The sequence below is a fragment of the Amphiura filiformis genome, chromosome 6 (assembly GCF_039555335.1).
Source record: "Amphiura filiformis chromosome 6, Afil_fr2py, whole genome shotgun sequence".
Lineage (NCBI taxonomy): Eukaryota > Metazoa > Echinodermata > Ophiuroidea > Amphilepidida > Amphiuridae > Amphiura > Amphiura filiformis.
In genome coordinates this window covers 29,997,116-30,104,797 of record NC_092633.1, presented here as the reverse complement: position 1 = coordinate 30,104,797, position 107,682 = coordinate 29,997,116, and the positions used below count along the sequence as shown (strand labels likewise).

Genomic DNA, 107,682 nt, shown 5'->3' with positions numbered 1-107,682 from the left:
TTTTACATATCAAATTAAAGCCCTTGAGTAAAGAAAGCCAAAACTGAAAACATTTTTGTCATAGCACTTTCCGTAACAAAGTTACATCTTGTCAAAGATTGACTTTCATCAAAAAGATTCTGCTAGCAAAATTCCCAAAAACGGCATTTAGGGGTGTTTCTAGATCTTAGTCTCATGGCGATAGCAGCTTTTTTTAATGTAACTGCTATCAAAATCCTCTAAAATTCCATGTGCGACTTGATTATCACCATAAAAATCATATATTTGGGTCAAGTGAAGTATAGAAAACATATTTTAGTAGGTTTCCTTCACCGACCTATTCTCAAAAAAAATTCAAATTTCTATGTAAATATGCACTGTGTTTGGGCCCGGTCTCGGCGAATTTCGCTGACTAGTAAATGTGTTAACTAAGGTTCGCCTGGGATACCTATACATTGCTATTGTCTTCACCATGTGAAAATGGTTAGTTGTCTACTTGCTATGTTTGCAGCAAAATGATTTCAAAAGGCTAAAAACAATTCATCTTGTCAAAAGCAGAAGTTACTTACTGACCCGATAGTTTGGAGTTGGACCATCTTGGGCGATGGCCAACATCGTAGTGAAGTTTGTTGATTCATCTTCGGTCCACCAATAGAGGGTGCACTAGCATTTGAAGAAGTGTGTCATATACGTAAGGTAATGTGCCCCTTCTGGGTACTAGTGCGCCCTCTGTCGGAGGACAGAAGTTAGATTGACCAACATCACTCTGATGATGGCCATCACCCAAAATGGTTGAAACTCTATTCTACAAACCCAATTAACTCTTCAACAAGATTTAGCAAATGCAAATTACAAATATGACTGTAATTTTAGATATTTAGCACCTTAAAATTTCTCTCAGATCCAAGGATCATAAAAATTTATCATAAACATGTAAATACAGAATCATGACAATTTCATTTGGATTATAGCATCAGATGGACTTGAGCAGCATTGGTTGATATTGTGAATATGCATTGATTTCAATGCATATTCATAACATGCAAGCAACAAACATGAGCAATAACCATAAAAAATCCATTACTGGCAAAACCTACATGAAGCGGATTTGGTTTTGCCATGCCAAATCAATTGAAATAATGTGGCGGACACTTTCCACTGTGGGCAATACACATCTGATAAGGTATAAGTACTCTCACAAAACACATACTATACATTGGTTCGCTTCAAGTTCGGTAGTGACGTCAATGCTTTTTCGCGGTGGTGCCGCAAGCGTGCTGACAAACCACCCTTGAACGCGTGCATGTACACTTTGCGAGTTAACCTTTACGCATGCCAATCAATAAACTGACAAAAGAAATACGCACATACGTCACGACCGAACTTGAGGTGAATCAAATTATATATATATATCTGATACAAATTATGACTGTATTATATATCAAAATATAAGTTCATTATTCCGAGTGTAAATGTTACACAATCATTGCAAAATATCAGTCAAGTTCTTGTTTAAGTTTCATATTCTGTATCATATTCACCATCAAATTAGAGCCATACTTTTGAAAATGCTAAATTTTCTGAAATGTGAGCTGATTGCTTCTGTGATATATCATTATGTGTGTGCAGAGTTGCTAATACAAATAAAAACTATATGCTTCTTTTTTTTGCTCTATCTCTGAATCAATGATCATTCATTTATAGTTTTGATTGCATCCCACAAGGACTCACTTTGGTGTATTGTGAGTTTAATTTTCATTGACAAAACACAGCTTGTGGATCAGAAAAGACATGTGACTAAAACCAATCAAAAATTGAATGAATAATGGTTGCATGTGCAAGGATGTACCTTAATTGTATACCAATGCCTCATTCTACATCATGCTTTATTCATTCAATTTTTTGATTGTCAATTGACCTTTTCGGTAAATCCCATAAGCCTTTGCGAGTAGACCTGAGATGTCGCCATTTCACGGCACACCGATGCGCACATCATTTAGTGAACATTGTGCATGACGGGAAGTGTGCAGTAACGATGTGCACATTGGTGTAACGTCAAATGATGACATCTCGGGTCTACAAAGGCTTATGGGATTTACCGTAAAGGTCAATATTGATACACAGTAAATGCTGTCGATGGGTTCTATAAAACAAATATTTAAGCTGAAAGATGCTGATAATGGTTGTACATTATACATGTAATTTGACTGCAGTGCATATGTTTTTAATTACTAATGATCTGATAGAAAAACGCCTGGAAAAAAGACTTGGATTTTTTACTTTAGGCCTGAAATTGATTAGGAAGAACATGTTTGTAGTCTAAAAAAGATATTTTCATTATGATATAAACAATTTAGCTAAAAAGCCTGACAAAGCAAGGGTGACAATAGGATTTGTCATTTTGTTCCTTAAAGGTCCCTTTGTTAAGTTGTTTTAGACAGAATGCACAGACAAAATGCTCCGGATGGAACTTTTTCTGCATGGCTGTGATACACCGCCCAGTGATGGGTTTGTTGCATCCTGCGCAGAGTGAGCCTCGTACTGAATGGTAGTGGATCTCGCAGTATGGAATACCACCATGGTCAAAGAAACTGGATCCATTGAATGGTGTCCGACATTCCTGCAGGAAAGGAAGAAATAAAAATAGCTAACAGATTATACAAGTGCTTGGTACAAATGTGAAGCATCATTGGGATGGAAATGAGAAGATGCGATATTTTCTCATTGGCAAGGTGCTATTCCAGTTGAAATCCATACACTACCTATGGAAGACATGACCCTAATCTCCCACACAGGGAGTGAGAATTTTAAAAGGGTTTACCTGAATGGGTGGCTTTATTTGCTCTGACTTCATTTGTACTGCATGAAGTCAGAGCAACACTTGACAACAAATATGATGGCATACCTGTTGGAATGTTGCTTGTAACAAAATAAGTTAGAGACACTACTTACCCCACAGACAAAGCATTCTGCATGCCACTGTACATTCAGTGCTGTTATATAATTCTCCATGATAGGTCTTTGGCATCCACCACATTTTGGTGCAAACATGTCAAAGTAGTCATCCTTACAGTACGGTTTGCCATTCTTCTCATGGAAGCCATCATCACCAAATGGTTTCCCACACTGTGCACAGAAGAAGTGTTCCGGATGCCAGGTCTTGTCCATGGCTGTCACACATTTCTATGGTAGAATGATATGAAAATATTTGTTGAAATTAGTAGTTTTATCATTATCAAATGTTTGATTTAGAAAAAAAACCACACACAATCAGACAATACAAAGTTTGGCAGTCAATGTTGCACAAAATGGAATTATTTAGCCTAGCAATATGTGTCACTATCTAGTCCAATCAGGCAAATGTCAACAATTTTGAATTGGCCAACATTAGTTGAAGTGGATCAAATCATGTCACTCACATATCGACTGCTCAGTGCCAGAAGTGGGTACGTGCAATAGCTGCCATGTGTAGCTACCAGTGTAGATAAGTACAATATACTGTGTGTAAATGGCTAAATGTTCACAGGGCAGCTATTACATTTACCCACTTCTGGCACTGAGCAGTTGATACATTCACAATAGCAGAGCCAGTACAATATGAATGATGTGTCAGTTGCTGCTGCCTTTATAATCTTCCTATTAACTCACAAATTGTAAACAAAGTGATCCCAGGGATGTTCCAAAAACTCTCATGCTAAGATTGTTGCAAAAGCTGTGCTGATATTTTGCCCAAGGTACTATTATATATACCATAAAAACAATCTTTTGAGGTGTCTTGCCTATTTTGCATAATTGATTATAGTTTACTTTTATGTTTTGACATGGTCAATCCCAAGAAACGTGTGTGGCTTTCCATGAAACATTCTTATGTTTCTAATATGAACTGGATGAGATGTTCACAGTTACCAATATATTATGGGCATCTGTTCATATTTTTTGTGTATGACAGGCATTTACAGCTTGTAATCAGAGCGAAGGGTTACTGTATGCCCTACATAATGCAATGAATATATTTACAATTATTTGAAACTACGTAACTATAGCTGGCAACACTTCCTTATGTCTCTACTAATCTCTCCTGACAAAAAAACAAGGGCAGCTTGTAATTTACAAACAAGTGCTCTCAGCTTTCAATCTTGTCTCTACCATCTGCTATTCATGTAACATTTTAGACAGAGCACCAGGGCAGCATGTCACCAGGCACAGTATGGCATGCTATAGTGAGATGTTCTCTACTTTCAATGGTGCCCTTTGCCATTACATTTACACTAGTTTATATAGAGTATTAATGATGTGATGATATACCATGGTTCACATATCAGTCAAGGGTAGTTTTATTAATACAGTTACATATGCGACCAGATCTGATCCGATCAGGCTAAAGTCGGCAATAATGAAACCGAGATATAGGCAAAAAGTGAGGAAAAAAACAATAAAAAACATAAGAAATTGGACAAATAATAGTTCATAACTTTGCAAACAAGTATTCAAGAGATGTGTGGATTCAATAGCAATAAGTGTAGGTACTGGGCAAGTTAGTAATGGTAGTAACTCATTTTCAACATTTCCGGCTTTGGCCTGAGTGGATCAGATCAGGTCACATATTGCTGGGTGTCCTCAGAGAGTAGTATTATGATCATCTGCTTGTTTACTTGCTGGTATTATCAAATTCCTTTTCAAACAATAACTCTATTTGGCAAGATCTACAAATAAGAATTGCTACCATAAGGGTTCTTGATTGCGGTCATGTTTAAGATTTCGGATCGCAGTTAGTATTGCAAGACTACAATCAGAATAAAGATTATATTGTTATTGAAATTTGTGTAAGTGTAAGGGTTTAGACTAGGATAGAGGTGGTATCCCTTGTTATAAGTTGTTCCTTAGAATTAAATGTCCTTTTTTGTCCACAACTTCAACCCTGTGCTTCGTTCGTATGTTGAAAATTTTACCCTACTACACAACACATATTTACCTAGGTCTACATCTTACATACCACCTACTTTCCAATGACAATTTTGATGTTGGTTTTGTAAGTTTGATTGATTGATTTGTTTTGTTTTGTTTCATTAAATTGATATGATTTGTTGTGACCTGAACTCCTCTGACACCCACACTGTGCACATACGCACACTAAGGCATGGCCTAACACCTTTCTATGCTGGTATAAACTGATAAATTTTGATGACTATTTAGAAATTGGACAAAATCAAGACTGTATGCCTGTTTCACAAATCATTTACCCAAAGAGCTTCAAATATATGTTGATTGCATTTGTGCAAGGTGAAATTAAGGAAGATCTTGTTTTCCCGTATCTTGCATAAGCTTACTCTAATACATTCCATATAAGAATTTTTTTTAAGATTGGCATACACAGAGTTAGGTAGAACCATTACATGCTTGGACAGGCCATTAATCATGGTTGTATCCCGATACTCATATCATGTGATCCAGACGAGGAACTATGTATGTACCAACTTTTTCACTATACTTTGTCTTGTTATAAATAAGAGACAGTGTCTAGCTACACTATTGGTCTGTTTTGACATATACTGCGCCAAAGAAGTATCCTTACACTTGGAAAAATAATCATAATTTCCAAACTGAACAATATTGGAGTAGATTTGTTTTCTTAATAGATGCACTATCTAATCCTGCACATTATGACACCACATTGAATCCAATGTGACTTCAAGAAGTAAAGTTACAAGCAATTGAATAGACGAAGGTCCAGTTTCAAAAGTGACAAACTGGCCTATTCAAAACTCTACAGACCACAAATCTGGTTTGAGAGTGGTGAATGGCTAATTTATGCATTTGGCTTTAATTTAAAACAAAAGGAACAAAAGAAAACTGAAACAAAAGAACTGACAAATAAAATGAAAAGTTATGAAAAGTACAGAGAAGTAAAAACGGAAATAAAAACTGCTGTAAATAACGCTTCATTGAAGAAACTGTTGTCTCTTTGTTGTGCTTGTTGGAATCTTTTTTCTCCTTGTATAGGCCAGTTTGTCACTTTTAAAACTGGACCTTCGTCTATTCAATTGCTTGTAACTTTACTTCTTGAGGTCACATTGGATTCAATGTGGTGTCATAATGTGCAGGATTAGATAGTGCATCTATTAAGAAAACAAATTAATCCCAATATTGTTCAGTTTTGAAATTGTGATTATTTTTCCAAGTGTAAGGATACTTTATTGGCGCAGTATAGAATAGCCTAAATAACATCAACTACTGTGTCATTCCAAATCCAAACAAGGCGGTTCTCGAACCACGAGTCTCGCCTGCTTTTGCAACCGCCTGCTTTCGCGATTACTTTGGATAGAAGTAAATGAACCTGCAACAACCCATGGTGAACCCTAAATGACCTTCCAAAAATTTGGCTCTAAATGTTGCCTGTACCCACAAAGTTTCATGCCAATACGACAGTTTTTACTAATTTGACCTCAGATGACCCCTGGTGATCCCGAAATGATCTCCCAAAAATTTGGCTTTAAATGTTGACTGTACCCACCAAGTTTCATGCCCATACGACAGTTTTTACTAATTTGACCTCAGATGACCCCTGGTGACCCCGAAATGATCTTCCAAAAATGTGGCTTGAAATGTTGACTGTACCCACCAAGTTTCATGCCCATACGACAGTTTTTACTAATTTGACCTCGGATGACCCCTGGTGACCCCGAAATGATCTTCCAAAAATTTGGCTTTAATTGTTGACTGTACACACCAAGTTTCATGCCCATACAACAGTTATTACTAATTTGACCTCTGGTGACCTCGAAATGACCTTCCAAAAATTTGGCTTTAAATGTTGACTGTACCCACCAAGTTTCATGCCCATACGACAGTTTTTACTAATTTAACCTCAGATGACCTCTGGTGACCTCGAAATGACCTTCCAAAAATTTGGCTTTAAATGTTGACTGTATCCACCAGGTTTCATACCCATACGACAGTTTTTACTAATTTGACCTAAGATGACCCCTGGATGACCTCAGTGACCTTGAACCACTAACCAATACAAACTGGTTCTGTCTCGGGTCAAGGTGCACCCACCCACCAAGTTTGAGGAATGTGCGACTCCTAGTCTCCGAGAAAATAGGCGGAAGGCAAACTTTAACCAAAACTTTAACCAAATTTGTCACATACACACCCCCACACGCACGCACGCACACCCCTACATACACACATACGGAAAAGTGATTATATAGTCTCCTGCCTTATCAGGCGACGAGACAATAAAGTATAGACATGTCACTTCTTAACCTATACATCAGACAATTTATAGACATGTCAGGTAACCCTTGATTTCATATCTTTTGTATTCTAAAATGTGCCATTTGCTCACCTGTTCATTGCTATTATTCCTGGTAAGTAAGCCCTTATCAAATATCATAAATTCTCCCTCCTCTATTTATCAATATTATTATGCTACTTCATGGCTGTCTGTTACTCTGAATATGTCATGAAGTATCAGTTTGTGGTACTACAATTCAAGTGTGAAGTAGGTGGTCTGATTTAATTTTTTTTTACTAATCAAACTAAACTTACTACCCCTTTTGTACAACTTGTTTCCCTTATGCTAGAGTCCGAAGTTTACTGTTTTCTAAAATCCATTTTCCGTGTTGTAATCCATGTTGTAAAATTTGTAAATCCATGTTTTATGAATAAAGCTTAAAATGTATAAACAATGATTATGAATGATATTAATGTCACAATAAAGTGTTCAATATCGCTATCAATATGATCTAATTGGAATATTCTCACGATAATAGGCCGACTGTTACGATGTTTGGATGGATATGGGTTTATGCCTTGGTAATGTACCTTTATTTCGGTATTATTAAACAGTATTTTTATCATAAAATTGACACACACAACTCAAGATTGTTTTTAACATTTATTTCTCTATCTTTTAACAATTTTTGTCACGTCATACAAAACTGTCATTTTCCGTGTTGTACCTCCTATTCCGTGATTTTTTTTCTGTTTTCCGTAACTTCGGACTCTACTTTATGCCCAGATCCAAAATTTGGTTAATCATCTCATGCTTTGATCACTAAAAAAAACCTCAAGAGGTGGGTGAGAGTTGAGAGTGAAGGTTAGCCTGCATCACCCCCTGTTTCTACTGGGTCCATTATGTGTATTACCTCCCAACACCCACCATTACCCTACCTGCCAACAATTTGCTCACTTAGAAACATATTGTTAATATGTTATAGTGTGTCTCATCTCAAGCTAAGAGTAATGCCATGTTGGATTTCGCAGTGGCAGATTCGAATCGCACATGCTATCCTGACCCTGCCGGGCGTAAGCACATAATGCGCGATTTGTCCGCACACTGGCAATGCAACCGTCTAAATCTGCTAACATGGTGTTACTCTGAACTTGAGACGAGACACACTATGGTTGTGAATGGTAAAGTGGGACCGGAATCAATTTCAAAGTCCCATTTGCATGTTGTCATCTTCCAACACGGGAAACAGAGACCTGAAGTATGTGGTAGTGATTGTGAACCATGTCACACCATTGGTCATCTATCTACACGCCATTTACAACACCCTCTATGACTGTTGCAAGCGTGTGATTTGTAATACTTCATCTGGAACACCCAATACCAGGAAGTGTGAACTGTTCTGTTTTCAGTTCACACCAGTTGGTAATACCAATACTTACACATCTACGGAGACTTCTTCGGATTATGTGACACCGACCTCCTATATGACAACCAAGTAATAATACTACATGAAAAGATGATTCTAAGTCTAAATGGGCTATTCCATTTAAAATCCACACTCCCCCTGTGGAAAATTTTGGAAATATCTTCCACAGAGGGGGTATGAATTCCATATGTAATGAACACATTAGGTAGTTCCACTAGAATTTCATACACCCTTTGAGAAAGACTCAACCTGAATCTTCCACAGAAGGAGGGTGCATTTCAAAAAGAGTTGGCTAAAATAATGTGCTAATTCCACTTGAAATTCATACTTCCCCCACCCCTTGAAGATATTTCCAAATCTTCCACAGGGTTAATGTGCTAATTCCATTTGAAATTCATACTACCCCCTTGGAAGATATTTCCAAATCTTCCACAGGGGGAGTGTGATCTTTCAATGGATTAGCCCAAATTCAGATTGATGTGTACTTACATCTAGGATAGCTCCATTGCAGTAGGCACATCTAGGTGAGAACAGCTCATGGTAGTCCTTCTCGCAGTAAGCCCTGCTTTCTCGCTCAAAGAAATTCTGTGTTCCTAGTTCTGATTGGCATTGATGGCATACAAAATGTTCAGGGTGCCATGTCTGGCCTAGTGCTGTTACAATCTGTGAACGAAAAAATAAAAACAAACATTCAATGAATTATGGTATGCTTGTGATTAACTCCCATAACTGGGTACCTGACAAACGTGACAATGAAATGATGTAATTTACCAGCTGCAGGGATGTGATTCAAAGCTTGTGAAATATCCAGAAAATGGTAAAAAAATCCAGAAAAACAGTGTGAAATTGGGCAAAAATACCCTAAAATGGGCTGAAAATCAATAAAATTGCGTACATTTTGGCCACAAAAAATCCAGAAAATCCATTTGATATCTACCATACCCCTGTGGAAGATATAAGAAAAGTCTTATACAGAGGGAGTATAAATTTCAAATGGAACTAGCACATTATCCAACTCAATTTGAATCTCACCCTCTCTCTGTGAAAGATTAAGGTTGACTCTTTTTCAGAGGGTGTATGAAATTCAAATGAAGCTGCCTAATGTGTTCATTCCATTTGAGACTCCCCCTGTAGAGGATATTTTCAAAATCATTCACAGGAGAAGTGTAGATTTTATGGAATAGCCCGATGTTTTTTAAATGATCTTCATGTGCAAACATTTGTGTAAGTCTTTCTAAGAAACTATTCAGCCTTTACCAAAAATACCATGTTTTTGGTCCCTAATATGACAATCCATTGTGAATTCTTTGTATTAAAAAACCCTTCTATCAATACCAAATATGCATATCAAGCAAACTCAAAGAAATATGCATGTTACTATCACACTATAAATCAGTGCAGACCAGACCATATTAAAAGATTAAACTATTACATGATTGATAATTAATTATATTGAGATTACATCGCACACAGGATGAATGGCAATGTATTTTGACATACATAAGTATTTCAGCACATTTTAAGAATATAATTTAGGTCAGTTACTGTATAGCAAAATTACATGAATAAGATTCAAGCTATCCCTGATGCTGTCGTTTAATTAAATGAATCCCATTACTCATAATACAGCTGGCATGTTGGATGAATTATCAAACTTTATAATACAGTGATATGGTAACGACATATGACATAGTCGGATCAGGTACATAACTATCATTTCCGTGTTCGGTTTCCTTAAGGGACATCAATCTGCTTGCTGATTTTGTTAAGTTATTAAAACCAAACCAAATATGATGACTAATTATGTGTGACTATTATATTCTTATGCACACATGAAGGGACTGTTCTGGGATGCAATAATTGCAACACAACTGGGAATACTGCAACAGAATGGCTGAAATTATGGGAAGAGGCCTCATTTTATGAACCTACAATGGATATGGCTCACTTTAAAAAAATTTTTGGCAATGTTTTATATTGGAAATGTGATGTTGGTTCTTTTTGGTTTGGTTCTTTTGTTAAAGGCCAATTCAAAGGATCGTAAAAATTATCACAATTCAGATTTTGGCACCTTTATTAATGTCATTGATGTGCTAAAATAGCCTACTCGTTTTTAAGCCAAAAGCTGTGTATTAAAGACAAAATGAGACATTTTACTTGAATCTGTAATTTATATACTTAAAACTACATGTATTGAATGGGGCTTCAACTTTGTCAACTTGTTGTTTTTTTTGCGAATTTTTCATAGCAAAAATACCTAATGATAATTTTAATGATGAATCCTTTACTCTTATAAACAATTTTTTTTTTTACACCTTCACTGGGATCACTGAATAGGCCTTTAATTGACCTGCCCCACTTCTTATGTCATGATTCATTTGATATGTTGGGCAGGAATGGTGTGGTTTAGATTTTCCTACTCCACAGAAAATTCCCCTCCCCTTTATCACTTTTGAAAATGAGCATGCTTCAGTTGACAACTTTAATTCTGGTCAAGATTTCTTCAATTTTAAGTGACTCAATTTAGAAATTCAATTTCCTTGAAAGTTTACAATGGTTTCACCTGTCAGATCACATTCAGCATCAATAACTTGTAAGGAATAAACACAGAGACTCACTGACATGCAATACATGACATACATTATCAAGAATTTGGTGATACATACAAAGACATGCCATTTATGCTCCCTCATGGCAATGGAGAGTAATGATAGGGAGCACTTAACTTGAGATGTGATCATGCAAAATGAGTTATTTGTTGAGCAAAATCAAAATTCAGTTTTAAAATCCGTGTATGTGCCATTTTCAGAGCTTCATTTTGAACAAACTCCATCACAATTGAATACCTGAGTGGAAGAAGGGCCCAACTCCAATTTTTTACAAAAATGAGTTAGACCCAGCATTTTATTGCCAGCAGACTGTTCTTCCTTGTGTGTGAAAGATGAGCCAAAATTCACTCTCTAAATAGTCTTCCACGTACACTTAATCATGGTTTTCATGGAAGAAAGGCCCAACTCCATGGAGTTGGGCCTTTCTTCCACAAATATAGGGTTAAAGAGGAATTTTGTTCATCCATGAAATCTGCTTTTCACTGCAATAAACTTTCTTGCTAACATATTACATGAGTTCTACTTGTGCAATTAATGGTGATTACCTAATTTCTGTAGCTATTTATAACACGGAACTGGCACTTGCAGTATATTAGTGGAAGAATGGCCCAACTCCAGCTCGTATTAAGACCTGTACCGTTGCCATGGAAACATTATATATAATTTCGAATGTATGTAATATTGTATGTTCATGTATTAAAGGTCCCCTGAAGATGAAAACATTCTGTCTATAAAACTTTTCCAAATATTAAGTTTTTTCTTAATATCTTAAAACAGCTTTGATGGAGTTGGGCCCTTCTTCCACTCAGGTATTCAATTAGACTTGCAGTTCCAATTTTTATTGTTGCTCAGAACAATAAAACACAAAGTTTAAAACTATTACTTTTAGTGGCTGTATCTCAAAATCATTGTCAGCGACATATGACTCATCTAGCTTGATCACATCACATATTAGTACAGTTATACTTCGATAGATTCCAAACACGGTGGACTTACATCACTGCCAACAGTAAGGTAAAAGACAAAGTCATCCCATAACAATGCTTCCTACTCCTAGTCAACAGACCCATCTCTTTCCTATCTCATTTAGGCCAAATCCATCTCTTTCCTATCGCATTTAGGCCAAATGTTATACTAGTATCATTTATTGTTGAGAGTTCCTCACTCTTCCTTCACACATTACTGAACATTATCAGCCTAGTTTGGCACCTACTGATGCACCTGCATGGAAGGTGGCAATTAAATGCCCAATAGAGAATATGTGCAGCATTACCATTGCTGTGGTTCCAGACTTGAATTCAGTTTCACCACACCACTCTGCCTCTCTGCATACACCCTCAAAATAAAAAGTTCAATTTATAGAGCTGGGTGGGTGGAAATAGAGCCTAGGGCCTTGCCTACACACTGCTGGAATTCAAACCCTCAGGCTTTTGATTCAGAGCTAAAAGAGTCATCACATGCCCGCAACATAACAGCGAAAGAAAAAATAATGCTACATTTAGGGAAATTAGGGCAGTAGCTATAATGAAAATACTGATCAAAGTATGAGCCGAAAGCTCAATATTTATGAGTGGAGTGCTGAATATCAATCACTCGCATACAGCATTGCCACATCATTATACATGTAGTATGTGTGTATCATGTGTGTCCTATCATCATAAATTAACATGTGCTACCAATGAGTTATTTATTTACCGCATTCCACTATAGTAATAAGGTGTGAAATTGCTGAAAAGTGTACTCAGCAGTATTGCCTGTGATACTGAACATTCAAATATCAAGTGGTATTTCAACACTCACTTATTTCATGTTTGGATGGGAATGTGATCAGTAACCCTAGAAATTCTGGTTTAAATCCATGGAGGGGCTATATAGGCATATACTAATACCCCATGTAGGATTAGTATGGCATTTGGGCAGGGATTGGGAGCCTGCCTGTATGCAGATTTTATTGCAAGGGTGCAGAATTTCCACAATGTGGAATCATTTGCATACAAAGAGTGGACTTCACACCATACCCCTCCTATAACTTTCTAGTTAGGACTTCCTTGGACATCTTAAACTTTTTTCCCCAATAAGTGAAATATTTTTTCAGGGGGACTTTTATTTTGGGGTGTATCTCACTGTTTGCAGGCCTCATTTGGAAGAATGTAGGACTATAATTTTTGACATTTCACATAATTTTGGGATCATTTTTCGGGTAATTTTAGTGTTTGTGATTATATTTACTTTTATTACTTCAAATTAGGCCTACATAGAATTTGTTCATGTCCCAAAATGCATCACACTAGGACTGAAATTACATCATAATTTACGATACAACAGTGATGTTTTGGTATCTCCGTAGGCAATAAAGATGACAGTTTCCATCCTGGTGCTGTGTATCATGGGCATGGACAAATGCCCAATTTCCTTACTTTGTTTATGTATAAGTACCAAAACAAACAAACAAACAAACAAACAACAAACAATAATACACTCCTTACCTGGCCTACAATCTGTTTCTCACAAGCTGCACATGCTCCTTTAGCCACAGTAGTAACTCCTTGCCTATTCATATCCGTCTGTAAATGCCCCAGCATTGAATCTAGCTGATTACCCCTCACCGCTTCCTGCGGTTGCTGTGGCTGCTGCTGTTGCTGCTGCTGCATACCTGGTTGCTGTTGCTGATTATTTACTTGGGGTGCATCTGCATGGACTACACCTGCTTGTGAAGCATGCACAGTTTGTTCTGTGCTGGCTGTCAGCTTATGGGGTTGAGCGTAGTTGGGTTCAGCTGCCCTGGTTGGGATGGCGGCTGGTTGAGGACTAGAAGGCTGGGAAGAGGACAGCTGTGGAAAAGGAAAAAAATGAAAGGATTGAATTAATGAATAGGATTTTGGGTCTGAAACATGTCATCTAAAAACAATCATAAATAATGTGAATTAGAAAGCCAGGATTTTATCATAACACATGGATGCACATATATAAACAGAAAATACTGAAAATCTTCTTTTTCTATTTATTTATACAGCAAATGCACAACAGAAGAAGAAATCCTGAAAGCATGATTAGCCCTTAAAACTTTACATTCTGGAAAACTGTCCATTTTTATGTCACTTTTTTACCCAGGCATACATGAAAAGCTCTGAAAATTGAAGTTCGTGTTAAGTTCAAGATTTTTCAGCTTTCAACATTTTTTAATTTCAGATTATTACTATTTTATTATGCTTCATATAACTCAATCCACTACCTTTTAACTAGAAAGAAAACTGGTCTAAATCATATGCCTGAATGAAGTGTGAACAAAACAATATACCCAAATCCTCAGATTTCACTTCCTAATCAAAATACCCACATATTAAACTGTCAAGCAGAATATTATATTATTAGCCTACAATGTAGTGCTATATGCCATTCATAGCGTGAACTTTTCACTGACCCTAAATAGCTATCTCAATGTTCTGGTATACTTAAAGAATTCCTAATATTATATTTCATTTATAAACATTTTAGCAATTGAAATAAACACTGTGATATACTATGGGGTATTTGGAGCGAAGAAAACTATGGAGGCTGACTGCAATCACAATTCAAATGTACATGTATGTAGGCTGCACCACAATGCTTGTATGTACTGGAACTTGTTTGTTTGAAATTTGCTGTTTTCAATTTAATTCCCATCAGACTACAACATGACAATAGAAATTCCATCACATGCACAATTGTGTTAATACTAGGTAGGGCAGACTGGCAGAGGATATGAAAATATGGAAAAAACTGCACAACAGAGTTCATTCTACTGTTTATACCCTCATTTATTTCTGTAGTAATTGTATAGAGGTTTGGGCTGTGCCACCACCTATGATCCGTTTGGCTAATGTTGACAATTTTGAAATAAAGAGTGATATATTAGTCTGGAAGATTTTGAATGCTTAGACTTGTGCCAAATCTGTGAATTTAGAAACTGGTTTCAAAAGAAAGTATGCAAATCAATGGATTAAACATGGAATTTGAAATGTATTCCCAGTTAGGATGAACTAAAGGATTGCGATATTTTCATCTGGCAAAATAGAATAAATATATTTTAATTAAAAAAAATTCCTGTAGTTTGTTATTTTTCTGATACGAGGAATAAGTCAAATCTACAATAGACTCCCTACAATGTATTATTAAAGGGAGAAGCACACTAAAAATGTAATCTTGATTTTCCAGGCTTCCCAACTTTCCCCCACTTGCCTCTAGGTGTTGCGCCTATCTTTCATCAACATCACAATGATTTCTTTTTTACCCCCTACTTTTAAAAAACCACAATTCCCAAGTCATTTAACAAGTTGAACTTTGGATGAAATGTTCCCAGCTTTAAGGATGCACAAACAACTTTACATCCAGTATGACCAAAGTGTCTAGGAATGTGTTAACTAGAAGCACCAAATAGCCGTCATGAAAATGAATTGTTTAACGCCTAACCACAATTATGACATCAAGTTCATTGGGCCAATTTGGTGTAAATACTATGTTTATACTTCTATTGAATTCTCAAGAAACAAGAAAACAGTACTTGTTAAATTTTCAGTTGCTATGATATAAATTACATTCATAGGTATTGTACAACTTTGACAAATGAATATGATACTTCAGACTCACTCTATTTATGTAGGCAAAGCGAGTATTAACTATTATGACATATATGACTATTGTGTATTTTGGTTGATTACTTTGGGGCATTTTTAGGCATGCAACCACAAAGTGAGATCTTTGAATTGCTTTAAAGCCACAATCTACAAACTTTAATTGGTTCATTTTTTAAAAACCTATTTTTGGCATATTTGTAATGTATACACATGTCCCAACTTACACCTAATTGGATTCAGCCAAATTTGTTGTGGTTGTCTGCAGGTTAACAGAGCAATTTTGACATAATGTTGTATTCAGACATTAAGTCCCATATACAGCTCCACATTAAACAGCCAAAACAGTCAGTGGGGTTTCTTTCATATTACCTTGTAATTTTGACTTACAATGGGCAGAAACCTTTCTTGACAGTTATTACTAATAATTCTTTCAGCATTTAGAGTAAAGAATATCAAAATAAACATTTGATGGAACTGTGGCAACATTAAAACTCTTGAGGGAAGTGGCTGACCAGTACATACAAGGTAAACCTTACATCATAATACCATGGTTAAGGCATTCCAAACAATGTCAACTATGACCACATTGCAGTGATTTGAAACTAGGTCATGAAACCAAACCAGTATTTCCTGACCAGTCCAGGTGTGGTTATCACCTTGATACAATACTAGGAACAGAAGAATGGTTGGTAGAGATACCAGACAGCCCACATACACACAGGATTTCCTATACCAAACCATATTATGTATCCATGGCAGCACTGTGTTATATCTTCTATACCACAGAGAGTTTTGTAAATAGCTTTTAAAGGTATCTACTCTGAGATCATAACATTTAAACCTTCACATAACAATCTGAAGATGTTACAGAATAGGATACCACAAGCAATACAAACTATTTGCAAGCATTTTAGAATTTTGGAAATTTTAATAATTTTTTTGCCAGACCACCACCAACTTACCTGCAGTTATTTGGCCACACCAATGATATGAAGGGACTGGCTTTGCTATTCTTAAATTAGTTTACAAGTTCTGCTACTAAATACCTTCTATTCATGCCTTTAAAAAAACAGTACTGCAGAAGCAAAAATGCGGTGTTGACGAAGTTGTAACCCTTAAAAAACCAGTGTTCGATGATGAAAAAACACCTAGTTATTTACTTTCATCATCAGTTCATAAATATAAACAGTCCTATTGCACCATAGTACATGAAAATGAAAGCACTCAGTATTAACATAATCTACTTGGAATCCAAAGGACAAAAATATGCTTCAAAATCATGGTAAATCCTGCTAAATGGAGCCCAATTTGAAGCTAAATATTGAGGTTGGCAACACCTACACCACAGTAATATCCCACATTGTATTAAAGCCATACCACGCAATCTTTTACACAGGTCAATAGTTTTGTCAAAATCATTCAACCTGATGAAGTTCATTGTAACAGACAATATTTTTCATTCTTTAATTCACTGTTTGTCAATTTTACTTAAAAGATACAATTGTTAAATTCTGGTGAAAAAAAAACCTTGTAAAAATGATGCATATCAACATTTCCCTATAATTTTGTCAGACAAGGGTATGTAGATGAGAGCAATGGGCTATTCCATTTAAAATTCACACTATCCCTGTGAAAGATTTGGGAAAGATCTTCCACAGGGGGAGTATGAATTTCAAATGGAATGAACACATTAGGCAGCTCCTTTTGAATTTTATACACCCTCTGAGAAGATTCAACCTGAATCTTCCACTGAGGGAGGGTAAGTTTTAAATGGAGCTGCTAATGTCTTCATTCCGCATGAAATTCATACTCCCCCTGTGGAAGATATTTCCAAAAACTTCCACAGGGGTAGTGTGGATTTTAAATGGAATGGCCCAATATGACTATATAACTATTTGCATGAGATATTACGTATATATGATGTGACACTACATCAATACCAATATTTTATAGCAGACAGACTAGATATGCAACCACATCAATTCTAACACATAAGGCATGATTTCCTTGTATATACTTTTACTTTCATTCAATGGGATTGAGTCTCGCCAATACAGTACTTTCACCTTTCCTAATCTGAAATATCTCAATAATACATAAATGCAGAAGGTAATATCTCAACTCTATTTTGGATTTAAAGGGACATTTCCATGTTCATTAAAATGAAATAGTTATGAGCGTTAATCAGATGGACCCAAATGGAATGTACGCTTGGTATAATTTGACAATTTGCATTTACATTCACCGCCATCTTCATTATTAGAAATTTTTTGATATTAGAACATAATTTGTATTTTATCATAAATTTTGGCAGTTAAACATATATTCAAAAGGGAAACAATATGACTATAAATGTATTGAGCCATCTTAGCATCATAAGCCAATTCACCTTTACAGTAAATCCCATAAGCTTTTGTGTTTGTACCCTTATGTCGTCACACGGATGCACACATTATTACCGTGCCGTTCACAGCATTGGAATGCGCAGTAACCATGTTCTCTAACAATGTACACATCAGCGTGAAATCAGGTGACTACATCAGGGGTCCAGACACAATTTAAAGCTTATGGGATTTACCGGAAAAGGTGAATGTTGACAACATAGTTAGTAAGACAGGTTATTGTCATCTGTCCATGCACTCCCCCCCTCACCGCTACAGCCTGGGTTTGATTCCTAGCAGTGCAGTAAAGTAAGGGTAGTTACTAATTCATACCTATGCAGGCAGCTTTTCCTCCTACTTTCAAAAATCGGACAGGTTTCTTCCCATGTTTTAAGTTTTACTTGTAGTGGTGTAATTATGGTAAAATGGGCTATTCCATTTAAAATCCACACTACCCCTGTGGAAGATTTTGGAAATATCTTTCACAGGAGGAATGTGAATTTGAAATGGAGTTAATACATTTGGCAGCTCCATTTGTTCATACACCCTCTGAGAAAGATTCATCCTGAATCTTTCATTGATAGAGGGAGAGTTTCAAATGGAGTTGCTAATGTGTTCATTCCATTTGAAATTCATACTCCCCCTGTGGAAGATATGTCCAAAATCTTCCACAAAGGTACTGCAGATTTTAAATGGAATAACCCAATGCACTCTAAAATGCCTTGTTTCACCCATCAGATGAAAAGTCACATAATGTATCCAATATTCATATTTATTTATCAATAATAAAGCTTCTTGGTCAGATTTCATTTTGTCCGTACACCTACACAGGTTCAATTCATGATTAGCAGCCTCCCTACCACATGTGTCTATGTTAGGAAATCAGGACATTGTCTATATCAGTGTTTGTAACATCTGTTATGATAACCCTGTCAAATTTTGAAAGCAAACAATACAAATGTATTTTTGACATTTTGACAAATGACTATTTGAACTCAAATGACACTGTCATTCATCATATTTATAGACAATGTAAGCATATGCTAGCAGACAACCTTTCTATTACCCATATACCACCAATAAACATAGGGAATTAATCAATTCTTGTTGTCTTTCACATGGGCATATAATATGCTGTAGCATTCTTGGTCATTGCAGGATAGATTTACACTGGGTTTCAGAGAAGAACGGCAATCCCTTGCTCAGATTGACGCGAGCGCCCTGTTAATGAGCGACATACACTGAGCTTTGTGTTCATTTAAAGGGCGGCAATCTGCGTCGACCAACGATTTGATGCAAAATCGGCCAATCATATTATCGGTCTGTTGCTATGATTGTCAGGCGATTGATTCAGCCAATCAGACCCCCCCGTGTTTATGCTCTGCATGCTCTCAAAATGTAAACAAGTGCCATTCTTCTCTGACAAAAACTGTAGATGGCTCTACCCTTCTTTTTAAAGCTCAGTGTTGGCGATGCACATGTAGGCTATTCCTTCAAATGTACCTAAAACTTTCCCCAATTCTTAAGTACCATGTATTATAAAAACATCAATTTTTAATGTTATCTATGATGCTACCACCGATGTGTCTTTCAAAGAATCTCAAAATGTATACAATTTGGCGATTTCATGACAAAATTGGTCCATTGAATAATTGACAGGAGCCTATATTATGTTATTCGCCGATCGCACAGTCATCTCAAAATGAGATTCTATCCGCAAATGTATGCTGGGTGTGCGTACGCCTGTCAAACGTGTGCTTTAATTGAAAAGGAAAATAGAAAAGCGCGAGAAACAAAAATACACTTTTTGCGCATGCATTTGCAGGGAGGACCTCATTTTGGTAGCAAGATGGTGGATCCGTGCAACGGGTGAATGCCTTTCCTTGTTTTATCTCTGTTGGACCATATTTGGGCCATATTGGTTATCCATCATGTTGGGATATGACAGGATATCAAATTCTGATAACATTAAGAAGAATGTTACAATATATTACAATTACCCAAAAGACTGACAAGGATGCCTGAAGACAGCATATCAAGTTGCAATAAAGAGAATGCTACAATTACCTGAAAATCTGATAACGATGCCATGAGGTCATCCAGTTCTCTCGTTGCAGACGATGCTGACCTCGGAGGTGGCTGCGTGATGGTAGGTTGCTGGGGGTGGTTGTTACTTGTCAAGGGTTGTGCTGGGGCTTGTGGTGCAGCACTATGCTGCACATCCACTGTGGTGGCTTGTAAGTATGATGTCATACCTGGAGATGGTCTGTTAATGAGAACATACAACAAAAGGTTAAGGTTTTTAATGTAAGGATTAAGCGAATCAAAGTCTATTTTGAAAAAATGTGCAGTAACCAGCAACAAATGAAATAAATCCTCAATGCCTCATGCACTGCGACATGCTGAAAATAGGAAAAGAAATTAGTGCATTAATCATATTTACATAATTTCATTCAGCCATTTTCAAAACGTTTGTAATCTCTTTTTAAAGGGGTATTACATGATTTCAGCATCCTCCTTTTAGGGTGTGATTCAATAGATATTAATGAAAAAGCTTACTCCCAAAATTACAGTTGATTCGGACATTGAATTTGTGAGTTATACATAATTATATGTATACAGTGCCCTATAGGCCACTTATAGGTTAATAAATGTGTATCACTTGTTGAGAGTGAAATTGTACAAAATAATGCACATGTACTGAGATGTTGATGCATCTAATGCACAAGCCCCGAAGGGGGGAGTGCATTAGACACATCAACATCTTAGTACAAGTGCATTATTTTGTACAATTTCTTGAGCAACAAGTGATACACATTTATTAACCTATTTCATACACAAGAAAAAAAGCTGTGATTTTTGCTATCTTTATAACAAAATTGTCACTAAAAATGTTGAAAAATACGAGTAAATATAAGCCCTTAATGTATCAACCCGCAAGAAAAATGAATCAATCCTACGCAATGCGAACACGTACAAAAGCACTGCGAGTAGTATGCGGAGTGCGCGCCCGTGCAATTATATAATATTAATGCACTCCGCGTATTTTTCTAACAGCTTTTCTGATTGGCTATGTGGTTCTAAGAGTGTATGAATGTGTTGTAATACTGAGTTGGAAAATACAAACTGGATGATATCTTTGTCAAATGACTGAATCTGCTGACGTTAAATTGGGGATGAGGCTATGGATCATGAAGTGCCCCTTAAATCAATTGTCATCTTGGTAACTGTAATCATATGTGCTGACTCAATACTTTGAATAATCTTATCAAAATTACGCAACTTGTTGTGTATCAACTGATAAAAGGAAGGAAACCCCCTGCAGATCACATCCATAGATAAAAAATACAAAACATCTCTCATTGCAGACAAGATATCATCACAGCATCACCATCTGCTGAAAACGCTAGTCGAGCTAGTAAAAACATTCCAGGTGAGCGAAAAATAGGTATGAATATCGACTCGTATATCTCTTATTAGGTCAGGGTTCTCAAACTTAGATCTTCAAATAAAAATTTGGTCATGTTAAATGACGTACAAAAGTGAAATTACAAAAATTCAGTGATCTTGTGCAAACATCCAGTGAATTGCTTATCTTATTCAAACAGTATTATGTGTAATTCATTCAAACAAAATCATGATCAATTCAACATGTTTTTTATTACTTTCACTGTCTGTAAAAATGCATTTTGGTAAACCTATTGAAAACAACATTATGCCATGCACAACTGCACAAGATATGAAAGAAATAAGTGCTTACACTTCCCTGCTGGACAGTGCAAAATGGATAAGAACATTTCAAAAAGCTTAAAATGCAAGGATCTGTATTACCAGAAGCAGTGTTTTAGCCAGCCACCTGTCTATCTGTCATTTGCCTATCAAGTTTGCAATATCGATCATTGTCTTCAAATACTGTAAAAGTGGAAATTTTCACGGTACACTAATTTTCGCGCAACACAGCTACCACGAAAATATAAACACGCAAATATGTTCTTTTACTGTATAGGTCTATGTAAGAAAACTCAAAATCACGAAATTAAAAACAAGCAATGTAGTTCAAAATAGCCAAAGCACAAAAAATTACATGCGCGAAAATTACCACTTTTACAGTAACATAATTATGCTCTTTTAAAATGATAGCCATTGCCCAATTTCTGTGAACTTGCTCAGAAGCAGTTCAAATTAATATAAGCAAAAACATTACAAGATACGTATTCAACCCCCAGTAGGCATCAGTAGCCTGGCTTGTGGTGTTTTGAACATCAAATTTAGGGTGAGTAATTTGTATTCAAATCTTAGGCAAGTCTTAATTTCTAGCTAATAATGCACTGACAGAAGTGTCTCTTTTGTGTGCTACATCAACTGCATCTGCTTCTTTTGCATTTTAACATGTTTTCATTCCACAGTTTGCTATTTGGAGTCAACACACTATTCCAAACGCCCACTATTTGGAAAGTCAATAATTCTGAAGGTCCACTATTCTGAACACACAATTTCCTAATACCGGTACCCAAGGATCTGGTAAAAATATTCTTTCTTTCACCATCAGAATAGCAGGCCCCTAGATATAAAAAATTGTGTTTCTTAAAATAGCAGACCTTCTAAATAAAAGACCTTAGGAGCAGCAGACCATCCAAATAACATACTGTAACATCAATTAATAACAGCTCTGCCAAGTTTAAGTTAAAGCATCTTAACAAATTTCAAATGCAACAGCCCGATACGCCAACATGAGTTAGCTCATCATCTTTGCATGCAGTGACTTACTCTTCATCACCTTTAGGATCACCATTGCTTAGGCGTTCCTTCTCCCCATCATCCCTAATGGGAGCAATACATCTATAAGTTAGCCATATTGGCTTTTCACTGCATTTCAATATTACAAATCCTGCCATAATGTTATATTACTACACACTTTCACCAATATACTTTTAAGCAATACACAATATATATATTTTTTTGGAATAGATTCATCAGGATTGTATAAAGTCATAAAGTTCAATAATTATGCAGACAAATCCAATATTCTACTCACGGTTAGACAGTTTCGTCAACCAGGTCGGTTGACTTCTTCAGTAATGCGATGATCCACCTACACTCCCACGAAATTTCTCATTCCTCGGGTGCACAGTTCTTAACAGTGGATCATACATGTGATTTAGAGAGTAGATGCCCAGACCATCAACCCAGACCATCAACCGTGACAAGGGCATCTACTCTCTAAATCACATGTATGATCCACTGTTAAGAAGAACTGTGCACCCGAGGAATGAGAAATTTCAAGGAGTTAGGTGGATCATCGATTACTGAAGAAGTCAACCGACCTGGTTGACGAAACTGTCTAACCGTGAGTAGAATATTGATTTGTCTACATAATTATTGAACAATATATATGATATGCATGTATCTAGTCTACAAAATACAAACTTATTAAAAAGTTCCAATTTTTTTCCCTTTTGAAATGTTTCACTTTCTACTGCCATACTCTCTTGATTGCAGCTCTACAAAATGCATGCCTCGTCTCAGAGAACTTGACGCTAAGTAATTTGAAATAGTAAGTAGCCATCTACTAGCATACTTTCTTGATTATAATGGCAGTTCTACAGAATGCATGCCTCATTTAAGAGCACTCTCTTTTCTTGTAATTTTCGATTTCTAACCACACTTACTGAGGTAGATTCAATTTTTATTTTAACCTACTTGATTCGAAGAAAAACAGTTCAAATTAAAATACACTGAAATGACTAAAAAGCCTAAAATTTATATGACATTTTGAAGGAAAGCTTATTTTTACAGCATATAGAGATTGGTTAAAACATAATCTACCATATTTCGTCAAATAAACGCCCCCCGGGGGCGTTACATTTTCCCAAGGGGGGGCATTTATTAGAGGTCATTTTAGCACAACAATTCCTGTTAAAATCATTAGGGAAGCTTGAAAGTCACGCTAAAAGGACGAACTATGAACTTTTGACACTGACTTTTGGTTCACTTCGGGTTTCTGATGCAGATTTTCGCCATTTATTGCTGCTATTACCGACCATGTGAGCAACTTGGTAAGCTTACTACACAAGATAGCATGGAAATATCGAATTTTTGAAACATCTTGGTTGAAAAAAGTGGTGGGGAAGCGACTATTTGACTGAAATACGGTAACTTTTATTAGTGGTATTTTTGAATCTATAAATCTAGAACAGAATAAGCGAGCGATATGATGAATGACAAATGACAGTAATTGACATTTCCACAGCCTTGTCAATTAACATGATTTGCCTCTTTCTGCATCAAGTAGAAAGCACAAGATACATGAAGCCCCAGATTTAATTTTTCATAGAAATTAAATACATCTACACATCTTCAAGATCACTAAGTCACACTGACTTATATAATCTAATATTTGAGATCAAGCATTGATTCAATCAATCATCAATCATACATTCAATCAATGACTCACTCATTGCTTACACTGACATAATGTATTCCTCTGTTAGGTCATTTTATCAAACCACAATTTAATAATAAGCTCTATAATCATAGAAAAAACTTTTGAATGTCTTGGGTATATAAACTCATACATACATAAACAACATTTAATAGGGCGCCTTTCCAACTTGATCAAAGCGCCGTAAAAACAAAGCAATAACAAAAACAGAGTCAATACGATGGATAAAAATGAGACTTCAAAACTTTCTTGAAACTAAGCAGTGTGCATGCCTCCCTGATGGTTCTTGGGAGGCTGTTCCAGAGTGTGGGTGCCGAAACATAATACGATTTATCACCAATGCGTGTCATGGGTCCTGTAGCAGGTTTGACTTTATGAGTGAGAAAGTTTGTGAGATAAACTGGTGCATTACCCTGAAGACATCTAAAAACACACATGCATATCTTGAATTTGATGCGCTCCCGTATGGGCAGCCAGTGTAGAATGTCCAGGAGAGGTGATGGGCTATCACGTCTGTCAGCACAGAAAATAAGTTTAGCGGCTTTGTTTAGGAGAGATTGTAAACGGTCCAGGTCCTTTGATTTGGCTCCATACAGGAGTGCATTGCCATAGTCCAGGCCCACACCTTGAGGTCAAATTATGACCCATGACAGTTTAATTATATCATTATGAGAGCACTATGGCTCATGAGATGATTACTTCTTACCCTTGATGTATGATATTTTTCTGATCATTAGTGTAATCTGCGTTTGGACCACGGCCAGATTTCTTTGGTTTCGGAGCCACGGTTGGTGGAGGAGCTTTTGATGGACTTGAATGTGTTGGTGCTGGTGCTGGTGCCGGAGCTAAATGAATCAAAATTGATGTAAACAGAAGTATGAGATGGTTAAAATTAGACACTGTTTAATCCTAGAACAAAATACGGTTAGATCTATACGTAGATCATAATGTATTTTTTGACCTATGAAGGATTACTGACAAGAGTGAAATTATTTTCACCAATCCAAGTTTAGGTTTGACATTTATGATTGAACTTTTCGATAAATCCCATAATTCCTTGAGGGTTAGACCTGAAATATCATCATTTGACGTCACGCCAGCTTGCAATGCACAGTACCGATGTTTGCTAAATGATGTGCGTGTCAAATGATGACATCTCAGGTCTAACTGCAAGGAATTATGGGCTTTACCAAAAAGGTCAAAGTGCCAGAAGTGGGTAATAGCTGCCATGTGTTCATTTGGCAATTTACACACAGTACATGTATAGAGGCCGTCAGCCTTTCGCCATCTTGTGGGTACAAATGATCTGTGTGTTCATGCGTCGGACACTACGCGCAGGGCGCAGCCTGCCACGCAACTGTTATCGCGCCTCAACGCGGTGATTTTGCTGCTCACGCATGGAGATCGAACGACCATCACAGCGTGTACCCACAAGATGGCGGCATATGACGTCACGCTGACGGCCTCTATATTGTACTCATTCGCATGGCAGCTATTGCAATTACCCACTTCTGGCACTGAGCAGTTGAATTGGTTGGTAAAACCACAGATCCTGGAGCAACTCAATATTGCTAGTGGCTTTTTGGTTTACCAGTAATAAACAAAATAATTGAAACAATATTATTTGAAATTTTCTGTCACAACTTGAATTGGTTTTCATCGCCTACCAAATATGGGAAATTGCGGACTACAAAGATTCAGGAGATTATAAAAAGGAAACATCATTAGAATTCAAGCTTAATTGAGTTTATCAATACCACAAACACATACATGTACCTACTAGAATGAAGAGGGCAAATGATTATGCTATAATAAAAATATTTAAAATACACTAACTAGACAATGTACCGAAATAAATAAAACAAAATGATAAATGTACCTGGGTTGGAAACAATATTTATAAATTAAAATGCAAGGCTTCCATATAATTATATAAAATACAACAAGGTTTCCATATATATAAAATATGAGAAAGACAATGGGTACCAAGGATATTTGCTTGCTAATTATAAAAGCATTTCAGAAATGTTGGTTAGAGACCAAGATGGAATTTGATAGTTTGCAACAAGCAAGGTGCAATTAAAGAAACAGTATCTAGATATAAATTAATATATAAATCAAAATCTATTGCAATGTAAAGGGATCCACATATAACTTGAATCAAATTATTTCAAATGTAAGAAATGTCAAGGCCCATAGAGCATTATAAAAAGCGAGGAGCCAAAGTAACATTTACTAATAGTCTAGTCTGTGCAAGCTTTAGATGTAGCAAAGCCAGATGTGTTTGGTGTGCGGCTCAGAATTTGAAAGTGGACCCATCAATATACCAATTTTTGAACTCTATTTCTTTGAATCAAGTAATTTGGGCTCATCGATATACCAAAATTCAAAATTGTTGTCAAAATTCAATACAAATTGTCTTAAAATGTGTAATTGTGAAAAGGGTAACAAGACTACATACCAGCTATAAAATACCAGGCACATAACAAGAGTAGTATGAGATTTGAATATAGACGAATTATACCCATTCAAAAACCTACCAGTGAACTTATAAAATCCAGCTCCTTTTGCTGAATGATGGCAAAAAGAGAAGAATGGTAATGAAAAGAGACCATTTGGATCCTAATTAGTATTAGTAATTAATACTTGATGCTATACTGATGTGAAATTTGTTGGAAAGTTTTTCAATACATTGAAATTTGTTGTAAACAATATAGTGTGGCTCTTCTCAAGATGAGATTAACGCTATGTTGGATTTCTGTATGGCATATTCAAATCAATTTGTTTACGCCGCTGCGGTGCCACCATACGGACAAATCACCCTTCTAAGCGTGTGTATACACCTCACAGGATTAGCTTAACGAGCACTAATCAAATCTGCCACTGCGTAATCCGACAAGGCATTACTCTCAACTTGAGACGAGACAAACTATAGCTTAGAAAGACTAAGAAAGTTTTACCAAGCTGCTTGTAGAATGCCGCTTTTCATAGAGCATTGCTACTTTGTTCCTTGGTATTATCTTATCACAGCTAATTTTGGAGCCTGTTCATTTCCTCCTCAAAGTGATCACCGTCTAGATACAGATGCTTCTACATAACACCATGACAAATTTGGACAGTCACATTATCAAACTGACTGCAAGTAACCAACATACAGTACCAACCACAGGCTGAGGCGAATATAACTAAAGAGATACGAAGCAATATGCACAGCCCTATTGTTATCATGTATCGATCGTATTCCGAGGTCTTAAACGAATAACCGTGTAACTGACCTAAATGTGAGTCAATTTGTGCATCAATATGCAGCTTCATGGATAAATGTAAAAATATCTAATCTTCTGATAGTTGGTATTTGTAATTTGGTTTGTGCATTCAGTTAGTTCTTTATAATACTATAGCGAATACTGACTTTCTGACCCAAGTGTATTGAACCCGGAAGTGAAGCCATGTAATTGATTTGAGCGTGCGCAGATAAGCAGGCAAGGGTAGAGCTAGCGCGATTTGCATAACAATATCCGTGGGTGACCCGGCTCGCTACACACAAGGAATGAATATATGGGGCTTCCTATCTCACAGGTGCGACTCTCTGTAGGTAGGTCTGACTCTCTCTATGCAGGACTGTAAGCTTAGTGTCTCTCTAGATCTGCAAAATCTCAATGTACCATGGAGAGAACAAAGTTCTGACTTAATGAAACCCATGTCGATAATAATCACAATATGGCAAATATAACGTACATCCATTCTTACAGATACCTTTTCTATAATGCACTGGTATTTGCCCAGTTCAGAATTGACAATCAACTTAAAAATCCTTCTTAACAGTAAAACACTAATAATATCTAGCTTAGCTATTAATATGAAATACATACTGTTTTGTATTTGAAACTGCGCTGTCTCCAAATCTTTAAGTAAACTGTCCAGCTCTGATAAGTTTGCCATTTTAGTAGACTGATAAGTCTTGTTGTTATATGCGTCTGGATATGTAAATGCTGTTCCCTGTTGAGGGGAAGGTGCTACCGGTGACCGATGCCTAGCTGGCTTTGGAGGGGGTGAAGCACTAGTGTAACTTGCTGCTGGATTTGTAGCTGCAGATTTAGGTGTGTATATAGAACTGTAGGTGACGTTAGACTGACTGAAACCTCCTACGTTGCTACTGTTGTTGTTCTGTGTAGCGTGGGGCTGTGCGTAGATGTAATTGTCTCCACTTGGAATTTGGCGTTGCTGAGGTTCGTATAATGGTTCTGGCTGGGAAATCCCTGTTGGAAATCTGGAAGTATTCTGGTGGACATAAAATAATAAGACATATAATAGTAGCCTATATTTTTAATGCATTGTTGACATCTAAATGCAGTAAATAACTTAACACTATATCGAGGAATCGGCGCAAAAAGGCCCTAAGTGCTTTTTGGCCAAAATGAGATTTTGGCACAAAAATAATCTTTACAACACTGAGCACCTTATGATTGTATAGCCATGATCAAGCTATATATATATCCACAGAATCTGTTATCAGTGAAAATGTAAAGCCCTAAGTGCAACACTATGTATGACATATGTGAGAGCCAGAAGGCCCTAAGTACAAAAATGCCTGTATCATTACATGTCATTTTTGTACTTGGGGCCTTTTGGCTCTGACCCCTTCATATATGTACACCTTAAAGGGTACGGGTAACCATATCGGTTTAGGATATGGATTCTCTTCAAACTTACACACAATGTCAAATATTGTCCCCTTTATCAATCTATGTGAGAAAACGGGAACAATTTCAGCATAAATGTGAATAATTAGGATATTAGCAAGCCAATACACTGGTACGCGTGCATTGCATTCTGGTCAGGCATCCCGAAACAACGGCCGAGCGCATGTCCCAGTGGAAGCAGGAAGTGTTCGCCTTGGCACTGAAAACCGGCTCGCCCTGTACACTTTTATACCCTCTATTCATACTGATTAATCTTAAAAACATTACATATCACTGCGCTCATTATCATTCTTGACAAGATAGCCCATGCTGTATTTACTTCGCTTAATTATTTCTTTATTTTTAGCTATATGATGCACATTTTCACATATTTATGATTTTTCTTTGTTTTATTTTTTAACTAATTTTTTAATGGGGGGAGGTGCTCTCATAATTTTTTTCATATTCCTCGTATCATTCTTGACAATAGAGGTCATGTTTCCTTATTTATTTCGCCTCTTATGTATTTCTTTATTTTTGTTTTTGTTTTATATCATTATAGCGCCATCTATAGTTTGACATTAGGGGCCTATTTGATGTATTTTTATGACTTAATTGGTACTGGGGTGAAGTCTGCCGTATCTATTGCGATTTCATTCTATGTATACTCAAATCTCACGTGTCGTGTAAAATGCGAACAACTGGTATACCTGTAAAACCCGCTGTGTTTCATGATTTCTCGAAATACATCGACTTGGAGCGTCAAATTTCAGGATAGTAATGAGAAAAATAGTATCTATTATGTGATACCAAAACCTCATCAACAATGAAAAAATCGGGGATGATGCTGTCGATCGGGTTACGGACCTTTAATGCTGTTTTTATCCTATCATTTTGTAGATAATAATTACTGTGTTTATAATATTACTTCTTACATCTGACAGAGTGGATCTGTAGCTCTACTATGTACTTCTCAATAAAGAGTCAAAAACAAACAACAATCTTTTAAACAAACTTTCTAATTTTAGAAGTTTCAATTACAGATATGAAAACTGATAACAGTATCAAACACTGAAAATAATACTTGTAACAGTCCACTTTTTACCTATTTTTCTATGATTTTGAGACAGAAATAGCTGAAAAACACTGAAACAAAAACATTGTAATCAACTGAAAAACTGAAAACTTTCATGTTTACAATGATGATCTTATTTCGAGTACTTCCAATTTCCATTTCATTTTGAAATTAAAAACCATTTTCATTTTCTACTGGTAAATATTGAAGCTGCAGAAGAGCAATTCCAGTGAATATGCATTAGTACTGGAACAGAACCTCTGGATGCATGTACTACATAATCATAAAGAGATGTTTTTTTTTTTTTTTAAAAATGAAAGTCATCTGTCCAAGATAACATGCAGTATCCAGTGGTGTAGCCAGGACTTTTTCAGAGGGCAAAGTTGATGAAAATGGTCAAAAATGGGCCAATAAGCACAAGCAATGCCTAAAAATCTTTAAATATCATAGCTTCGCCAGTGGTGGGCTAAACTTGGTATCTTGGTAACTTACTTTGGCCCCTCTCAAATTGCCGTTTTGGATCTCTGTGTAGATAGGCGATGTTGGCGTTTGTGAAGTCTGTGGTCTACTTTCTGAAGGCGGTTTGCTGGCTTTTAACTGGTTTGAGGTAGACTCTAGATCTGCTAATAACTCATCTGTAAGTAAAAGTAAAAAGACAGAAACAATATGGAAATTAAAAGTGGTGTTATGAAAGCATCAAAATTACATTTTTGTTTGTTTTTATTTTGTTTACGACTGGCAGCGTTCACCATAGCTGGTATTGCTGAGCAAAATGCTACTCAATTTTGGAAATGTGTAGCAATTTTATGCCATACAGTGAAGTGTGCAAGTTGATAATGCTACGCATAGAAAATTTCTTAAGTCCAACGCTGATGATTGGTACATAAATATATTTCAATAGAAAAAATTAAGGTGTTTTAAAAATGATTAAAACTAATGGTAAAGAAAAAAGCGATTGACTGACCCCAGCGACTGACTTGCATGTTTTAGAAAACATGTTTTAATGCAAAAACGATCAAAAAGAAGGGAAATCAAATCTGAACAAAATTTATTCCTTCTTCAGTAAACTCAACTACCTTAGAATGAGTTAGATTGTGATTTTCTAAATGGTAGATGGACACTGTAATTTGATAGCAAGATGGCACAGAATATGCACAAAACTTGATGATCTAGGTCACATCTTAATGGAATCTAAATGCATATTAAAAATGCTATTAAATTTCACTAAGCATCCATTAAAACAGGTGAAATCAACAAGATAGAAGTCACAAATGATTGAAAATACCTCAAGCAATTTGAACTTGGAAGTAGAGATCAAATTACGGTGCATCTTCTTTATGAACCCTAATGCATTCTAGAGTTAATCACCCAGGGGTGATGGAGCAATTAAGCTTCCTTTGCATCCCAATCATGACTTTCAACGCATCACCGTACACTATCTCATTAGTATCTAATATTGGCATTTACAACTACTCTTAGTGGAAATTTTTGCGCTATATTTATTTTCACAATTTTCACATTCTACCACAAAAATAGTAAACATGCGAATATATTCTTTTTTGTGTACAAGTCAATGTAAGCATAGACCCTATATTTAGAAAGAAATTTAAAAACAAAATGAAATAGTTCGAAAATTTGTGCAGCACGAAAAATAAATTGTGCAAAAATGTCCACTTTTCTCTATTCCACAAGGACAATATTTGACATACAATTGCTGAATAGAATTGGACAAGTGATTATTTCCTCAAGGTATTTAGGGAATTTCTTTATGTTCATTTGGCAATTTACCAATTAGGCCATACAAATTTTAAAGGCAATATTTATTTATCATCTCAAAACAATTTTTAATATTCCATGCTAATTGCTGAATTGCTACATTTGACCCTAGTACTTGGAACTTATTTTGACAGCATGTAGGGTTATATAGCATATCTTTCATTCCAAATCAAGCAAGACCGGTTACCTTTATAACAGCACCTAAACGCTATGAATTTGAACGATATGAACTTCATGTCATGCCATTGAGATTATCTATGAAGATGTACAAATGAAAAACTGGTAAACATAACACTATGAGAATCAAATACCAGGAGGCTCACTCAATATTATGACATGCATTATGTGCAGTCCCTAAGCTCCCTTACCCTATTTTTTTTTTGCTCCCCCACCCAACCCATATTGTTCTTACTCCCCCCCCAGACTCTCTATCATTGAAAGACTGCCTTTTGTCTAAACTCCTACTGTTGATTTACATTATGTGCATTCCCAAAAGCCCCTTAGCCTGTTGTTTTCCCCCATCCCATATTTTTCTTACTCCCCCAGACCTTCTTTCATAGAAAGACTGCCTTTTTTTCAAAATTCCTAATGTTACAATAAGATTTTACCCCGGGGATTTCACCGAAGACATCTTATAATAATTAGGAAATTTTAGACTTTGTTCATAGTGTCATACTCAGAAGCATCTGCCACCCCAGACTCCATTTTAGGGTTTCCCCCAAAGTCCTTCATTTTTTAGCATCTTCCCTCAAAAGATTCATATTTTTGCTCAATACCTGCCCCCTCCTGCATGCTGAACGTTGTGGCTGCACATACATGTCACTCTCATATTTGCATGCATGCCCCTTCTATATAAACTAAACACTTTAGACAATTTAAATACTATATTTTAATCAAATATAATAACAAAGTAACATCAGAATTTGATGGTTGCGATATATCAGATGTCTAGACACTGACAAGCCAATTTATCTAACACTTCATCTTTGGTATTTCCGATATTAACTCCCTGGTATTCTTAAATTAGTGATGAGATAGTACGCAGGCATTCTTTTCTACCATCTATGTATGATTAATCACAGATAGCGATAGATATGTGTGTGATCAATGTGATTACTATTTTTTAGATCTCTCTCGCCAATGGAGGAAGACAATCAGCCTCATGATGAACCATGAGCCATACCAGTTAAGCCTGAGAATTGTGCAACAGTCACATCAGCAAATCCTGATCCAATAATTTGACTAATCTTTAGAGGATAAAAATATGACCAGATCTGATCCAATCAGGCTTAAGTCGGCAATAATGAAACTGACATATAGGCAAAAAGTGAGGAGAAAAAGTAATAAAAAACATAAGAAAATGGATAAAAGGTTCATAACTTTGCAACAAAGTATTCAAGAGACCTAAATGTAGATTGAGCAAATTAGTAATGGTAGCAACTAATTTTTTAACATTTCCGACTTTGGCCTGAGTGGATCAGATCAGGGGTGCATTTCACTCAACTTAACGAAGCTTTGCAAGTCTCAAAATTGTTCGTAACTTCCATTTCACTAAACTTAGTTACGAACAGTAAACTTACTTAAGAATGGTACCCTTCGTAAGTAATAGGGGTTACACATGGTTATACTTGGGTTACGAAGGGTTTAACGTTCAGTGAAATGGACCCCAGGTCACAAATGATCTTTTGATATCATTTGCTCTTCCTTAAAAACCAGTGCAAGATTAAAGAGGAAGCCCCACCAGAGCAGTTCTTCTGGATGAACCAAGCCTGCCTGGTTATCAAATTAATCAGGTTATCTCTGAATTAGACGGGTGCTAATTACTAATTAATGTTTTAATGTTATTGCATCAATCAGCACCTGACAAATTCAGAGATAATATTGTCACTGATTAATTTGATAACCAGGCAGATTTGGTTCTCTCCAGAAGAACTGCTCTGGCAGGGCTTCCTCTTTAAGAGCAAATACGCAAGTAATGTTATTTTCCAGTTTGGAATAAAACTTCCAGATGTAATTTGATTGTTGTCAACTTTGTTTTGAATAAAAGTTTCTATAAAAACAGGTGAAATCAGACCAGCCGTTTTTAAGATTTCCTTTTTTTTTTTTTTTTAATTGGGAGGGAGATATTAATTCTTTGTGTGGGGCAAATGTAACTATTTGTACCAATGGAATGCATTCTGTCTACTGGCCCTTACAATGTTTTTGTTGCATTCTCTAACAAGCCTACACTTTAACACAACAATATATGTTTCCTACAGGAAGTGTGCAGTATCGTTGCAGGGCTGTGAGATAGTAGCCTCATGATATTTTGAGGAGTACATAGGCTATAACATCTAAGAAGGCCTAAAAAGTGAAATTATTTACTCTTTATTTTTCGTACTCAAGAATACAATAGAATCCTTTACAAGAAAAAGAGTAAACTTGAGTCCCTGTCCCCGCCCCCTGATTACAGGCCAGAGTATTTTACTTTGGACACACAATATACAAGATGCCTATGATATGTCATATTTTGCCCAATCTAAAGGCTAATTTACACTCAATCATTAAGTTATTGAAATGTGTAGCTTTTGAAAAGAGATGGACAACCAGCAATCAATTTGTTTGTTTTTTTGCATTGCATCAATAGTTGCTTTTGCGATGGACCTTTTCAAATTCAAGTTTTCCGAAGACAGCTGCTGTTTGTTTATGGATGACCCCATAATTACCGGTCATCACGCCCAAATTTGTCCAAATCTAAAGTGCTGAAAAACGATGAAAATTAGCACTTTTCTTTCCATTACTGTCATATTGTGAAGCACCAAATAACAGAGGTGTTAATTCAATAAAAGAAAATATTTTTCCTGATGACCCATGTGGACATAAGCCAAATAAGCTGCAATTTTACTTAAAAGGTAACATGATTCATGACATTTCTTGTCCACCATTTTGACTCCCTAGCTTATGAATAAATACTGCTTAAACTGCACTTGGTTTTCCTATATTCTTTTCCAATCTTGATTTGGATTTTGATCGTGGCTGGAGATGACAATCGAAATGTTCAATATACCACAATTGTAGGACATCTATTGATGTTGATAATAAATTATTGTTTTGAATTAATTCACTTCCGAAAGTTGATGATCAAGACCAATCAAAACAAACATGGACTACAAGCTATCATTAGCTATGGCTCGCAGCAATCCTAGAATCTACTAAAGCCTAGATATATCTATTATTTTTGGGATTTTCAATAATCTGACTCAATTTAGGAAATGTGCCAAGGTTACTTCAAGGTCAAGCCAAGCCTTTATGCCTGGATGTCAAAAATATGCAATCCACATATTTTCTAAGACCTTCGCAGGCTGCAGTCTGTGCATAGGCCTACAGGTAGGAAATTTGTCATAAATTGGCTTCTGACTTACAGATTAACGGAAATAAACTTATTTGGTACAATATTTAAGGAGCACATCTTGACTCATATAGGCCTATATAATAAACTACATCACAAAATCCATGGGTCCATGCTTATCATAACACAAGACTGTCAAATTAAAGAAATTTTTAGGTGCACAATACCGGGGTACTTGAGTACCCCCGCACGATACAGGCCTTCGTGTACTACTACTAATAACTGACTTTCAGAAAATGGGTTTAGGCAGATATCTTAAAGTTTTGGTGATTAAATTAATTATGCCATTAGTGTGTCCACAAAATTTTGTATTGTGATCCGTGCACAGCCTCATCCCCCACTTTTCTAAAAAAAAAATACCACTGAAAACTTCTGGCCACATAATATTGTCATATCAAAATACCAATTAATTAGAATTTGGAAAAGAAAACCCTGCATCATATTCATAAACCACAATTAATCATGCGATTCAATAAAAAACAAACAAATTTGCTTGCTATATTTACACACGACTTGAGTCATGAAGGAGTCACTATGATTTTAATGAAAGTGCATACATACACTAAACCCACACTGGTTCATACATACAGGCGCTCTGGAATGACATTAGTTACAGCAAGGTCTCATCATCTATGATTAAATCCACAAATATTGGTGTGTAGTAGGGACATAGATTCTATTGTTGCAGGATTATGAAATGGCATAATTCAACAATTTACATCCACAAGAACTATTTGCAGAACAAGGTTAACAAAATTATATCCATATTCCATGAAAATGGATGTTAGAAACAGAAGCTCTTGTTCAATTTACTAAAAAGCAAATAATTCAGTATTACATCTACTGATCTAGATTCCATAGTAATTCAGTTCCAGAATGTTCATGAATTTTAGCATAATATTATACAGCTCCTGGGATGCTAAAGATAAGATAAAAATAATCACTAGTGAACTAGAGTATTTTGACTCTAATACTTGCTTGCGCTTATTTTAATTTGTACAGACCACATTCATCCTACACTCCAGGGGCAGATCCAGGAAATTTCAATAGAGGGGGCGCAGAGTCACCGCGGCTCGGCGCTCTCACAAAGTCAAGCGCCGCTCTGCAAAAATTAGAGGGGGCGCGCGCCGGGTGCGACCCCCTCTAAATCCGCCCCTGCACTCAATTTCAGTGAACAGTAGTTCCTTGCTCAGATTGACGTTAGCGCCATGGAGCTTTGTGTTCCCTTAAAGAGCGCCGACCAACGTTTTGACGCGAAATCGGCCAATAAGATTATCGGTCTGTTGTTATGATTGTCAGACGATCGAATCAGCCAATCAGAACCCAACGCTCACAAAATTTAAACAACTGCCGTTCTTCTCTCCAGAAACTGTAGTACATGTTGGTGTCATTCCATTTCTGTTATAAATTTCCTAATTATTGATGCGTAGGGCTAAAACTGTATACAGGGTATCCTGAAAGCGCCAGTCCAGCCATTAATTTCTAGATGACTTGCTAACTCGGGAGCTCGTAATTTGCCATGCACTTTGTCACTTGAAAATGTTTGTTTTTACACAATTTTAATCAGGACTGGGTCTGACTGACCACGTCCACATTTCATTATAGTTAGCGTTGGCTTTTACATGGTATGAGTAAGCAATATGAAATCTAATTTCTGGTAATTGTAATCACTGGATCTACAGCCACACAGCTGAGTACAGCATATCATACATGTATTAATGAACAGCCTGTAGTTTCTAGAGAAGATTCAAGTCAATAATTTTATTATCAAAAATATCTTGTAGATTATTGAAGAGAAAACACTAAAAAAGAGCTTTTTGAAGTATTTTTCCAGCTGACGTACAGAGGACATATAAAAATGCACTCGATATACTGTGCAGTGTTTTTGAAATATCAAAATACTGTATTTAATTTAAGCATATAATAATTTTGGATAACAGAGCATTAATTAATTGTACATGAAATGAAACAAATCAATGCACTTGTTTATCAACGTCTCGGAAATGTATGCACTGATTACGTGATTAGTATAATTTCTTTCAACATTTACACAAGATTGAATTGACAGCGGTGAACTAATTTAATTTTTTTGTTGGCCTGGAACGGCACAAATTTGGCCTTATTATATCGACTGAATAATTACTACTCACTTACAACTGCAGCTAAAATATAAAAGCTTGTCATGGTAGGTATTACCAAGTGCATCCACACAAGGCAGTGGTGTGTTGTGAATCATCCTAATTAAATGGTGGGAGGGGGGCACCGACCATGGGAGGGGAAGGGGCATAAGCCATTTTTTCGGCAATTTACCTATGAGATTTTCTAAATTTTTGAATTGATCGCTATGACACTATACCACTGACACAAGGGTACATATATTAGATGGGTTCCAATGAATAGCATCACTATGCTATACATATAAGCAACTGCATCCAAGTAACCTATAGTACCACGGCCATGGTATACCGCCTAAATGTCAATTGTCAATGGATAAGTCAATGTGATGCGCTGCATAGCCTGGATACACTCCATGTGACCGCCTGACCCCCAACTGAACATACAACTGATCCAGCGCTGCATACTTCAGTCACTCCTATCATGTCATCAACATGCAGCATGCTCTAATATCATCCCATGTCTATCACACACACCTATGTTGAGCTATGTTGGAAGCAATAATGTAGTATTTAAACTTACCTCAATTTCAATCGAAAGATATTACACTATGGTATATCACACAGTATTCCGTACGATATTAATATTATTCCAAAATCGAATGTAATCTGTGCAAGCTGTGTGCAACAGAACAGGATATTATTTCCACTAGAGTGTTGAAATCTCAGGAAGTCAAAACCATTAAACACCCACAGAAATATTGACACCAAATTCACTTGGAGTGAGTAACCTGGTGAGCTCACGCTGTAACCTCCTCCTTCCCTTCTAGCTTAATTTTTGGTGGGAGGATCCCGCTGTGTTATTGTTTTCACATCACCCTCCTATTCCTACTACGATGAACCTTACGCTTCATATGATCCCTTCAAGAACATATGGGTCATGCCCATATAAGCGCAATGGTATTGCTAACCCTGTGTCACACATACTTGGTTGTCACTTTCATTGGCATCTACCATTTTGCCAACAGGGGTGGTATCAATGTCAAAACTACCCTGAGGGGGACCCATGATAATACCTGCATGGATAGTTTAGTGATTGAGTTGCTATGGTTACAGTGAGTATTACCTATTTACAGGGCTATTTAAGAACACTTATTTCTGATCTGATGATAAATGAAACTTGAGTGATGTGGAGCAAATACTGTCTATGCAAAGTATTCTAAGTGTGGAGTCTCTTTCTAGGGTGATATTTGTTTCACAAAATGATTTTATGGAAAAATAATTTGACAAATTAAATTTGCAATGGATAGTATTAATTATTAACCCTTTTTAGTTGATTATAACCAAGTTCTGTAATACCTCTCTCTGAGATGATGATGACTCAAATGGCATAGTGCTATCCATTTTAGCTCCCACTTGAAGATGGTTCTGGAATTATAATTACAAATTAGGTGATACAGGTTGAAAAATGGTCAAATTATGAGGTGTTGTTTTAAAACTAGCCAACGATCACAAGAAAGACAAAGAATAAGACTGGTTTAGGCATGATGTACCATTTTACATAGGGAGGATCATGGGCTTACACCTCCCAGGATCCCTCCCTGGATTTGTTTAATAATTGGTGCAGTAGGCCTGGGATCTAGTTTATGCATGGCCTTCAAATTTTCAACTCCTTGCCAGCTTGGCATTGCACTCAAGCCAAGTTCATGTACATGTAAACTTACTATGATAGGATTGTAAAATGTGTAATGCCTTCGCCCTTTAAACAGAAGATAAATGAGCTCTAAAGCCCGATCCTGACTCCACTTCGCAGCGCGATGCGATGCTACGACGCTTTTCAAACATCGCAGCATAGCGCTATGAAATTGAAATGTACATTTTAATTTCATCGCGCGATGTTGCGATGTTTTAAAAGCATGTGGGTCTGCGTCTCCTTTAAGGTCATTCTACCGACCTTGATTTTCCAGGAGCCAATCAGAAGCGCCGACGGCTGCGATATCGCAGCGCTTGATGCGAAAAAGTTGAACATTGTTCAACTCAATTGCGGACCCAAATTTCCACCGCGCGATGAGAATTTTCACCGCTGAGCTCGTAAAAACCTGGCTCAGATTACTGTTTTTATAGCATCGCATCGCGCTGCGATGTGGAGTCAGGATCGGGTTTTACTCATCCAATTTGCTGTCCAATCAATTTCAATCATAAACCATCACATATCTGATAACACAATTTTGCAAAAATACAACAAGACACCAGATCTCAGCTAGGATTGAACCAAAAAACTTTCTAATGAATATCTACCAATTTGCTTATAAAACAACTCCATTGTATCACCAATTTGATTTAAATGCAATTTGTAACTTTAAAAGTAATTCTTTACTTTTCAAGCTTTCCCTAAATTTGCAAAATGATCACATATTGCAACCACAGATGTTTCAAATCAAAATGACCAGAAATACCAACATTCATAGGCAACTGGTCACATCTATTTTCACATTACATAAAATGTTTCACAAGATATACTAATTTTAGAATCCAAAGATATAGTAGATTGCCTAGATACTACTCTGCAACATACTGGTATATAAATGGGATCAATCTAATTCGGCTAACTGCAATACAATCTCATAATGTATTCCTATAAATACACCATGTATATTGACTGAGACTGCTGGAGCTGGCTGCCCTCATCATGGCCTTTCACATTTTCATTAGAATTGTGTGACGTGATTAGGCATAATCGGCATTGTAAAAACCAAAAACCGATAAACGGAAACCGTTTGTGTATTACCGAAATAGAAAAATCATTTTTTTTTTTAAAATTTTATTTTGTTTGAATATTTTTCCTAACCTTACACAAACTCTAACCCATCTCTCAAAAATTACTATAACTATACAACCCACCCAAGCCCAACTACTAACATCACTGCCCCAACACCCAAAAGGGGTAAAATTTATTTCTCCTAAAAAATCAGACTTACATTTAGAATGTTTTAAAATAGTGTTATTAAATGCATGAATATTTATGTCAATGAAGTTTCAATTACTTTATTTAGCTTCAACTCATCAAAATGATTATTTTTATTGGTAATTATATGAAGGAGAAACCTTTCACATCATTTTGGCAATTATAAAAAAAAACCATTCATTTGAGTGCACAAGCTTTTTTCTGCTGGGTTCGAATTTTCTTCTTGCATACAACAGCTCTTTTCTTACATGTACACATTAGAAATTTGATAAATAGGTCCACACATGAATTTTGTATGGTGACCTATTTATCAAATTTCTAACCTGCAAGAAAAAAACTGTTGCATGTAAGAAAAAAATTCTTGCCAAGAAGGCACAAATTTGTGCACTTCAACGGTTTTTTTATTTTATTTTTTTTGAAATTTTCAATATTCTCTGAAAGGTTTCTCATTTATTTTATTAGCAATAAAATAACAATTTTGATGAAATGAAGTTTTTTCCCCAAAATTCCTTTTGGGGGTAAGGGCACAGGTTTTAGGTTAGGTTTTAAAATGTTACTTGGTATTGGGTGGGTTTGTATAGTTATAGTAAGGTTTGGGGAATTGGGTTAGAGTTTGTGTTAGGTTAGGAAACACATTTAAAAAATATAACTTCCAATTCCCTGCATGTATTTTGTATATGATGACCTATTTATAACACTAAATACAGTTCCAACTTTTTTAGGTAAAATCAATTTCACCCCTAATTCTCTTTTGGGGTTGGGCAAGGGTGTTAGGTTAGTTGGGCTTTGGTGGGTTTGTATAGTTATAGTAAAGTTTGGGAGTTGGGTCAATGGTTTTTTTTTGGGGGGTGGGTTTCAGGAAAATGTTCGGTATCAGTTTCGGTAATGATCTAAAACAGATATTAATTTGTTATATTGAATAGGCCTAGACGTGATCAGTAGCAGCATCATATTATTAAATTTGTGGGCCATGCTATTAGAGGAACTGGGCCAGGTCTATCTCATCCTCATGACACCTTGCCTGTCACATAATGTCAAGTACTATCTGAACTAATGCTGGTTTCATACTTTCCTTCCACTTGCCGCTTTGACGACAATTTTGTTTCACTGCGCAGTCGCACCAGCAACGCTAGCAGTGAACAGCGGCAAGCCGATATATCAATCACTCCACTGCTTTGCCCAAGCGGCAGCATCGCTAAGAGTTCAATTCAAGTCAACTCTGGAGCGGTGTCACTCTGACGTATGAGAACATGATACAATTTTTGGCGATGCTGAGCGACAACATTGGCTTTCATAGTCATGCCGTTGCCGCTGAGCGGCGTGCCGCTCCGCTTGCACTTTTCGGCATGATGAAGGGGGCAAGCAGTAAAAAGTATGAAGCCAGTATAAACATGTATAATCTTACTTCTTGAGAGGAATCATACTTTCATCCAAGTTCTACTACTAAGCTAAACAAAACATTCAGAAATAAGACTGAAAAATTGAAAATCCGCATGAAATGCATAGGCTAGAGTAATATCTTCCTTAAAGAAAAGTTTTACGAAATTTAATAATGTATCAATATTTTTACAAATTCCTATGAAACTAAACACTTAAAATTTGTATGATAAGTTCAATGACACATCATATCAGAAACTGATATGCCCACATCCAACCAGCCTGGGCTGCTCCTGTGGTAAACTCTGAACCCATTGGCAATGGATACCACCAACAGCGGAGGTGTAACAATGCTTGGAATCTCATAACATGGGGTTAAAGTTCACCAATATGGTGCCCAACCCATAGAAAACATGAGTATAGTTGTGATGAGTTCCAGTTTTCTTTAAAGTTGAAATCATACTGGCATGGCATTCACTAATGATCGATACACCTGAAGGAGGAGGGGGAATGGGATATAATATCACATGAGTTTTGATTCTTTCAAAAACCTTACTCAATTGATTACAGAAAAGGGAAATGGAAATTGATTATTTTTAGTCAAATCATCTCTAGCTATCCAGTTAGTGAATATGCAACAAAAAGTGTTGCAATTTTAAAAGAAAGCCCAAATGTTGTTTCAAGCACGTTTCAAGTCAATCTGTGCAGACAGAGCATCACACTGTGGAAGTGCACTTTGGACAAACTCAACCTTAAGGCTGCAATGTAGAGCACCAAGTGATGAACAATCCAAAGCTATGTAAGCTCCGCCAGGCTTTTACTGTTTTTATTGGAATTTGCAATCTGAAGATCAGTTCTCTGTCCCTCACAACTCCTCAGGCAAAAGTGTCAATAGCAAGTCACACCCCTCCAGATTAAATGAATGAATCCAATAGCTGTCACCTTGCTTTCTGACCTGACGTGACCTCCTTTGGAGGTACTTTCAGTGGTGAGTAGAGATTGTGTGAGATACCTTGTTTGTGGAGTTAGTATTCAGAGTCATTTTATTTCCATCAATGCTAAAAACACAATTCAAATAAACACAGCAAACATGATAAATGGAGGAGGTGTAGCTAAATGCAAAAATGCCTGATGATTGTGATTGTCATACCCCTAGGTGGTATGGCAACTGAGCTATGTGCATGCATGACAATGCACCAGGCCTCAAATTTTATTTGTTGGGGCACCCATTTTCAAGGTCACTGGGCAAAGACAAAGAAAGGCACCAAAAACTAAGGCCAACAAGTGATGAAGAATGCCTTGATCAGTTGACAAAAGAACTGGGGACACCAAGGCCAAAACTGAAAAAGGGCAGGCAATGGCCTCAGTGGCCTCCCTGAAATTTGAGCCCTGCAATGCACCTCTTCATTCCAAGACTTTAAGTAAGAGGGAGAGTGGATACCCAATAAGGACGAATCTGGGAAGTCAAGTTCAAAGGTTATTACTTGAACAATATGGTAATAGTGAAATTTTGTGTGTACATTTGTATACATGTAGTAGTTTGCAAAATCATATTAAATTTACTTTTTAAAACATTTCATCAATTTCAAACAAATTTTAAATCTTTATTATCTTCTTCATTCCCTGGTGGGTATTATGTCAAATGTTATTTACATACTTTTGTCATTAGTGCTGTGTGTGAGATGTGAGGAGTTGGAATTGTATGAAACCAAAGTCCACTTGATCTTTCCCAATGTCATCATCATCATCCTTTTACCATAGTCATACTCATAGTACTTACTAGATTGCTTTCCTGTCAAGATTCGAGAAATGTCCACAATATCACCGCTAACTGCTGACACCACTGATTATAAGCAGGAAAAACAATTCACAAGAAAACCACCTTGGGTTGGTACATGTACAAGTTATTAAAAATTAACTATAAAATACACGGCTATCGCCTAATAAATATCACTTAATTAACCCAATTTGCCTTTGAACACTGTTTCACACATCATCAACTCACTAGATTGAACCTTGCAATATTCATGTCTGCACAGATTTGATGAAGCGAGCCAAATCCTTGGCTTGCTGTCAGCATAGTGAGAGGGAGTAGTGATACAGCTTGGTCAAAATTGACCACTAGGTGGCAGCATCTAATTCTAAAAGCTTCTCAGCTGATACATGTAGAGAACAAAATTGACCACTAGATGGCAGTAACTAATTTTAAAAGCTTCACAGCTCACATGAGGGCATATATCCCTTGCATCGGAATTTGATACTAGTCAAGAGCAGGAACAGAAGGGTACAGTCATAGATCATCTTCCCATATAATTTCACATTCACCGGTTAAAGGGTGTGAGTGAGTCCCATTGAATTTGAATGCATTTTGATATCATTTTTTCATTTTTTCATTTTTTTTTTTGCAATTTCGGGTACCCGGTTACCCGCCCGAAAAATGCGCCGGGTACCCGGGCACATTGCCCAGTCAGCCCAAAATGAATTAGTTTTTTCAATTCAAGAGAGATAAATATCAAATAATCAAATATCAAATAAGAAACTCTATGACAGAAAGGACGTCAAGTTTTGGAAATCATTCATTATGATAGGCCAATGGACACTTCTGAAAGGAGAACTGACTGAGTTTTTCATAGTATTGAACTATTGCTTATTGATCAATTTGTGAGCAGTTTTGTACAAAATATCTCTGCATGTCACATAAATAGTCAAGTTTAAGCAATCATCAAATGTTGTATAGCAAACACTGCATTCAATAACCTTGCTCCCACAAATCGTTGCTTGTCAACTTTTTTTTTTTAAAGAGAACACTTTGTTTTGAATTGTTTTGCTTTACCTTGACTAAAACACACCCACTATATGATGTGGGTTGAATTGAATGCATACCTCACCCCTTTCACTAATACAATGTATGTACCAGAAAGCATACATTGCTCCAATCCATTCTGAAGTGGATTTAGTCAGTCCCAGAATATAATTATCAGGGATGTTAGTGGCCTGAAAAAGCATGTGCACATTTGGGTTTAACAAAAAGTATGAAATCAGGCAATTGCCTGAAAACTGGCATCCCTGAATTATTGAAAAGTTTCAAAATTACATACTCTTTAAAAACAATCTTGTATAAACATTTACAGTTTTAAATTCATACGATCAAAATATTAATCAAAATTGTATATGCGATGTTCATAAAACTGTACGTACATGATGTGCAAAATTAGAAGGGGCCATATCTAACAGTGAAAACTAACATTTTGGGGACAAAAATAAAAATCTAATATTTTATGGAAATGTTGCTTAACTTTTTGGGTATCACTATCCAGAATCCATATCAATGATTTTTTAATGAGAAAAGTAATTATTCAATAATCAAACAATAATTTTCATCACATACAATAGAATGTAAAAAGGTTTTGAAACTATCTTCAGGGTTCCCGCACCTTGAAGCCTTTAAAATTCAAGGACTTTTCAAGGACTTTCAAGGTCCAAAAGCATGATTTTTAAGGACTTACCACAACACAAAAATCATGATGTGGCTCTCCATGCGGCACTTTAACGAAAGTAACAGCTCCTCCCCACTCCCCAAATTTTGTCAAAATTATACTTTATTCAAGGACTTTCAAGGACCTTGTGCAAATTTCCAGGCCTTTCAAGGCCTTAAAGGTATTTTCAAAATCAAGGACTTTCAAGGTCTGCAGGTTCTATCTTACATTTCCCATTAATGCACTTCTTCCTGTGCTGACTTGCTATTCAGTGCAACATGGGCCAATGACAAAAAATACCTCAATTAACAGAGATCATCTATGCCTTGTAATTGAGATATTTTTTGTCACTATCGACCCATGTTGCACTGAATAGCAAATCAATACAGGGAAGAAATGCATTGTGGGACATGTAAGATATCTTCTCTGGGCTCCTCATATGACATTGCACAATAACTTAGCAGTGCATGTAGGGAAGACATTACCTCACACAAGCGCAGGTCAACATTCACTCACATTGCACCTTGCCCCCATTATCTACATCAATGGTTCCTATGCTTTTCCAAAACCTGCTCTGCTACAAAATATTCCCTTGTACAGCATTATACAAATCGTCGCCGTTCTGTCAAAACCTCGTAACTCCAATAGCTGCAAGGTGTTAAATATGGACAATATTATATTTGTATTGCATATATTTAATACATAGCAGCTATTGGAGTTACAAAGTTTTGACAGAACAGCAACAAAATACATACGGTAACAGTGAAATTGAAATGCACCATTACATTTCAGAAAATCTTGAGTCACCAACAAAATGTTTCCATATGGGGATATTCACTCCTACACAACGACATATACTAATAGAACCACTTTGTGGACATTTCAAAAATAGAAGCACCAGTTTTATATAATTAGAATTCCATTCTTTAATTTACTAGTATAGGAGGGGAATTGAGGTGTTACTAACTCTAGCCCCCACCCCAGGGGAAGGAAAGAAGGATAGCAAGAAGAGAAAACAGACAACCTTTTTTTCTCTGGCCAGGTTTTGAACCACAGACCTTTCGGGTGCCAGACATGTGACCGGGGATGGGGCGTCCACCCGTACCTTTGTTTCCGATGGACATTTTATTGTGAAATGTCATTGTACAAGGAATACATAAAAAATTCCACATAGCCCCGAATGAAAAGTATTTAATTATCTTTGTAATCACTCAAAAAGCATTTGGTGTGAATTTTACATCCTAACTAGAGGCTATTAATTTTTACGAGCCTTTTTATTTTACATGTAAAGCCTATGGGGTGACGATTAGAAATGGACGGCGATATTGAAAAACCCTCATTTTGGGCCATTTTAGACACTAAAATGCCCATAAAAAAAGAATAGCCTCTAGTTCGGATGTAAAATTCACACACAATGCTACCTGAGTGAGTACAAACATAATTAAATACCGGTACATTTCATTCGGGGGCTATATCAAAAACGTCCTATACCCTAATGGTTATGGAACAAAGGTGCGTCACAGTGGTGCACCTTGGTCATGGCCAAGCTTTCCGTGCCTATATTTGTATGATGATGCAATTGGATCATGTGGAATACTTGCGCTTGCAGTTGCTTTATGCATTGATTTTTTATGCTTCTGAGTTTTCTTCTTGGCATTAATGGAGCTGTGCGATCCTGGATAGGCCTACTCTCCTACCTCAAAGGACGCAATAGCCAAGTTGGTATAGGTGGTGATTTTTCTAAACTCAAACAATGGAATTTGGCCTACCCCAGGGATCAGTGGTAGGTCCTGGGATGTTTAGCTACTACACATACCCACTTGGAAAAATTATCCAGAAACACAGATTGAACTATCACATATACATGCAGATGATACACAAATATATACAGAATTTAATCCCCGCATTCCTGGAGATAGTGTAACTGCTCTTTTCAAATTGGAATCATGTATTGCTGAAATCAAGAATTGGATGAATGTAAATAAGCTTAAACTGAATGAAGATAAAACCGAATTCTTTGTTGCTAGCTCTGCATATAATTTGAAATATATATGAACCAACTCTAACGTATGTGGAACAATTATCAAACCATCTGATTCTGTACGCAACCTTGGAGTTCTTTTTTGATTCAACCGTGTCTATGTCATCTCAAATATCTGCTGTCTCTCGCTCTTTAAATTATCATCTTCAGAATATAGGGCGATTCGCTGTTATATTGATAAAGATACTTGCAACCATGCTGTCCGCTCACTTGTTATTTCTCGAATTGATTATTGTAACTCTTTATTATATGGAACAACTGTAAACTAGAAACGTCGCGGTTTTCGACGTAAGGCGTCGAATGGGATGCCTCCACCATGGGGCGATTTAAATTTAAATTTTTAGTAATTTGACCTCCAATGACCCCTGGGGACTCCAAAATGACATGCCAAAAATTTGGCTTTAAATGTTGACTGTACCCACCAAGTTTCATACCCATACGACCAATTTTATTAATTTGACCTTAGATGACCCCTGGTGACCCCAGATGACCCCAAAATGACCTTCCAAAAATTTTGACTCTAAATGTTGACTGTATCCACCAAGTTTCATGCCCAAAAGACAATATTTAGTAATTTGACCTTAGATGACCCCGGATGACCCGGAAATGACCTTCCAAAAATGTGGCTCTAAATCACACCACTCCACGCCATACATAAATTCTGCCTGTCGCATTTCCCCAATATGAAATTTTTTTAAAGTAAAATTTTAATTTTAATTTTTCTTCATTAAAGTTTGGCGGAGGCGGGGTTCGAACTCACGGCGGCGGACTGCTTTGAAAACACTATGAACCCAGCGTCTTAGACCACTCGTCCACTTGTCTTGTTGGAATTCATTTGAAACTTATTTGAAGATATAATCGCAACTTCAACAATTATTGTTAACTGCGTGTTTTATACAAAAAAAATCCAACAATAAACATTATAACTGGGCGTCTATGGACAATAGTATCGATTTTGACACGTGCTTGTGTCTCAGTACATTTCCATGGTCAGTAAAATACTATAGAGGAAAGCCTACAATTTTCTTGTATACATTTTTGATGTTTTGATCAAGTATGTGAATATTCGACATTAGACCCAAAATGTTTTTTCAGGAAATAAAAGATTAGATTACCATAAAAACGAAACAGTAATCTTTGGTTGGGTCTAATGTAATATTCACATAGGATTTTCAACGTTTTTTCTATCCTTATTCCTGCTCAATTAAAAAAATATTTTGGCGTATATAAAATTGAAATAAAATTCTCTGCTTCTTAAACGACATCAAATGTGCCACAATTGGGTATCACGAATCGTTATATATGATGTGCAGTTAATATTCATATTTTCTTTTATACAGAGGATGCTTCAGTTTTGACAGGAAAAATATTTTCTTGAAAACCCTCTCACTCGGTTATTTTAAAAAGGTAACCACGCTTCCCTAGAATGTGCAATAAATTAGCATTAAAATTTTTCTTATTCTAACAGCAAGCATTTCTAGAATGTATTATGGCGAAATGTGGTGTAGCTCTAAATGTTGACTGTACCCACCAAGTTTCATGCCCATACGACCAATTTTATTAATTTGACCTTAGATGACCCCTGGGTGACCTCGGATGACCCCAAAATGACCTTCCAAAAATTTGGCTCTAAATGTTGATTGTACCCACCAAGTTTCATGCCCATACAACAGTTTTTAGTAATTTGACCTTAAATGACCTTTGACCTCAGTATATGACCTTGGACCCCACCCAAAAAAAAGCTACAACTACTCACATTCGCTTATAAAAGTAGACATGAAACAACACCACTGTACATACAAAATCTCCTAAAATCTCACACATTTTCTGATGGTATGTTCCTACGATCACATGCTGATGGCAGTCTGCTTGAATGTAAAAGAACTCACACAACATATGGGAATAATGCCTTCTGCAATTCTGTGCCAGCTCTCTGGAACAAATTATCTGTAAAACTTCGTACTTCACATAGTCTGGCCACTTTTAAATCTAATCTGAAAACCTATTTGTTTCCAAACTAAGTTTTTAATTTTTAATAGAGGTTATCCACTTTACTCATGCCGCCATGCGTGACTTCTAACAAAAGGCGCTGGTTCCCGTAGTATTCCTCATTCAAACTAATTCAGTGCACGACCTCGGAGTTACCTGCATGAGTTTGGCGGGCTATTTTGAAATAGTCATGGTTGCACATGCAGGTACTTCTTTTGAAAGTCCTAAACAAGGTATAGGAGTCGCTGGTAGGATATGCAGCTTATAGAACACGGATAACCTCTATTAAGTTGTACATTTTACTGTAGCCTAAGATGTAGTGTAAGTTGTACTTTTAAGATCATTGTAAAGCGCTTTGTTCATACTTATGCTAAGGCTCTATATAAATTCCGTTTATTGTATTGTATTATTGTATTAAAACCATATACCCTAAATGTACCAAACATCAAAAAACTACAATTCCAAAAGCATATGTACGGACAAGTATCCCACGTGATACAAATGCGTCATCATGCGAACATTGTGACGGAAAACATGGCTAGCCAAGCTACAACCCTGTGGCAAGGTCGACTTGCGCACGTCTCTGGCACCCGAGGGGTCGGTGGTTCAAAACCGCACCAGAGGAAAAAAGTTTTCTCTTCTTCTTTTCTTTCTTTCTTTCTTCCTTCCTTCCTTCCCTCTCGCCAAAAAGCAACTACCGCGTTAGGGTTAATGCAATTATTTAGGGAGTTAAACCCAAGGCACAGAGTAGAGTACAGTTCAACCTCTTTGTCTCTTAAAATACATGGCAGGTTTAAAAGGCTCCCAATTTTTTAATTAGTAGGCCTATTTTAAAGTAACACATTTGTTGAAAATGCAGTATGTACAATCTTAAAATGAAAAGAAAAGTTTGGTTACAAGTCAGGTACGCTCTCTCTTTATTATGCTGAAAAGACCTTACACCCTAGACTAATCCAGACAGAGTATAACCCCACTCAACTTGTTGGAAAAACACAATTGATTTCAAATCCTCAACTCTTGGGCACTCTTGAACTAGAACATCACCTAGACTTAGAGTGACAGCTAGCAACAACACTACCCAGTGAACACTACCTGGCCATTTATTCCTTGCCACTTTCTATTTTGGTTGGAAATCTGGTGTTTATGTTGTACTGGGAACCCTTTTCTTTAACCCATCCCTCAACCCATACAGTCACAGGCATCTATATAAAATACTTTTAACATTGATGAGCTGAAACTAGTAGATCTCCACCCCACCAATAAAATTTTGCGTAAAATTTATAAAAATCCACCATTTGAAGTATGTTAGTTTCACAGATGTTATGGGTAGTGATGAATGGGTATAGTGATGCCTTAAATGTTATCAGGTGTGGAGAAAGTCCATATGCTTTGTTCCACAAAGTTTGAGTTTTATGCAAATGAAATGAGCAACCTAATTAGCATATTTTGCAACAAACATCTAATGGAATACAAGCTCGGATGGACTGAATATAATGCCAGTTCCTAGAAACTGTGCTCCTAAGCTCAGCCTGACATACAGACAGACAACCAGCATGACCAGGAAACATAAATACCTTGTGTGGAGGGCAAAATAAAACACTGCACAGAAACTATAGAAGTTATAAAAGGATAAAAGGATTAAACTAGTTTCAAGTATTATCCTGATAAAAAAACCCTAACTTAACTAATAAGACCGAGAAATTAATCGGGATTATTTCCAATGAGGTCCTTGGCTTTCCTGAAAATGGAGGCAGCTAAACAATGGGACAATATTAATGTTACAGGTTATTTTCAAACACATGAACGCATAATGAATGGGCCTCGGATGGCAGGTATAGGTGCTAGGAAAACTTGTGTGCATTCAAGTTCAATTCAAACGCATTACGCATAACTACATAACCAATCTCCATACACATAAACACAAACGCATAGAAACAAGCAGCTGGTTAATATAAATACATTCATGTATTGAGTGCTTCCTTCATTGGAAATCCAAGTACACCGTACTGGCGTACTTCCTTTTTGAAACAGCAGCTACTAGACATTGACTATGTACACTGTTAAATTTCACTTTTGCTCAAAATCAAGGAATATCTACACAATCTTATCAAAATGTCCTTGTCTTCTCTCTTTTCCACAGTGTCATATCAAAAAAGGACAGTAAACTGCATGCTTTTTGATGCGACAAAATTTACTTGCCCCACCTCCCATAATTCATCCTTTTGGGTGAACATAATAATTATTACACCACCCTAGTCCTTCAAGAATGACTATCGGCTAAGGTTTTTTTCTTCGCCGAGCCCCGCCCTCACATAGCCAAGGTCATTCTTGAAGGACTACACCACCCTTCAATAAACAGAAATATCAAAACGGTATATGGTTGTACAATGTACATTATACTACTACACATTTTGCTTGATCGCATCGTGATGACAAGATATAAGATGATGTTTTATCAGCGTTCTATGCGTTATATAAATCATGGAAGCATCCATGCATGCATCAAACCCATCCCACGTATTTCGTCCCCGGCTTATTACAACAATTTAATTACAGGCTTTTAACTTGCCACCCATAAATTACTCCATACAAGCGAGATGTTTTTTCAAGCCATTTTGTTTGGGTGCAGATGACCTACATTTAGGTATCATTATCAATGCAGAAGGGAATGGTATTGTAAATGTTTGCATTCTGTGTCCTCTTACTATCTCTTAATTAGCAGCATCATTGGTATACAGATAACATTTTATCTCTGATACTGCTCATCCACAGTACTCTTGCTGGGGTAGGTCTGTTATTCCACAGAGGAGTTATCCTGAAGGGGTGTTATTCCAAATTAGGAACAATTGTTATTCCTAAGGGTTGTTATTTTGAAAATTTGCATAGGCTTAGGAACGGGGGGGGGGGGGGGCTTGGAGGCTCAGCCCCCTCAATAATTTTGGTGCAGGGGCTGGAATAGAATAGAGAGAAAATGGGTGTTTGTGACCTATATATTGCAAAATTTTCTGACTCCCAGGTCGGGCACCCCCAGGGTGGCCAACCAAATGTTTTTGGTTTCAAAAGTTTCAGCCCTCCCCCATGTTGAAATTCTTCTTAAGCCTATGATTTGGGTTGTGGTACAGGTTAGGGTTAGGGCAAGGTGTGGTTTAGGGTTACGGTTATAATATGCTTAAAGTTTGGCAAAAATTTGGAACCTATAACTCTTCTCTTGCTCAATTTAGAAAAATGTCCCTTCAAAATAATGGGTACAGGAACCCTCTTGCCAGCTAAGGCCCCTTCCTAGTTCATTTCCTACTTATGCTCTGCAATACATCATTTTGCAATCATAATAGGTAACTACTAGCAAACTCCCCAAACCCATTAAAACACTGTCTTGTTCTTTTCATTTTTCTATGACTTATTCAGATGTAACAAAGCCAATCATTTAAAAATGTGGACTTTAAAACTTGTGCCAGTAATAAAGCCCATGAAATCAGGCCAGTATTTTGTGGGCCGGTACGTGGGGGATGTGGGGCCACCTCCAAAATAAGGATCTTTTCCATAAAGAAATTGGCTTGCATAGACTTTCATTGAAATCACTTGTCATGGACATTTACGGTCTTTTTTGTGCATAATCACTCACAAATAGGCCTTTATTTCTTCCAAATCATGTAATACTCAACTCACTCCAGATCAATTTGAAACGATTTAGCATCCCTTTAATTTGTAAACATGTTTTAGTAATCTAGAGTTATGACTCACTCATCTGAAGTATGGGCATGCTTAGGGTTTGAACAACAGATGAAACACACACATTTGGAAGGTTGCAGGTTGTATATTTTAATGTCAAACTGAACAAAACAGATTGGTTTTAATACTAATACGATTATCAACCACAGCTTAAAAAACCTAACAAGAGCTTTGTTTCAAAACCCCTGCACAGTCCCCCTCCCCATTATATTTTATGCCCCATTTATATATATTATATATCCCATGTTCGGACTACTGAATGTTAGTTTATGCCCCAAAATGTTTAAATGCTAGAGAAAATATCACATCCATATTGTAAAAATGTTCAAACAGACCCAAAAAGTCCACTTTTACACCTTTTTGTCATTTCACTTTTAAAAAGTCTAAAATCATTACCAGTTTACACCTTCAACACTTAAAAGTTGTTGAGGGAAAAAATCATGAACCGAAGTTGAACTCATAGTACACTAAACTGGGCTATAAAAACTATTGTCACACTTCCATATTTTAAGACCTTTGACTTTGTCACATTGTAATTTCTATGCACACACTAAAAATCTAAAAGATTTCTTGAGGACATAAATATCATTGACCCGAGTCCCAAACTGCACAAATGCCTGTTTTACATGCACAAAATTGTATCTACATGTACGTACATGTACCTGAGAGGTTGAGGTATTGTCTTATTTTAAACACTTTACTAAAAGCACCTGACTGAAATCACAGACTATCTGCAGACGAATCACAAACAGTCAAAGTTTCAGCATCACCTAATAAGGCCCCTAACAATCGATTTTGAGTTTCCCGTCACATAATTTTTGAAAATAAGTGAGGTAACTTTTTCATTATTCATTATTCATTATTTACGTGACTTTCATTATATGACAAAATGCGAGTGTAAAACATGTTGTTATTTACCGCTCACTCACTCAAAGGATGTTTTAAACCAAAGATATAAACTTGCAAAGAGGCTGCAAGGTCAAAATTGATACCAATTCCTTTCTTTTTACTATTAATTGATATGTACATGACAAATCTTTAATACAAACGTCAGCACAGTCCCATCAAATTGAAATCAAAATACGAAACAATTGCAATTCATGAATTGGTAAGCTTTACAACTCCACTATCGAATCTTGCGCCAACAAAATTAAAGGGAAAACCCCATGCGTGTTTTGTTGATGTTGAATACCGCATAGTTCTTGCAGCAATGTCATAAACACAACGGAGTTGAAATATATAATTTTTTGCTCTTTTTGAATATTAAATTTAATTTAAAACTATGTCGAATACTATTTAAAAATAAATAATTGATCAGTTGGGAAAACAAATATAAAATTAACAGTATTAATATATTTCTTTAATTACCACAAACAACGATATTGTGCAAAGTCACAAACAGCACTGTAGAATAAAAAATGAAAAATATTTTTGTTCGACCGTATATTTCGTGCAACAGTGTCACAATAGAGCAGAGTTGAAATATATAAATTTTGCCATTTTTGTACAGTAAAATTAATGTAAAACGATACCAAGTACTATTTTAAAATATATGATTGATATTTATGAAAAGAAATCCTCTGCATCTCACAGGCAGAGGAGCAGGATGTTCTCACAGGAGCCCCTAGCTCACCCCCTGGCTACAGCAATGAATCTAAAGCAACAAGTTGCATTTAACTTCCACTTCAAAAAAAACATCGTAACTGGTGCACAAATATTTCATTAAAATTGTTCCATTGAATTTTGGGGAGATATGAACAAGGAAATAGAAATTCTGCAACTCAATAAAAATAATAAAAGACCTCAGTGAAACTAGAAACACAATATCTTCCTATGTACCAATTATTATTCATATCACTGGTTTTTGAAGCTGACAAAACAAAATCCACATTAAAGTGACATACAATACTGCTAGTATCAACCCATTCATTACTGGAAAAATGCAAAGCCAGTCTGTCTCAACAGTCTCTCTAAATACATCTAGCTTGTTCTTTCTCTCATCTTCTCTTCACTCACTGAGCTCTCTTTTAACTATGAGGATGCAAATTAAATGTGGCGGACACCATATCTCTAGAAAGCATGGTAAGAGACATGGCCACTACCCTATCCACAAGCTAAGGGACCGTTCATAAACACTTGTTAGGGGTGCCTGATGCAAAAAAATTTAAATGCAAAAATGTTTCGGCCTCAGACCTCAAAAAATTTCAGGGCTCCCCTTTTTTACATGAAAATTATGGGTCAACCCCATAGAAAAGCATATGAACTCAATTTTCCCAGGAACATTTGTGGTCATTTTTTTCAGGCCCCCCTTTTTGCATCAGCCCCCCTAACAAGTGTTTGTGAACGGTCCCTAAGTAGCTGAAACAAGTGCACCTCTGCTCATTAGTTTGCTGTTCGGGCGTTGTACGTGATCCAATAAACTGAATAAATTCTAATAATAACCCCATTATATTGAAAGTCTCATCCCCACTCCCACTTTCCCCTATCAAAATTCAAATTTTAGACTTTTTTTTATATTTTAACATGGACCCATGTCTAAGGATTAAAAAAGCTACCCATTATTGGATGATTTTTCTATGAAAACCCACCCATGATTAGGGATTTGTTGTGAAAAACCAAACCCATTTCTAAAGGAGGAATGTCTCAGCATTCTTAAACAGGGGGTTTTATTTGTTTGCTAAGACCATATGCAATACGATGTCACTCATAAAAAATAAAATTCTGTCCACCAGGAGGCCTCCACGGGGCAATTCGCATTCAACAATGAAACAAGTGATGGGTATGAATGGTTGTGGAATCAAACTAGAGACCTGTCCCTCTGTCATTGTACATTTGTACACGGCCCACCAACATGGCCGCCATTTATTACTAAATACCCTTCTGGTTTATAGAGAATAGATATGCTTGCTTCCTAGTTTTAAGTGTTTTTTCTCTCCTCTACTTATAGTGCTATCATTACGTCTATTCTTGAAACAACTAATCGCAGAGCGCGCAAATATTTGCACAAATACCACCAATTAATTTTGGTTATTGAAGTTGAATTTTGGTTTTAAAATGATCTTTCAAATGACTACCGTATTTCGTCAAATAGTCGCCCCCCCCCTCAAATAAACGCCCCACCACTTTTTTCAACCAAGATGTTTCAAAATTCCGATATTTCCATGCTATCTTGTGTAGTAAGCTTACCAAGTTGCTCACATGGTTGATAATGTGGCGTATGGGCAACCTTGATCATCCGGAAGTGAACCAAAAGTCAGTGTCAAAAGTTCATAGTTCGTCATTTTAGCGTGACTTTTAAGCTTACCTAATTATTTTAACGGGAAAAAAAAAAAAAAAATGACCTCTAATAAACGCCCCCCTTGGGAAAATGTAACGCCCCCGGGGGAGTTTATTTGACGAAATACGGTATTTGTGCTGAAATGTGCATGAAGCGTGCAAAAATTTTGACTTTTATCGCTTGGAGGGTTGCAGAATCGATACTGTTCTTGGTCAATTTATTGGTCCAAAAATGGAGTATGGAGTAATTTATGGGTGGCAAGTTGAAAGCTGTAACTAAATTGTTGTAAAGCCAGCAAGGGACGAAAAGTCTATACATGTACCTCATAAGGCTATTGAAACTTGATGTTGAGTTTAGCGTCCCATTTTTTTCAGCTCATAATGAGGCAACTTATTTCATTATTCATTATTTTCAAGGTTTCATTATCAGCAGCCTTTTACCAATGCTTTATGCGGCGCCGCTTTTGTTCATTCCAATTGGGTATCGCCAGTCGCAATATAATGTCACAAACACACATAAACATTTATAAAAGTATAATTATCTTGCTTTTTGTTTTTCAAGTTTTAAAACAAACTAAATGTATTCAAGTATACCATGCCAGTCTTCTTCACTCCAATTTGTACTAACCTCTCCGTATACATTTGAAGATGGGGGGGGGGAATGGCGGGGGGGGTGACTCATTAAATACAAAAATAACAATCATGCAGAACATTATGAAATACATTTTTGGCACCAATTTGTCAAAACTAGGTCTTTCCTAGTTAAATTATTTACAACATCAACAATCTGGTAAAAACATTTTGGCTAGGTTAATTTCTCTTCTTGTCTATCCTGGTATCCCAAAGGTATAATTGAAATAATTGGATAGAGTAAGGGTCAAAAACCTGTATATTTTTAATGCTAAAATATTTAGATGGATTCATCTAATAGTTCTCAAGGCTTTCTATAGCTTTTTGAAGGGTTCAAATACAAAAAGGGGGGTTTAAAAATTTTGCAGAACAAATTTTCTTTCTAGTTTAGCAGTAATTTGCAAAATAATGAATTATTTTCAGATTTTACATCTCAAACGGGGCACAAAATTCATAAGGCAGGCAGTGGACGCTAAACTCAGGATCAAGTTTCAAGTGCCTAATGGCAGCCAGCATCTCACAGGCAGAGGAGCAGGATGTTCTCACAGGAGCCCCTAGCTCACCCCCTGGCTACAGCAATGAATCTAAAGCAACAAGTTGCATTTAACTTCCACTTCAAAAAAAACATCGTAACTGGTGCACAAATATTTCATTAAAATTGTTCCATTGAATTTTGGGGAGATATGAACAAGGAAATAGAAATTCTGCAACTCAATAAAAATAATAAAAGACCTCAGTGAAACTAGAAACACAATATCTTCCTATGTACCAATTATTATTCATATCACTGGTTTTTGAAGCTGACAAAACAAAATCCACATTAAAGTGACATACAATACTGCTAGTATCAACCCATTCATTACTGGAAAAATGCAAAGCCAGTCTGTCTCAACAGTCTCTCTAAATACATCTAGCTTGTTCTTTCTCTCATCTTCTCTTCACTCACTGAGCCTCTTTTAACTATGAGGATGCAAATTAAATGTGGCGGACACCATATCTCTAGAAAGCATGGTAAGAGACATGGCCACTACCCTATCCACAAGCTAAGGGACCGTTCATAAACACTTGTTAGGGGTGCCTGATGCAAAAAAATTTAAATGCAAAAATGTTTCGGCCTCAGACCTCAAAAATTTCAGGGCTCCCCTTTTTTACATGAAAATTATGGGTCAACCCCATAGAAAAGCATATGAACTCAATTTTCCCAGGAACATTTGTGGTCATTTTTTTCAGGCCCCCCTTTTTGCATCAGCCCCCCTAACAAGTGTTTGTGAACGGTCCCTAAGTAGCTGAAACAAGTGCACCTCTGCTCATTAGTTTGCTGTTCGGGCGTTGTACGTGATCCAATAAACTGAATAAATTCTAATAATGACCCCATTATATTGAAAGTCTCATCCCCACTCCCACTTTCCCCTATCAAAATTCAAATTTTAGACTTTTTTTTATTTTTTAACATGGACCCATGTCTAAGGATTAAAAAAGCTACCCATTATTGGATGATTTTTCTATGAAAACCCACCCATGATTAGGGATTTGTTGTGAAAAACCAAACCCATTTCTAAAGGAGGAATGTCTCAGCATTCTTAAACAGGGGGTTTTATTTGTTTGCTAAGACCATATGCAATACGATGTCACTCATAAAAAATAAAATTCTGTCCACCAGGAGGCCTCCACGGGGCAATTCGCATTCAACAATGAAACAAGTGATGGGTATGAATGGCTGTGGAATCAAACTAGAGACCTGTCCCTCTGTCATTGTACATTTGTACACGGCCCACCAACATGGCCGCCATTTATTACTAAATACCCTTCTGGTTTATAGAGAATAGATATGCTTGCTTCCTAGTTTTAAGTGTTTTTTCTCTCCTCTATCATCAATGACTGAAAACTCCAATTAATATCCCTGACCAAAGCTTAATTGACCAAAACCTGGACACAAATACCGTAAACGTTCGCCCAACGGCGCTATGGGCTCCCTTGACATAACTGGAATTTTAGACACAAACTAAAAGTGCCCTCCCATAAAAATCCCACCAGCAAATAAGGGCACATACCTTTAATTCTTGTTGGGATTTTTAGAGGAGGGAGCTCTCTATTTGTACATGAAATTTACTCCAAGGCAAAGGAGCCCAGGTGCGCCATTAGGCGAACGTTTACGGTATAGCAATTACATTCACTAAATTGTCCATCCAGCAATTTACTTGTCCAATTACATTTGATTAACTCTGAAACTATGAAATATGTCTCTAAATGAAGATGTTACCTTGATTAAAACCTACAGATGCCCTCAGGACTGAGAGAACAAATTAAATGTGCTTGTACATTTGGCATATATTGATTTGCTTCTTGGGGACTCTTGGGATGGTCAATTTTTGCACAGACAAGACAAGTGTGTTCGTTCTGCTGCAGCATATAAACGGCTCTAGGTATTAAATGTTGCAAAGATATTGTGACCCACAGTTGTTAATTTAACTAGAGTGGTTACTGCACCATAGCTGAACCATGAGGCTTTGACAGTATATTGTGGCATACAACTGTCACACATATCTGACTTTTCCTCTTTCATGTGAAACCATCTGGGGGTCACACTTTTGTTTTGTTATAAATACATGTCTTTCAAGGTTCAGCAAATATAATTTAATGAATGAAAAAAAAATCAAGAAAATGGTAAGGAATTTGTAATTTTTCACATGAAACAGTATTCTAGCCTGCCTAGCTACCTGGGACAGATACCGTATACATGTAGTGAGTATTTCAGTATAATATTGCGTAGTGCAACAGAAAGTAATTAATTTGCTAAATAGCAGCTGATCCATGATAGTGTGAAAGTACTTAACATTTTAACTGGTATCATGTCACCTGACCTATTTATAACATAAAATGGAATGCAGATTTTACTTTTCAAAATATGACCACGGCTGTCAACCATCACACATTTTAAATAGTTAAGACTCACACAACTGGGCACTTTCTCATGCCAAGGTAAAAATCTCAAGCCAAGGTAGTAAACTCGCATGCAAATTTGTTGTTCCCCTTCCCTCTTGTTAGATTCTCAAGCGCCCTGGCAAAAACAATCCTGGGTCAAAAATGAACAATTTTAGTCGGAAAACAATATCCTGTTATGCCCCTGCTCGAGATTATCTCAAGCCAAGCCATTTCTAAAAGTTGGCAGCCCTGAAATGATGTTCTCTACAAGTACCTACTTATGATATTAAGATGCACGCTTTTTTCAATCTTCTGTGGCCCAATCAAGCCTAACTAGCACCGAGAAAATTGACCACTCCTTGATCATTATTGATCCCAGATTATACTATGATCAGTTTGATCAATTGGATGGATTCTGGACAAGATATTTGCATATGACAGAAAACACAATAAACGGCAAATCACCATAGCAATATGGCCAGGTGCAGTCCAAATATTTCTCAGCGACTGAAATAGCCTAGTATTGTTTATTAAATACATATACCGTATTTCGTCAAATAGTCGCCCCCCCTCAAATAAACGCCCCCACCACTTTTTTTTTCAACCAAGATGTTTCAAAAATTCGATATTTCCATGCTATCTTGTGTAGTAAGCTTACCAAGTTGCTCACATGGTTGATAATAGCAGCAATAAATGGCGAAAATCTGCATTCAGCAAACCGGAAGTGAACCAAAAGTCAGTGTAAAAAGTTTATAATTCGTCATTTTAGCGTGACTTTTAAGCTTACCTAATGATTTTAACGGGAATTGTTGTGCTAAAAATGACCTCCAACTCTAATAAACGCCCCCCCCCCTTGGGAAAATGTAACGCCCCCGGGGGCGTTTATTTGACGAAATACGGTACATGTATTTACATATTGGAAATAATTTCAGTTAATTCTGAAATATTTTGTCAATTTTATGGAGCTTTAAGGCCAAATTTGTCCGTCCAAATGGACGGACAAAGTTAACATTTAAAAACGACTCGCTTTTAGCATCTTAAGTTGGGTTATAATGTCAAAGTTATGAAATGTGCATCATGCATATAATAAATAAACATTCTGGCAGTGGTTAAAAAGCTATTTTTGATTTATGAGGTTGTCTGGTTTGGCTGATGGACAGCTACAAAATTGATGATGCTATAAACTAGGACACTTGTAGCATTAGCAGAAAAAATATTAGATGCTTTGGAGATCCTCAAATAGTTTTAAAACCTTTTCTTCACATTTTTGTACAATTTTCTCATACACCAGTATGTTAGATTATGTGTGTTTATTATTATCAAAGATGAAAATATGATATTAATTTTGCTATGGTGACGTCCGTCCAAATAATTCCGTAACTATAGCACTTTTTATTTCTCGCGAGAAATGTAACCGGTTGCAAGATTTGAAACAAGACGGTCTTTTCCAACATAGCGTGAGGTAGATGAAACAAAATATCAAGAGAAGGCAGCCAAGATATGTACAACCTTTGCCTACTCAGATACTCAAATCTGTCCGTCAATATTTGTATGAATTATAATTTGTAACAATAGCACAAACTGGTGCAATGTTTAGGGTTGAAATATGTGCAACTGGTGAAAAAATCTGGTCGAAAAGTTATGGCCATGCGTTTCAAGCTGAGTACACCAATAGGGTGGAGCAGTACTTTTGTGCGAGATTTTTTGTGCTAATAATTGTTATTTTTAAGTCAAGGGTGTCAGCTACCTAGACAAATTACCTATCAATTTAAAGCTTTTGATGAGACCTTTGTATTGATAACATAACATTTTATGTACCATTTACCATTCTCAAGTTATTTTGATTTTAGTAAAAAATTGACAGGGTGGAGCCGAGGATTGATATGGAGGATTGATATGTAAATTTAACTAAAAATGTCACAAAAATGGGGGTATATTGATATATTTGCTTCTTTTAATTGGTTTTATGTTGTAAAGACTTAAGAACGATTATTTAGAAACTAAAAAAGGTGTGAATTTCTAGTGCAAATCACTTGATTACAGAAAATGCCTTAAATTGCACTGTTTGTGTGTAAATCCCTATTCGGAATGCCTCTAATGTGTGTTTTAAATATGTTCGCACACAGTGAAACCTGTAGCAGGTATCACAATAAAAGTATACATTTTGTTAAAGCTCTTGAGCCAAGGAACTCAAATATGATGTTCTTTTCAGCATAGGGTATAATATGTAAAAAATATATCCCACTGAAGGTAGAACATTTTTTTTGGAAAATGTTGCTATTCAACTTCCACTGCCTCCTTAAGAGCCAGTCTCCCTTATTATGTACCCAAATCAGGGGGGTTGTGATACAAAAAAAAAATAGAATTTTCTCTAAAAAATAATTTTGGTACATATTAGCACCAACAACTCACATGTAAAATATGAGCGTGCACAGCGCCCTCGTTCAGCTTGAAAAAATTCTTGAAATTTCAGCCTCTCTGAGCCTTACTTGTTTATGGTAAACTTTGGAGGTGCATAACATCGTGCGCCATCATCATCCCAACCTGCATTTTGCATTTTTTTAAAGTACTAAATGGTTACATTACAAAAACCAAAAAAAAAAAATTGGGATCTTGATAGCGCACAAAATCAGCAAATCCAATGATTTGATGAAAAGCGCCCTCGTGCAAATTTCAAAGCATCATATCGGGACTCGCCATCAAGATCCCAAGTCCAACAAGTTTGAAATTAAAGACCTCCATGGCAAGTTTCATTTTCAGCAAAAATTTTTGGGATTTCATTGGCGCTGAGTTAACAGAAAAAAAATTCAAAGGTCAAAATTTCCTATTTTAGAATTTTTGCCCCTGTATTATTTTTTTTTCACTTGACTCTCGAATAGGATTTCATCAAAGAAGAGGTAATTCTCTGCAAGAACTGAAAAAATTAGCTGGGATCTCTTGATCTTCATATATTTCTGATTTTTTGAAAATGGACTTTTGCCTCATTTAGGTCAATTTGACCTCTTTTCCCACTAAGCTTGAACAATGTGGGCTTTTTACTGCATCACAAAAGATGCGCCAACAAGATCCCAATTTTATTTTTCATCGTCTAGCTTCTTTGGCGACCAGTAGACAAAAAACAAGCAACAGCTGATTGGGATCATGTGGGCGCACTAATATAAAAGATGTCAAAGGTCACGCTTTGTGCCAAAGTGATGCATATTTGCCTATGTGCAGCACAAAGTGGAACTTTTTGACCCTTAATAAAATGTGCCAACAAGATCCCATCTTACTTTTTGGATGATTGGATAAAGGGGCTTATGTATAACTTATATAACAAGTAAAAAAAAGTGGGATCGCCAAAGGCGCTAATTCAATAGACTAATCAAAATTCATACTTTGTGCGAATTGGCATTACATTGCCTATGTGCAGCACAAAAGTAGAACTTTGACCATAATAAAAGGTCAAATTGACCTCCAACAAGATCCCATCTTACTTTTGGATGATTGGATAAAAGCTTATGTATAACTGATAACAAGAATTAAAAAAAATGGGAGTCAGGTGACGCATGCTGCGCACTAATTCATTAGAGGTCAAAGTTCATACTTCATACAAAATATGACTAAGTATTTTGACAAATTTTTTTTTACTCTCACCAACTAAATGATGGAATCAGCATCATCTGAAATGAAACTTGCTCATGGAGGTTTCTAATTTCAAACTTGTCTGGTGATCCCCATTGAAAAAAAAAGTTGATGGCGAGCCCGAATGATGCTTTGAAATTTGCACGAGGGCTTTTATTATACATAAGCCATCAAATCATTGATTTGTTGATTTTGTGCGCCATCAAGATCCCAATTTTTTTAATGCTTGGTTTTTGTAATGTAACCATTTGGTACTTTTTAAAAATGCAATATGCAGGTTGGGATGGTGATGGCGCACGTTGTTTTTGCACCTTCAAAGCTTTACCATTTGCAAGTAAGGCTCAGAGAGGCTGAAATTTCAAGAATTTTTTAAGTTGAACGAGGGCGCCAGTGCACGCCATATTTTATACATGAGTTGTTGGTGCTAATATGTACCAAAATTATTTTTTACAGAAAATTCTTTTTTTTTTTGTATCACAGATGGGTACATAATAAGGGAGATTGGCTCTTAAACAATCTTCCTACTGGGAAACTAATATCATTTTTGGATTCCCTGTTTAATTTCCTGTCTGGAAATGTATACTTTTCTTGTACAAGTGGGTTTAGTTAACAAACAATTATATTTGTTTCAAAAAGCGTGCATTTTCAAAGAGGAAAAAAGTTGGAAATTTTGAGTACCGAAAAATCTACCAACTCAAAACACATGGCCTTTATATGTGATCACACGTGACTGATATCAGTATTATGTAGGCCTACACATGATATGGTGTACCTGCATTTCATTTTAATGAGACAGGGTGACTGAATACAAAATTCATATGCGTGTGACTAATGTTAGGACAGAAACTGACTTATAGTGCTATCATTACGTCTCTTTTGGACATACATTTATGCTAATGTGACAATTCCTGTGACGGAAACTGTGGTGACATTAGGGGCTGTGCAATAATTATGAGCCCTGGGGGAGGGTAAAATTGGGGGGGGGGCAAGAAATTTTTGGCGAGCCAAAAGGGGGGGGCAAGCAATTTTTGGCAAGCTGAGAGGGGGGGGTAAGCGATTTTTGGCACACATTCATGGGGCGCCTTTTTAATAAAACGCTCTAAAAGGCTTAGGAAAACAGTACGGAAACGCTTACATATGCAAATTTTCCTGCTCGCTGCGCTCGCAACAGGTATATAGACCATTTAAGGTTTGTAAATTGGGATCCCAAAAATTTGGCATGCGCAAGGGGGGGGGGGCAAAGAATTTTTGGCAGGGGGGGGCAAGCGATTTTTGGCGGCCGAGAGGGGGGGGGGCAAGCGATTTTTTACGAGCCGTTTGAAATTTTACCCCGGGGCTCATAATTATTGCACAGCCCCTTATTTTGGACAGCATTTTGTCTGCATTGTCTGTCCAGCCATGAGTCTGATGATGTGAATGGATATTAAAATTACCGTATTCGTTCCAATAAGCGCCCATGCCCCAATAAGCGCCCACCCAGGGTATTTTCAATTATGGATAGACGTCGATACAGTGAAATAGCTGGGGGATTAGAAGTCCTGTGTAAACATGCAATATATTTTCTGCATCAGAAAAGCTACTGGAACGTCTCAGGACCCTTTTATAACATATGTAAATTTGTCTCTAATAAACGCCTGTTAGGAAAATATTGGGTAAACCATGTAAAAAATAAGCGCCCACCCATAATGACTTTGTTATTGGAATGAATACGGTACTTGTTCTTGTCAATAATATAGATTATTTCTAAAAGAAAAGGTCTATTTTGTACAATACATTGCAAGTTAAATCCAAGATATGTCCAAAATCTTGTCACCATAACACAATTTTGGGAATTGTAGGCAGCCAAATTTCTTTAAAATCAAAGAATATTTACAAAGATTTGCAATAAATTTTAAAGACATATTTTAAATTTGAAAGATAAATAAATAAGAATTCTGCATGATATTAATAATAGTGATGATAGTTACATACAAACAATAAGAAATACGTCCAAAACTCAGTCTTGATAGCATAATTTCAATTAATTTGGGTTCTTTTAGGATTTAAATGCAACAAATACAGTAATCTACAAACACCATCTTGATTAGTCGGGATTATGCACTTTCAGTTTCTCACGCGTTTGAACGGGAATTGGATTGCGTACTTTTTCGATGTCTAGTGAGCAAATTTCTTCAATATTTTGAGAAAATGATGTCAAATTTTCTATTCTATATTGTTTGGTAATAATGTCTTTTGCCAATAGTACCGTAAAATGGGGTGACTTTGGACACTGGGGTGACTTTGGACACACATGGGAAAAACTATTATTTCATGTAGGCTGTTTTACCTTTTAATATTTCTAAGAATATTTTTGTATGTTCTTATGTGGTAATGTATGGACATTACAAATGACTTAAGTTTTCCAGTATAATGTGTTATCTTATATGTTTTTCAGAACTTTTTAGCGGGTCCATAAAATACAGGATTTTTGTGGTGGTCAAACTTTCGGTACTCCACCGGAACATAAGAGTGAAAACTCAAGCCTGTTGGTTGGATAGTAAACACAGATGAATCAAGAACCTACCTGGATAGTCATGATATCTAGCCACTCTTAAGAATTTAAAAGCAGGCTGTGTCCAATGTCACCCCAGGGTTTAGCTTCCTTTCCGGGGTGACTTTGGACATAACAAATGAATACAAAAAAATTTGACACTTTGTTAAAAATACACCACAGTGATCATGCCCTACCACATCAGTGTCCTCTGTGCTCCTACCCACCTCACAACTACTTCCACCCTCTCCATTGCTCTACTCTTCAGGTCGGGGTGACTTTGGACATGCACTTGATTACATGGTGTCTAAAGTCACCCCAAACCCAGGGGTGACTTTGGACAAACTTTGCCCCCAAAAAATTATCGTAAAATAAAATAAACTTGAGTTGACCTTATGGGCATGAACTGTCCTCTATTGGTACTTGCCAAACCCAACATGAAACTCAGAATTCTACTGATCATTATAAAAATATTTACGACAAGTTGTAATTTTGTGTTTTTGATCGCAAAGATCGGATATTTTCGCTCCCGATTCAATTCTGAACCCTTCGCAAGGGTGCCGATTTCGCAGAACTTTGACGATAATTTTGCCTTTTGGACACTAAAATGCATTCGATCCTTAATTTTGTTTCAACCGAGTCTTAAATTAGCAAGCACAATAAGGTTGGTACCACTTTTATATACATTGATAAATTTTTAAAGATTTTTTTTTCATGTTTCTAACCGGCGCAATCGTTAAGTGTGTATTTTCCATTGACATCCAAAATGGGAAATACGAGTCTGATGGACATAGGAACGGCGTCCATGAGACTCAAGAGTCTAATCTTGATCAAAAGACAGTGTTGTTTTGGAATATACATACACAAACATGGTTCAATAACATACTGAAAGTAAACAACCTGCACAAAGTAACAAATTATGTCCAACTTTTGTCACCATAGCACTGTAAGTTTTTGGGGAAACTAATGAAACCATGGGTCAAAATGGTTATCATGCCTGGCTTCTATTCCATATAATTCATTAATTAACAATTGCAACATGTTTATAAAGCTGTATTTCAGCTAGAGCGCCATAGGTAGAGAACCCGGATTTTTTTGTGGAGAACAATACTGTTACGTAAGACGACGAACAAACCTGCCCCGGAACCCGCCCTACTCATTATTTCAATTTTCATTGTACATTAAATTGCAATTTGCCATAACACATTACGTAATAAACACAAGCTTTTGTGAGGACGTAGTGAGTGGATAAGAAACTGACAGCGGAGGATACAACGACACACCGATTTTTAGTTGTCAATCATGACTTGCCGCAATGTTTTAGTATTTTACTGCATCATGGCATGGCATTCCGCAAGCACCATCAGGGACTGCCTTTTGAGGAGAGCAAGAGCAATCACTCTCTACTGCTCTCCTTAAATCTGATATAGGAGAGTGATATTTAGCTCTCCTTAGTAAACCATTCTCCGGGACCATTCTCTCCTTACATTCTATTGTAAATGCTCTAAACAACTCTCCTTGAAGGCTCCAGAAGAGCTATTTAATGATCTCCTGCGAATTCCAAAAGACAGTCCCTGCACCATGACAAATTATGCCGTATTTTTCCAAGATCATCTCATTTGAAGTAAGCTGAATGCGCTGTACTTTTGTATTGTAACATTCCGATCGTTTTTGATCACCTATATATCGCAGAATTTGCTTGAAAACAAGCGAGTTCATGTTGTGTAAACATAATTAGCATGGACACAAATGAAATTACGATGCAATACAATATGAATGCGCAGCAGATCTAAGGCTGCCCGCTTAGTTTTAGGTAGAATTAGACTACAACTGCTGGGTGTAGGCCTATACTATAGGAAGAGTTGTTGAACATGTTGAAGAAGTACATGTATAAAATGCTTGCAGTCTTACAATTTAATTTGTCATCATGATCATGTGTGCACAGTCTATAACCATGTCATGTATGTGGATTACTTTGCGGTACATCACTATGTGTAAATGATTTTTGGCATCAGAATCACATACATAACATGGTATGCGGGCCACCTGTACCAACTCTGACCATGCAATGCCAATGTATACATGTACGATACATATTGACAACAATGAATAATTGTTGATGTCATCTACTTACCTAAATCGTCCATGATTTTGGTCCTGGTAGTCGCTTCTCCTCTTCGTCAAACCTCAGGCTGCTCTGTATAAAACGAAATAGCGAATTCCTTCCTATGTTATCACACAATTTCCGCAAATCGCACCTCTTCGGTTGTAAATAATGTGTGGTGCTTGTTTGTCAATTTCGTCATCGGGCGGTGCTCCGCTCTCGTGTTGTGCTTATTTTGCGTTGTAGACTTATTTATAGAAACATCACTTATCAATTAACTCGCTGGTTCACGACGTCCGCGTGGTTGTATTGGAACGTGCGTGTAGAACTATTGAACATCGGGAACCATAACCTCTTCCGCATGCACATGATGATACACCTGTTCTTTACCTTCTTTACCTGTTGGCCCATTGTTGGCTCTGGCTGCTCTGGCCTTGCACTGCTCAACCACCATGCATTACATTAATGGCTTCGGCAAAGTCCACGGAGGGTGGGGGGGGTCAAAGGCAGGGAAGCCCCTGTATCCGGGGGCACTCCCATTTTGGACGTGACACTCAGGCAGCGTGCAGCAGCCCCCAGACCCCATTTTTTTACAAACATGTTCTATCACCCGAAGACCCCCTATTTTTTGCCAGACTTGTACCCGAGTCCAGCTTGTCCGAGTCCGAGCCGAGCCGAGTCCATTTGTATCCGAGTCCGAGCCAAGTCCGAGTCCTTTTGTGTCCGAGTCCGGACTCGAGTCCAAGTCCAGGGGTGCCGAGTCCGAGCCGAGTCCGAGTCCAACAAAAATATGATTTGAGTCCGGCTCGAGGCCGGACTCGGTCAAAGTCCATGCCCGTGTGTGTGTATGGGGGGGGCTCATTCAACTTATGATGTGACAGGTGTCTGGCATATTGCTTAGTAGGAGCCTATTTGTATAAAAATGGGTCATTTGGGTATAACAAAATGAAAAAGGGATAATTGGGTATAAAATTTTGAAAGAAGGGGGTCATTTGGTATAACATTTTGAAAAAATGGGTCATTATTTCCCAAAATTTTAAATTTTGTTTCTAATTTGAAAATTTACAATACAAATTTGCTGAAAAAAGAAAATTGCAAAGTTTTTGATGCTAAAATTGTAGAAAAAGAAGGTCATTGGCTATAAGTCACTCACTACACTATACCACACACCGCTCTCCCTATACCAGACTTGTAGTACCTGCACCCGCATTTCTGGGTCTCAATTTCATTGCCGTGGCTTCGGACCCGCACTGTACTCATGCCCTATTTTTACTGCACTCCACGGGTACGGGTACCATACAGTACATGGTTTATACACAAATGCAGGAAAGTGAGAATAGAATACTATCACTTCCCAGATGCATGTTAACTCCACTCATGAATCCCACTGTGAGTCCTCTGATCATAAATTCATAATTAAAACAAATAGGTTACATCATGAATGGGGTTGTGTGGGGAGTAAATGGAAAGCTTTAGCAAGTGCCCTTAAATTTATTTTAGCCTGGTCCAGGGCCCTGAAAAATATCAATCCAACCCTGGCTACACAAAAGAACATGAATGCTGAGATCTACAACAGCCTGTGCACACTGCCACCCATGACATGTATGCTACATGTACATGTCTCATTCACACAATGACTGATCAATACAGAAAAAGACCTAGCAAACTGGAAAAACATTTCAAGATTTTTTTTCTTTTGTGGTGAATTTAAAGTTTTATGTTAAAATATCATTATTTTAGCTTGTATTAATCATTTTGATATTCCCCATTCAAATACACTCCACTACTTGTATGCTGCCCACATGTAGAACTAATGATAATGTGACTGGTGCTGGGGACTGGAGTGAGATTTTCTGCCAGCCACATGAGCTCACAGTGTACATGTACTTCTTCTACCAGTGCATCTGAGACAAATGAATAGAGAGGTCCTCACCATACTGAAGTTTGGGATTTGATAAGAGATTTAAAGGAGTTTTAAAATATTGATAAAACATGAATATAATTATCCAGATGTGCATAATTAATGATAATAATTATAATGATTGAGCTAATGGATAATCTGATGGATGTGTATTGTGTAGATGTGCATGAATGTACTTGGAAAATTGACAATTAATTTATTTCCAATTGATGCTTTAAGATAAATAATTTTTCCACATTGTACATGGATTGATTGGACTGGAATCGGACTGGGGTCGACTTCGAGCCCGAGTCCTATTTTTTTACCGAGCTGAGCCTTTTAATGTTCAATTCCGAGCTAAATCCGAGTCCGGCAAAAAGTGGACTTGTGTCCGAGTACAGACTCGAACGCGACATCACTGCTAAATATACTAAAGTATGTTGAAATTAGTATTGCACAGTCTGGTTGTCCATACAAAGACATAGTTTTTTCACTTGCATCCCAAAATATGCCACATTTAGGCTAGATTCACCATGACACCAATATTTAATCTCTTTTTGTACTTGTTTTATTAATTTGTTTATACTCTGGGTATGTCTAATTCCCCTCATAATACCCATAACTCATACCCTATAATTGGACCCATAAGTTCAAATTTCCATACCTGTACCCATGGCCCGTACCCATACTGGGACCCGTACTCGAGTCCCAATTTCCGCACCAGTACTGCGTGGCTTCAGCACTGCGGGCTTTGTACCCGCACCTGCACTCATACCCTATTTTGACTTTGGACCCGTACTCATGGACTCGGACCCGTACCCGTGACCTGGGACCCGTACCCGTGGCTTGGGACCCGTACCCATACTCATGGTCCGGGACCCGTACCCGTACTCATGGCGGGTCCCAATACTACAAGTCTGCATACACACCCACCCTACCAAACCCCACCCTACACAGTTAACATTTAAAAGACTCAACACAACTCAACCAACCAACTGTACACACACCCCTTCAAAGTCCCATACCCATGAACAGGTATCTCCTGATGGTAAAAACTTCTACATGTATCAGACCACCTGTACTAAACAGCACTCACAGCAGTGTGTGGGGTGTGTGTGTGGCACACTACATGTAAACGCACAGTGAATCCAGGGACTAGAGAAGTGTCACTAGGCTGCATGCAGCATACATGTAAATGAATTGCAATGTATTCAAATATATCATAGAAAAATATCATCATCATCATCGTTATCATTCTCTTTATCATCATCATTATCATCATCGTCCATAATAATAATAACAGAAATTCACCTTTAATTCTAAATATCTTTTCCAAAATTGTCCCACACAAATGTGCACCCTACAGCCATTACAATTTACTGAGCTGAGATGTATGGTCCAGTGTGCATATTTCTCTCTTTCAAGATTGGATTGGAAAGTTCCATGAAAGAACTCTTAGATATTTTGATGTAGTCCAAATATTTAATAAAGTTTGCATTTATTTAATTATCAATTATTTCATTAATGATAACAATAATATGATTCTACAAAGTGACAAATAAATCTAAATAATTTGGTCGATATGTAGGATATATGACAGATCACAGATTTGACAGCCCCAATTAATTTGTAAAATTGCCAAATATGTAAAGTCAACAAATTTGAGATCTACTTTGACATTTTTAGATAATCATTTCACATTTTACATGGATTTAATTGACTGGACTTCGGACCGACTCGGCTTCGAGTCCGAGTCCTTTTGTGTCCGAGTCCGAGCCGAGCCGAGTCTTTTGGTGTCCGAGTCCGAGCCAAGTCCGAGTCCAACAAAAGTGGACTCGAGTCCGGACTCGAGTCCGAGTCCGGACTCGAACGATACATCACTGTTTTTTGCACTGTCACCCAAAGACCCTTATTTTTCAATTTGAACAGCAACTTTAATTTATCAGATCACTGATTTTGTTACTTATTTTAACTAGAAATTCCGCAATGTTCGAGGTGTCTGTGGCTCTGTTTCCGACTCTCAACCATAACTTCCATTTTAAAAAGGTCATGTTCTCACCCAATGACCCCATATTTTTTACATTTTGCTCTCACCGAATGCCCATTACTGAATACTGCCCCCACACAAATAAAAAAGGTAAAGTAGGCCTACTTCTGAGAGTTATTAATCACCAGTTTAGCTTCAATATGCTGAAATTCACACGCTTCGCACAGTGTCTTAGCTAGCCACCCGTCTGGCCGTCATTTTAGACGGCCAGTTTGCTCCTGGGACGGGCAAAATTAATGCCTTTGACAGATGCTATATTATAAATTGTATGTTTTGAGAAGCTAATTGCCCTTTTTAGTAGACCCAATTTGTAGAACAAGGCCATATCAGCACATACATGTATTTGAACTCTTTGAACCCCCCAATGGGCTATAGATGTCTGGTAAATATTTTAAAGGTCAAATTAGGACAGACAATTTTATTCAAATGACGGGCAACCCACAATTTCTAGCTAAGACCCTGGCTTCGCACACATTTGTACCGTAAACTTCTTTTGACGCCAAAAGGTGCGGTATTCGATATACTTCAAGACAATTTTTCCAATCCCATCCCCCAATGTCAAAAAGAAATCTTCACCACTGTTCCGGGGCTGACACATTCCAATCAGATCCTAAGACTCCTCCGCCCCCCCCCCACCTGCCGCCCAGTACGACAAGGGTGTTGATGCGCTTAAAACCCAAACAGCATGACTGGCATGAACGATGCCTGCCCCCATCATTTATTACTTTTCCCCCGCTTGCCCCGCCCCTCCCCCAAATGAAAATGTCTAGTTAGAGTGTCTAGATTTTTGACAAGTCAAAAGGGGGAAATAACAAGCCCCCAATGGCAATGCTGCCCTTTTCCTACGGAAAAATTACAATGGTCCACTTTTTTCGGTAAAAACATTAAAATCAGCCCTATTACTTAGCCTCCTGCACCCCACCTGTTTCAGGTGGACATTTATTTTCGAAAAGACTATATACCTGTGATATTCAACGAATATGATTCGACATTCGAATATTCGAATATGATTCGACATAAAGTCATAATTCAAAGAATTATGACTTTATGTCCTCCCATAGAACTGCGTGTTAAACGGTCAAAATAACAAACAGTGTTTCTTTCACTTTACCTCGTTATATCAGCTCAAAATGGACAGAAACCATTCCCGATAATTATTACTAGTATTATTTCAGCATTTTGAGTATAATAATGACAAATTTAAAATTGGAAGGAAATCGTACATTAAGCCTTTAAATAAAATGCTCTAAAAAGCCACACTTGGGATTGGGAAAACAGTACTGAAACAAGTGATGGTGGAAACATTACAATTTAGTGGGGGAGGAGCATATTTTTACTGGGACTTTTTTTTTCAATTTCAGACTATTTTAGCCCCCAAAGGTGTGTTTCGCTGTGTCATGGTCCAGTGCATGTGAATTGTGCAATTTTACCCTTGGGCCCAAAACATAAGTGTTTTTCGTGCTAAAAAGGACAATACAATAGGCAATTACTGCTTTAAAGAATTTAGGGGATGTGTCCCCCTGCACAGTGTCAACACCCTGTATTATAAATATTTTTTCCATACAGCTCAATACTCCGTTGAAATCAATATTCTATTATTGACACAGATAAAGAAAGTTTACATAAATTATGCATTGTGTTATAGGACGTGCACCTGGAACTTAACTAAATGGGCTAAACGCGTTCCTTTATACCTATAAAGTATAATTGTCATTCGCAAAATTAAATATATCTCAATTTTTACTTTGGATTTCAAATGTTTTACATTAAAAATGCAGTAAAAGATATCTACAGCAAGCTGCAAGGCCCCGCTAATTAGTGTACTGCTTTTCGAGTGAGTGTACTGGAAACAAAACCCTGGTAATAGATTTTCTTGTATAATAGAAACATCATATGGGGTACTAGAGCATGCACAAATCGTAATAATGTGTAGAATATAGAAACGCTGTGGTATCTCATATGATAGTCATGGTATGCTTAGCCTGAGTCACTCGGCCTATCTCGAACAAAATCGCGATGCGTAGCTGTTAAAAAACGAGAGGATTCGCTGTACTATCACTGCAATTTTTAACACGAAGATATAGGGATGATGACGATGTGCCCTGCTTTTTTTCAGTAGGCTGAGAAGGGGAAAGGCTTTGGTATGCTGTGAGGGGGAAAGTATTTTAGTAGCATAACCAGGATTTCAGGGGAGCAAGGGGGGCATGTTGATTTTCAGGGGCGAAAAATTGTCCAAAAAAAATCAGCAGCTGCTCACTCCTTTGCCTGCCCTTCAAATCAAAAGTGTATGACCAGTGGTCCGATGTGAGACATTGTGCTATGTTCATACTGTAAACAAAACAAAACATATTCCAGGCCTAAAAATTTACCAGGGTTATGAGAAAATATGAGTTGACCTGATAAAGTCTACATTTTGGCTAGTTTGGTCATGCAAAACCGGGGTAGGGTTGGGTTGCAACCCCTTTTATATTAAACTTCATACTATTATATTTGTATAGTTTATGTGTCTTCCGAGTACAAAAGAAGTAATTAGAAAGCCATGATACCAGGGGTCATTGGGTGCAGGTAAAAAGTCAGGATATTTTTGAGGGGTGTGCGGAATTTCCAAAAGTGGACCTTTTAAATAAATTTGCTGATATACAAAAAGTGGACATAATCTAGGACCCCTAAAAAAGGATAATTTGAATGGTTTAACATTTCTTTATAATTTGGGTTGATTCGGGAATATTTTGTCCCCGTAAAGTGGCCCATTTTGTCAATTTGGACGTTAGGCCTACATCACACCTGAACCCCTGGCTAGGCCCTTGGTTGGGTGAGACAGTCTTAAAACTCACTACTAACAAGATGATGCAAACATTCAAACTAAACTAATCTGATAAGAATTATTTTATTGTAGAGGCACTGGATCTAATTGAATACCTGAGTGGAAGAAGGGCCCAACTCCATCAGAACTGTTTTTGAGATATTAAGAAAAAACTTAATATTTGGAAAAGTTTTATAGACAGAACGTTTTCATCTTCAGGGGACCTTTAATACATGAACATACAAAAGTACATACATTCGAAATTAAATATGATGTTTCCATGGTAATGGTACAGGTCTTAATACGAGTGTCAAGTGTGCAAGTGTCAGTTCTGTGTTATAAATAGCTACAGAAATTGGGTAATCGCCATTAATTGCACAAGTAGAACTCATGTAATATGTTAGCAAGAAAGTTTATTGTAGTGAAAAGCAGATTTCATGGATGAACGAAATTCCTCTTTAACCATATATTAGTGGAAGAAGGGCCCAACTCCATGGAGTTGGGCCTTTCTTCCATGAAAACCATGATTAAGTGTATGTGGAAGACTATTTAGAGATAGTATTTTGGCTCATCTTTCACACACACGGAAGAACAGTCTGCTGGCAATATAATGCTGGGTCTAACTCATTTTTGCAAAACATTGGAGTTGGGCCCTTCTTCCACTCAGGTATTCAATTATAAAGTTTGTTAGGCTTATATAAGGTGGAAATTATTCGGCTTTTGTTACTGCGCATGTCAATAAAGTCCCAACTCACGCTCACGTAAATATGCGTGACCCAGTCACACATACACAATGCACAACTAGCGTAAGCATTGCGCCCAACTGCATGCACATCATTCTATATTAATACACGGTGTTATGAGTTTTATTTTTACCGCCTTATATAAGCCAAACAAATTTTACTTATAACTTACGGCCACAGAGGGCTCAGTTATATGGTTTATAAATTATTCTCTTTTCAATTTCTTGAATTATCATAATTTTAAAATATATCAGAAATGAATAGGGCAGTGTAATGGAGCAAACTGCAACTTTTGAATCTGTATCATCCTATGTTTTAGGATCATTGTGTCTTTATATCTTGAACGATTTCAGCAAACGAGGTCCAAGCTAAAAGATGCAGCTATTTGGCTGCTGGTTCTAATTATGACATATCCGTCTTTGTTTAGCATAAAGGGTACAAAATTACTGGTACCTTAATAGTTTTGTGGTCTGTATTGCATAGCACTTTTTGCTGCACAAATTAATCGAACACTGTTCCCACAGATATGAGAAAAGCCTTTACATGATAGAAAATGATCACCAGTGTTGATCCAAATATGTGTACATCCATATCAAAAAGATGCACTTGTCAGCTGATACATGTACATGTGTCTCTTTTTACACAATAGCTAAAAATAAATAACTTCAAATCACCCTCACGTCACATGATTTAGGAATACAGAGAACATTCCTAAACCATGTGACTTGTATATGATTTGAAGTGATCTCCACTTGAGAAGGTCTGGTATTTATTCTTAGCTATTATGTAAAAAGAGACACATGTAGCAGCCGACAAGTGCATCCTTTAATATGGATGTACACATATATGAATCTCACCTCATTTTACTCTCAGAAGCTATTACCTTTCTCAAATTTTAAAGTTTATTGCTGTTACAGGGTTTTATCTTGGTATTTTGAATCAAAACACTTTCAACGGATCTTCATCCACCTCTGATACAATCACTTTTACTTTTCCCTCAAACTGTTCATCAAATTTGTTCCTAATAACTTGCAGATAACCACGTTCTGTGTTGCTATGGTTACAAAGGATAACACTGGTTCCCTGGGCAACAGCGGCCAAGACTTCATGGTGAGACATCTCTCCAGTGACATACAGATCAGCTAGTGAACCTCTAAGAACTGTGCTTCCAGATCCTGCACATACAGCTATGGTTTTAACAGGTGAATCTGAAGGAAACAAAGAACATAACAATGAGCAGGAGGAAAGACAATTAGACAATACATGTATAACAGTCACGTCTGGCTGATTGTCTTGACAGCTCATTCAGTGAATGAGTTGCCTGACAAAATATTTTTAGATGTTTAAAACATCTACAAAATTCGGATTTTAGCAATTTTAAAATCAGCTCATAATTATGAGGCCAAAGTCAGAAATGTTGAAAAATTAGTTACTACCATTACAAACTTGCTCAGTAGGCCTAAGTACCTATACAATTTATGAACCTTTTATATGTCAATTTTCTTATGTATTTATTCTTTTTTCTCCTCATGTTTTGCCTATATCTCAGTTTCATTATTGCTGACTTAAGGGCTGGGGTATGAGCGTTTGGACAGTATTTATTTTGGGACATTAGAGCACATCAGACATATCGATTGCATTCTGAATACGAAGAATGTCATTCTGATATCAAATAATTTTGATTTTTGAAATTAGCAATTTAATACACATTTTATGGCAAATCATTAAAATTGATATTTTTGATATTTAACAGTACTTGAAGTAAACTTTATAAATCTGATGATTTATACTTAAAGTGTATGTAGGTGGGATGAAAAGCCGACGATCAATTGAAAATTTTGACATTTAGATTGAAGATATGGATTTTTTTTCCCAAAACACCAACAAAAATTAGGTCGCTTTTGGGAAAAAAATCCATATCTTCAATATGAAAGGTCAAAATTTTCAATTGACCGTCGGCTTTTCCCTCCCTGCTACATACACTTTAAGAATATATCATTAGATTTATATAATTTACTTCGAGGACTGTTATATATCAAAAATTGAAAAATATCAATTTTTATAATTTGTCATAAAATTTGTATTATATTGTGATTTTCAAAAATGAAAATTATTTGATATCAGAAAGACATGCTTCAGATTCAGAATGCAATTCGATAGGTCTGAGGTGCTCTCATGTCCCACAAAAAATACTGTCGAAAAGCAATAAACGCTCATTTTAGATCCCTTAAGCCTGATGGGATCAGATCTGGTCACATACAGCCATGTAAATGTCAAACATAAAAGCAAGTTAATGTCATAAGGATGCACATGGCATTAGATTAAAAGTACAGTATTCTCACCGATAACAAGCACACAAAAAAAACTTTTTTGTCCATGGCAAAATATACTTGTAAGTAACTACTAACTAATTTGGTGGGCCCTTGGGCAAAAGCTTGTGGAAATCACTACGGGCCTGCTGATGCACTATCCTGAGATGGGTAGTACCCAGTGTTCGAAATATGCCTCAAAAAGTTACAGGCCAGCCGGGCTTGACCTTAAAATGTTACCGCCAGCCGGTCGGCAACTAGATGCCAGTCAGAAAAGTTACCGGCCAGGCCAAAAAGTTACAGGCCAATGGCCGGCTGACCGGCTCTATTTCGAACGCTGGTAGTACCAAAGTATAATCAACATTGACTCAATTGCTGACATCAATTTCAATCCTTCGATCTCTGTTATATATCTCATAAAAGTGTCACAAATGTGGACCATACTTATACTATGTGTCAAATTTAATCCCGGGCCTATAAAACTGACCATCAGAGCCCACAGATTTTCATACCTAAAGGTCAGAATGGCCATTGAAAATTTAGCTACATAATCTTCAATTCTAACAATGCATGTGACCATGGTGACCTCATCATGTCCATTGCTATAGTAGTGGTTGAAAATACATTATTTAGAGAATAACGATAGGAATTTTTATTTTGCCTATCCTCTACCGTGTGATAGACGACAGGCAGGTCCAATATTTTGACTAGTGGATGCCGGCGCACACTACGATAAAAATATTGGACCTGCCTGTCGTCTATCATAGGTAGAGGATAGGAAAAATAAAAATTCCTATCGTTTATTCTCATTCTTAGTCAGTTAAATATTATTTTAATAACTGTAAACTATCTTTTAAAGCAAAAATTAAGTTACCGTCATAAAACGCCTTTTTCTAAAATGAACGAAACTTGTTTACAACTTCACATCTTTTGTTGCGCGTGACTGCTAGCGTGTGCGAGTATTCCGCACTGCGTCTACGCATACAACGCGAATACATACGCGCACCTCTATGAGCGTGTTACGCGTTATCAACACTCATGATGACGTGGGGTCGTCTACAGCCTGATAGACGACACCCAAAATCATGCGATTGTCCAATCAGATTATGTGTCTACGTAATAAACCACTCCCACTGTCTAAGAATGGAAAATAAACTGGAAGTTGCAAATTACATCTTGATTGCAACTATATTGCTTTTGGCACAGATCATACTTTTATGATTTAACATGAAAGCAGCCGATACATACTTCAGCATTTGTATGTTGTGCTTCCTCACATCTGTTAAAACTATACTAAGATTTACTAGTTAACTAGCACATACCTAAACTCTTCTCTTTTCCAACAGCCAGTTGAACATGTGGCAGGTTAAGATGCTTTTTTTTTTTTTTCCAGTGATTGCTTGAGATTAATGGGTTCTTTCAGTGTGCACAATCGTCCCATTCCTGTGTGAGGTATAGGAGGCTACAAAAAAATACAATCACCATTAGAATATGGAGTACATGTTGAAGTACAAGCATATCAAACCAATATCTTGATGGTTAAACTGGATCTCAGTCAGCAGCATGTGAACTGGTGTCTTGACAGTCACTGCACTCACACATAACCTATGAACATTAGTGATATTTTGGACAATTTTCTCAAATACGGCTAAAGGACAACAAGCAATTTTGGGAACAATTTCCAGATTTTGCAAATGCACCCCTTCTCTAAACCAGTTTTCTAAAATATGTGATCCATAATTGATCTCAAGAGCAAATGCAACCTGAATCTGCCACACAGTATACCCCTTATACCCACTTTTGAACTAACCTCCCAGGTTGTATTGATGTGTGCATTTGCTGGTGTTTACAAACTCATTCACATGAATTTAAGCACTGTATTTGGAGTATTAAAATGGTCATGTATTATTTATATTGTAGTATATACGTGATAAAAGAAACTCCCCATTTTACAGGTCCGACTGACACAGATTTTGCATTTTGGGAGAATTTTTTAATTTAACTATTTAAAATCATGCAAAAAAATCAGCAGTTTTTGGCCAAAATATATTGATATATACTGAAAATATAATTTTGTGCCAGATTTTTTCAAGCTTTGGGTGACATTTTAGGGTCACTTTAGTCGGGCACTTTAGCTTTTAAAAAAATCCAGACCAACCAACTTGAAAAGTCAATCCGCCCGTAATTTTTTTTTCCATAGCCTTACCTTCATTAACTGGGTTATTTGGATTGTGCCTTTGACATCCTCATCCTTATTAAGAATTTCTAGGGCACGAGGTAAACCGCTTGTAGTACAATTCATACTGGCTCGCATCCTCACCCTGTCATCAAAATAACACACAAATAATTGTAAGACATGAGGCATTCATTTTGTTCTGTTTAATTCAAGTATTTATTTTAGTTATTTTGTGGTAGGCTTACTGCAGTTTCATGTTTCATGAGTAGGCCCTATTTTTTGTACTTCTAACATGGATCCTCTTTTTATGGTATGTTTGCAGGTTTTGGGTGATATAAAAATGTCAACTTTTTTGAAAAAATGTGGGGATGATGCTATGGATCACGAAATGGCCCTTAAAAAGAGGATTTTCTTTGCTTTTTGTTGAAAAAATAAACTTGTTTTCTGATGACTCCCCAAATATATATACATCAACTTTACATTTAAATACCAACATGAAAATACCACCTACAACATACCTTTCAATTCATCAGCCCCCCAATAAAAATGTCTCAAAGCTTGTGAAATTAAAAAAATTTAATGTAGAATGCATTCTCTCCCCCTTACTCACTCAAACTTATCTCAAAATAAGCCTAGAGCTAAACACATACTGTAATGAAATCTCACAGAACTCTATACCAATTCCTTTTAAAACATAGTATTTACCAATTTAGACTACCCCGGTACCAATAATTTTGGATATATTAGTACTAAATAATTGGGAGGGAAAATAAAAATAAATGAAGACAAGACAAATGTGCACCGCAAAATGAACGTGCAACAGCTTGGAGACATACTGAAAGCAGGGATTTACTTAGAACATAAATTTATACTCAAGATTTTCTCAAAATCATTTAAAAATTGTGAGTCCAGATAAATTTAGATCAGGCTGCCATTCACTTGACCACAAATTTATAAATATCTGAGAATAATACCGTACTGAGGCGAGTATAGTCCCACCTTCGAGTAAAGTCCCACCCCCAAAGTCGGCTTTGGAGTGTCCCAGGACCTAGACCTAAATGCTAGGATTATTCATTCATGGTTGACCTAAAAAAAAAAAAATATAAAAAAAATTCAAGATATTTTGTATTTTTAATATGAAAATTGATAATTTGTATTCATGTCATACTCTATTAATGATTTCAAAGTGCATTCAAATTCAATTTTTTTTTTTAGGTCAAGCATGAATGATCCTAGCATTTAGGTCTAGGTCCAGGGACACTACAAAACTTTTTTTTTTTGAAATTCGAGTATAGTCCCACCCCCCAATTTGGAAAAATGTTCACCCAAAAACGGGGTGGGACTATACTCGCGTCAGTACGGTATATTCAAAGTAAAGTTTGAATCAATCCTTACATGTTATCATTAACACTGAGCATGATGTCTGACACCCCAGGTACGGATTTGAGTGTATGTGTCAATCCCTGTTCGCAGTCTAAGAACTCTAGCTTGTAGCCCCTGGTGTAGGATAACAGGTACTATAGGTATGATGTAATGGATCCACTTTGGCTTCACCTGTAGCAGAAAACAGAAAAGAAAATGTTACAATGTTACCCAGCAGTTTTTTATGTGTGATTATTGCGATACCATTAAACCAGGGAAACACAAATTTTAACATGCAGTTTTCAAAATGTGTACAATCCATACAAAAAGGATGCACTAGTTGGCAGCCTGCAATATGTGTCTCTTTTTATAAAATAGCTAGAAATAAATACCAGACTCTTCTCAAGTAGAGCTCCCTTCAAATCACCACAAGTCACATGGTTTTGGAGTGGTTTAGAGAATATTTCTAAACCATGAGTATGACTTGGGGATGATTTAAGGTTGGTCTGAACCCTAGAATTATGGAAACTTTCGGGCCTCATAACTGCTAAATTGTTGGACTAAAGTAAAAGTATACATATTTAGAATGGCAAAGACTTGATAAGTTCATCTGTGAGGTCAAATTTGGGCCAAAATGCTAATTTTTGGCCCAAAGTCCCAAAATACTGTTTTTTGGCCCACTTTTTTTTCGTGCATCTTTCAATTTCTTGGGCCAAATTTTTTATTTTTTATTAATTTTTAAAAACTAGATAAAAATATCTAGGAGCCGTTTTTTCATTTTTTTGAATTTCGACCAACTTTGAGCCTGATTTTTGCCCAAATTTCAAATATTTTTGGTGAAGTTGGTCAAAATAAAAAATAAAATAAAAAACCGCTCCTAGATATTTTTATCTAGTTTTTAAAAATTAATAAATTAAAAGATTTTTTTTTGTAGGATGCACGAAAAAGAAGTGGGCCAAAAAATAGTATTTTGGGGAATAGAAAAAAAAATGAGCATTTTGGCCCAAATTTGACCTCACAGATGAACTTATCTAGTCTTTGTCATTCTAAATATGTATACTTTTATATACATTACACCAACAATTTAGAAGTTATGAGGCCTGAAAGTTTCCATAATTCCAGGGTTCAGACTAGGGGTGTGATTTTCGGTAATTTTGTGCCCGGTACCAAGCATTTTTCGGCGGGTAACCGGTACCAAATTGAAAAAAAAAAAAATTGCAAAATTGAATTTGAATGCATTTTGATATCATTAATAGAGTATGACATGAAAACTATGTATCAATTTTCATATTAAAATTACAAAACAATGTGCAAAATTCATTTTTTTTTTTTTTTTTAGGCATGATGATCCTAGCATTTAGGTCTAGGTCCAGAGACACTACAAAACCAAAAAAAAAACTTTGAAAAAAAAAAACTCACTCACACCCTTAGTTCAGACCAACCTTAAAGCCATATTATAACATTTTCAGACAAAATAGATTAGCATTTCTTTGCCATAAAAAGTTAGGTTTTATTGTCAGATATATCCCCTTTTAGTTTTGAGCCGAACAACCACGGCAAAGCAAAGAAAATTGGAATTTACTACCAGCGCATATGTCACCAATACGTACCTCTCCTTCGGTCATGTTATGGTACGACCCTTTGTTGTGTAGATCACCGTCCCGCACGCTGTGTACGCACTGTGTGTTATGAACATCGTGTATGCGTTTGACTAATAATTCCATCGTAATAATAAAACGCAGATTCCGGCGTTTTATTCAATATCTCGGATCTTGACAAAACTACACCACCTAGAGTCTTGATTTTTGCAGGGTATATTGGTTTAATAAAGTAGCCTACAATATAATCGTGTAAAAAAATGAATTTTAAAAAATCAGTGAGGGCGTCCTCCTCAGCAAATGTTATAATATGGCTTTAAGTAACCTTCATTTGAGATGAGTTGAAATGGTATTTATTCCTAGCTTTTGAGAGTTGAGACACATAGTTATGGATGTACACATAATAAATGTTTATTGATGTATACCATACTTTTTTATTTTTCATGGATAGTGACATTCTTGATATTCCATACGTATTAAAAGAGTATGATTTACAATAGACTCAGAATCTACAACAAATGAAATGCTACAACATGTTTCCTTTCACAATGATTGATATTTCATTTGTAACAAAATGTCAATATTGTTTAAGAAAGCAAAGAAATGTCATTGACTTTACTTCGGTGAGTATGACACTGGATTCAATCAATGAACAATGATCATTACCGTACCTGTACATATTCCTTACATTCAGTGTATGTTTTGAAAGATTAAAAAGTCTCATTATTTAACTTGCCTAATCCTGAAGCCAGCCAATCATTGACACCACCATCCACTGCATCGTAGCTTGTATGTGGTGAATATATAGCTATATCGTTTCTCAATCGCCTTCACAATTATGCGCTCTTTTTCAGTATGCGCATTGTTAGCCTCTTCATTGCACTAAATATCGGTGGGTGATAAGCCAAGATCATGTCAGCGTTCTTTGTGACTGCCTCTTCTAGAACCTCTTCAGTAAGATCATTGGTAAGAAATAGAGTGTTTACTTTGTGTGGAGGGGTCGGTTCAACTAACAGTCCCACATTGTCCCAGTCTTCAGCTAAAGTTGTTGGTGCAAACCTATTCAATTTCTTGACAACATTTTTCAGATCCATGATGTCACCACTGCTGTCGCAATCAGATGCAGAACCTTCAGTTTCGGATGTAGAGCTAGAATTTGAGATGTTGGAGTCGGTATACAGTGTAGAGAAGCTTGAGCTTGATACAAGGGGATGAATAACTCGGTTTTTATGATGCGAATGTCGAGTTCCCTGGACCAGAGAAACACTAGCAGCCGACAGAAATCCCTGTACTTGTCAGTGCGATATTCGCCTTGACTAGGTCTGCTAAATACAGCTAGATTTTGTCGAGTCTTAAACACAACAGGCGCTCGTATTTTGTATGCACTACAGAGACAGAGTATGTATCTGAAGCGAATAGACATGAGTTTTTGTTGAAAATGACAGCTGTTACAAGTGCAATTACACGATTTAGGCCCCTACTGCTGTGTGTTGTTGCAGTGTCACGCGTATCAACTTTGACCCACACCATTTGACCCAATCAATTATCGTTTCTATTTACAAAAAAAACGTTATCCTAAATTTTTATTTACCAATTATTGATTAATATTGTAAAGAATAAAATTCTTTACTAAATTTCTTTTCAAATTATATAATCAAACACTTTATTCTTTGCATTTTTTTAATGACCAATGTTACATTTTTAATGCATTCTTATTTTCGAGAGATTATATTCTCGGCGATATTATAGAAACACTGAATGCACCTGTCGCGACCTCGATTATGCAACACCATTGACTTCCGTGTTTGTACCGGCATTCTAGCACGTTCTTACTTGCACAACGATACGTTTGTGTAAATTTTGTGTTTGTTGGAAATCGAAAGATAGTAGTATGAGGAATATTTGGTTAAGATCAGACTTTGTTCAGAAGTCTTATTCAAACTTTCGAGTGTCATTCACTCTGGGACGGCGAGCTTTCCATCGAAATGATCGTCACAATGTCAATGATCATGGTGGAAGCTTACAAAATCACAAACATTGCCAGGCAGAGTGCAGGAAGATGACACAGCAACTACCACCAGCATCTATACAATCTTTTCCATTTAGATCATGGTCTTCTAACTCACATTTTAGTACAATGTTTGTACCCCAGAGTTCTCCAATCCATCGCGACAAACTATTTGCACTTCAAGATTTCATTTCTAGATCCAAGAAGTTATTCATATTGACTGGAGCTGGTATATCTACAGAGTCTGGAATCCCTGACTACAGATCTGAAGGTGTAGGCTTATATGCAAGAAGTGACTCAAGGCCTATCCAATACATGGAGTTTATCAACAGTGAGGAAAGACGGAAAAGATACTGGGCTAGAAATTTTGTCGGTTGGAAACAGTTTAGTTCTTTTGAGCCAAACCTGTGCCACCTCACATTAAGTGAATGGGAAAAGGCAGGCAGACTCCACTGGTTGGTAACACAAAACGTTGATGCCTTACACACCAAAGCTGGAAGCCATAGGCTTACAGAACTTCATGGCTGTTCACATCGAATTATATGTTTGTCATGTGGAAATATCACATCCAGAAATGAACTTCAGGAGAGAATGAAAGATGTGAATCCAGAGTTCAAGATCGAGTCGCAAGCCATAGCACCGGATGGGGATGTTCTTCTACCAGATGAACTAATTGATGGCTTTCAAGTTCCACCCTGTGAACTTTGTGATGGGATATTGAAACCACATCTGATTTTCTTTGGAGACAATGTACCTAAAGTTGTTGTAAATTCTGTTTATGATAAAATTGATGAATCAGATGCAGTGTTGATTGCTGGATCATCATTACAGGTAAATGTTTGTGCACAGTCAATTTGTAGCATGGGTACTTGGCGTCTTTTCAACATAAGGCTAATGAATGAAAGTTTATTCCAAGTTTCCCATCACCTGCCTTCATGGGTTTTTTTTATTTTGGCCAAAACTTTCATGAGAAAGTCAATTATCTGCTAATTTAGATGGAAATATCAAAAATTTAAATCTGAAAATGTCAGACATGTCCTGTTGATGATATTAGCAGTTTGTCTTAGTTGTAGGAGTAGAGGATATAGTCAATAATGAAAATTGATGGATTCCCTCGTCATGTTCCTGGCGATTACAAAAAAAAAATTTCATTTTAATAATAACAAATGCAATATTACTCAAAATGTTTCTCAATATTTTGCAAAAATATCTGTAAAAATGATCTAAGCATTATCCCTGTTTTGATTGACATGGTCTTGCATCAACAATATAGGTAATAATGAAATACAGCCAACTAATGAATAATGAAAGAGTTGCCTCATTTGGGTTGTTTAAAAAAATTGTATCTTTCATGTATTGATTTATTCATTCAAACTTGATTGATTGGAATCATTATACCCAGCTCACTGTAATAAAAAATATTTAGTGTTTATAAAAGTATTTATTTGTTTTCCTCATTTCAGGTGTATTCTGGATATCGTTTTGCCCGGCATGCATATGAACGGAAGATACCAGTCGCCATCATCAACATAGGTCCAACAAGAGCTGACGAGCTGGCTAAGATCAAACTTGATGCCAAATTAGGAGATGTTCTGCCACATATAGCATTGTAGTGCTTAAATAGTTTTCTCGCTTGGACACTTTTATAAATAATTAAGGTTACACAAAGAGACGTATAAAAAACGTATAAAAGACGTATAAAGTTGTTCTCTAAAACAGAGTTTTCTCAGTAATCAAATATCGCAGGGAGTGAAATGTTGGTGCATTGGATGTAGCTTAACATTTTTGTGTGTGTTATATACAAATTATTAGAATAAATTTGAAAATCCTTCGTTTAAAGCATTTTTACCCACCATGTTCACAAGATCAAAAACACGTTCCATGAGGTTTTTTTTTCAAATGTGCGCTCCGTATAAATCCACACCGAGATATTGTTTTTTTCTTTTTTTTATTGTATTACAAATCGATCAAATAAATAATGTTGCCATGGGGAAGAACCAAATACAGTACCGATTAAATTTTAAAAGCCCGTTTTGGGGGAAAATTTTGGAGAATTTGCTTGAGAAAAAGCTGGTTTGTGAAATTATCGATATCTTGATTACGAGACATTAATTTAGACATCTGAATACCTACATTATTTCTCAACATTCTGCCAATTGCTATTCCATTTGATTTTCACTCCAAATTGAAGCTAGTTTTGCAAAAAACAAGGTTTTCCTCCATCAGTTCGTTCAAAATTTCAGCGCCGACATACGTGTTTATTCTAAGAGCCATAATGCGGACGCGATTGTAATCATGTAATTGCATCCAATTATAGTTATATCATCCGCTTTGAGAACAGTGAATTACGTAAGCTGATCTATGGCCGAGTGGATAGAGCGTTGGACTGGGAATCTAATATGAACTATTTTTGTGGGTTCGAGTCTCCGTGTGGCTGAATTTTCTTTCTTTTTTCTCTTTTCTCATTTTTACTTCCTTTCTTTCCTCTTTTCTTTCTCCCTTTCTTTTTTCATTTCTTTTTTTTTCATTTCTTTCTTTCTTTCTTTTTCGTTCATTTTCTTCTCTCTCTTTCTTTCTCTTTTCAGTATTTCTTTATTCTTTCTTGCTCCTTTCTTTTTAGTTTTATTTGATTGATTCGCTGAGTGCAGTGAATCGTGATTGATTGTTTTTCAGAAATTTGTAGGCCTGCTAAGTCTGTCTTGTTGATTTTCATCCCAAATTCGATTTACAAATAATTGCTTTTTGATATTGTTGTTGTTGCCTACCCTTACAATGTAATCAGGGGAATAGCAGCATTGATTTCATCAAAGATATCAAGGCTATAAATTCAAAATCAACACATTTTCCAGGGTGTAGCTTGACGAAGTGCCCCCAATCAATTTTAAAATTTATAAAATCCTTGTGAAAATTGCCGAAAACGGCTTGTGCCACCCCGCATCCGAGCTCCGGACACGAGCTAAGCCAAGTTTCATAGCCTTTTCATGTCTTGACCGTGGATCGATATTCTATTGTAAGTAGGCCTACGTCCCGGTGCTCTTGTTCATTTTCTGCATGGCTGTTTCTGTTATGAACTTACGCCCCTCTGAAATCAAGCGCATGAAAAACTCTCAGCTAACCTTAAGAAGAGACAGGGGATGCATATTTCTGTTACTTCCATCTAGGTCAACAAAAAGATTGTTTGCTCAAATTGCTTCTCCTCCAAAACTTTTTCAGAATTGGGTCAGTCGGGCAGGATTTAATTTTTTTTTTTGATAGGTCATAGCCAAAACATAACTGTAATACCTTTAGCTTATAGGCCAAATAGTTGTGAATTGGGATATTTCTCTACTGTTTACCTCTTCATTCATATTTTTTAAACAGTTTAGAAGTGTGTAGAAAATGTAAAAAAAACTTTTCAGGATCTCAAAAATGTTGAAAGGGAAAAAAACCTTTTTTTCTAGAATTTCCAAACTTAAGGTCAGTATTCATTTGTACAGTAAAAAAACCCAACTTATTTCTAGATTTTCGGGAGGACAAGCAAACAATCTTTTTTTTGTCCTACTCTGATTTAAAGCCATATTATATTTGCTGAGGAAGACGCCCTCACTGAATTTTTAAAATTCCCTTTTTTACACGATTAAATTGTACTTTATTAAACCAATATACCCTGCAAAAATCAAGACTCTAGGTGCTGTAGTTTTGTCAAAATCCGAGATTTTGAATAAAACGCCGGATCCGGCGCTTTATTATTACGATGGAATTATTAGTCGAACGCATACACGATGTTCATAACACACAGTACGCATACACGAGGTGCGGGACGGTGATATACACAACAAAGGGTCGTACCACAACATGACCGAAGGAGTGGTACGTATTGGCGACATGTGCGCTGGTAGTAAATTCCAATTTTCTTTGCTTTGTCGTAGTTGTTTGGCTCAAAAATAAAAGGGGATATATCTGACAGTAAAAGCTAACATTTTATGGCAAATAAATGCCAATCTATTTTGTTATAATATGGCTTTTTAAACAAAACGCCTTTTTAATATTATGTGTGGTTTTTTTTGGGTGAAAACAAAAATGTTTCCATAAAGTTGATGTTTGATTTACTGGTATGGTTCAGATTTTAATTAGAATTGTGATGAATGATTTCTAAAATATGGGGTTAAATAGTACACTTGTATAAGGCAGGTTAATTTGGTAGCAGTTGTGTAGCCAGGGGGCAAAGCCAAATTTTTGTCCCCATTTGTCAATTTTGTGTCTCATGTTTAGTCATTTTAATAAGAACACTTTACTCTTTGCCATCCCCATTTTATCCCTGAAAATTGTCTGGGGGTGGGGCAATCCCCTGGCTATACACCTAGTTGGTGGGGAGCACGACCTAGGCTAGCAACATTCACGCTAAAATATTGAGACAAAGCCAACATACAAGAGAAGTGGTATGGGTTCTAGAAGGCTTGATAATAAGGTGTGTAGGTTCCACTATCATGTTCATGATATTTCTTGGGAGGTACAGAACACCAAAACATTTTTGTTTTTAAATAATTATAGTATTACCCTTAACTCAAGAACAGCAAGACCTATATGGAAATATGTGATTATTGGCATCTGTGCCTCATTTCCTTTAAGATCAATGTATTAATATTAAGAAGTAGACTGCAGTTTTTGTACTTTTCTTAAGCTAAAACTGGACAAATATGGCTCCTGCCATCCCACTTGCCTTAAGGGGTGGGGTATGAACGTTTGGACAGTATTTATTGTGGGACATTAGAGCACATCAGACATCGAATTGCATTCTGAATACTGAAGAATGTCATTCTGATATCAAATAATTTTGATTTTTTGAAATTCGCAATTTAATACACATTTTATGGCAAATCATTAAAATTGATATTTTTGATATTTAACAGTACTTGAAGTAAACTTTATAAATCTGATGATTTATACTTAAAGTGTATGTAGGTGGGATAAAAAGCCGACGATCAATTGAAAATTTTGACCTTTCGTATTGAAGATATGGATTTTTTTTCCCAAAACACCAAACAACTAGAGCGATAACCGCACCATAGCTGAACCATGTGGCTTCTGTAGTATATTGTGGTAGGCCTATACCACTGTCACCCGGAGTATATAATGGACATAATCTTGAAATGCTACGAAGGTATGACCGCCCGAGTGGTGTTAATGAAAGAGGAAAAGTGAAGAATATAAACTAGAGCAACTGTGCCCTTTGCAAGGACACAAGGTAAGTTAGGCGGATGACTGTGACGATCTGATCAAGCAGCAATAATTAAACAGCTGGATAGTATTAATTTTAATAAGACTGTTTCATTAATTGCCGTTTTAATATACCTTGATCGTGGAAAGCTGGCATTTTGAAAACTTGACTTTTGACCTCTGTATGACCCCCTTAATGACCTTAAATGAATTTTAAAATATTTAAAACGTGTTAAGAATGTCATAAGGATCATTGCATTTAAATTTCAGCTCAATTGAAGCATTTTGAGAACTTGACCTTTGACCCCTTTATTGCCCCTTAATGGCCTTAATTGAATTTTAAAATATTTTCAACATGTTTAGAATGTCATAAGGATCATTGCATATAAATTTCAGCTCAATTGGAGCATTTTGACAAACTTGACCTTTGACCCCTTTACGACCCCTTAATGACCTTAAATGAATTTTGAAATATTTTTTAAATGTTTAGAATATCATAAGGATCATTGCATGTAAATTTCAGCTCAATTGGATCATTTTAAAAACCTTGACCTTTGACCCCTTTATGACCCCTTAATGACCTTAAATAAATTTTTTAATGTTTTAAACAAGTTTAGAATGTCATAAGCATCATTGCATTTACATTTAAGCTCAATCTGAGCATTTTCGGTTAAAATGACCTTTTTTGACCCCTGTGACCCCTGGATGACCTCTGACGTTTGGAAATATTTCTATTATATTCGTTATGTTTTCCTCTTTCATATGACACCACTCATGGGGTCATACCTTCGTGGCATTTAGAGATGTGTCCATTTCAGACCAAATGGTTAGTCAGTTAGTAAGCTAGTAAGTAAGCTAGTAAGTAAGCTAGTAAGTAACATTCACTCATATAGGCTGATACCATTTCATGGTTCAGCAAAAATAAGGTCTTGTTGGGAAAAAATCCATATCTTCAATATGAAAGGTCAAAATTTTCAATTGACCGTCGGCTTTTCCTCCCTGCGACATACACTTTAAGAATATATCATTAGATTTATATACGGTAATTTACTTCGAGGACTGTTATATATCAACTAGAGCGATAACCGCCCCATAGCTGAACCATGTGGCTTCGGCAGTATATTGTGGTAGGCCTATACCACTGTCACCCGGAGTCTGTAATGGACATAATCATAGGGCCTGCACTTTGGCTCGTTTTTTGCAGGTTTACATGGTCCAATAATCACAAGATGACTGACATGTGGTAACAAAGGAAGCAGTCACTGCAATTTGATTATGTCCCATATGATTGGCCATTCAAGACACCCCTGTGAATATACTATAGCGGCCTTTTCAAAATATAATACCTGTTTGCTTGACTGTATTGACAATACCCGGGAACAATACACACAGTATATGCATTGGACAAACTTTTTACAATAAAGCCTTGTTCACACAGTCGGACTTAAACCACTTAGGCCTAATACCGGACTTAAATTACGTCGGTAATAGTATCGGGTATAAGTGGCAGTGTGAATGAGCGTCGGATATAACTATATCCGACGTAATGTGGTTTAAATCCGACAATTTAAATCCGAAGATGACCAGGGTTAAGAGCTGTTAAGACCGATCGAAACGTTACGATCGGTAACAGTAATTACGTGTGAACACTGAACAGCGCTTTTGGGCTGTCGGATATAACTGTGACCTTTCACCTTTCTGCGTGATTCAGCGTGAAGAACACTTCCGGGTTAAATTAAATCACTCGCGCAACTGATTTGAAGCAGAGTATAAATAGTGTGACCAGTGAGAGATAAAACAAAATCATCATGGATGCAGGTGCGAATATCAAACGCAATAGAGGAATGAACTGGCAAGAGAAGGAGACATTAGCTCTGCTGACCATTTCCGGTTAGTTATGACCGGTAATAGCTCGGATATAAACACGTCGGACATAGAGCTATTGCCGACTCGTCGTGTTCACACAGTCGGACTATTACCGGACTTAAATTACGTCGGTAATAGTATCGGATATAAGAGGCAGTGTGAATGAGCGTCGGATATTAAAAAAATTAATATATCCGGCGTAATGTGCTTTAAATCCGACAATTTAAGGCTGAAGATGACCAGAGTTAAGAGCTGTTAAGACCGATCGAAACGTTACGTCCGGTAATAGTAATTACGTGTGGACACGCAGCACTATTGGGCTGTCGGATATAATTGTGAGTCTATATCACTCGCGGAAAATTTTAAGCAGAGTAATTTATGGCTGCAGCTGCAAATATTAATATAAACTAGCGGGATGCAGGCCTTGCCGTTTAGATTTTAAAGGCGAGTGGTTAATCACTCGCTAGCATGATTGTAGACGAGTGGTCGAATTTTCACAAATATCACTTATTTAGGAAATAATCAAGTAGAGTTTCTGTCTTGACACGGTATTTATGTACATTTATGTTGAAATGCGCGCGAAGCGTGCTAACATTTTCACTTTCTACGCTTGGAGGGAGTACAGCATCGATTAAATACTGAAATGGCTGATTCAGTGGCTGATTTTGGGAGATTCGCAGCGAGTGATATTTAGTGTCTATGGCGAGTGGAAAATCGCTCACTAAAAATCGAGTTTGGATGCGATTATTTTTTTCGGACATCACCGTTAGATGAGTAAATGGGAGCGTTCACTATAACATGAAGAATTACTGAACAGGTAGAATCATTGAAAATGAACATTAAAATCTGTTCTTTCTTACATTTCCCTTTTAGCTTCTTTTTTTTTTTATTTGCTTGCTTGTGATTTCCCGTTTCCATAGAGGGGTCAATTGGAATGACAAGGAAACATTGGCTATACTCAAAATTTGGAGAGACACGGAAAGTATTTCTGGGATAAAAAAAAAGCTTTGGGAGGAGATAGCCACGCTATTCCATGACAAGAGGGGGGGTCCCGATACGGTCGGGGGAGCAGATACCTGTAGTGATAAAGGCACTGAAAACTCTCCATCGCACTCTCCATGATCGGGTGAAAAATTCAGGCGCAGGAGCAATTGACCATCCTTATTGGGATAACCTACACGAGTTTGGGGGGGTAGCAAATGTTAACCCCAGAGGGTTCAGTGGGGGGGGCAGTATGGCCCTGGATGTAGATGGAGATGAAATTTATTAAGCCATAAGCATGATAACAGAAAGGCATGCAATTGCATTTTATAAGATGATTAGGGGGTCCCAAATATATACGGAAAGAAAAATAAGGGGTGTCATAAAATATTTTGATGACCAAAATGTAGGGAGTCACAACACAGCATGACTACAGATAGTGTGTTTATTTTATTCAAAAAGACTGATGCCTGGTTTTTTTTTTTTTTTTTGAAAACGGTGGGGGGGGTCATAAAATATTTGCTGCCGAAATAGGGGAGGTCGCAATTTTATTGAAGCCGACTTTTTGTAAATTTGGGACCCCCCCCAAGAAAAAAATTGCATGATGATGGGAGTCAGTGTAATTTTTTTTATTTTTGTCATTTTTTCAAAGATGTCCACCATAGTAGGGCCTACATGTATAAAATGCGATATAGAGCTACGTCTACTGTAAAATGGGACTACTTTGTCAAACTAAAATAATAATAATAATAATAATAATAATAATAATAATAATAATAATAATAATAATAACAATAATAATAATAATAATAGAACCTACATAAATACAAAATTGGTCTTAATTTTGGAACTTTTGAATTTGCATTTTTCTTACATGACATACCTACCGCATTGTCTGTAATTTGTTCTAAAGAGGGCGTTTATTGAAAGTGAATTTTCAGTGAAAACATTTAAAATCGGGTTAAATTTTCTGATGATGCTCATGTAGAAAGAAGGGGTTTATGACCGGTAATAGGCTTTAACGGACATAACACGTCGGGCATTCGCTGGCGAAGTTACGTCATTTATCGGATTAATTACCATAGCAATAGGTGAAAACAATTTTGAACATTTCGTGCTGCACTACAAGCAGGTTGCACTCATCACCTGTATGTCTGCAATCATAGATTGAATACAATACCGGTCTTTTCAAAGATACTAATCTTACAGGTGCAACTAATCAGCACGATTCACCTATTGCTATGGTAGTTAATCCGATTATTACGTAACTGAGCCAGCGTATAGCGCTATTGCCGACAAATGTGGACGCACTAAGGGATTAGCGGAAATATTTAATTCGATCGGACATAAGCCTAGATAAAATATTACCGGTAATAAGTGCATGTGTGAACACAGCTTAAGCATGATAAGTGATGATGTGACCTCCAGATTTATACATCGTTCGTCTCGCACACTGACAACATTTGATTGAATGGACTGTAGGCTACTGCGCCGTGATTACGGTGAAGGACACCGGTTCAAATCCTTTGTTTGGAGCCAATCGATAAAAGCATGCAGGGCTTCTATACCCATGTACAGTTTATCCCTACATAACCTATGTCTTGAATACGCTGGCAAAGTTATGTAATAATCGGATTAATACTATATAGCAGTAGGTAAAAACAAGTTTTGAATAATCCGCGCTATAAAGTCCCATTCAGTGATCCCAGCGAAAGTGAAAAAAAAAATCAAATTGTTACGTTTATAAATTTTTTGATGAAAAACAAATGGCAAAAAAATAAAACAGGAAAACGACAGTATTGACGAAGTTGAAGCCCCATTCAAATACATGTAGCTAATTTATATACTGTCAGTACCGGTATATAAATTACAGACTCAAGTAAATGCATTATTTTTTGTCTTAGACACACGGTTTTCGGCTGAACCACTGCACTAGCAAGTTATGTTAGCACATCTATGACAATGACGAAAGGTACAAAATCAGCCATAGGCCTTTAGATAGCAGAAGACACAAAAGTGGTGTTTTATGACCTTTGACATTCTTTTGTGGCGAGTGACATGGTCTTTCAATTCACGCCGAGTGTCCTTGACAGGTTTGACTATGCTTCAGTGGTCATGAAAGAATTCAAAAGATAACCTCTGCCCCAATAATCCCAAGCAATTGTCTGAAACTGCTCCTCGGATCATAAGAACTCAGTCCTGATAGTCATAATAATGTCCAAAATATAAAAATTACTGACTATCATTGAAGACTGAGTTCCGCAGTCTAGTATCCAAAATCTGAATTTTGATGATTTTTACGATCGTCGGGATGAAAAAAAATCAAAAAATCACTGAATGGGCCTTTAGTTCCCTCTCCTTTACCCTGGCAATATAAATCAAAGAAAAATAAAGAAAGAAAACAAGAAAAGAAAATTAACTAAATTAAGGGATCTGGAATGAGCGTTTTGAGCGTTTCGATAGTATTTTTTGGGACATGAGAGCACATCAGACATATCGAATTGCATTCTGAATACGAAGAATGTCTTTCTGATATCAAATAAATTTCATTGTTTGAAATTCACGATATAATACAAATGTTATGACAAATTATTAAAATTTGACATTTTTGATAAATAACAGTCCTCGAAGTAAATATCATAAATCTAATGTTATATTCTTAAACAGTCCCTGGCATGATACCATACATGTATAGGCCTATGTATACTAGTAAATTTGTCTGCTTTATCTGTTTTGTGCTGTTTAAGCAAATAGTTAAACATAATTTCCATAAAATGTAAGCTTTTACTGTCAGATAGATATGTCCCCTTTTAATTTTGAGCAGAACAAGTGAGGTAAAGTAAAGAAAATTGAAATTTACTACTACTAGCGCCAATGAATGTTATAAGATTGTAAAACGGTACGATCCTCTGGGTGGGGGTGTGTGGGAGGTGTGTGCGTATGTGTGTCCTGCACGCGTATTTTTTTTCTGCAACTATAACGGGACGCAATACGATACCGGTATGTTATAAGAATCAAACTTACAAGAAAGATGGCTCTTGTCAAATCCTACAATTCTGTCAGAGAAAATATGCATATTTGCATTAAATTTTTAATAATTGACATAATTGATTAATTAATAAATATTTTGTTTAATGATTTACCATAATTCCAAATATGTCAAACAATATGTCAAATTAAAGCTAATGAAATGCTTTATAAATTGGTCAGAGCGCATTTTGCAGAATGCATTTAGTACTTTAGTTACATGATTCCAAACATTCTATTCCAATTTTTTTGCTATACACGCATAGGAGCTGTACTTTTAAAATCCGCGCCTAATCAATAATAATAGTCTTTCACTCCATTGTCAAAGTACTGTGCTCCCTGTAGCATTATGGAGTGACCAGGTCCTAGAGTGTGATGGTTTTGTAGCAGATGACAGTGCTCATTCAAGCCAGTCAAGGTCAGTTAGTAGCCACTTGTTGAATGGATGGCCATTATCAGCTATCAAAGAGATGCCTTGTGCAGCTGCCAATCACAGTAGAGGTTTGATAACATTTTGTTAAAAACCCAAATGTGATATAAGGACAAAGCTGTGCATGTTGGTACTTAATTGTTTGGATTCTTACGTTGAAATTCCCTTGTATTAGTATTTTTTATGTGTAGTGTATAGTGGTCATAAATTATATAGCTTTTTAAATTTTGGGCATTTTTGCTCTGTTGCACTGTACCATTATGGAATTTGAGCAAATCAATTACCGACACAAGCAGGTATACAGTGTATTATTTTATTTTTATTTCGTATCTCACGAGCACAGCTCACTTGGTAAGGCATCAGAATTTGGTAGGCCTACACTAGCGCTTCGAACTTTAAATCGGAAGGTGGTGAGTTCGAGCCTCATCACGGTCACATTAATTTTATAAACCAAATATTGTTCGAATTTTTCATATTTGTTTTTCTTTTCTTGTTTCTTTTCTTTGTCTTTTTTTTTCTTGTTTTTTTATTTTTTCTTTATTTTTCTTTGATCCATATTGCCAGTGTAAGGAGAGGAGGGAACTAACGGCCCATTCAGTGATTTTTTTTCACACGGACGATCGTAAAAAACTTAAAAATGCAGATCTTGTACAAGACTGCGGAACTCAGTCTTCAATGATATAGTCAGTAATAATCTTTTGGTCATTATATGACTATCATCATTTGACGACTGAGTTCTTATGATACATCATCCGAAGAGCAGTTTCAGACAATTGCTTGGGATTGTTGGGGCAGAGGTTATCTTTTGAATTCTTTCATGACCACCGAAGCAGAGTTAAACCTGTCAAGGACACTCGGCGTGAATTGAACTGACCATCACTCGCCACAAAAGAATGTCAAAGGTCATAAAACATCAACTTGGTGTCTTCTGCTAGTGGTTCAGCCCTAAGCCGTGTAGGCCTATTTAAGACAAAAATAATGCATTTACGTGAATCTGTAATTTATATACTGACAGTATATATAAATTAGCTACATGTATTTGAATGGGGCTTCAACTTCGTCAATACTGCCGTTTTCTTGGGTTTTGTGCCAATTTTTTTTATAAAAGTAACAATTTGATTTTTTTTTCCACTTTCGCTGGGATCACTGAATGGAGCTTTGCAACGCGATATATTCGAAACTTGTATTCACCTACTGTTATAGCATTAATCCGATTATTACACAACCTCACCAGCGTATTCAAGATATCCAATGCAAATAATCACCTAATAATCATACCGTAAATATGGCGGAGTACTCAAATTCATTCAACAAAAGCATGATTACAAGCTATTGCAATCTACCGCGACAGCTCGTCTCACACACATAACAAATGCAGAAATACGATCAAATAGGTTGACGACAACGTTTGATTGAATGCACTGCATTGTGCCATGATTACGGTGAAGGGCACCGGTTCAATTCCTTTGTATGGAGCCAATCAATAATTTCACGCACATCCTCTATTATTGCCCAATTATTCCCCGGGATGATTGCACACTGTAAAAGAGCTATTGTTATAATGTTTGATGAAATCGTGTTTAACTACCGTATTTGCTTAAGAAGGGGCACAATACAGATAAAGCAGACAGATTGACTACATGTGGTACATGTATATACATACATGTATTGATATAGGGAATGTGTGTGAGTCGAGTATTACCTAATTATAATAGGGGCGTATCCAAAAATGAATTCACGCCCCTTTCAAATGTCGAGCCAAAGTGCAGGCCCTATGCTCGAAATGCTACGAAGGTATGACTGGCCGATTCATTGCCGCCGTTTTAATATAGGCTTACCTTGGTCGTGGAAAGCTGGCATTTTGAAAACTTGAATTTTGACCTCTGTATGACCCCCATAATGACCGTAAATGAATTTCAACATATTTAAAACATGTTAAGAATGTCATAAGGATCATTGCATTTAAATTTCAGCTCAATTGAAGCATTTTGAAAACTTGACCTTTGACCCCTTTATGACCCTTACTGACCTTAAATGAATGTTTAAATGTTTTAAACATGCTTAGAATGTCATAAGGATCATTGCATTTAAATTTGAGCTCAATCGAGCATTTTCGGTTAAAATGACCTTTTTGACCCCTGTGACCCCAGGATGACCTCTGACGTTTGGAAATATTTTTATTATATTCTTTATGTTTTCCTCTTTCATATGACACCACTCATGGGGTCATACCTTCGTCAACATTTAGAGATATGTCCATTTCAGACCAAATGGTTAGTCAGTTAGTAAGCTAGTAAGTAAGTAAGCTAGTAAGTAAGTAAGCTAGTAACATTCACTCATATAGGCTGATACCATTTCATGGTTCAGCAAAAATTTGACAAATATCAATTTTTATAATTTGTCATAAAATTTGTATTATATTGTGATTTTCAAAAATGAAAATTATTTGATATCAGAAAGACATGCTTCAGATTCAGAATGCAATTCGATAGGTCTGAGGTGCTCTCATGTCCCACAAAAATACTGTCGAAACGCAATAAACGCTCATTTTAGATCCCTTAACAATTTGAAGAGTAAAATAATAAAAGGGGCATGTTGGCGTATCGGGCTCTGCCTTGTAATCGGTGGATTGCGAGTTCGAGCCCCAGCGGTGCCATCGTGTTGTGCTTTTGGGCAAGGTGCTTTACTTTACTTGCCTCTCTACCCACGGGTGAAATGGGGAGCTGTTATGAAATTGTCCATTGAGCGCCGCCCAAAGGTATGAGCATGCCTTGGGCATTGTATGGCAGCTGACATATTCTAACAACAGCGAAATAAATGTAATGTGCTGTGGTACATGTACACATGTGAAAGGCGATTTATAAATAACAACATTTTAACATTTAACAAAAATCCTAGGTTTCATGCATAGGTAAACTGTGCACGTAAAGCCTGTGCATTAATACTCAAACAGTAAGCCCGTATAGGAAGGAAGGAAAACAGCCATTTGAAATCATATCACATGAGTTACTACTTGAACCGATTAAACAAACAGGCTGCAATTTGCTGAAAATTCCATTGATATTGACTCCCATTTCCAAAATGATATTTTTGTCCAAAGAATCTTCATCTTCATGTTTAACACTTCATAAGCCATACCTCAGTTACACTTTGGTGGTAAATAATTTATGAGCAACATTACTAAATGTACCTACCTATTTTGCTTCATTAATCTCAATTCTCATGTATTTTATTTTTAATGATATTATTAATTTATAACAGATTGTAGACTATTGTAAATATGATGTATTTTACCAATGATCTTAAATGTGTGTGATAATAAAACTTGTACCTGTAGGGTGAGTAAAAAAGAGTGCAATAGAGAAAAGAATCCATTTTTATTTAAGAACCGAGTTGAACCTTTTAGGTTTTAAAACATTTTATAAATAACATATCTATTAGTGATCTTGAGTGAAAAAATCGAGGAATTAGCATTTACCGTTTTGTTTTTACGACACATTTTATAGCGATACCCAATTTTAATGTTTGTCCAAGAGACACCTAAAATTTGAATGTCAGCCCACTCTGTGTAAGGTAGATTTGGAACAACTGCTAGTTTCTTAACCTCATTGGCATTGAAATAAAATGGAGCACCCAAAGTGTTATTGCCCTTGGTCTTGTTTAAGGAGAAGAAACATTATTTGTTGTTATTTTCATTTTCCCTTTATTTTAAAGATGTTTATTCTCTATCAAAACCATATAAATTTGTAGGCGGGTTTTTCAAATGTCGAAATGAAATGCGTGCAAATTGGAGTGGAGTGAATTACAAAACATCCAGTAAATTGGACATGTTTGGATTTTAAAAAACTGGAGTTGGAGTCTAGTGAGGTATGAAGGACTTAAAGTAATGTTAGAAAGATTGTTTGAACAGAAAAAAAAAAAATAAAAATAACGCTAAAATCAACCTTATTTAAGTTAAGGTCAGTTTCAGAGCTGGTGCATTTATCTTGTATTGTGTGCTCCATTCAAAATACATGGTACCTCGTGGACAAATAATGAAATTGGGTATCGCAGCAAAAGGACTCATAAAAATTAAACGGTAGAAGCGAGTCACTTCATTTTTTCACAGAACGTGGCTATTGAGTGTGGCATTTATAAAAACTTTCAATAATGGGAACGTTCAACTTGGTTTTTACATAAATATCGATTCTTTGCTCTATTGCACTTTTTTTGACTCGCCCTGTATTTAAAGACTATCAATAGTGAATCTTGGTAGATGTCTTATCTGTATATTGACTGTGTTTGTCAATTACTTGAGCCGCAATGAAACATTCAACTCCGTATACACAATTGTTCACTTTCTGGGACACAGTCTATAGATTGTTCAGTTTATTGGTAAAAAAATACCTCATTGTGTATTAATAATAGAATGGCATGTATAGTTAGACGCAACATTTGAACACTAGTTGCGTAATGTGTGACCGCCGCAAGCTTATTTGAATTTACACATAAGTTAGTACTTCAGTGACACATGCAGTAACAAAATCTGAATAATTTTCACCAATTATAAGCCAACAAACGGTCGATCCTTCATGTAATTATTTCGTGTAATCTAATCCTAACTCTAACCCTAATCATAACCCTAATCCTAATCATAACCCTAACCTTAACCCTAACCCTAATTTCATGTAAAATTACATGAAGGAATAACCCAACAAACTAGAAATTTATCAATAGAAAGTACCAATGACAATCCTAAAAAGGTAGCGAGATCCACAATTGTGTATATCCATATCAAAAGGATGCTACTACATCTAAAGTGGAGGTAATTTCAAATCACCCCCAAGTCACATGGTTTAGGAATGTTCGCTGTATTCCTAAACCGTGTGACTTGGGGATGATTTGAAGTGACCTCCACTTGAAATGAGTCTGGTATTTATAAAGATACACAAGTAACAGTCAACAAGTATATCCTTTTCATATGGATACACAATTGAGGTCACTTAATTTGTCCTGCCAAAGGTTCTGTATTATACAGCTTCAGCGACACCTTTTGATGTATTGTAATAAATTCAAACATTTTACTTCGGTATTACTCACCAAGAATCAAGTCATGCCCCTCCAGTGAACATGTTCTAACCAGGACAATGTGCACGAAGTGTCACTGGAACTGAAATAGATAACAGCATTGTATTTAACCACCTATATATATATATATATATTGAAGTACTGAAATGCACAGAAAAAGTTTCTCCAATAAAGGTTTCTGCCAGTCTGATGGAGAAAAATATCATTGCATCCAAATGGTAGTGATGATGGACATGGTGATTGTTGCAGAGGGTTAAGAATCAGCAGCTATGTGGCTGGTATAAATAAATAAATTTTGGTGTTTTATATAGTGCCTTTTCCCAGATCTCGGAGGGATCAAAGCGCTGTAATTTCGCTGCCATGGTGAATCATCACAATCAGATCGCATGAACTACTGAACTAGGCTACTACTAAACTTGGTGCAAACCTATCCACACTTAGATTGTAACATTCACCAATTATCTGTGCAGCTCCCCAAATTCCATTGGGTGAAGGAAGGTTTTGATAACCAAACAACTTATCACCGATTTTTTGAAAGCAGGAGGAAATCGGAGATCCCGGAAACAGCTCAAGGTACAGCTTTTAATTTGGATGGATTGTCAAGTATGGGACCAAACCTATAGTTTGTCTCGTCCATAAATAATGGAAGTCCTATAAACATAGCAAAACTGCAAGTGGATAGGAGAACTGGAATCAACATTTTTAAACTAACCCCTCACATCTTTTTTGGTTCCCTTTAAAGGGAGTGCTGCCTTTTGAGAATGCTTAACTACATGGACAAACTGGAAACAAGAATAATGCACACAATAGTGAATTTGATTTCAATTGTTTATTTTAAAACAAATATACCATTTTTTTTGTGTGATTTGAGTAATAACAAGAACCATTATAAGAAGTTGTATTATATACTCACATAATTGATATTACAATGTACAATTTTAGCATGATCTTAATAAAGCAAGCAAGAAACATAATAAAACTAGCACTTGAAATATTCTACAATTTCTATCATTATTTACACTTAAAGTACATATAAAGAACAACTCAAAAAAAGTTCCATCACAAACTGCTATCATAATTTGGTTTATGTCATGGAAGTCCTTCAATTTTCATTTTTTACATTCCAATTTAATATCATTTTAAGCTCTGTGCTTGTCCACTGCATGTTCATTATTACACATAATAATAGACATATGTTACACAATACTATGCATTATATCATTTTCCAGAGTTCAGTTTCCATCGGTAATTACCACACAGTAGTGGTCTTATCATTTACACCATTTTAAAGGGACTAATTACAGATAGATAATAGTGCACACTGCATATATTATATAGACAACTTTTATTTTAACCATTAAATGAGAACCAAGACTACATCATTGTGTCCCGGGGGAGGGGATCAGTTTCCTGCCATATGCAATCTGGGTGTAATGACTCTTCCATTTAAAATCCACACTACCCCTGTGGAATATTTTGGAAATATCTTCCATAGGGGGAGTATGAATTTCAAATGGAATGTGCTAACATTAGGTAGCTCTATTTGTATTTCATACACCCTCTGAGAAAGATTCAAACCTGAATCTTCCACTGAAGGGGAGGTGAGTTTCAAAAGAGTTGGTTAATGTTTAATTCCATTTGAAATTCATACTCCCCATGTAACAGATATTTCCAAAATCTTCCACAGGGATTTTAAATGGAATGACCCAATGTGTTGTGCCAGTAACATACGCTGCACATTAACCATTCTGTCAGCACTTAACACAGCAATAGTGGCTTGTATTTGAGCATTTACCAAAATAATGTTGCACTTTGTGGGTCTGACTATGACTGACAACCAATATGGTGGAATTCCAGTAGTGTCACATAAAGGCTAGACAGTCCGAGTTCTCCAGCAGTCCAATTTCTTGGATATTAAGACAATTGAGACAGTAAGACCACTAAAGCTTTACTTACACATTTGCTTTTGTTGTGCACGTATGATAATATAAACGGGCCACTTTCGCAGTTATATATTAAGCGGGCCACTTTTGCAAATATACTTGATAGCATTTTAGGCCATTTCCAAATTATTATTGGAATTATTATTGGAACAGATATAGTCTACTTATCACTTATATTCAAACAAAGTTAAATATCAGTCCGTCTAAAGTGTTAAGAGTGATTATCAAGTCAATTTATATATTAAACGGGCCACTTTTGCAAATATACTTCATAGCATTTTAGGCCATTTCCAAATTATTATTGGAACAGATATACAGTCTACTTATCACTTATATTCAAACAAAGTGTTAAATATCAGTCCGTCTAAAGTGTTGAGAGTGTTTTATCAAGTCCTCTGTAATTAATTGATTTTATTAATCCTAGTTGCAAAAATTCTGTTTTGGAAGCACTTCAGTGCTGCACATGAATGGTTTTGAAGCAGTATCTTACAGGAGAATTTTACCTCGTAGGTGATTCCCACTGATGAAATTAATGAAAGTATCCAAGTTATCAAGAACTGCAAAACTCACTGAATTGGGAACACCATATTCGAGTTCTTAATTACCTCTTCCAAAAGTTGCTTGTATGAATTGCTACAGGAATGGGAAACTTAAGAAAAACACTGAATATGGAATTTAAGCAAATGCACATAGACAACATTAAGAACTTGTTGGAATGAATAACTTGGTCAGCATTACTGGTACCTTCACCAATAATTGACACCATCCGTGGGATGGATGCCTCTAAAAATTTGGGAATCTTACAGGAAGCGGTCAAGATGCACTGAATAACAACAAAATTGATCACAAGACTTTCAAAGTTTCCAATGCAGTAACCTAGAACAACACAATAGTACATGTAAAACCCAGTTAAAAAGATGCTGGAAACAAAAGACCCACAGTTTACCACCATCTATTACTAAAATGCAAAAAAGGCACATTTACAGTACAAGATATTCTTTGTCCTGAGAGGTATGTTTTGTCTGTTTACCTCATATTTCAGTGTAATTAAATACATAAATCAAATTCTTTGACATTGAGCATGTCAAAGCTGTATTTGAAACAAGCAGGAAAATGAGGAAATAAAACATCCTATTTTTCACATATATGTCCTAGACAATTGGGGAAACATAGGGCAATGACTACAATCCATATACTATAGGGAATGTTGTGATTGCCGTCTTTAGCACTTGCCCTTTGACCTCTTCTTAGCACTACATAAAATTGGGCTTCAAATTAACTGTAATACTGATACAACTAATCATGAGAGTTCCCACCCAATCAAGCAGATGGGAAATCTTGTTTTATTTGATACTTTATCAGAAAAAAAGATATCAAAAATTAAATACTTCCAAATGGAATGGTCCGTTTATTCATCCCCGTTGCTACACATGTTCATTAACCTCATCAACCAGTAAAAAATCAATAATGGTGTATTCTGACTAGCTGACCAATCACAATCGCTGTTATGAAGTCGTCTGAAATCATCCCATGACTAAAACCGTTAAGCAAGAAAACACGGTTCAAATTCTTCAACTGTGGACAAATCTGGCCAGAAATCAGGCCGATGTCAGAAAGTCTTTCTTTCGTGAACATGATCATGATGCAAAGGCGTTCGTACGTGCACATACCTGAATGATATTGGTAAATTTCTCATTAGTGTTCCACATCTGAGCAAGGGATTTTAAAAGACATACACAATCTGCATTTTCAGACATTTCAAGTAACTAATTAATTAATATCCATTCCTGGTTAACAAACAATATTTCCACTCAAGTGTTATATTTAATTACAATTAGTGTAATGTGGAAGTTTTAGCATGTTTTAGTTTATTTCTGTGCTTTTTCATGGTAGCTGCTACATTAAAAGCCCAGCTAAGTATATTCATGACCCACACATTGCCAACAAACCAAACCAAAAAAGTTTAGAACTAAAAATCCGGAAAATATACTTCTGCTACAATATCCTGCTACACACAATTTGACATAATAATGCTACTGCAGTGTAAGCATGTGGATACCATAGTGACATTCAGATTGGATTATTTGATCTGGTCAGTCAGCAATTATCAACATCATCTAATTGGCTCATTAATCATAGTTGTATACACAGTGGAACCTTGTTAACACAAAAACTGTCAGAGCCACAGAATAAAGTGCATGCTTGATACTTGAAAAGCATTCTGTGTTAACAAATTTTGTGTTAACAAGTTTTCACTGTAACATGTTTAATGTCAAAGACGTCAGTTTGAATTGCGACAATTACACTGACAGCCTTCTGATTGTTTTAATCATTCAATTTACACAAGCAAGAACAAAGCAAAATAAAAAATAGGTTTTACTTCAAGGAGAACAATTCGTCGGTCGCAACACATAGTGGCGTATAGCCATTTTCCAAATTTTCCGTTTCACATAATGGCGTATAGGTTTAGAGCTAGCTAATATCCTATAATAGTTATTCTTTGTTAACTATTAAAGATACAGTTTAATAGCTTGAACCTTAAACTTTAATCTTAAACGGAATCGGGCCACTGAGAGATAACAGTGGAGGAGTATCGACTCCGTTAGTAGTAGCATATCCTTCAAAAACGTTTTGCTCGGAGACGTATTTTGTCCTTCACATACGCCACTATGTGTTGCGACCGACGAATTACTTCATGAGTGTATTCCAAGCACTATTTCAAACTTATTTCAGAAACAAACCATGGAAAAATATTAAGTCTGGTCCCTTATAAAATCTATCTCTACCTTCATGTACACTCTATAAATCTTTCTCTTCATGTACATTCAATATAATTTTGTACATGTATGTCCACCTCAACATATATACAAAGGGGGGAGTGTCTCAAATTGATGGATACTTATAGTTGCTTTCATAAAAGTTACGACAGTCATTGTGTTATGCTAAAGATTACAATGTCCCATTTTGTCTGTCATTTCAAACTGTGATTTAATTTAAAAGAGAAAGTTGCCCAACCTATGGTTTAATACATAACTCAGTTCTTTGTTAACAACAAAATGGTTGTATCAAAATCAGGATGTACTTTAACACCCGCCCAATGCCAGGATGGGTAATTCTGCTGTCGGACAGGTAAATTTTCAAAAGTACTTGCCTGCATGTCGGGCAAGAAATTTAGCACGCTAAACTGGTAATATCGCAACCCCGGGCTGGTAACTTTTATGAGTTACTTGCCTGACTGGCTAGTGTCCAAAAAAGTTAAGTACACCCCTGCTCAAAATACGGAAATGTCATTGTCACACCCTACCTATTATTTTAACAAGAAATGTGTGTATTTGAAATAAATGCAGGTTTACATTTTGAAGCAGTCACTGTTAATGTCTACAAGTAATATGTGACCAAATCTGCTCTATTCTGTGTAATGCCAGCAATATCAAAATTTAAGTCTAGTGTTATCTTCTTGCAAAGTTATATCCTTTATGTCAGGATCGATGTGGTTTTTATTTTGTTTTTACTATCTTAATTTGGTAACAACCTAAATTTTAATTTTGCTGACACCGCATCAATCGAATCAGATTACGAATATATTATGCACAGGCACTTGTCTTAAAATCAGTAAAAAGCTGAAGAGTACAGTATACTTACAGATAAACGATTTTCAGATGCAAAGCTCAGTTCAGTCTATACTTTGATCAGCTCGTAATCGGCGGGCCTTATAACATCACGGATTGATATCAAAATATTTTATTTTGTTAATTGTCTTGCGATATCTAGCCAGAAGTATCACAAATTAATTCAAGTCCTTAGATACTTTATCTGCTTTCTTTAACTCACAAAATATATA

The 107,682-nt window shown here is 36.5% G+C and overlaps 3 protein-coding genes across 4 annotated transcripts; 1 reads left to right on the top strand and 2 right to left on the bottom strand.

The window, feature by feature from the left end:
• Window positions 1-272: 272 nt before the first annotated feature.
• On the bottom strand, window positions 273-68,621 carry LOC140155245 (paxillin-like). Of its 2 annotated transcripts, XM_072178000.1 has the most exons (10): window positions 68,416-68,621; window positions 30,937-31,079; window positions 28,560-28,968; window positions 25,394-25,532; window positions 23,013-23,066; window positions 20,313-20,511; window positions 13,738-14,082; window positions 9,132-9,305; window positions 2,932-3,162; window positions 273-2,599 (listed from the first exon to the last, which is right to left on the bottom strand). In XM_072178000.1, the coding sequence occupies exons 1-10, from the start codon at window positions 68,426-68,428 to the stop codon at window positions 2,333-2,335; spliced, it is 1,974 nt and encodes a 657-aa protein (XP_072034101.1). In that variant the 5' UTR covers window positions 68,429-68,621; the 3' UTR covers window positions 273-2,332. The 2 variants fall into 2 exon arrangements, with proteins under 2 accessions (XP_072034101.1, XP_072034102.1); XM_072178001.1 differs by lacking the exon at window positions 23,013-23,066.
• A 6,579-nt stretch (window positions 68,622-75,200) lies between these two features.
• Window positions 75,201-84,838, bottom strand: LOC140154457 (NIF3-like protein 1). Its single transcript, XM_072177025.1, is given in 9 exon segments — window positions 75,201-77,086; window positions 79,510-79,573; window positions 79,575-79,649; window positions 80,394-80,508; window positions 81,759-81,880; window positions 82,118-82,191; window positions 84,060-84,135; window positions 84,137-84,178; window positions 84,181-84,838. Coding segments are annotated over 9 exon segments (1,074 nt in total). The 5' UTR covers window positions 84,418-84,838; the 3' UTR covers window positions 75,201-76,817.
• Window positions 84,839-85,025: 187 nt separating this feature from the next.
• LOC140155244 (NAD-dependent protein lipoamidase sirtuin-4, mitochondrial-like) lies at window positions 85,026-88,840 on the top strand. Its single transcript, XM_072177999.1, has 3 exons — window positions 85,026-86,162; window positions 86,795-86,989; window positions 88,454-88,840. The coding sequence occupies exons 1-2, from the start codon at window positions 85,215-85,217 to the stop codon at window positions 86,942-86,944; spliced, it is 1,098 nt and encodes a 365-aa protein (XP_072034100.1). The 5' UTR covers window positions 85,026-85,214; the 3' UTR covers window positions 86,945-86,989; window positions 88,454-88,840.
• The last annotated feature ends 18,842 nt before the right edge of the window (window positions 88,841-107,682 follow it).

What these genes read in the sequence shown, in the direction of transcription:
- LOC140155245 (XM_072178000.1), bottom strand. An exon ending in GCAATTTGAGAGGGGCCAAA is followed by an intron (nt 28,969 to 30,936) that starts GTAAGTTACCAA and finishes TATGTCCACCAG; the next exon opens with AATACTTCCAGATTTCCAAC. An exon ending in AAAAATATCATACATCAAGG is followed by an intron (nt 23,067 to 25,393) that starts GTAAGAAGTAAT and finishes TGCTCCCATTAG; the next exon opens with GGATGATGGGGAGAAGGAAC.
- LOC140155244 (XM_072177999.1), top strand. Translation starts at nt 85,215, where the DNA reads ATGAGGAATATTTGGTTAAGATCAGACTTTGTTCAGAAGTCTTATTCA. An exon ending in TTGCTGGATCATCATTACAG is followed by an intron (nt 86,163 to 86,794) that starts GTAAATGTTTGT and finishes TCCTCATTTCAG; the next exon opens with GTGTATTCTGGATATCGTTT.